This window comes from Antechinus flavipes, chromosome 6 (assembly GCF_016432865.1).
Source record: "Antechinus flavipes isolate AdamAnt ecotype Samford, QLD, Australia chromosome 6, AdamAnt_v2, whole genome shotgun sequence".
NCBI lineage: Eukaryota > Metazoa > Chordata > Mammalia > Dasyuromorphia > Dasyuridae > Antechinus > Antechinus flavipes.
The window spans coordinates 168128939-168273117 of NC_067403.1; the positions used below are offsets into that span (position 1 = coordinate 168128939).

At 34.4% G+C, this 144179-nt stretch overlaps 1 protein-coding gene across 2 annotated transcripts; it reads left to right on the top strand.

The window, feature by feature from the left end:
• Positions 1-48804: 48804 nt before the first annotated feature.
• Positions 48805-111263, top strand: RASSF6 (Ras association domain family member 6). Of its 2 annotated transcripts, XM_051965539.1 has the most exons (11): positions 48810-48990; positions 62177-62261; positions 79177-79255; positions 83348-83490; positions 93328-93425; positions 97311-97495; positions 100262-100363; positions 103269-103320; positions 107760-107878; positions 107978-108075; positions 108162-111263. In XM_051965539.1, exons 2-11 carry the CDS (start codon positions 62200-62202, stop codon positions 108235-108237), a joined length of 1014 nt encoding a protein of 337 aa, XP_051821499.1. In that variant the 5' UTR covers positions 48810-48990; positions 62177-62199; the 3' UTR covers positions 108238-111263. The 2 variants fall into 2 exon arrangements, with proteins under 2 accessions (XP_051821500.1, XP_051821499.1); XM_051965540.1 differs by lacking the exon at positions 100262-100363 and having other exon boundaries at positions 48805-48990.
• Positions 111264-144179: the final 32916 nt, after the last annotated feature.

Here is a 144179-nt window from a genome sequence, read left to right on the forward strand (position 1 = left end):
CCCTTCAGAAACTGACTGGTCTTTTCAGGAATGAGGTCTTGACAAAAACATGAAGAAAAGGAATGGATCACAAACTAATAATTATTAACATAATAGTTTAATATTAATTTATTCAGACTGATTATTGATTGTAAGAATAGTGTATGGGACAAATTGAGTGAAGATCTCTCATGGGAATATGGTTTTGAACTATGTCCTAATTATGACTTGAGAAAAAGTTGAGCTATAGTTAAAAAGCTACTAGTGTTCTGATATTCTTGGATGAACATTTCCCCTCCTGTTTCCCAGCACTTCTTAATTATCAGTTAAGTACTTCTTTAAAAGGTTATGATAACTTTTGAAATTCAGGTAATAAAATATCTACTTGTAAAGCAGTTCTTTAGGAAAATTTAAATTAAGAGTTTATTTACTAATATTCTTCTGTTTCTGGGAAAGATTTCTGTATTTAAAGTGTTCAAGGTTGAGGTGGGGTCTTCTGATTTATTTAATCTTCTGTTTTACAGTTTGTGCTTTGCACTCCTTTACTGATGACACCTTATGTGTTAGGAATTGCCCTTTCTTGCAAGATTATAATAAATCCCTTCTTGCTTTTTCTTATCTTGAGAATCTCTGCTTATTTTTGTGATTGCTTCTGTCCCACACATTAGGAAAAATGAGTGATTTGTTAGGCATAAATTATTATTATGGGGAGCCTGTCAATGAAAGAGAGAAAAGAGTAGCTTGAGGGTATATCAGTGTTATAAAAGAAGGTGTTTGCTTTCATCAGCTTATTGTCATTTTGTTTTATGTTTTCAGGATAAGAGAGATTTGAGAATTTTCATAACCATGGGCCCCATTCCCCAAAGGGAGAGAAATGATGGGGCACTTTTCTTAGAGAAATCTACAAGTAGGAATAAAGGTATAGATGGAAGGATTAACTTTGGCAAGGAGGGCCACTTCATTTTCTGAGAATAAAGAGTAGGGTATACAAAGAAATTTTAATATGAGAAGAAGGGGAATTGGAGTAACTCCCTTAGAGATGCTCATTCTTCTCCATAAAATAGCCTTCAGATTATCTGCTGAAAACTAGGAGATGTTTGGAAGCTTAAGAAAAGAAGAAAAACTCCGATGAAGAAATTGAAACTATTTCTAGCCATATGAAAAATGCTCCAAGTCATTATTAATCAGAGAAATGCAAATTAAGACAACTCTGAAATACTACTACACACCTGTCAGACTGGCTAGAATGACAGGGAAAGATAATGCGGAATGCTGGAGGGGATGTGGGAAAGCTGGTGGAATCGTGAATACATCCAGCCACTCTGGAGAGTGATTTGGAACTCTGCTCAAAAAGCTATCAGACTATGCACACCCTTTGATCCAGCAATGTTACTACTGGGCTTATATCCCAGAGATTTTAAAGAAGGGAAAAGGACCTGTATGTACAAGAATGTTTGTGGCAGCCCTCTTTTTAGTGGCCAGAAACTGGAAAATGACTGGATGCTCATCAATTGGAGAATGGCTGAATAAATTGTGGTATATGAATGTTATGGAATATTATTGTTCTGTAAGAAATGACTAGCAGGATGATCTCAGAAAGGCCTGGAGAGACTTATATGAACTGATGCTGAGTGAAATGAGCAGGACCAGAAGATCATTATATATTTCAACAACAATACTATATGATGATCAATTCTGATGGACGTGGCCATCTTCAGCAATGAGATGAACCAAATCAGTTCCAATAGAGCAGTAATGAACTGAATCAGCTACACCCAGGGAAAAAACTCTGGGAGATGACTATGAACCACTACATAGAATTCCCAATCCCTCTATTTTTGTCCACCTGCATTTTTGATTTCTTTCACAGGCTAATTGCACACTATTTCAAAGTCCGATTCTTTTTGTACAGCAAAATGACTGTTTGGACATGTATACTTATATTGTATTTAACTTACACTTTAGCATATTTAACATGTATTGGTCAACCTGCCATCTGGGGGAAGGGGTGGGGGAAAGGAGGGAAAAAGTTGGAACAAAAGGTTTTTCAATTGTCAATGATGAAAAATTACCTATGCATATATCTTGTAAATAAAAAGCTATAATAAAAAAAAGAAAAGAAAAAATATAGAACAGATATTGTGGAGGGATCTGATAAAGAGACAAGTGATTTAAAAGATTCAGGTCCTTTAAAAGAGAAATAATAGAGGCAGAAAGGAAGGAGAGTGCTACCCATTACATTTTTAATTAAGTTAATAAAGATTATCCTTAAACTATTAGGAAGAAGTTTTCTGACCAAGATTGTTCTTTACAATGGAAAATTTCTTAATCATCACCTAAATGTACATAGAATTATCACTTATCAATAACTAAGCACTTCTTGTGTAAGGCTTTATGCAAAGGAATGAGTCAAAAGGATTTTTTTTTGATTGAGTAAAGTTTCTGTTTGCCTAAGAAGTTTTATTTAATCCTTGGATGGCTAGAAGAACTTTGTGTGTAAATTCACTATGGCAGGGTAGACAAAGAGTTAACCTTGAAAGAAGTAAGATCAGGGTTCATATAGTGGCTATATAATTCTGGGTAAGTCATCTAGCGTTTAAGAGCTCTAGGTATCTCATTAAGACTAAGCTATAAAGAAGGTACTAACTGCATAGAGAGAGTTTTCTCATCTAGGAATTCCCTGTACAAATCTGATTCCTATCTTTAATCTTTATAAGTTTAGTTGCTCAATCTAAATATTAGGAAGACAATGAGAGAGACAGCATGACACCATGGAAAGAGTGCTGATTTTTTAGAGTCAGAAAAATCTGGTTTTATTCTCTGTGTTATTCCATAGATGGAAATAGATTATTCTATTGTATTGTATTCTGTGCCTTAGTATATGGCTTTCATTATTTGCTCTGGCTCAAAAGAAAACCAGAAGTTGTCAAATGGCCAATCTCATAGCAACAAACAATGACAAATATTAATGGCTTATAATATAATGCTTGTTAACTAAATGAATTTTAATTAAGCTTCTCCTTGGATGAAAGACACAGAGACTGATATTGGGCCTATAATTTTTTCATCCAGTCAAACCTGGTCAGATAACTTGGTCACAGGATAGTTTTCAAGAACCCAAAGGTGATCCAAGGCAGACTTCCACTTTGCATAATTCTTATTATTAGGTGGTTTAAGTTCTTCACAACCTACTTCCATCCTTGTTGTTGTTTGCCCTTCATTCTAAACGAGAACATGACATCAGGGAAGTGATGTCATGACTTGCAAGTGAATTGGATTTAAGGGAGGTGGGCTGTGCAAAGTTACCTGCCTCACTTTTCCTTCCAGAGCCATCTGGATCCAGTGGATCCACTTCTTGATTAAAAAGACTGGAGATGGCTCTGGATGAAATGGGAAACCTTGGACTTTTCAAACATACATTTTCAGACTAATTATATATTAATGATCCTTATGTAATCTACAGTCCAGTCCAATAGGCCTTGTTGCCACTTGTTGCCCAGATAATTCCATCTCTTATTTCCATGTATAGTTTTTAAGTATTACATCTATACATGAGATTCTTATTTCTTTTGAACAAAGTTTAAGTTCCTTATATTTATATCATGGATTGTGTTCCAACAAATTGCCACAAAATTTGATCTCTTATGAGATCAAATTTATTTCCTTGAATTAGTATATCTTGATCCTTACCCATGCTTCTTTTATTTTTGTATAAACATATTATGTAATAGTTGTTATTTTGTTCCTGTCTTTTTTTTTCTTCCTTGTGAACTGCTGGATGCCTTGGATATTATTCTATTGTATTATTCTAACTTGTTACTATATTCTACCCTCTCAGTTGAGCATTTTGCCTCAATTTTTGACAACAAAAAAGAATTGAGGCCATTCACTGAGAACTTCCTCTTTCCCCTTTCTGTATCTTATATCGCTCAGATGTCCTTCATCTCTATCTCCTCCATAAACCATTTCTGACGTGAAAAGGTAACCCTTCTTGCCAAACTCTCTCTCTCTCTCTCTCTCTCTCTCTCTTTCTCTCTGTCTCTGTCTCTCTGTCTCTCTCTCTCTCTCTCTCTCTCTCTCTCTCTCTCTCACTCTTTCTCTCTGTCTCTCTGTCTCTCTCTTAATACTAGCACTTTCCTGCTACCTAAAAACATGTCTGTGTCTTCCCCATCCTCACCTCTTCTCCCATTTGGGACTAAATTTCTTGAGAAAACCACTTACAAATGTTGTCTCCATTTTATCTCCTCTTATTCAACAAATTGTCTGGTTCTTGTGATAAAAACAAAAGGAGACTGGCAAGCTTATACTGAATGATGGTTTCTTGGATGGAAGGAAGGAGGAGTTCAGACCGTTGGAGTTCTGTTGGACATAGAGAGTTTGGTGGTGATTATCTCTAGAGACCTCACTTGGGTTAGCTGTGAAAGGTAAGAGATTGAGGGGAATCAATACTTGGTAGAAAAAAGATCACCATTTTCTCTGTGTACCATTGTTTTGTTTTTTTTTAAATAACTTTTTATTGATAGAACTCATGCCAGGGTAATTTTTTACAGCATTATCCCTTGCATTCACTTCTGTTCCAATTTTTCCCCTCCCTCTCTCCACCCCCTCCCCCAGATGGCAAGCAATCCTTTACATGTTGAATAGGTTACAGTATATCCTGGATACAATATATGTGTGCAGAACCGAACAGTCTCTTGGGGCACAGGGAGAATTGAATTCAGAAGGTAGAAATAATCCGGGAAGAAAAACAAAAATGCAAGCAGTTGGGGACTTCCGGTTAAGATGGCGGAGAGGAGGCTCACAGTTGCATAAGCTCCGCGCTTTCTCTCACTATCCACTTCATTACAAGCCTCTGAATCAATGCTTGACTGAAAAAAACCCACAAATAGTTACCAAGAGAAGCCATCCTTGAGATCCGCCAAGAAAGGTCTGTCTTTACTGGAGGGCTGGGGCGGTTTTAGATCGGGCGCAGGCTGAGGGCAGCGGCAGTGAGAGCACGGGAGCAGAGCTGAGAGGGGGTGGGGAGTGATCGTAGCCGTCTCTGCGGGGAGAGCTTCGCTACAGGTTTGGAACCTGCAGCAAGTCAACAGCCCAGCAGAGAAGCTAAAAACACCGGGGCTGAAGAACACAACCGTAAACAGCTGGAGTCTCTCAGGACCTGGCCGCCCCCCCCTTCCCCCCCTCAGTGACTCAGCACGCTTTGGGATCTCAGAGCGCAGGCGCAGCACAGTCCTGCTAGTGCCTCACTGCTGCCCCCTGCAGTCTGTAGAGGAAGCTCGATAACACACCCAGCCCCCCCCCCCAAAGAAAGACTCCAGTTTTTTCTGTTTTTCTTTGGTAGTTTGTCTCTGATTAATAGACAGAATGAGCAAGAAGCTGAAGAGGACTTTAACCCTTGACAGCTTCTACACAGATAGAGAGCAGACTCTAAATCCTGAGGAGACTAAAAACAGGCAGTTCCCAGGTGATTCCCCAAAGGAGGAGATCGTCTGTTCCTCAGCACAGATGAACCTCATAGAAGTGATTAAAAAGGCTCTCACAAGGGAGCTAGAAGAAAAATGGGGAAAGCAGAGTGAGGCTTGGCAAAAGGAGAAGGAAGCTTGGGAAAAGGAGAGGGAGGCTTGGCAAAAGAGCCTGGAGAAGTCAGTTAAAGAGAGAGTGGATAAAGAAGTAAAATCCTTGAAAAATAGGATTAGTGAACTGGAAACAGAAAACAGCTCTCTAAAAAACAAAATTGGCGAAATGGAAAAAAATTCCACAGAACAAAAGAACTCAATTGGACAATTAGAGAAAGATTTTAAAAAAGTGAGTGAAGAGAATACTTCACTGAAAATCAGAATTGAACAAGTGGAATTGAATGACTCGAGGAGACAAGAAGAATCAGTCAAGCAAATCCAAAAAAATCAAACAATGGAGAAAAATGTGAAATACCTTCTAGGGAAGACAACAGACCTGGAAAACAGATCCAGGAGAGACAATCTAAGAATCATTGGACTCCCAGAAAAACATGATGAAAAAAAGAGCCTGGACGCTGTCTTCCAGGAAATTATCAAAGAGAACTGCCCAGAAGTCATAGGAACAGAGGAAAAAATAAACATTGAAAGGATTCATCGATCACCCACTGAAAGGGATCCTAAAATCAAAACACCAAGGAATATAGTGGCCAAATGCCAGAACCCTCAGATGAAAGAAAAAATATTGCAAGCGGCTAGAAAAACCCAATTCAAGTATCAAGGAGCCACAATAAGGATCACCCAGGATCTGGCAGCATCCACATTAAAAGATCGAAGGGCCTGGAATATGATATTCCGAAAGGCTAAGGAACTTGGTATGCAACCAAAAATAACTTACCCAGCGAGAATGAGCATCTTTTTCCAGGGAAGAAGATGGACATTCAACGAAGTAAGCGAATTTCATCTATTTCTGATGAAAAACCCAGAACTTAACAAAAAGTTTGATCTACAAATATAGAACTCAAGAGAAATCTAAAAAGGTAAAGATTAATCTTGGGAACTATATTTTGACTATATAGATGTATAAAGAATACATGTATACCTTGTTCTAGAAATTGATGTGGAAAGGACATTGTACCAGAAAAAGGGTAAAGTGGGGGTAGTACATCTCATGAAGAGGCATAGGAAACCTATTATATCTGAGAGAAAGAATGGAGGGGGATGAATATAGTGGGTATCTTACTGCCTTCAGAATTGGCTTTAAGTGAAAAATCTTAAGACATATTCAATCTATGGTGAAACTTCTCCCATCTCATTGAAAAGTGAGAAGGGAAAAGTGGAAAGGGAAGGAATAAGCTAAGCGGAAGGGAATACGGGAACTGGGAGGGAAAGGGGTAAGATAGGGGGAGGAACTCTAAGACGGGGGGAGGGACACTAAAAAGGGAGGGCTGTGAGAAGCAAGGGGTGCTCACAAGCTTAATACTTGGAAGGGGGGAAAGGGGAAAGAAGGGAGGAAAGCATAAACCGGGGTTAACAAGATGGCAAGTAATACAGAATTGGTCATTCTAACCATAAATGTGAACGGGGTAAACTCCCCCATAAAGAGGAAGCGGTTAGCAGAATGGATTAAAAGCCAGAATCCTACAATATGTTGTTTACAGGAAACACACCTGAAGCGGGGAGATACATGCAGGTTAAAGGTAAAAGGTTGGAGCAAAATCTACTATGCTTCAGGTGAAGTCAAAAAAGCAGGGGTAGCCATCCTGATCTCAGATCAAGCTAAAGCAAAAATTGACCTAATTAAAAGAGATAAGGAAGGACATTATATCTTGCTAAAGGGTAGCATGGATAATGAAGCACTATCTATATTAAACATATATGCACCAAGTGGGATAGCATCTAAATTCTTAAAAGAGAAACTAAGAGAGCTGCAAGAAGAAATAGACAGTAAAACTATAATAGTGGGAGATCTTAACCTTGCACTCTCAGAATTAGATAAATCAAACCAGAAAATAAATAAGAAAGAAGTCAAAGAGGTAAACAGAATACTAGAAAAGCTAGATATGATAGATCTCTGGAGAAAATGTAATGGAGACAGAAAGGAATACACTTTCTTTTCAGCAGTTCATGGAACCTATACAAAAATTGACCATATATTAGGACATAAAAACCTCAAACTCAAATGTAGTAAGGCAGAAATAGTAAATGCATCCTTTTCAGACCACGATGCAATGAAAATTACATTCAACAAAAAACCAGGGGGAAGTAGAGCAAAAAATAATTGGAAACTAAATAATCTCATACTAAAGAATGATTGGGTAAAACAGCAAATCATAGACATAATTAATAACTTCACCCAAGAAAACGATAATAATGAGACATCATACCAAAATGTATGGGATGCAGCCAAAGCGGTAATAAGGGGAAATTTCATATCTCTAGAGGCCTATTTGTATAAAATAGAGAAAGAGAAGGTCAATGAATTGGGTTTGCAATTAAAAATGCTAGAAAAGGAACAAATTAAAAACCCCCAGTCAAACACTAAACTTGAAATTCTAAAAGTAAAAGGTGAGATCAATAAAATTGAAAGTAAAAAAACTATTGAATTGATTAATAAAACTAAGAGTTGGTTCTATGAAAAAACCAACAAAATAGACAAACCCTTAGTAAATCTGATTTAAAAAAAGGAAAGAGGAAAATCAAATTGTTAGTCTTAAAAATGAAAAGGGAGAACTCACCACTAACGAAGAGGAAATTAGAGCAATAATTAGGAGTTACTTTGCCCAACTTTATGCCAATAAATTCGACAACTTAAATGAAATAGAAAAATACCTCCAAAAATACAGCTTGCCCAAACTAACAGAGGAAGAAGTAAATATCCTAAACAGTCCCATCTCAGAAAAAGAAATAGAACAAACTATCAATCAACTCCCTAAGAAAAAATCCCCCGGACCAGATGGATTTACATGTGAATTCTACCAAACATTTAAAGAACAATTAACTCCAATGTTATATAAACTATTTGAAAAAATAGGGATTGAAGGAGTCCTACCAAACTCCTTTTATGACACAGATATGGTACTGATACCTAAACCAGGTAGGCTGAAAACAGAAAAAGAAAATTATAGACCAATCTCCCTAATGAATATTGATGCTAAAATCTTAAATAAAATATTAGCAAAAAGATTACAGAAAATCGTCACCAGGATAATACACTATGACCAAGTAGGATTTATACCAGGAATGCAGGGCTGGTTCAATATTAGGAAAACTATTAGCATAATTGACTATATCAATAACCAAACAAACAAAAACCACATGATCATCTCAATAGATGCAGAAAAAGCATTTGATAAAATCCAACATCCATTCCTAATAAAAACACTTGAGAGCATAGGAATAAATGGACTTTTCCTTAAAATAGTCAGGAGCATATATTTAAAACCATCAGTAAGCATCATATGCAATGGGGAAAAACTGGAACCTTTCCCAGTAAGATCTGGAGTGAAGCAAGGTTGCCCACTATCACCATTATTATTTAATATCGTATTAGAAACACTAGCCTCGGCAATAAGAGTCGAGAAAGATATAAAAAGGAATTAGAGTAGGCAATGAGGAAACCAAACTATCACTCTTTGCAGATGATATGATGGTATACCTAGAGAACCCCAGAGATTCTACCAAAAAGCTATTGGAAATAATTCATAATTTTAGCAAAGTAGCTGGCTACAAAATAAATCCCCATAAATCCTCAGCATTTTTATACATCACCAACAAAACCCAACAGCAAGAGATACAAAGAGAAATTCCATTCAGAATAACTGTTGATACCATAAAATATTTGGGAATCTATCTACCAAAGGAAAGTCAGGAATTATATGAGCAAAATTATAAAAAAGTCTCCACACAAATAAAGTCAGACTTAAATAATTGGAAAAATATTAAGTGCTCTTGGATCGGCCGAGCGAACATAATAAAGATGACAATACTCCCTAAACTAATCTATTTATTTAGTGCTATACCAATCAGACTTCCAAGAAAATATTTTATTGATCTAGAAAAAATAACAACAAAATTCATATGGAACAATAAAAAGTCGAGAATCTCAAGGGAATTAATGAAAAAAAAATCAAATGAAGGTGGCCTAGCTGTACCTGATCTAAAATTATATTATAAAGCAGCAGTCACCAAAACCATTTGGTATTGGCTAAGAAATAGATTAGTGGATCAGTGGAAAAGGCTAGGCTCACAAGACAGAATAGTCAATTATAGCAATCTAGTGTTTGACAAACCCAAAGCCCCTAACTTCTGGGAAAAGAATTCATTATTTGATAAAAACTGCTGGGATAATTGGAAATTAGTATGGCAGAAATTAGGCATGGACCCACACTTAACACCATATACCAAGATAAGATCAAAATGGGTCTATGACCTAGGCATAAAGAACGAGATTATAAATAAATTAGAGGAACATAGAATAGTTTATCTCTCAGACTTGTGGAGGAGAAAGAAATTTGTGACCAAAGATGAACTAGAGACCATTACTGATCACAGAATAGAAAATTTCGATTACATCAAATTAAAAAGCCTTTGTACAAATAAAACTAATGCAAACAAGATTAGAAGGGAAGCAACAAACTGGGAAAACATTTTCACAGTTAAAGGTTCTGATAAAGGCCTCATTTCCAAAATATATAGAGAACTGACTCAAATTTATAAGAAATCAAGCCATTCTCCAATTGATAAATGGTCAAAGGATAGTTTTCAAGAACCCAAAGGTGATCCAAGGCAGACTTCCACTTTGCATAATTCTTATTATTAGGTGGTTTAAGTTCTTCACAACCTACTTCCATCCTTGTTGTTGTTTGCCCTTCATTCTAAACGAGAACATGACATCAGGGAAGTGATGTCATGACTTGCAAGTGAATTGGATTTAAGGGAGGTGGGCTGTGCAAAGTTACCTGCCTCACTTTTCCTTCCAGAGCCATCTGGATCCAGTGGATCCACTTCTTGATTAAAAAGACTGGAGATGGCTCTGGATGAAATGGGAAACCTTGGACTTTTCAAACATACATTTTCAGACTAATTATATATTAATGATCCTTATGTAATCTACAGTCCAGTCCAATAGGCCTTGTTGCCACTTGTTGCCCAGATAATTCCATCTCTTATTTCCATGTATAGTTTTTAAGTATTACATCTATACATGAGATTCTTATTTCTTTTGAACAAAGTTTAAGTTCCTTATATTTATATCATGGATTGTGTTCCAACAAATTGCCACAAAATTTGATCTCTTATGAGATCAAATTTATTTCCTTGAATTAGTATATCTTGATCCTTACCCATGCTTCTTTTATTTTTGTATAAACATATTATGTAATAGTTGTTATTTTTTGTTCCTGTCTTTTTTTTTCTTCCTTGTGAACTGCTGGATGCCTTGGATATTATTCTATTGTATTATTCTAACTTGTTACTATATTCTACCCTCTCAGTTGAGCATTTTGCCTCAATTTTTGACAACAAAAAAGAATTGAGGCCATTCACTGAGAACTTCCTCTTTCCCCTTTCTGTATCTTATATCGCTCAGATGTCCTTCATCTCTATCTCCTCCATAAACCATTTCTGACGTGAAAAGGTAACCCTTCTTGCCAAACTCTCTCTCTCTCTCTCTCTCTCTCTCTCTCTTTCTCTCTGTCTCTGTCTCTCTGTCTCTCTCTCTCTCTCTCTCTCTCTCTCTCTCTCTCTCACTCTTTCTCTCTGTCTCTCTCTTAATACTAGCACTTTCCTGCTACCTAAAAACATGTCTGTGTCTTCCCCATCCTCACCTCTTCTCCCATTTGGGACTAAATTTCTTGAGAAAACCACTTACAAATGTTGTCTCCATTTTATCTCCTCTTATTCAACAAATTGCCTGGTTCTTGTGATAAAAACAAAAGGAGACTGGCAAGCTTATACTGAATGATGGTTTCTTGGATGGAAGGAAGGAGGAGTTCAGACCGTTGGAGTTCTGTTGGACATAGAGAGTTTGGTGGTGATTATCTCTAGAGACCTCACTTGGGTTAGCTGTGAAAGGTAAGAGATTGAGGGGAATCAATACTTGGTAGAAAAAAGATCACCATTTTCTCTGTGTACCATTGTTTTTTTTTTTTTAATAATTTTTTATTGATAGAACTCATGCCAGGGTAATTTTTTACAGCATTATCCCTTGCATTCACTTCTGTTCCAATTTTTCTCTCTCCACCCCCTCCCCCAGATGGCAAGCAATCCTTTACATGTTAAATAGGTTACAGTATATCCTAGATACAATATATGTGTGCAGAACCGAACAGTCTCTTGGTGCACAGGGAGAATTGAATTCAGAAGGTAGAAATAATCCGGGAAGAAAAACAAAAATGCAAGCAGTTTATATTCATCTCCCAGTGTTCTTTCTTTGGATGTAGCTGCTTCTACCCATCTTTGATCAATTGAAACTGAATTAGCTCTTTTTATCGAAGAGATCCACTTCCATCAGAATACATCCTCAAACAGTATCGTTGTCAAAGTGTATAATGATCTCCTGGTTCTGCTCATTTCACTTAGCATCAGTTCATGTAAGTCTCACTAGTCCTCTCTGTAGTCATCCTGCTGGTCATTCCTTACAGAACAATAATATTCCATAACGTTCATATACCATTGTTAGCTTAGGTAAATATCAGGAACATTTTCTCTTGCAAATGAAAGCTATCCTGGATGAGATAGGAGGAATTTTAGACCAAGAGAATGATGGTTGGTCACCAGAATTAATTCATTTGTTAATGGAGACTTTGGTCACAGTGAAACATACTACACAAAGAAAAGTTATAGTCCTTTTTTTTTTTTTTTTATAGGCACTGAAAAGTTAAAGGACTACATGTGTGGAGATAAATTTTACATGTGGATAATTCATTAATATATTCTGAGCAGTGCCAAAAATAATTTTTATTTTTACTTTTGTCTAGAGATGACTTTAACATATACTAACAGTCAGGGGAAAAAAATGTGTATATGGAAATTCTATTTTGAAGACTATATGATACCAAAAATGTGGTATCATTATGGAAGGAGTGACTTAGCCCTAACTCTATATAAATATATATACCTATATAAATATATAAACCTATATAAATAGTATATATATGTACTTTTAAAAGCATACATATACACAAAGTTGTTTATATAGATATATGTGTACACATATAAATCTATTTTTATCTAGATTTATGTCTGTTTATTTATCAATCTATCAATATGTCTTAAAAAAAATAGCCCAAGTACTTTTGAGGAGCCATGACTTTATCAAGCTTCTAAACAAGTAGCCTCTTCCTGACCCAAGACCATAGACAAAATGTCTTTTCCTTTGGTTTCTGTTAAAAGGTCAGTTCTTGATAAAGGTAGAACAAAAATGGCTGAGAAAAGACAGTGACTCACCTGAGCTCTCCCTAAAATCCTTCTGAACACCTTTTAATAATGTTATAAAACAATTTCTGGAATGGCAGAACCCACAAAAAGATGGGGCAAAACAATTTTTCAGTTGGTAACTTAGAAGGTCTGTCATACTTGGGTGAGAATGGACCATAATCTAATACATGCTGTGCCGGTACAAACTGGGCCCAGCAAACCAGGAGCAGACCTTGGGAGCCACTGAATCAGAAGCTGAGATACTAATGCATTGTTGGTGGAGTTGTGATCTTATTCAACCATTCTGTAGAGCAATATGAAACTATGCCCAAAGAGCAAAAAAGAATAGGCATATTTTTTAACCTAGCAATACCACTGCTAAATCTGTATCCCAAAGGAGATTTAAAAAAACACAAAAGAAAAGGATCTATGTGTGCAAAAATATTTATATTGGCTCTTTTCTGTTGACAAATAATTGGAAATTGACAGGATGCCCAACAACTGGGGAATGGCTGAACAAATTGCACTATGTGGTTGTGATGGAATACTAATGTGTATAAGAAATGATGAGCAAGATCCTCTTAGAAAAACCTGGAAAAACATCTATGAACTGCTACAAAATGAAAGATACTGTGAAAAGAAATCAGCAATATTGTAAGATGATCAGCTATGAATGACTTGGCTCTTCTCATCAATACTATGATCCAAGACAACTCAGAAAGACATGATGAAGAAGAACTGATCATGTTTGAATACTGATTGATATATATATATATATATATATATATATATATATATATATATATATATACATATATATATATATATATTTTTACTTTATTTTTGAGAGCTTTTAAAAATCTGTTATCTGTAACACTGTGACTAATATGGAAATGATGTTTTGCATAACTTACATATATCACCTATATCAAACTATTTGCTTTCTCAATGAGGAGAAGGAAGAAAGGAGAGAATTTGGAACTCAAAGTTTTACAAATGAATGTTAAAAATTGTTTTTACATATAATTAAGGGAAAATACAATACTAAATTAAAAAAAAATAAAGGTCAGCTTTTGGCTTTTCAGCCTTTGGACTTCAGTGAAGTCAGTGAGCAAAAATAGGATAGACTTGTCACTAGCAGGATAAAGGGAACTGGCCCATCTGGCTGCCTTTGACTCATAGCTTACGTTAGAAATTTCATGGTAATGCAAAGATATTCAGGTTCTACCAGGATCTAAATCATTTAAAAGAGGGATGTGGGCTCAAGTTCTAGAATTATTCACTTCCATTTTTATAGCATCATTCACAAAGAGTCATCTCTTGCTGTTTTCAGAGAATCTCTTTTATTGGACAGTAAAGTCAATCTCCGTTATAGCTAACAGTCAAATGTCAGAGGTCTGTAGTACAAGGAAGCTATTGCTGTGCAATCATAGAGTATAGGAAAGTGTTATAGGCAAGGGGACTAGAAGGGTTGTAGAAAAATCAAGATGTGTCAGCCTCTGAGATGCCTTGTCAAAGGCTGGTTAATGCAATATATTGACATTTTCTACAGCATTTTCCTCATTTTCCTCTTCTGTTATGTGCCATATAAGGAATCTATTGCTGGAATGGACAGATTTCTTGAGAAACCTTGCCTCTGCAAATCTCTGGACAAAAAGATTTCCCCTTCACATGTTTTTTTTTTTTGTTTGTTTGTTTTGTTTTGTTTTGTTTTTTTAGATTGAATTGACTAGGGTTTTTTTGTTTTTTGTTTTTTTTTACTTTTTTATTTTGTTGCTTTTTTTTTATTCCTATTGACCCAACTTGAATATCAGTGAATTTTAGCTTAGGAATAAATAGTCAGTAAACCCTTCCCCCTCCCCAAAAACAAAGTGTTATCTGTGAGGAGGATAGTCCAAAGAAAGTGAAAGGAATCTCTCACTTATAGGCAATAGACCCAAATACAGGTGGTAACCCCACCTGTACACCCTTTAACCCACTTAACAATCAAGGCATTTTAGTAACATTTATCTAGATATTATTTACTGTGATCAATAAATTACAAGGAATGGTCATGCTGATGGTTTTGTAAACCTATGAGACTGAGGTTTCAGATTGAGAGGAAAGAAAGCTTATGGAAAAACAAATTTCTCTTGTTTCCCAGAGTAGGGACTTGGATTTAATTTATTTGTAATTAATGAAAGAAATTTTGCATTTTGAATACTTTCTGAGGAAGTTACTATTCATATCTTTGAGCTCAGTAAAATAATTAATCATTCTTTTAAAGTAATTACTTAATATTAATTAATAAGCTAGTAGAAGGTTGAAGGTGTCAGGAGGAGAAGGTAGGGCAGAGAGGAGACTGATGAGAATTCCTAAGAAGGAGTGGAGTAGTGATTAGTTATGTCCAACTCTTCATGACTCCCTTGGGAGTTCTTGCGGCAAAGATACTGGAGTGGCTTGTCATTTCCTTCTCCGGTCAATTAAGGAAAACCGAGACTATGTGATTTGTTCAAAATCATATCACTAGTGATTTAGGTCTTCCTGACTACAGGATCAATGGTCATCAAGTCACTTGCTGCCTTATACATCACACCTTGATATATATACATAGATAGATAGATAGATAGATAGATATACAAACACTCATTCCTTCACTCATTGAATTGCTTTAAACAAGTTAGTAAAAACACTGCTACACCCTTATTATTTTGGCAGATCAGCTATTTTCTCTAATTTAAGGCATTCCCTCAAATGGATCAGATCACCACCCCCTTATTCATTTTTATCCTATACAATTCTGATTTTGCACAGAAGTCTGCCTACTGCTGGAGGTCTTTCACTAGATGTTTTAATGTTACACAGACACTGATGGAACACATAGAGCTGTCCATTAGTGATTGCTCACTCTTGTGATATGACTATCTCCTCTCCCTTTCATCTTTCTGATGGCCCTTGCTATTTCAATGGCAACACTCTGCTGTATATTGATGCTTCCACTTTGAGCCCTGCCTTTTGACTTTTTAGTAAATTTTAATTCCTTTGAATTTCAGTGAAGGGCAGACTCAGATTGTAGATGTAGAACTTGTAGGGACCTCAGAGGTCATGTAATCTAAACCCCTCATTTTATAGCTGAGGACAACAAGGTCTAGGAATTTAAACTCATGGCTTCTGATTCAAGAACTAGTCCTCCAGTCCACCAATTAAAGGCAATATGGCTTCAAAATCATGTTTTAAACTGGAAAGAACTCAGGTAATACATACTCTGGTTTCCTCAACTCACTGAGACAACATTGTATACTGACACAGGTCTGAAATGTGAGTCTGGTGGGAATCAGAGACTGAAGAACATCATACATAAAACAATAAGAGTCTTGCACTCTCTTTCACTTATTCTGTGAGCCTTGTGTGCTCCACACAAAGCCAAGAATATCATGGTTGTCAAGGACAACCAAGGATTTAGTTGTCAAGAATAACCCACTCCTGGGAGCAATGGGAGTTCACAAAAGAACCTTGTTCTCCATGGCACATGGATAAATCAGCATGGTTCTGAGTTATACCCTGTGCTGCATAGCCTCATTTACAGAACGATAGCCCACAATCATGTTGGTTTGTCCATATTATAATGAGTTCTCACTGATACCAGGAAAGGAATATCCTTAGGGAATAGTCTTCTGAGAACTATATCACCCAGAATCTTTCCTGAGGCAGAATGATGTGAGCTCTTCCTTTACTTGGGTATGTCAGGAGTAGAATGAGGAAACCCATCAATCAAAGTGGTAAATTAGGACCATCTTTCATCATAAATGACAATAGAAGCTGGAAATTTTTAGTAGCCTTTGATAGGTACGAAATACTCTTGTATTTGTAGCCCATCACAGGTACCATTTAGTATGTGGTCTCTGGAGATGAACAATTTTGAACTTGGATAAATGTGGATGGTCCCTCAAGTTCAGAAGCATCCAAGGAGTTGGCTTGTAGTCCAGGCTGGTTCTTGATCTGATGGAAACTGGAGCAGGTGAGTCAGTTCACATAGACTTCTGGAGTTCAACTCTCTCTGTAACGATCTCTCCAATATGATAAGAGTGGCCAAGCAGGCATTAAGCATTTATTAACCACTTCCTTTGTGACAGAGAGTGTCCTAAGCACTGGGAATACAAAAAAGCAGAAAGAAAGACAAAGCCTTAAGAAGTTTGCACATGGGAAAATATAACATATAAAAAGGAAAATGTGGATAATGGAGGCTTAAATGAGATAATAAGTAAGTGATTTGAAAACCCTACAATACCATATAAATGACAGTTTTTATCATATGAATTTGACCTTTCCATCCAGAATATTTTTTATTGTCAGAGATCACCTCCTTCCAAGAGCAAGTCCAGCTTGAGATACTTTCATCTAAGGGCCTAGGTATAAGGTATAATTATCCTCCACCTCTTAGCAATGGGAATCTGGGCAAATATCTGTATCCCATTATATCCTTATTTCTTTCATCTTTCATTGCATATGACTATAGAAGCTGAAACATTTCTGTAGCCCTTCACAGGTGCTAAAAATGCAGTCACAGGTATTGCTTCTCATATTAATCAGCTGAACTGGGAAGCACGAGAATTCCTGTGACTCAGTCATAGAAACATGTTTATTACTATTCAGTCATTTTTCAGTCATGGTTAATTCTTCAAAGATACTGGAATGGTTTGCCATTTCCTTCTCTGGCTCATTTTACAATTAAGAAAATTGATGCTTGCAGAGTAAAGTAACTAGTCCAAAATCATACAGCTAATATCTAAGGTCACCTAGCTGCTCCCAAAGAAATGTTTGGCTCTGAATTATTAAACTATTCAAAAGATACTAGATTTTCTAGAATTTTGAGGTCTGTGAAATTCAGAGCTAGTGAAGTCTCATTCTTCTCCTGTCTCTTCCCTGAATTTTCATTTCTTAAGTTTGTTTGCTTTCTGCTCATTCTTGTCTTTTATGCATAATAGAGAGCTGACCATTTGGAATCCAGGCCTTCGTATACATAACATTTCCTTCCTGCTGTCAACCTACATGGATGCAAATAAGCCTACTGCTATTAGTACTTTATAAGATGTAATCGAATCCTCTGTTCCAGATTCAGGGCATACTCAGCTTTTGTGATTATTTTGCTGTCTTTTTATTGAGTGGCCAAAAAAAAAAAGCATTTTACCTAGGTAATGACCCAGAACTGAATGTGCACGTAAAAGACAAAAACATGCAAAATCACTCTCTTTCTTTCCTTGTGGTGATTCAAGGAAAGAAATCCTGTAAGCCTCTGGGTGGAGTGAAAGAATGAGGTCTTGGGCCACTTAGACTGCTAAGCAAATATGAATGTATGAACCTGATTTTTTTTGATCTCTAGAGTATTTATACTTTTCTGATATTAGGCAAAGGAATATATGAAGTGAAACAACCAGGTTGTTACCTTATGAGCTTAAAAAGGTTTAAGAGCCATTAGAGGTCCGTCAGCCAAGTTCAGGAATGAACCAGCCTTAAGGAATAACCTGCTTGTCCCGTCCAACAGTGACACCTTATCCTATAAATAAGGGGGTAATATTCCCCCCATTGGAACTTCAGGGGTCCTCAAACTACAGCCCAGGCCAGATGCGGCAGCTGAGGACGTTTATCTCCCTCACCCAGGGCTATGAAGTTTCTTTCTTTAAAGACCCACAAAACAAAGTGTTTGTTTTTACTATAGTCTGGCTCTCCAACAATCTGAGGGACAGTGAACTGGCCCCCTATTTAAAAAGTTTGAGGACCCCTGGGTTACATCATATTTGGAAATAAATCCAATGGTGACGGGAATTTTTTATAGCTATTTTGAGCCCACTTTTTCCAAAAACTAAGGTGGTTAGTACTCCCCCACACATATTCTCAGTAAATATCCCTTTGACAAAACAAATCATTGTTCACCAGTTTTCAATAATATTGAGGAAATACCAATAAGTTAAATAATATTGTACTGAGAAGCACTGATGATGATATTAGGTGAAGCATACTAGATAGGGGCTTAAAATCATTGGAAGGCTTTTTTGCTCCTCGAGCTACCACTAGGAGCAATAGTCTTGCTCTGAGAACACAGCCTGCCAATGCTAATGCAAGTTGCAGAGTAGCTTCATATTCTCAATATAAAGGTGTGACAAATTTGATTATTTACTACAATATTAGCTTATGAGTATCATCTGTTCAGGCTTCAGTTTCACATATCATCCGATCATCCAGTTATCTACCTGAGATATGTCATCATCTGTCTGATGAGATGCAAACTTCACTCTCTCCACCACCCCAGAACAACAAAATGCTATTGTTTGATGACCACTTTCTTTATATGTATTGTCTTCCTTTGTTGTTGTTATTATTTCTTTTATTAGAATTTAAGCTTCTTGTCTATTGACAAGAATATCCTCACAAACCCAAAATATTTATTACAGCACTTTTTTTTTAAGAACAAAGAATTGGAAACAAAGCAGATGCCCATTAGTTAGAAAATGGCTAAACAAATTCTGGGACATGACTATAATAAAATATTGCTATACTATAAGAAATTATAATATGATAAAGACAGGAAGCATAAAAAGATCTACAAGATTCATACAGAGTGAAGTAAACAGTCAAGAAAACATTATACATATTATCATTTCCATTTATATTGTTATAATCATGAGTCAAAATTAAATGTTGCAGAATTATAAAGAATAAACATAGTTCAAAAAAGGAACTAAGAGAAGACATTTCCAACTCATCCATTTGAAGAGACAGGAAGTTCACAAATATTATTTTCTTTTTTTTTTCTTTAAAGATAATACTTGTTGGGAGCAGAATCAAAATGGCAAAGAAAAGGCAAGGACTCACCTGAGATCTCCCAAATTCTCCTCCAAACAACTTTAAATAATACCTCAGAATGAATTCTGGACTGTCATAACTCACAAAAATATGGGATGAAGCAATTTTCTAGTCCAATAAAACTTGACTAGAAAGTTCTGACAGGAAAAAGATGAGAGTAGAATACAGTCTAATGTCTCCATTAGACACACAGTCTAATGGAGACAACAACCTAATAAGCTATGAGCAGGCTTTGGAGGCAACTGAATCAGAAGCAGCATCTTCTGGAGCTCTCATCCCACAGATAATAAGATAGTTGGACAACTGGTCAGAAAGAAGTTATAGGAGTCCCTCTTTTAGTACTGAGGGCAAGATTCTGTTGCATTACCCATATTCAGATCAAGGTCACAATCCTGAATCTTAGTCGCAGGACAAAGAGGAGCACTGACACACCAGAGCTAGTGGCCATGAGGGAGCAAGATTCTGGTCACAGTTTCAGAATGAAAAAAGAGTGATTGTAGTCTCTCACATACTAGAACACAGGTCAAGAGAGGCCACATCTCTTCTTAAATTGGACTATCTTGGAAGAATCAAAAACTTACACTGTCTCTGAAACTGTCTCTGAAAACAATTACATGAAAAAATCTAAAGCTTGGGAAAATGTCCCCTCCACTGCAGAAACAGAGCCCAAAACTTTAACATAAAGTTAAAAGTCAAGAAATAGGCTGGAAAAATAAGCAAACAATAACAAGAAAAAGAATCTGATCATGGAAAGTTACTATGGGGACAGAAAAGAGCAAGACACAAGTTCAGAAGAAGATTACAAAGTCAAAACTCCTATATCTAAAACTTCAAAGAAGAAATGTTAATTGGTAAAAGGTCCACAAAAGAATTCCTGGAAAAACTCAAAGAGTATTTTTAAAAAATCAAATAATAGAGAAAGAAGAAAAATTAGGAAAATAAATGAGAAGCAATGCAAGAAAATCATGGGTTGGAAAGAGTTAACAGCTTGGTAAAAGAGGCACCAAAAATACTGAGAAAACTAATACCCTAAAAAACAAAATAGATCAAATGGTAGAAGATGCAGAAAAATCCACTGAAGAGAAGGACTCCTATAAAATCAGATTTGGCCTAAAGAAAAAGGAGGTACAAAAGGTCACTGAAGAAAATAATTCCTTAAAAATTAAAAATTGGGCAAGTGGAAGCTAATGGTTCATGAGACATCAAGAAACAATTAAACAAAATCAAAAAAATGAAAAAATAGAAGAAAATGTAAATTATTTTGTTGGAAAAATAACTGACCCAGAAAATAAATACAAAAGAGATAATGTAAGAAATATTGAATTACCTGAAAGTCATGATCAAAGATTGAGACAGAGCCTAGACATCATCTTTCAAGTAATTATCAAAGTAAACTGTTCTGAAATACTAGAATCAGAAAGTAAAAAAGAAATTGAAAGAATTCACCAAATACCTCCTCAGACATATTCCCAGATGAAAACTCCTAGGAATATAATAGCCAAATAATATATAAATATATATATATATGTATATATATATATATATTTCCCATTTAGTGAAGGTTAAAATAGTTTATATATACATATTTCCCATTTAGGGAAGATTAAAATAGTTTTGAACTATTTTAACTATTTATTTAACTATTGAACATATATATATATATATATATATATATATATATATATATATATATACACACATATATATATATATTTCCCATTTAGTGAAGGTTAAAATAGTTTATATATACATATTTCCCATTTAGGGAAGATTAAAATAGTTTTGAACTATTTTAACTATTTATTTAACTATTGAACATATATATATATATATATATATATATATATAGAGAGAGAGAGAGAGAGAGAGAGAGAGAGAGAGAAAGAGAGAGAGAGAGATGTAGATAGATAGATGTATAGATATAATTTCTAAGAATTCTATCATTATTGAAGCATCTAGAGGAAGATACATAGAAGGCACACGCATGAGCTGATTATGATCAGATTTAACTAAAAAGGGGGGGATGAGGAAAAGTAATGCACAGGGACAAAATGAAAGAAAAAAATAGAATGAAGTAAATCACCTCAAATAAAAATGCTTGAATGTTATTCTTTTTGAAATTGGCTCAAAGAGGGAATAACATACACATTCCTTTGGGCATAGAAATTTATCTTAACCTGTAGAAAAGTAGGAGGGGAAGAAGTTAAGAGGATCTGATTGAAGGGGCTGATTGAAGGAAGGGCATTTTAGACAAGGTGGTAGTCAGAAAAAAAAAACATTAATGAGACTAAATAGAGCAAAAGGAGAAAAAGGGGGTAGCATTTGTAAGGGGAGAAGGAGGAGGATAGAGGAAAAGACACAGCAATTGTAGCTCTGAAGAGAAAATTTATAGCAATTTTCTCTAATAAAGACCTATTTCTCAAATATATAAAGAACTGAATTAAATTTATAAAAATAAGAGCCATTCCTCAATTGACAAATGGTCAAAGAATTAACAGCAGGCAATTTTCAGAAATGATTGAAGTTATCTATTGTTGTTGGTAAGTCATGCCCAACTCTTCATAATTCCATGGATTATAGCATGCCCCTCTATCTTCCACTATCTTGTGATATCTATACAAGTTCATATTAATTATGGCATCCATTTCATCATTTATCATGACTTTTTCCTTTTGCCTCCAGACTTTTCCAATATCAGTGTCTTTTCCAGGGAGCTCCATTTTCCCTTATGTGGCCAAAGTATTAAAGTTTTAGCTTTAGTATTTGACATTCCAGTGAATAGTCTGAATCAATTTAAGTACTGACTAATTTGATCTCCTTGTGTCCAATGCCTACTGAAAGTCTTCTCCATGAACACATTCAAAAGCATCAATTCTACAGTGCTCTACTTACCTTATAGTGTAACTCATAGCCAGAAATCACTTGATAAGGTGAAAGAAGACAGCATAAAAGTTGGCTTGAAACTTAACATTAAAAAAAAAAAAAAAAACTAATATCTTGGCAAGTGCTCCTATCACTTCCTGGTAAATAGAGGAAGAAGAAATGGAAGCGATGTCAGATTTTATATGCTTGGGCTCAAAGATCTTATTTATTTATTTGGTAAGTCAATTGGGGTTAAGTGACTTGTCCAGATTCACATAGCTAGTAAAGGTTAAGTGTCTGAGACTAGATTTGAACTCAGGTCCTCCTGACTCCAGGGCCAGTGCTATCCACAGAGTTATCTAACCTCCCCACAGTCATGATATTTAAAGATGTTTGCTCCTTGGAAGAAAAGTTATAGCAAATCTGGACAGCATACCAAAAAGCAGAGACATCACCTTGCTAATACAGCTATCTAGTCACATTTTTAAAATGTTCTAAATCACTATTGATTAGAAAAATGCAAATTAAAACAATTCTGAGGTACCATCCCACACCTAGTAGATTAGCTAATATAACAGGAAAGAAAAATGAAAAATATTGGAGGATTTAGGAAAATTAAGATACTAATGCATTAATGCATTGTTGATGGAGTTGTAAACAGATCCAAAGATCTGGCCACAGAGTTATGGCCAAAGAGTTATAAAAAACCATGTATACTCTTTAACCCAGCAATATGATTACTAGATTGCTATATCAAAGAGCAATTTAAAAAAAGGAAAAGGACCTATATATGCAAAAAATATTTATAGTAGCTCTTTTGTGATAGCAAAGGATTGGAACTTGAGGGATGCCCATCAATTAGGGAGTAGATAAATAAGTTGTGGTATATGATTATAGTGGAATGCCATTTTACTAAAAGAAATGATTAAGCACTTTCAGAAAAATGAACTTAAATGAAATGATATAAGTGAAATGAGCAGAACCAGGAGAACACTGTATAAAATAACAGCAATATTATTTGGTGATTGATGTTAATGACTTAGCTATTCTTTGCAATACAATGATCAAAGATAATTCCAAAGAACTTATAATGAAAAGTGTAATCTATCTCCAGACAAAGAACTGATAGAATCTGTATGCAAATCAAAGCATGGGTTTTTTTAACTTTATTGTTCTTGGGGGTTTTTTTGGTCTGTTTTCTTTCACAACATAACTAATATGTTTTGCATGGCTTCACATGTTTAATTGTATCAAATGTCTTGCCTTTTTAATGAGGGCGGAGGAGGAGGAAGAAGAAAGAATTTAGAATCAAAAATTTAAAAAATATTAAAATAACTTTTATATGTAATTAGGGAAAAATAAGACATATTTTTTATGTCTTATACATATGTATAAGACACATATGTATGTGTATTTATGTACATGTATACATTTCCATGTATATATATATATGTGTATATATATATGCATATATACTATTTATTATATGACATGGCTCTCTGGGAAGAGGAAGGATACCATGGTGATATAAAAAACAAAATTTTAAAAATAATATAAGCTTTTTAAAGTTTCTTTTTCTCTTTCTCTTTAGTTTGAATCTCAAGCAACCACCCCAATATCTGACACATAGTATGTATTTAATAAATGAATGTTTTTCTCCATTCATTTACCCAGTGATAGCAAAAACGAAAACTTAGTAGGTAATATGAAGAATTACAGAGAACTTCTCTGAGAAATCTTAGTTATTACTTTTCATACTCAGTACTTTAAGGTCTGCTAAGATTAAAATGCATGGTCTTCATTTGATATACCAAATAATCTTTTGGGATAGATGATGGAGGCATGGTTATCTCCCAGCCTACCCCCCCATTTTAAAGATGAGGAAACTGAGGCTCAGGAAAATTAATCAAACCCAGGTTTTCTTACTCCACTATGTTTAAAGATCAGGCACTGGGGTTCCTGGTTTTCCCTTCCTGAAGACTGCCTTCCTTGTTTCTTTATCTTTAGAAGATAGCGTATCTAGCCATTTCCCTTTTGAAAACTTGGAAATACCTCCTCAAATGCCTGTAATTTTAACAAGAACTTCCTGACACTTAAATCGCTTGGTACCCTGATTTCCCCCTTCTGACTCAAGCACAGTCAGGCCCTCAAGGCAATAGATTGTTTTCCATCCTTCCTGCTCTGCCAAAGCTATGGCCCAGCTCCAGGAAAAGTCAGAACATGAGGGCTCAAAACGGCACATCTCACCTTCACTTAGTAGTATCTGGGGAGTTTGCACCACCTTGTGGTGCTTTCCTTACAGATGGAAATCTGTGGTCATGCAACAGCAGCATGTGGGAGTGAAATGGAAAGACCCAAGAAAACCTTCTTTATGGACACGGATGCTGAGAGATAAGCAAATTCTTTCCCCTAAAGAACTACCATGTTAGGTGCTAGAGGACAGGATGATGGAATCAGAGACCCAGGGCTGGAGAAGAATCAATAGATGATATATTGTCTAGCCCTCTCATTTTCCAGATGAGAAGTTAAGTAACTTGCCCAAGGTCATACAGATGCTAATTTTTTTCTTTATTAAAGCTTTTTATTTTTCAAAACATGCATGGATAATTCATCAACATTAACCCTTGTGGAATCTTGTGTTCCAATTTCCACCCCTTTTTCCCCCTCCCCCAGATGGCAAGTAGTCCAATATATGTTATACATGGTGGAAATATGTGTTAAGTCCAATATATGCATACATATTTATGCAATTATCTTGCTGCACAAGAAAAATCAAATCAAACTAGAAAAAATAAGAAAGAAAATAAAATGCAAGCAAACAACAGAAAGAGTGAGAGTGCTATGTTGTGATCCTCATTCAGTTCCCACAATCCTCTCTCTGTATGGATGGCTCTCTTCATCACAAGATCATTACAATTGTAGATGCTAAGTTTTTGAGAAAGGATTTGAAGGCACTTCCTCTCTCTTCAGAGTCAGTATACCATTCACCTTTTGGCTGGCAGGTTAAAGTTTCCAGAGACTATAACATATTAGGACGAAGATAGATCCTTTGTGACTTTGAAGAAGCTAAAATTTAGGATTAAATATATCAAGATGTTTAAATCTTGATCTGCCCGTGAAGGGAAGAATCTAGATCTGTCTATATCAGTAGTCTTCAGACTGTTTTGATTATGCTCCTGTCAGTAAAAAAAAAAAAAGTGAACATGTACTCACAATATATTCACATCTATTTATAAATTAAGTTCTTGGTTCAGTGTGTATTTTATTTCAATATTTCCAAAAGCAACTACTTTGTTATTGTTAGAAAGTATCACTCATTGTCCAATATCCAAGACCTATGGAGAACAATCACAAATATACAATACCAAAGGTCATTTTCCCAATGGATAAGTCACCAAATGACTTGAATAAACATTTGTCCAAAAAGTTGCAAATTGGGAAGATGGTGGAATAGATTTAAAAACTTTTATCTCTCCATTCCTCCACCAAAAACAAAACAAACAAACAAAAACAACAGAGAACATTACTTCAGAGGAAATGTAGAACAGTAGAAATAAAGAAGTCATCCTCCTAAGACAATATAAAAAGTATGCAAGAAAGACTGAAACTTCCAGAAGTTTGGCCTGAGTGAAACGCATATACCTCCAGGGTGACTTTGCTACCTGGGGCTGAGCAGCAGCCTCAGCTTCAGGAGCTTCAGAGACAATGTGGGAGTCAGAAGACTGAGTAGAAGAAAATCAAAGGAGCCTCTATTATTTAGAGAATCCAAGCACAACTTGCTGACCAGATGTGTCACAGGTTGCAGCCATGGGAAGAAGGAGCTATCACATACTTGATGAGTGCAGTAGAAGAGTGGTGGGAATTTACTGGCTGTGGGCACTTGCAGTAGAGAAGAGTTCCTGGTTTCAGTTCCAGAGCAGAGGGGACAACTAGAGTTTGCAATCACTGAAAGGACCACAAAAGCAAGGACATTTGCAGGACACTGTGATGGCTTAGGAGTGGAGAGAAGAGTCTAAGGTTGGACTCCCAAGACAGACCCCAGAAAATAACAGTAAGAAGGACCTGAGGCTTGGGATATCATTCTCTACATCTTGGGACTAGAACTTGTTACATTAACAGCTAAAAAAGATAAAAATAACAACAGGCAAGCAGAGGAGAAAGAACCCAACCATAGATATCTACTATAGGGATAGGGAAGATCAGGATTCATGTTCAAAGGAAGATAATATATCTTTTTTAAAAAGCTATTCCTTTTTTCAAAAGAAATGTCAAATGGTTCCAAGCACAAAAAGAGTACTTGGGAGAACTTTTAAAATAATTGAAAAATCAAATAAGAGATCAAGAAAAAAATTAAAGGGGGGGAGCAATCCAAGAAAATCAAGAAAACTATTTTAAAAAGTTAATCAACTTGGAATAAAGAATGAAAAACTTAAAGAATATTATTATTCTTTATAATTCCTTGAAATTATAATTTCTTGAAAACTAGACTTTGTCAAGAGGAAGCTAATGACATTCTAACACATTGAGAAATAATAAAACAATTTTTTTTTAATTTAAAAATAGAAAAGAATGTAAAACATCTCATCAGAAATAGAAATGATCCATAGAACAGATTAAGGAGAGATAATATCAGAAAATATCATGAAGCTACAATAAAAATTACACAGACCAAGCAACTACTACTTTGAAGGACCACAGGTCTTGAAATACTGTATTTCACAGAGTAAAAGAACTGGGGTTATAACCAAGAGTATACAGATTACCTGATTGTGATGAAGTGGGGCAACTAGATGGCACAGTGGATCTGTGTTCAAATTTGGCCCCCCATTCTCCTCCTATACTTAATACTTCTTAGTTATGTGACTCCAGGCAAGTCACTTAACTCCAATTGTCTCAGTAAAAACAAAACCAAAAAAGAATCTTGAAACAATTTACAAGAAATTATCAAGGAAAATTGCCTTGAAGTTCTAGGACAAGAAGGCAAAACAGAAACAGAAAAAAATCCAATAATCACCACCTGAAAGATATCTCAGGAGGAAAATTTATGGGAATATCATAGGTTAAGGATAAAATAGTGTAATCAACAAGAAAAAAAGCAATTTAAATATCATGAAGCTACAATAAAAATTACACAGACCAAGCAACTACTACCTTGAAGGACCACAGGTCTTGAAATACTGTATTTTACAGAGTAAAAGAACTGGGGTTATAACCAAGAGTATACAGGAGAAATATAAGGCAAACATTAAAGACCAATTATTAGGGACTCAATAAGATCAAATTGTTTACTTTTTTATATATGAAAATGTTTCCAGTATGATTATGATTATTATCATTATTTGGGTAAATTGAAAGAAATACTGGAGCTAAGCTATGTATGACAGGGTAGTTCTTAAAAAAAAAACTTTAGGGAGAGATAAAAAGGAGTACTTTTACAAATGAAATATAAAAGGAAGAAATGTTACAGAAGAAGCTAGTAAATGGGAGAATGGGTGGTGCTGGAACCTTACTCCTTTCAGGAATGGGTTAAGGAGGGAACAACATATGTATCTAAAATGGTATAAAAGTCTTCTAAATTAAGAAACAAATAAGGAGTCAAGGGGACGGGGCAGTGGGAGAGTATAAGGGAAGGACTCTTGGAGGGGTGGGGAGGTTAAGGAAAAGGAGAACAAGGTAATAGATAGAAGTAAAGTAGAGGAGTGAGAAGGGATAGAGTAAATAAGATAAGAAGGATAGCATATTAAAAAGAGGAAGGGGGAAAATTACAATTATAGTTTTGAATGTAAATGGGATGAATTTACCTATAAAATGGAAATGGGTAGCAGATTAAAATTTTTAATTCAATAATAAGTTGTTTTCATAAAATACAATAAAAATAAGAGATACACTAACATATATAGGACTGCTTGCCATCTAGGGGAGGGGGCGGAGGGAGGGAGGGGAAAAATCGGAACAGAAGCGAGTGCAAGGGATAATGTTATAAAAAAAATTACTCTGGCATGGATTCTGTCAATATAAAATTATTATAAAATAAAATAAAATATTTTTAAAAATTAAAAATAAATAAATAAGAGATACATAAAAAAGATAAAATAAAGGACAAGAGTAGAACTTACTAATTTAAAAAGGCAGTCATGATCTCAATTAAAGTTAAAATAGACTTAAAAAAAAAATAAGGAAACTAAACTATGAATCACCAATATTATTCAATATTGTTTTAAATCATTTAAAATAACTAGACTATAAAAAATACCTAAGAGTATGATTGCCAAAACAGAAACAGGAATTATGTGAACACAAATACACAATACTTTTTTATATAAGTAAGGCCAAATCTAAATAATTGAAATAATATTTATTATTTATGAGTTGGTAAAGCCAATATATTTTTAAATGATAATTTTACCTATTTATCTACCTATATCTAGCCTTCTTTAGGAGGAAGAAAAAATAAAGTAAAAAGTGCACTACAGTGAATAAAAGGAAACCTATAAGGAAGCAAAGAAAAGTTGAATAACTTGGAAAACAAAGCACAGTATTTAATATATGTTTTCTTGACATGGAAATTTATTGTTTTATATTGAATATTCTCTTATATTCTGCTGTATACATGGCAATGTTCTTCATTTCTTTTTTCATTTTTTGTTTGTTTAAAATGAATAAAAAATATACAAAACAATCACAAATTATAAACAACCATGTTGAAGCATATAAGACAAAAGTAAATCAGAACTCTGAAGTTTCAATTCATACACAATAAATTGACCACTATGGCAAAGTTGAGAATGGTCCATGTTGAGAGGAGAAGGGTGATTATAGAAAGCAACATTAATAAATACACTATTGATAGATAATATAGATTGGTCTAACTATTCTTGGAAATATGCTAAGATAATGACTAAAGCCTCCATATTTTATGGTCCAGACATGACCAGTATGACATAAAATATCCTTTATTTTTTCTTTTTTTTGTATTTTCTATTTTATTTAATATTTTCCCCAGTCACATTTAAAACAATTTTTTACATTTGTTTTTAAAATTTTGAGTTCCAAGTTCTCTCCCTTATCCCCCCCCCATAATTAAGAAACCACATGTAAAGTAATATAAAACATTTCCATAAAAGTATGACATAAAATATCAAAGATATCAAAGATGGAATGAAAGGTATAAAATATTTATAGTAGTTTGTTTTTATAGTAGCAAAGAATTCATCAGTTGGGAATGGCTAAAAATATTGTATATGAATGTTGTGGTAGGATCACTAAAGGTAGGCTAGTTATTTTCTACAATAGGACAAGCTATTACCAGAACATGATTGGCCCAGAAGGCAAAAGCTCAAGCATCACCTTTCTTGTTCACTGCTTGCTAGTAGCCTCTAGCCATAATGGAATATGTTTCTCCGCATGAGAGGATATAAAAGTCCTATATATGGGGAGTTAGTGACTTTCAAATGATGTGTGTCCCAAGGTAATACAAGTGCCTACATCCTTCTTTGCTGACCAGGCATTTTTTCATATGTCAGTGAGGACCTCTAAGAGTTGGAACATACTTATTGGAAATCCTTTCTTTACTGGGGATGAATAAATCTCTCTTTGTTAACAAATGTAGAATGTACCCACAAGTACATTCCAAAATCCAGCTTGAACACGATCCTGGCCTAAATCATTCCATTCTTAATAAATGAATAAAATAAAAGAAACAATGAATATGAAAATTGTGGAAATGCATTTTCAGTTTGAGCATTTTTACATCAAAAATTGGCAACAGCTACAAATTAATAAAAACTGAAAATTTAATAATTTGTATATGTAAAGGGGTGGTAGGTTGCTGTTAATGTGTGGCCCACATTCATATATATATATATATATATCCATGAGTCTGTGATATTTTAGGATAAAGGGATATCTATCTAGATATAGATTTGTTTTTTTAAACACACACATACACACACACACACACACACACACACACACACACAATTTTACAATTCTTGGAACATAATTCCAGATTGCTCTCTGAAATGGTTGGATAAGTTCACAGTTCTACCAATGGTGTATTAATTTTTCCTTATCTCCTCCAATATTTATCATGTTTCCCTTCTATCACTTAGCCAATCTTATAGGTATGAGATTGTATCTAAAAGTTCTTTTAATATGTATCTCTCTAATAAATGATTTAGAATAATTTTATATGATTATATATAACTTTGATTTCTTCCTCCAAAATTACCTATCATATCCTTTGACTATCAATTAAGAAATGCTTCATATTTTTATAAACATTACAAAGTAATTTATATATTTGAGATATGAAACCTTTATCTGAGAAACCATCTATAAAAATTTTCCCCAATTTTCTGCCTTACTTCTGATCTTGACTACATTTGTTTTATTTATACAAAATCTTTTTAATCTAATGTAATTGAAATTACCTAGTTTATGCCCTACTCTGTTCTCCATCTTTAGTTTATTCACAAATTATTCACCATCCATAAGTTTGGTAAGTAATATGTTCCATGTTCTTTAAATTTTCTTGTAATCTCTCTTCATATCTAAGTCATGTATCCATTTTGACCATATCTTGGTAAATGGTATGTTAGTCTATGCCTAGTTTCTACCATTGTGCTTCCTAGTTTTCCCAACAATTTTTCACCAAATAATGAATTTTTATCCCCAAAATCTTGTCTTTACACTAGTCAAATACAAGTTTACTGTATGTATTTGCCACTGTAAATTATATGTCTACTATTCTACTGATCTACCTTTCTATTTCTTAGCCAGTACTAGATAGTTTTGATAATTACTAACTTACAATATAGCTTAAGATCTGTTTTTTTTCATAATTTCTTTGATTTTCTTGATGTTGTTCTTCCAAAAGAATTTTTTATCATTTTTTTCTGGCTCAATAAAATAAATTTTAGTTATTCATGTCAGGTGGTAATGAATAATTAGATGAATTTAAATAGAATTGTCATTTTTATTATATTGACCCTGCCTATGAATGATTTAACATTTCTTCAATTATTTAAAGTTCTTAAGAGTTGCAAATACCATTATCTTATATAAGAAACAATTTAACCTGATTAAATTCCTTATAGTTAGTTTTTCATGTTTACCTTCTTATGTTTCTCCTATTTCTTATAGGTCAAGTTTTCTGTTTAGTTCTGGTCTTTTCCACAAGAATATCTCAAGTTCTTTTAATATATGGAATACTTATTTCCTTGCAGGATTTCACTGAGCTTTGCTGGGTAGGTTATTCTTGATTGCAAATCCAGCTTCTTTGCCAGAAGAGAAGCAGAGGGTTGGGACCAGAAGCTAACCATACTGAGAAAGGTTAGCTTATTAGAATTGGCTCTAGTATACCTGAACAATTCCCTCCTGTACTTAAAATAAATCATCTAACCACTCTCGTGTCATTTCTTTGGTGTAGTTGAGGTAGGGGAAAGAGAATGAAAGAGAGGGGAAGGCAATTGAAGGTGGGAGGAGGGGGAGTATGCTGATTCTAAAATTTCATATGTTCATTAAGAAATAGTACAGTAGAATCTGAACTATCAAGAAAAGAAATTGAGAATTTATTTTTTAAAAGTATTTCATTAAATCTTTTTCAATAACATGTAAAATAATTAACAATCCTTTTTTTTAATTTTGTGTTCCAATTTCTCTCCCTTCCTTCTCATCTTTAACCCATTTTTGAGAAGGCAAGTAATTTGATTTTGATTATACATATAAGATCATGCAAACCATTTCCATATTAGCCAGATTGCAAAAGAAAACATAAACAAAATAAAACATATAGGTAGCATTTTTCATCAAACATCTTGGATCATTTCTTGATCAGAGGGTAAGTGTATCACATTTGATTATCTTTACAATATTGCTATTATTGTGTCCAATGGAACCTCTCTCGTTGGCTTCTTACCATATCAACCTAACTACTGAATTAAATATTCACAAAATGACCTTATGCTTAGAAAGATGTCATGAAAATAAAAACATTGTTTCCCTTTTATCAATGGCTGATAGTAACTATATGAATGTAGCATTCAACTCTGTATGATGCCATAAGACAGCTCTACCCATAAGGAAGATTGGATTCATGGCTGTATGTGAACCCATGGGTTGGGGTATATCCAGCTTTACATTTGTTGAATGAAGAAAATTTTGCTGTAGCAAAATGCCAGTGAAGAAAGAGTTGAGGAATTAACTGATATTCCTTGCAGCAGGCACTGAATCTGTTCTGAATCTGTTTCCTAACAGCTTACTTGGTCAAATTCCTTGCTTGCAACAACATGTTAGATGACTAAAACCTTTGCCTACAGGGCAAAAATGGCATGCGTAAGTGAGTGGAATTTTCACATTTCAGGGCATGCCTGCTAAAAACAAGAATAACAACAAAGCTGTTTTCTACAGCGACTCGTTACGAGTCTTGTTGCAGCAATTATTTTCTGGTATATCCTTTTCATGTTTTCATTTTTAAACTTATTTAACAGGTCTGCAGTGGTTTTTAGAGACAACATCAAAGTTCAGAATCATAATTAGGGTTATACAAAAAGTTCTGCCCTTTAGCACCAAGTTATGGATACTGGGTGTTCTTCTACTCAAGAAATACAAGTGTGGGGAAGTAATGTGCCCTTGGTGGGTCTGTTCTTCAACAAGAAACAGGTAGGAATGGGGTCAATTGGAAACTGCACCTTCAGTGTAATCCTTAGCAGAACGGCAATACAATCCCCACACAACTCAGGACAGAGTGGTGGATCAAGGGAAAGTTCCCCCAGATGGCTTTCCAATCACAGAGGACTTCACAATTCCAAAAGGGGCATATTTACTCTGCCTGGAGAAGGGAGAAAATAGGTTTTAGATCATGAAAAAAACAGTTGACTGGGAAGTGAACTCCCAAACTATAATCACATGTCCCCATCTCTCTAATCCCTAAACTTTATTTGTCCCAAGCACTCAAATCCCTTGTTATAATTCTGTTAAATATTTCTTTCAGAAGTGATTATTAAAGAAGTAGGTCTATAAATATGAAAGAAGAAATTAATACAACACAATAGCATCAATATCTCCTCAACTCTGTAGACCTCTCAACTCCATTAAAAGTTCTAGATGACATTTTAGAAAGATAAGGCAACATCAGCTGAAAATCAAGACTCACTGTATACTATGTCAAGGAAATAGAATGGTGCCAGCCACAGTTTTTAGACCTAACCAATGTAAAACTACAAATTCTTTATATAGAGAGAGTTCTAAGTCTGAACTTAATTGGAGCTACTATATGTAATTAAAAAACAATCTTTTAGGCTCTTTTAGGAACTGTTGCTATTCTCCCATTCCTTACCTATATAGTTAGTATTAATTTGAGAACATATTCAGTGTCTACTTGACAACTGAATATTTGCTTTAGGGGATAAATGGGATGAATCATTAGCTCTCAATGAGAAAAGCTGGAAATAAAGTCTTTAAATTCTCCTTTTAAATTTTATTCAATTTTCTCATTAAATTGTCATTTAAAAATTTCATTCTCTGCTTTTGTGATTCCTTCAGCTTTTAATCTGTCACTTAATTTTTTTCTTATTTTGCCTTAAAACTGCAAATAACTTGCTCTCTGACCTTTTGTTTCTTCTATAACTCCTTCTTGGTCTCCAACTGAAGGTTATACACATAAAAGGAGTCTATAAGCACCTGTGGAATATCCTCTCTACATTGAAAAACATTAAGGGTTGGACTCAAGGTATGAACACAAGATTGATAAAAGTTCCTTGCATTCCATGGCTGACAGCAGTACACTTCCCCCATCTCCAACACACTCCACTACAATCCTAAGGGAAAGGAGGAAGAGGATTTTAGGGGAAATGTGTCCAATTATTCTGGTCTACAGTGCCATCTTGTGGCTAATGAGAGGAACCATACCTTCCAGACTACCTGTTTCTTCATGTACCCTAACATCAGTAAATTCCATTTCAAGCAAAATCCTTCAGATGTAATAATAGCTATGTAAAATGTAAAAATAATAGCATTTGTATGACTCTTAAACTTTTCAAATCACTTTATAAATATGTTTTTATCCTTACAACCCTTATTATTTCCATTTTATAGAGGAGGAAATTAAGGCAGAAAAAGTGTTGTGATTTGCCCAGAGTCTCACAGAAGTGCTTGAAATTAGATTTGAACTTAGTTCTCTTGCTCTTTGTCCAGAAATCTATATATTACACCATCTGTGTATGCATAAAAGTCTTTAACATTTCCTTTTTTCCCTTTCTTCTACCATGAAACACTTACCTTATGAAATATCTCCTTCATTTATTTTACCTGGGAGACAAACCTCGTTTAAAGCACAAGAATATTACACTTCCATGAAAGAAGAGGAAAACTTTAGTTATTAAAGGAAATTAGACATAATAAAGAATTAAAGTTAATGACTTCTAAAAAATGCTTGTGAAGATTAGGATTTTCTTTTAGAATCTCCACAAAAGTCTCTCAACCTCCTCTTATAAAGCTTCTCCCACCCTACCTCACCAACATAATAGAGGAAGGATGGAGGTATCTAATACATCCTTTTGCCACAAAAACAAAACCAAAAGCCTCACCATCTTAATTCAATGAGGTTGGTACAATAAATCATCTGTTCAATAATTTTCCTTTTTACAGTTTGCTCCCTTGACTTTGTGCTTTTGACCTGGCTTTTGACCAATGTAAAAAACTTTTTCTTCCCATTTCCCAACTAGCCCATGGATTTGATTATCTGTGAACTTTGGATTGATTTAAATTATTACTTTCTTTATTCCTTGGAAAAATTATTCAGATCACGTGCCTTCTTTCCTTAAGAAGTTTCTTTCCTTCAGGCCCATTAATTGGCCCTTAATCTCCTGAAAAGATAAGAATATCTTAGGGGAGCAGAGACCAGCATTCAAGATAAATTAAGAGCTACTTTAATTTAATTTTCTTTTTTTTTCCCTTTGAATTTATGTAATTATTAGGATTGTACCAGTACTGCATTATCCAACTTTCAGTGTACATGTGCAATATTTTAGCTACTTTATAGGTAATGACTTGCTATAGGCTAGTTTGTGAACCTAATTTGTAATATTTATAATACTGTTTCTATGGAAAATACATTATGGTTTCAAAGAATTAATTTATAAAAGATCTTTTGAAATACAATTTCACAGCTTTCCCTATGAGTCAACTAAGGCCATTTGAACAGATATAATCATAAAATATAAGGGTAGAAGTGACTTCAAGGAATATTTCTAGTCTACCCCATATCAAAATTTCTTCTATAGCACATCAATTAAGTGGTAAGAGTGGTAGAGAAAAAAGAGATGGGAGAAGAGATCTTATTACCTCTCCTGGAAATTCATTCCTCTTTTGGATATTTCTTTGGGTTAGAATATTTTTCCTACTAAGTTTTCTTCTTTAAAACTCCCATTCATTGGCCCTAATTTTGCCCTTTGGAGTCAAGAAGAAACAACTTTGATCTAATGGAGGTTGATGTCCAATGAGAAAGACAGTTAAAAAAAAAAAAAAACTAGCTGGAATCCTGAGCTTCACTGATCTAAGTTGATTGAATGTTAGAACTAAGTTTGGCATTAATATGTGATTCAGGAATATTCCTGAAATGCTCTCTCTCTCTTTTTTACCTCTACCTCCCTGTTTTTCCTCAAAAATTGGCTCCATTTCTAACTTCTATATCAAAGCTTTTTAAACATCACACCTCCACATGGGATCACACAACTGAAAGTGGGGATCAAGAAATTTTAATTTTTACCAATAAGTATTTGATTTGTATATTTATTTTGTATACTTATATACCTGGGGTCACATAAAAAATTTTCAGATAAAAAGGGGCTATGAGTGGAAAAGGTTTAAGAAGTTCTTTTTAGTTGATATTATCCTCTCTCCTGTTTTATATATATGTATATCTGTTTTCTCGGTATTAATCTATCATCTCTCATTTTTACTTAAGCCATGTTCTTCTTTATCAATCCTCTGTAATAATCAAGGTTGAAAGGGTAGCTAAATGGTACTGTGAATAGAGCACTAGTCCTGAAGTCAGGAGGATCTGAGTTCAAATGTGACCTCAGACACTTATTATTTCCTAGCTGTATGACCCCGGGCAAGTCACTTAACCCCAATTGCTCATCATCATCATCATCATCATGGCTGATCATTTAGCTGATCAGAGTTTTTATGTTTTTCAAAATAGTTTATTTTTACAAAATTGATGTTTTAGTATAAATTGTTCTAGTTCTACTCATTTCACTCTGCATCAGTTCATGCAAATTTTTCCATGACTCTTTGAAATCATCTTTTCCTCATTTCTTGTAACTTTATTGTTTTCAATTATGTGGTTATATCTAAATCCAAACAATTTTTTCAGCTATTCCCCAATTACTTTCTAGCAATTCTTCAAGTGCTCTCTTACTTTCTAGTAGTATAAATATTAAATCAAAATCAATATGAGGAATTAATGAAGACATAAAAAATTTTATTATAATAAGGACCAAGAAGACAAGTATCAAACACACAGTCTTTGGAATACTTTTAAATATAATCTGATTCAGATTGAAATTTAATTGGAAAATATTTAATAAAATAAATAAAAATTCAATAAAACATGAATGATTTTACATTTTAATGTTTGTCATGGTTTAGTGGCCCCCATTTCTATTTGATTTGATTCTACTAAAATAAGAATCTTTGGCTTATCTTAAAATTAAAAGAAAGAGACAGAGAGAGAGATAAAGAAAGAAAGAAAAATGAAAGAGAAGAAGAAAGAAGAAAGGAATCATAAAGAAAAACTATCCGTATCTATTAGAATTTCTAATTCTAGAAGGAAAAATAGAAAGAACCTACCAGTCACCCCCCTGAAAGTAACCCTAACATGACAAAAACCAGAAACATTGTAACCACAATGTCATATGTAGTCCAAAATTTTCAAGAAAAGAAAAAATACTGCACACAATCAGAAACCAACAATGGAGGTACCAATGGTATCCAATGGTATTGGACTTACCTTGAATCACCTCATTGCTGAAAAGAACCAAGTCCATCAAAGTTGATCATCACATAATCTTCTTGTTGTTGTGTCCAATGTTCACCTGACAATAACTTTAATGTAAAAGAAAGCTTGCAATACACGAATTCAAAAGAAAAATGGCAGAGAGTTGCAAGCAATAATAACTTTATCTGCAAACATGGACCTCTACTAACATAGAGGTCTCGTAAGCATTCCTAATGCACAAATCACAATTGTAGTAGAAATACTGAAATGTAAATATTTCAAGAGAAAATTAGAAAGGTAAAACATCTGAGCATTTGGAAGAGGCTATTCAATAATGAAGGTCTTAATTCCAGTGGGGAAGAAGAAATAACTGACTCTGCCTTCTGAATCCTAGGAAGGCAGAGATGGTTTGATAATAGAAAGCCTATTAACATAAAATATAATTTAAATAGCAAAAAGAATAAAAGTCATCAATAGATGCTTAAAAAAAAGCTTTGACAAAATATAATATCCATTGAGTTGTGAAACCATGTTGAAAATAAAAAGACAATAACATATAAAATCATGGGAATAAATGGACTTTTCCTTATTATGGCAAAAAGTGCTGACAATTGTCCCAAAGAATCAGAAGGCTCTTGGAGATCTGAGATTGATCACAGAAAGAAAGCTAAGAAAGGTGAGTAAGACTAACACAGCTTCATATGTAGAACAACTCTTCCAACTATTTGTAATATTAAGCATTACATTAAGTATGTAACATTAACCCTTACTGACTTTTATTTATTAACTTCTTATTAGGCTTTCAGTAGGAGATGAGATTCTTTTTTTTTTCTCTTTACTTTCATAATTCTGGCTAAATTAGAGATTATAGAGATAAATACAGATAAGAAAAGAACTTTCTTTTTCCTGGTTTATTGAAATTTATGGCATTATAAACCAATTAGAGACTAAAACTGTAACTAAAGTGTGACATTTTTTACTGTAAATTTCCAAATTATGGGTTTAAATTTCTTTAATTGCAAAAACATTTTAGTGTGTTTGGGGAGTTTCATAGCTAAGATTAAGATTAAATACAAATAGCAAAAAACCTTTCTTCCCTTCCTGGAGAGTGATAGATGTATTTATTGTTCTAGCAGAAAGTTATTTCATCTACTAGAAAATAAACAGAACTGAAGCCTGTTTGAAATAATTCAATTGAATTTAAATTGTTTAGGTAAATTAGTAGCAAAGTCACCTAAATGGAAATAGACTTTGCAAATGCTAAGGTAAAAATTTAGCAATTAATTGGTATTATGTAAGGAAAAATAACTGAGAAATGAAAAAAAGAAAATGAATTGAATATTTTTATTTTGTTTTTGTTTTTTAAGTGTAGATCTTTTGCACTGTCCTTCTGAATGTGAAGGAAGGATTTGGAATTTTGGGAAGTGATTTGAGTAGATTTTTTTTTTATCCCATTGAGTTAAAAAAGAAGCTTTTTTTTTGAAAGTGCCTATTAACACTTTTCTATAAATACTATTCTATCAAGTTATTTATAAAGTGGAATTATTGAAATAAATTTTCAGCATAGAGTTATTTGAGTATAGTATGCCAAAATTCTATCCTTGAAGGACCATAAGAGAGGCTTATTCCAATCCTTAGTTCCATGAGCTCCAAAAAGAGGAGGAAAAGAATGAGACTGTCACCATTAATCTTTGAAAGAGGGCTCTAAAATATGAAGTGTTCATAGCTAATGGCCCTTGGGAAATTGAATATTTCAGTGTTTACCATTTGCGATTGTAAATCCAAATTTTATTTTATTGAAGTTTGTTTAAAACTAAATTATATACTACAGTGGTGTGTCATCCCTGCATTAGGCATGTGATCTCTGCTCACCAGTGGGCATATTAGCCCTCCTAGTCATTATTTACCTGATATGTAAGGTCCAGAGCTTTTCTTTGTTACCAACATTGGGTCTTTACTTCTTTAGAGCCATCTTTTGCCTACCTTGACTCAGTTAGCTGAGGCACAGTGAGGTCTAAATCTTTCTCTGACCAGGGCAGTCCTTTATTTTATTGATTGTTTCCTTCATTCTCAAAGAGGACCAAAATGATATCACTATGTTAGATTCAAGTTACAATGTGTCCAATCTGTGGCTGATCAAACCAATACAAGCTTGAAATGTTCTGCCATAGGTCAGACACAAATAGTCCCTATGAACATTTAGGGGCTTCTCTAACATTACATATCTCACATTTCTTCTGAACTAATTCAATTCTGCTTTGCTTATAGAGCACAGAACCTTCTTTGATGAGGGCACCCATGCTAGGCAGTCCTGTGCCAGTGTCTCCCATATTATACAATCAATTTAAAAATTCTTTAGAGATATCTTGAGAATTTCCTTGTCAAAAAATTGCTTTTTTCTGACCATCTTGTGAGCACTCCCCCTGTCTTGAATTCTCCATAAAATAATCTTTTTGGCAAGCATACATTTGTCATTCAAACAGTGTGGTCACTACAGTGTTATGCTGTAGAGTTGGAATTCTTGGCAATTTAGTTTGAGAAAGGACCTCAGTGTCTGGTACCTTTTCCTGCCAGATGATCTTCAGAATCTTCCTAAGACAATTCAAATGGAAGCAATCCTTGCAAGGTGTTGGTATATTTCCAGCTTTCATATATCCAAGACAAGTAACCATTATACCAGGAGTAATAGCAACACAACAGAAAGGTCTAAGAACCTTCAAGATAATTTCCTATTTATTGTTGTATCATTGCTATTGTTACTGTTAAGTAATTTAAATCTTTTCTGACTGTTTTTGTCTCATTTGGGGTTTTCTTGGCAAACATGCTCAGATGTTTGTCATGTTCTTCCCCAGATCTATTCTTTTGGCTATTTATTGTTTGAATTAGATTCTAGACAGCTATTTGATGTTGGGTTATACATATTATGTAACTGTCAACTTCAGTGTAGATCTTATGCCCTCCAAATCTCATTTTGGGGACTTGTCAAGGAAAGCCCACAAGAGCTTTATAAATACTTCATCTCAGAATTCAGCTTTGCTCCAGTAATCTCCCCCTGGACTGGTTAATTAATGAGGTGAACATGGACAGAGTAAAGAAGGCAAAATTATTTTCTGCCATGTTCCTGGTCTATATTTTTGCCTTTCTTCTTCTATCTGTCAGCAGTGTAGATAAATCTGTGCTGTGTTCTGTCTAAGACAAAACTCTTTCTCTTTTCTTTCACCTGTTCTTAATGAAACCATGTGGCTGCTAAATGAATGGGCTTATCTTTCTAAAAGTTGGCAAACCAATCCTTTAATAATGTCCTTGAGAACTTTATCATAAATAGAAGTCGTTATCACTAATTTATATTTTGCAGACTCATCTTTCTCTCTTCATTTTTAAAATGTCACTCAACATCTGTATACCTCTATCTCTAGTCTTATATCATCTTTCCCAATCCTTGTGGTCTTTCAAAGATGACTGAAAACAACTCAATATCGTCACCTATTTCAGTGAACTAGAATGTAGCTCACCTGGGAACAGTGGTTTGAACTAAAGAACAGTTGATTATTCTCTTGCCATCTCCTCACTTATCTTGGGTTTCAATATAATATCTCATCTTTATTCCATTTTTTCTAGGCCAAGAATTATTCTCTTTGTCTAAGAAAAAGAAACAAAATAAAACTGAGAAGTTAGGACTTCTCTCCCAACATGCAGTATTATCATACCATTATCTCCAGTCAGCAGTCTTATCTGCTTCTCTCCTACACCATCAAAAACAAAACAATGATACAAGACATTTTCCTTGTCCTTAGCTATTCTTTCCATTCTCAGCTCATTTTGAACCTTACTAATCATATTATCATTCCTTAAGGCACCTTATTGGGTCCATCCCTAGTTACCTGCCTTTGTATCTATTTTCTCTATGTGTTCCCTTAATATTTAAGTTAGGTGATCATGATTCTCCTATGCCTCCATATTTAGATGCCTTCGTATTTCTCCCTCTTAGAATATGTTTTTATTTGCATCTTTCTGTGAGAGCATCCCAGCCCCTGGGGTTTACTTCTGCAGAATTTTAGACCATAGATCCTGGCTTTGTAACAGTCTTTCTCTGAATCTTTTAAAATCCATCCCTAAACTTACGGTTGATATCAGATGCATCACAAAGCATAAGTGAAAACAGTCACTTCTCGTTGCATTTCTCTGCATTTCTACTTTTACAAACAAGCCATCATTGAAAAGGGCCAGATAATACAGTTCCGAACCTGGAATCAGAATAACATGAATTCAAATCTAGTCTCAGACATTAGCTGTGAAATCCCGGTCAAGTCACCTAATCTCTGTTTGCTTCCTCTTCTAAAAAATGGAGGTAACAATATCACTTATTTCTCATGGTTATGGTGGGAAATAAATGAGATATTTATAAAGTACTTTATAATCTTCAAACATTATATAAATACTACTAGTAGTCATGGTGGTGGTAGTAATGACCAGAATCACACAGAATAGTTTTCATAGATTCTGACTTTTAGAAAATTAAATTATCTTTATGGCAAGTCAAGAAAGTGTTAGATATTTTGTTGCTGCAAAGTTTTTAGTTGTATGTAATAAAAAGCATTCATTAAAAAAGAAACTAAATTCACTTGAAGAGGAAAACTATAACTAAAGACTATCAAGGGAAATAATGGAAAATATATGAAAGAAGGAAGTGTAGCAATACCAGATCTTAAATTATGTTATAAAGCAATAAGTGCCAAAATTGTTTGGTATTAGTTAAAAAATGGAGATCATTCAAAGAACCTTATCAAGCATACAATATACTGAAGTAAATGAACTTAGTAGCCTTGAATTTGATAAATGCTAAGATCCCAGTTACTAGGAAAGGACTCATTATTTGAGAAAGACTTCTGGGAAAATTAGAAAGCAGTTTGGCAGAAATTAGGTTTAGATCGATATCTCATACACCATATACAAAGGTAAGCCACAAATGGATATATGAATTAACTATGAAAGGTCACATAGTAGAAAATTAGAGGAGCAGGAAAAAATTATTTTGCAAGTATGAAAATGGAAAGAGTTCTTGATCAACAAGGAATAGAATACCATTGAAAATAAAATGTTCAACTTTGATTACACAAACAAAATCAGTGCAACTGAATCAGAAAAAAAAGTTTCATTGTAAAACCTATGAATTGTTATCCACCTTATTGAAAATAATTTAAAACTGTCCCCAAGACAGTAAACTATGCATATCCTAACTCACTAACATGTTCCAAAGAAATTCAAGAAAGAAAGAAAAAAGAGCCCATCCATACAAATATGTTTAGAACAGTTCTTTATTAAAAAATTGGAAATGAAGTAGGTATCCATGTGACTAAATTGATTATGATCTATGAGGATAATGAAATATTATTGTACCATAAGAAATGACCAAAGGACATAGCTACTAAGAAACCTGGCAAGATATGAAAGAATTATTAAAGGATAACATGAACAAAATCAGGAAAATTGTTTTTACATTAACAACAATGTAAAGACCAATAACTTTGAAACACTTAAAAAATTTAGAATAACAAAATATGCTATTTATCTCCTGACAGAGATCATGGCCTCAAGGTGAAGAATGAGATATACTTTTCTATAGAAGACTAATTCGGAAATCATTTTGACTAGACACTTTTGTTTCAAAATCCTCCCTTCCCCCAAGTGGGAAGAGGAAAGGGAAAATGGAACTAGTTGCCAGAAAAGGAAAACAAATGAAAGAAAACAGGAATATTGAAAATTGTTTTAGTACACAGAAAAGAGCAGAAGGAAATCCAAAAGAAACAACAGGACAGTGTTGAAAGCTACACATTGAATTAGTTAAATTTTTAAAAGGAAAAGCAAACTCTACAAAAAAGACTCACAATTTCATGTTTAATCATTTTCTGTACTGTTTTGAACATTAAATTGTTTGTTTTATTTGATACTTGTTAAGCTCAGAAAAAAATGTAAAGAAAAGAAGGAGAGATATAGGATAGTAGTTTGACAGATAGTAGGTTCTAATGAAAAATATTTTTAAAATGAAGGGGTGTGGGGAAGTCCAAATACAGAAGAAAAGGAAACAATAGAAAGGAAGAAGTTGAAAATTAGGGAGAGAAGGGAGATGATTAAAGAAGCAATTTTCTGGGATGCGATGAAGGGTACATGTAAACGGGCCTGTCTTGGCAAGAAGAAGGGTTACCTCATTATCAGAGATCAAAGAAAGAGGAAAGAAGAAGAAAATGAGTAATGTCAAGCAAGGCATTTTATGATGAAGAGAAAGGAAGAAGACAGAAGTCATGGAGAACAATCTGAATTATAAGTTACTATTTTGTATTTAAATCTTTATCAGTAAATATTATGAGTCTTTTTCATGACAAATGTCTTTTATGAGAGGAAATAACTATTCTATAGCAAGACTAAAATTTTAAAATACAAAACCAAAACCTGGTTTCCAGCATCATTATTCAACTGAAGCTATTTTTTTCCAAGTTTACCAAGTCTTTTTGTTTTTGTTTTTTAACCAATGGTTTTTTAATTGTATTATCTTATAATTTTTTTCTTAGTTCTTAACTTACCTGACTTTCTCTTCTTGCTCCAAGAAATTTTCTGCTCCCTTGGTGTCTATGACACTTCTTTTCTAGTTCTCCTACTTATCTATCATTCTTTTTCAGTTTCCTTTACTAAATTATTGCCCTTGGGCTCCAATGTGTCCAGCTACCATCTCTCTATATATGACTCCCAGATCTACATTTCCAACTCTAAGCTCTTTCCCAAACTCAAGTCTCACATTGTAATTTACTACGTAAATATTTTATACTTTACTAAATTCAAAATAGAACTTGTTCTTTCCTCCTAAATTTATTCTCTTCTCAACCAGGACACCACCTTCCTACCCTGGAATGTACTCAGGTTCTTGCTCCTGGCTTCTAAAATGTCTAGTTTCCTTCAAAATTTAGCATAAATATAAGACTATGAAGCAAGGATTCCTAACCTGGGTTCATGAATTTCATACACACACACACACACACAAGTATATACATATATACAGACACAGAAATTCATATGTGTCTATGTGTAGTAGTTCAGTCATTTTCAATCATGACTGACTCTTCATGACTCTGTTTGGGATTTTCTTGGCAAAGATATTGAAGTGGTTTGAGACTAAGCAAACAGTGTTAAATGATTTGCTTAGTAAATGTCCTAAGGGTTGGAAGGAACTCCTCTGGAGAATCTGTAGAAGATCATTGAAGAGAGGAGGACAAGTATAAATATTGGGATTCAGGTCCCCTACATGGAAATATCCATAGTGTATGTCATAGAACTGTTGTAAAGGCAAAATGACATATTTTCTGTCAAATCATGAAATATTTATTAAGTATCTTCTATGTTCTAGTGCTGTGCTAAGTCCTATAGATACAAAGAAAGGGGGGAAAAAAGCTATCTCTGCTCTCACTGACTAATCAAAAGACATATTCAGAGAGCTATGGACAAACAAGCTATATCCAAGATAAATTAGAAATAATCAATAGAGAAAACACACTATCAGGAAGAGTGATTGGGAAAAGCTTCCTATAAAATGTGGAATTTTAGCTAGGGTTTGAAGAAAACCAGAATGTAGAGATGAGGAGGAAAAAATAGAAGACAACTATTGAAAATATCGAGAGTTAGGAGATACAGTACAAATAGTAACAAGGAATAGGAAGAAAGGGAGAAAGAGAGAGAGGAAGAAAGGAAGACAGGAAGGCAGGAAGGAAAGAAGGAAGCAAGGAAGGAAGGAAAGAAAGAAGGAATGAATGAACAAATGATCGAATACATGAATTTATTAAGCATACACTATGTACCAGGTATTATGTAAAACATTTTACAAATAATATGTCATTAGATCCTCATAAGTGAGGGAGATAGGTGCTATTATTATCCTCATTTTATAGTTGAGAAAACTGAGGGAGAGTTAAGTGACTTGCCCATGGTCTTATAGCTAATAAATGTCTGAGGACAGAGTTTGTATTTCATCCTGTAGATATTAAGGAGCCACTAGAGTTTATTGAATGAAGGGAGAGATGACTTCCATCATTATCAACACCAGCTGATATTGATTCTATCAATAGTTTCTTGAGACTATTTTAGATAAAAAAAAAAAACTTTCTAATTGTCTTCTCACTTATTTTTAGGGGGGAAGGGGGAATCTTTAAACCTCTTTCTTCTGGGGGAAATAACTATTACATTTAAAAAACTGTTTCTTTATCTCAAGAGTCTACCAGAACTCACTTTTCTAGTTTAAAATAGATTTGGATTTTCCTCAAAGGAACCAGTATTAAGAAAGAGCAAAGTATTTTGAAGTCAAAAAAATTCTCGCTTTATGACCATTCACATATATGCCTTATATGTCCCTCACAATGCCTTTCCCACAAATGTCTGGCTTCCTATGAGGCAATTTGCAGATAGATTAATTCTTGTTTCCACTATGCTGTTTAAGGTTTTTCATTCCCCTTTTCAGTTTCCCCAGCATATATGCCTAAAATAATCTTACTTAGGAGGTGAAATCAATTGACAATAGTGGCTGAATCACAAATGGGGCTGCTTGAGTGGATGTTTGACAACTTCCTGTTTTTCTTTTTTTTTTTTTCTTTTTTTTTAATCCCTTTTGTTGGAGGAACCATTAGCTGCCAATTTTTCAGTTTTGCTACCTGCATTAATCTGATGAGAGATTACCTTCATCTCCCTTCCCCTTACTGTTCCCTCTTTTTGGTCATTTCTTGCAAATAGCCAAGACCAATTAGAAATAAACCATATAAGGAAGCCATTAGTATTAAGAGACATTGAGAAATACTGTCCAGACCAATATATTCTAGGAGGTTCCATCTCTTTCCCTAGTCAGAAAATCTGTGATTATATGGAAATAAGGCATACTTGTTAGTTACCTTTCCAAATGAAAGAAACTCTCTCATGTTAGAACCCCATCATGGATCTAAGATCCAGATTCATCCTTTTTCTTTTGTTTGCTCATAAATCTAATGTCAGGGAGCAATCTTGCTATCACTGTCACTGACTCCAAGTCAGTTATCCCTATTGGGAGGAAATGCCAGGTCATAGAATTTGAATAAGGAGCCACAAATAGACAAAAATATATTCTGTGCAGTAAGCTAACAAAAGCCACCTGGAAAGTAAATGATTAGAAGACGTGTTCCAAGGATATCTGAAGAAGTATATTTCAAAGCAGTATTGCTTAACTCCTGATAATGGAGAAATGATAACAATAGGCTATAGAAGATGAAGGGTCTGTTTTGAACAAAGACATCCTGTTGACTTAGAGTCTGTAAACATTGCATTCAAAAGTCAGATATGCAGGCCAAAGGAGACTGAGTAATGTATCAAACCTTTTATACTCACATGTCTATGAATTATACCACTGTTTGAACATAGACATACATAGAAGTCTTGGAGGCTTAAGTTCAATAGGAATCCATTAAAATATTTCAGCTTTAAATCATTTCTACTGAAGCTAGTATGTACAGACCCACAATCAGATAAGTAGCTAGATAAAGCTACTTGTGGTCAGAAAACTGAACCTGGAGTTAAAAAGACCTGAGTTCAAATCCAGCCTTAGATAGCTTAGATAGTTCACTAGCTTATGAACTGGGCAAATCGCTTAACCTTTCTGGCTCAGCATCCATATTTGTAAAAGGCGGACATAGCACTCACCTCACAAAGCTGTTAGGATAAAAGAAGGTATATACAAAGTGCTTTGTAGACTTTAAAATGCTATGCAAATACTACCTTAAATAAAAAATGGACAGAAGTTGGTTGAAAGTTCCATTCACTAGTAATCATGCTGTGATCACAGTGAAAAGAATATTGAATTTAAAGTTAATAGACATGAGTTCAAATTCTCATTCTGAAACTTACTAGCTATATAAACTGTTGCTGTTTGACAACAATGGTCTCAAATTACTTCATTTTTAAAATACATGTAACAATATTTGTTTCATTCACCTCTGAAGGTTGTTGGGGGATTTGTTGATGTTAAAATGTATATAAACGTAGATAAACTATAATAATTATTATTATATAGTCACAAAGCAAAAGTCTCAATCATTCTCGTCCTATGACATGTAAAGCATTCCCTCCTTTTGGTCATTTCTTGCAAATATCCAGGACCAATTAGATATAAATCACAGAAGAAAGCCATTAGTATTTAGAGGGATTGGGAAATACTGGCCAGACCAATACATTCTGGGAGGTACCCTTTCTTTCCCTATTCAGGAAATCTGGGATCATATGGAAACAAGGCACACTCCAAGCATCACAATTTTGGTTGATTGATAATGAGAAGAAATCAGACTGCAAGAGAAACAGGACTGCTTTTGTAAAGTAGCCCGTTGTAGAAAATATCTTATCTACAGTGTTTTATGGAGGAAGTTGCTAAACTGATAAAATTCACATTTATTTCAAAGAAAGATTGGGGGAAAGGATGGAGTTTTTGACACCAGGAATTCTCCATCTCTTCACTCAATTTATCACACAGTCTATTATGTGCCAATCACTGAAATAAGCCTGAAAAATGAAATCAAAGATCCGGGGTGGTGGGTGGGGAAATTAATACTACATTGAGTATCATTTCCCATTTCTGGATCTCCTTTTCTGATGTTCCTTTTGTGGTTGATGGAACTGTAGCAGTTAAATGACTCCTGTTTCTCTCAATCCAGTACTCAAATCAATTGAATCACATGCTGTGGCCTATTTCCCTATCTGCTGGGGAGCAAAAAGGGATTCAAATTAAGCTCATTCAAATGTGGGAGGAAATGAAAGGCATCGTGAAGAACAATTTTCAGCTCCAATCATTGTCTCTTATTAGTAGATATTAGAGTGAAAAGGGCACCGCGCTTGGACTCAGAAACCCTGCTTTGGAATTCCATGCCCTACAGGCAGTATGACTATAAGGAAATCACTTCACGTCAGCTTCTGTTTCAACCAATGGAAAGTAGAGCCAAAAATACTTGCATTTCCTATGCCATAGGATTATGAGAAGAAATCTTAAAATGTCTCCTAAGGTGGTCTCTTGTCGCTCATAGGGCGCATGGTATAGAGCCCAGAAAATACCAGTCTAGATCCGAGAATCGGCTGGCAGGTAGTGGCTAAAGCGTTAACCGGAGTGTCAATTTACCTCTCCTACAGGTGTGTAGTTGGGAGTGTTCCTATCAGCTGCTCCTCTCAAGGAAAATAAACACTCCCAACATGCACTGAGCCATGGGGAGTGTCTCAGGTTTCCAACACGCCTCAGCTAGTTAAGAGTAAGAGTAATAATTAACAGCTTCTAGGACTTTATTAGGCTGTGGAGGGACATCTGTCAGGAAGAGAGCACCCTGCCATGCTCATAGGAAAACAAGGCAAATCCTCTCCCTTCCTCCGTAGTTCTGACCTCCCTCCCAGGTAAGTCAACTTTATGCATTCCGTGGGCATCCATTGCCGGTGTCTGCTATAATTCACTTATGCTCAGAATGATTGTTCTGCCGACTGTAAAAAGGGGGAAAGCCAATGTTAGAATGCATGGAACCAGGGGATAGGAAGGAAGGTTCCTGACCATTTTGAATTCAACTCCTTCCGGTCTAGTTACCAGCGATCAAAATTGGGGGCATGGGCTCTGACATCATCGCCACTGCACCTGTCCTAGAAATAAAGAAATCCAAAAGCCCACGTGGATCAGACCAACCTCGGATTGAACATCTTCTTCCCTTCACACTTTTCATTCTTTTTTTCCAGGGTCGAAGCAATAGTTCTTTGGAAGTCTCCTTGAATTTTAGGAGATCCCCTACTTATTAAGTTCTTAAAGTATTTTTGATCTGAATATTTAAATATCACCTTTGCCCAAAATAACATTAATAATTATCATTTATATAGCTAGCCTCTAGGATTTTAAAACTATTATCTCATTTGATCTTCATAATAACCATTTGAGGGGAGTCCTATCATTCCCATTTCAGAGCTGAAAAAGTGTCACAGATCTAATAGTGTCTAAGGAAAAATTTGAACTTAGAGCTTCCAGACTCCAGGTCCATGGATAATCCAGGCTGGACCTTCTTAAATGTTTTCACTCAGAAACCCTTTTCATCTCAGAAATTTTTAGGAGAGTCTGATACGAAGATATATAAAATAAGTATACAAATCAAACATTTATGATAATAAATCATAAAGAAATTTATTTTAAAACAATTCTTTGGTATACATATAATTTTACCATTTATAAAAAACAAAAGCAAATTTGCATACTAATGAGATGGATGTTCCTATTTATTTTTTATATAAAGAATTAAATCTTGGTGAAATATTTGATACCTTTTACTGCTGTCAAATTTTTCAGGACCCCCACATTCAATTACATGACCCCCCTTTAAATGGCTTTGTTCTATGTTATCTAGTTGGCTAGAATCATGCTTCCGATGTCTCTTTCTCTGAAAATTGGAAAGGTTAAATTATACATAATATTTGAGAAATAATTAAAGAATAATGGGGTGGGCCCCTGGACTTGGACTGAGTTCCAATCCTAATTCTGACATAGTAGCTATATGTGACTTCTGATAAATGACTGAATACAATGCTTTGGTTTTATCACCTACAAAATAGAGTGATAACAATTTCACTGCATATCTCCTCAGAGCTGATATAAGGAAAGACTTGGTGAAAAATGCTTTACATAAGAGAATTCTTACTGCATTTTAGAATGGCTTTTAAAAAAAATTTGCTTTAAATCATCCTTTCTTAAAAAGTGAGACAAGAAGGAAAAACCTTAAAGATAGATAGATTACTTCAAGGAAGATTGAGAAACTGCAATAATTATCAGCCCTAGGTTTAAATTTTAGTTCTCCTACAATTTATGCTTCATATTTACAGATAATCCAAAGTAGCAGATTCATTTTATATTGGTTTGTTTTAAGCATAATTCAAATGCTTGCTATGAACATTCAAGAAAAGCATTCAGTAATAGAATACTAAGACAATCACCTGGAGAGAAAAGTAATTAGTTTAAGTAAATACAAGATAATTTGAGAAGAGAGAAAGAAATAACATATAGGGGAACAGGAAAATCCTAGATCTGACCTGAGATTTGAAAAAATCTAAGGGTTTAAGAGATGAAGAGAAATAGTATTTAAGATTTGGGAGGGAACAGGGAGCCTTTTGAGTCAAGACACTGAAATGGGGGATGGAAAACAGTGCAGAAGAGAGGAACAGATTAGTTTGGCTGGGATAGAGCTTATATGAAGAAGAAGAATAGAAACAAGTCCAGAAACTTGTTAAAATGTATATAAACGTAGATGAACTATAATAATTATTATTATATAGTCACAAAGCAAAAGTCTCAATCATTCTCGTCCTTTGACATGTAAAGCATTCCCTCCTTTTGGTCTGTGATGAACCTTAGATATCAAATTGAAGAGTTTTATTTTATTCCTAGAGGTAATAGAGAGCCAATGGATGTTTTTGAGCAAGAGAATGACATGATCAAAACAAATGCTTTAGGAACATTTTGGAGGAGTTAAGTAGAGGATAAACTGGAGATGGGGGAAACTAGAAGCTGATGAGAATCTGGACTAGGGGAGAAAAAAGGATGGATACAGGAAATGTGAAAGAAAACAAAAAATGCCGGAGAAATGAGTTGTGAGAGAGAATAAAGAATCAAAAGTCCTAAAGTCATGAATCATTTGACTAGAAGGTTAATGGTACCCTTGTTATAAATGATATAGTTTGAATAAGAGATGGTTTTGGAGAGAGTGTAATGAGATTCATTTGGGATAATAACAATTTTAATTAACACTAATAACAGTGATATTATGATTTATCCAGATCTGACATAATCAGTATTGAAATTCTAAACATAAAGCTATCCTTTGAGAAAACCAACAAAGGAGTTTTACTTTATCCTGTAAGTAAAGCAAAGTCATTGAAGAAGATTGCTATAATTGGCAATGGTAATTATAAATTTGAATATGAATAAGATGAACTCATCTATAAAACAGAAATAGATAGCAGAGTTATCAGGAGCCTTAAAGGCCATAGGATCATAGACGTGGGAATTGAAAGGGAACCAGAGATCATCTAGTTTAACTTCCCCATTTTACAGATGAGGAAATTAAGGATTTGGGAGATTAACTGGATGGACATCACATGGCTGGTAAGAAGGCAAAGTCATGATATAAACTCAATTCCTCTGACTCCAAATCCAATTTTATTCTTTTTACTATACCAAATTGTTTCCTACTTTAAAACTATTGGGCATAAATACCTCTACTAGTTCCAGTTCATTTATAGCTGTCAGAAGTTTAGAAGTGAAATAAATTTAACAAATCATCTAACTATTCTTTTATTGTGTAGAGAAGAAAATTGAGGCCCAGAGAATAGAGTCATAGAGTTGATTAACTATCTGAGCTGAAACCATGTTTATCTAGAATTGCCAATCTAACTTCATTTCTTTTTGGGAGATGATTACAAGACTAGTAAATTGGGAAAATATCATATGATAAATCTTGATTTCTGTAAAGCATTTGATAATTTTCTTATGACTCTGGATGATATGGGGGAAAAAAAGTGAGCTAGATGACAGTACAATTAACTGACTCCATAGCTAGTTGAAAACCATGTAAGAAACAGTGATTAATGGATTCAGTCAACTTCAGAGTAAGATTTCTAGTAGAATACTTCTGGACTATGCCTTTGGCCCTGTTAGGCTCAGCATTTTTCAGCAAATAATTGAATGAATTAAGAAATTCAATCCAACAATCATTAAGTACCTACTATGTACTGGGCACTGTGGTATGCACTGGAAATGCAAATACAAAAATGGAACAATCTCTTTCCTTACAGAGCTTATATTCTACTAAAAGGGAAATAATAAGGACTCAAGAAGGTACAACATGTGTACAAAATTAAAAAAAAGAAATTTTTGCTAGGATTCCTAATGACAAAAACCTCTAAAAAGAACCAACATCCCAAACCTGGAGACAGCACAAGAAACAAATTTAGCAACATTGAACAAAGGAGATTAATGTGGAATAAATACAGAAGGATAGGTTTGGAGCCAGACTGTAAAAAAGCTTAAAAAAAAAACCAACAGAGTATTTTGCTTTATCCTATAGGCAAAGAGAAATCATTGGAGAAGGAGATTGATATGGTCAGTAATAGTAATTATGTCTTTGAGTGTGAATGAAATGAACTCACCCATAAAACAGAAATGGATAGCAGAATGGATTGAAAATTAGAATCCAACAATATATTGTTTACAAGAAATACATTTAAGAATACACAGACCTGTATTTTAGGTATATCACTATGTCAGCTGTTTAGGGGATGGATTGTAGAGAGGCTAGAGATCAGGGGTCCATTTAGGAAACTATTTTAGTAGGGGGTAAAGTGGATAGAGTACTGGGCCTGAATGCTAAAAAGACATCTTTGTGAGTTAAAATCTGACCTCAGGCACTTTCTAGCTATGTGACCCTGGACAAGTAATTTAACCCTGTTTGCCTCAATTCCTCCTCTGTAAAATGAATCAGAGAGCGAAATGGTAAACTATACTAGTATCTTTGCCAAAAAAATCCCAATGAGATTACAAAGAGTTGGACATGCCTGAAAAAAAATGTAATAGTCCAGATCAGAGATGGTGAGAACCTATATTACAATAGTGAAGAAAGAGGAAGAATGATAGGAATATCTTGGAAGTAGAACTGGAAAGACTTGTTAACCATTATCACATGTGAGATCAAAGAGATAGAAAATGCAAAAATGAGTCTAAAGTTAAAAATCTGATTGCCTGAATGGTGGTCATTCAGTAGAAATAAGTATAATTAGAGGAGGAATGGATTTGATGGGGAGTGAGGGGAAGAATAGAATAAGTTCTGATACTTTCAAGGAGAGAAGAACTACTAGGTAGATGTGGGTCTAGAATTCAGGAGAAAGATCAGGATTCCATATGTAGAGCTGAGTCATTTGCTTAAAAATAATGACTGAACCCACTGGAGCTAAGACCTAGAGATAAGGTAAAAGAAAGGAGATAAAAGGGGCCAAGTCAGAGCCCTGGGCTATGCTCAAGCACAAGGGAAAGAATTTAGATATAGAATCAAATAAGGAGACTAGATAGTGAACAGAGATATAAAAAGAGAACTACAATTGAGCAATATCTTAAAACTCAGGGAAGAGAGAATATCCCAAAGAGAGGGGTAACCCACAGTGTCAAAAGCTGCAGTGAAGATGAGGAATGAATAAAGAACATAACATCTAACAAATAAGGGAGCTTCCTTACATCCTACATACAAAAGAGTCAGGACATCAAAAGTCATCATGTATCTTTCCTCACAAGAAACTGAGGCAAGGAAGTTGGCTCACTTGAATGAATCCTGCATCCTTACTGTATATCTTTCCCCCTCCTATGGTGAAGAAAAAGTGTTTTTGTTATATTTGTTATTACTGATCATCAGATGAAATGAAATACTTGTCTCATTTCATTGTAATATTTAATCTAAGTTCTAAGCATTCTACAATACCTGCTATACCTGTCTTCATGACGGTTGGAACAAATTCTTCTCATCAGCCTATTCTACCAAGGGAAGTCTTCATAGGCTTGGGTTAAGCACCACCCCCCCCCAACTCACGATAGAGTTTGAGACAAGGGTCTTGTCTACTCTCAACCTGATCAAGGCCATTTGCTGAAATAGTTTACTCCATCTGCTCAAACAGCTTATCAAGGTGTGGCCATTGTGTGTAATAAAGCTTTTTGGAGCCATAGGTGAGAATTAGATGAATCAGGTGGACACCAAAGGTGGAAAACAGCTTTGCAAAGAGCTTAGCAGCCCTCATCCCAGAGGTACTGGTCTTGCCTGAACACATGAGCTCTTCTCCAGAGAGTACAACTCTGTTGGGCTGGTCACGTTATTCAAATGCCAAATGTTGCTTCCCAGAACTCACACAGGGCAAACATTCACAAGGTGTCAGAAAAAGTAATACAAGGACACTCTCAAGATCTCTCTTTAGAATTTTAGAATTGATTGTATGACATGGGAGACATTGGCACAGGACTGATGGGGTGCCCTCATCAGAGAAGGTGCTGTGCTCTATGAGCAAAGCAGAATTGAAATTGCTCAGAAGAAATGCAGGATGACCAAAATCAGAGAAACCCCGAAATGTTGATAGTGACTAATTGTGTCCAACTTGTAGCAGAGTGTTCTGAGCTCACATTGGTAGAATCAGCCACAGTCAGACACACTGTATACTTAAGCCTAAATTACTAAACCAACAGATAGACATCAATCCTGCTCTATTATTCCACAGAAACCCAAGAAATTAAGAACGAAACAAAACCAACTTTAGTCTTGTGTGGCCTTTTTTTAATGCTGCAATGATAGTGCAAAGTAAAGGGGGGAGAAGGGAGGCCATAGGTAATTAGAATTATACAATGTTTTATTGTTATTGTTCAGTCATTTCAATTGTATACGACTCTGTGATCCCATGTAGCATCCCATTTTCTTTGTGATCTTGTTTTCTTGGCACAGTGCAATGGTTTATTTCCCTGTTCAGCTCATTTTTATAGATGAGGAAGTAAGGCAAATGGGATTAAGTGACTTGCCCTGGGTCACACAGCTAGTAAATGTCTAAGGCCAGTTTTGAACTAAGGAAGGTGAGTTTTCCTGACACTAGCCAGGCACTCTGGCACTCTATCCTCTGAAACTTAGCAATGTTTAGACCTTCTCTAAACATTAATTTAGCTTTTGTTACTTCACTGGCACAATCAAATGGCCAATTAGTAGAGGAACTCGGTTCTATCAGTCAACCATTCTCCCCAGGCTGGGGTTGGTGGTTTACACCTATAATTTCAGATTTCTGAGCTACATGAAATAAGCAGGTTTCTGCACTAAGTACAGGACCAATCTTTTGAGCCCCCAAGAATGGGAAGCCACCAGGCTGACTAGAGAAGGTTGAGTTAGCTCAGGTCAGAAATGGAATATGTCAAAGTTCCCTTAGCAATCAGTAGTGAGATTATGCCATGAGAGGCTAGTATAATTCTAGCCCAAGTGAGTTAGAGAGACCACATCTGAAACAATCAATAAATGTAACATGACTCATAAATTTTCCTTGGAAATTTAAACAAAGAAGTTGGCAGGTTTCATTTTATCATACACATAAAGCAACTGAAATTGTCATTTGTTATCTGGTTAAGATGGTGACATTAGAAGTTACAAAAAAAAGTGTAGCTCTCTCACATAAATCCTAGAAAAGATCTAAAAGGTTCTGAGATGGAACAATGACTAAAAACAAAGAGAAAGACTAGTAATTTAACTCCATTCAACTCAAGACTCCACAAGATGATGAATAGAAGCCAACAAGCAGTGGGAGAAGACTCATATCAGGGAAGATTGAAGACAAAGTGAGCTCCACTTAATGGTCTAAAGCCTATGGATTAATATAGAGCACTAGTGGGACCTGAAATCAGACTGATCCCACAGGGCCTAAAATATATAGGGGCTCTTAGTAGGAATAGACCAAGTGAAGAAAAAACCATCATAAGATCTAGTAATCAGATTCGACTCAATCATAAAGGAAAATAATCTATATCAAAACACAAAGGTAAAGTGAAAATAGAACCTCATTGCTCTTTTTTTGAAAAGAAAGCTCAAATTAAAAGCATACAGAAATATTATAGCTGAAATCTAAAGTTTTAGGTCTAAGAAAAATACTGAAACAGCTAGAATGAATTCAGGTACCACAGAGCTTCAATCAGGGTCACACAAGACTAAATTACAACTATGATCAAGGAAAGGAAATCTTAAAAACAATATTTCACAAGGCAAAATACAAAGACTTACAATCAAAAATAACTTACCTAGAAAAATTGAATATAATCCTTTCAAGGAAGAAAAAAAAAACAGAACTTAATAAAAGGGAAGATTTTGAATCATTCCTGAGGATGAAAAATGGTTGTTTAGAATCTTTGGAATGCAAACACTTGAGATAAGAGAAACCTAGAAAGGTAAATTCTTTAGAACAATTGAAAGGGAATAGATAATGTGTTAATTTTCTAAAATAAGAGAAAAGAGACTGTTTCCCCTCAGAATACCATTGACCAACGTCTTCTCTTGAATAATTTCTTTTTTGGATTTTCTTAAGACTACTCTCACTTATCTTTCCTCCACTGTTCTGACTATTCTTTCTCCATATAACAATAATAATCATTATGGGTAGCATTTATATAGCATCTACTATGTGTCAGATACTACACTAAACACTTTGTATTTTGCCTTGTGAAATATTGTTTTTAAGATTTCCTTTCCTTGATCATAGTTGTAATTTAGTCTTGTGTAACCCTGATTGAAGCTCTGTGGTACCTGAATTCATTCTAGCTGTTTCAGTATTTTTCTTAGACCTAGAAACTTTAGATTTTTGCATTAATCTTCAGAGGTAGGTGCCATCATTTCCATTTTACAGTTGAAGAAAATGAGGTAGAGGATAAGTGATTTCCTGCTGGGTCTGGAGTCAGGAAAACTCATTTTCCTGAGTTCAAATTCAAACACTTGCTAGCTGTGTAATCCTGGGCAAGTTACTTAACCTTGTTTGCCTCAGTTTCCTCCTCTGAAAAAATGAGCTAGAGAAGGAAATGGTATATGACGCCAGTATCTTTGCCAAGAAAACCACAAATTGGGTCAGTCACAAAGAGTTGGATATGACTAGAAAATGACTTATCAGAACTATGGATATATCCCAGGATTTTTCTGAGTGCTCTCTTCTCATCTCATCTCATCTCTATCTCTCTGTGTGTATATATCTATCATCTATCAGAAATATTTATGTATATACACACATCCAGACCCAGTCTCTCTTCTGAGTTTCTCTTCTTCATTTCTCACTGCCTATTGAATATTTTGTGCTGGATATCTCAAATGCCTCTCAAACAGAACATGTCAAAAATTCAGTTCATTATTTTTCCTCCTGAATTCACTCTTCCAAACTTCCCTGTTTCTTTGGAAGGGAATTCTATGGCCATTTTTCTTGCCACCTAGTTTCACAAACTTGAAATCATCTTCAATCTCCACTCTTCCTCATTCCAGTATCCACTCAATTACCAAATGTGGCCAGCATCATCTCTCACATTCTCTCTTCTTGGAAGTCCACATCCCTATTTCATCACTTCATCACCTTTAGTCTAGACAAATATAATAGTCTGTTAATTGATCTACCCTTTCCAAGCTAACCTCCAAATAGCTGCAAAACCTATTATCCTAAAGCACTAATCTGACTACCTCACTCAGTGATGTCTAGTGACCCCTTCTAAGAATACTTCTAAGATTAAATATAAACTCCTCCACTTGGCATTTAAGTCTTTACTTCAGCATACCTTTCCATTTTTATTATATATCATTACCCTATAAACACTCTGGAGTCTAGCCAGTTGCCTGGTTGCTATTTTTCACTCACATCTCTGACACGCACTATCCCTACACCCAAAATACTTAGCCTCCTCCCTTGTGGCTCTCTGATTACCCATTACTCAAATCCAATTCAACTGCTATCTTCAATATGAAGATTTCCCTGGTGCCCCTAGATGCATATGTTTCTCCTCACCAATTGCCTTATATTATTTTATATGTATCATGTAAATAATTATATTTGTATTTTTTTTTCCCTCTCTACTTCCTCCCAAAAGAAAGTAAGCTCTTTAAGGGTAGTTTAGTTTAGCCAAAAGCCTTGTTGAATTTGAATTAAAGGTTGGGACTTTTATTTTTGTTGTTGGTATCTCCAGTCCTTAAAAGAATACTTGGCACACAAAAGACACTTAATAAATGCTTAACATTAATTGATTAAATTATCAATTTCATATGACTGAATTTATCAGAACTGAAATTTATGCCTGTATATACTGATATTATTTAAATCTATTGCTATTGATTTGTTCTGAAATAAATCAATAAACAAATATTTGTTAAATATATCAAAATAGATAATACATATACTATTTGCCTTTACTGTTTGATGTCCCTGCTTTCTTCCCTTCCAATGTTTAGGAGAATGTATTAAGGCCAATCTTTAGATCTCCATAGATCAAAACATGCTTTTAAGAGCCACTCTCATCAAATTCCTAATAAAAAGGGAAAAGAGCAAAGACTGTTTTCTCTTACATTTCATTATCGATGACTCATTTGCCAGAAGCATGTTCTGACTTTTCAGGTATTTCTAAAATATTTTATTCTTAAATCTCAGGTTCATCTGTGGCCTACCCAATTTTCATTTAACAGTAGGGGGAGGAGAGAGAGGAGAATTTATTTTGGTTTTCCATTCTTCTCTTTGATTTGATTCAATAGGCTTCCTTTCTAAAGCTATGGAATGATTTAAAGGTGTCGCACATATTTTCTTTCAATCACCTGAAATCTTCTTAGGCCATCTGATGGCCTATGACCAACCACAAAATGGTTTTATTCCATCTAATTTAAGTTATCAGTATTTGTGAGTCACAGTATAAATATAGCATAAATATCTAGTTTTCCTAAAGAACATTAGTGACTTTTGTTGATTAATACAAATAAGCAACAGGAAAGAGAATGTGTGATACGTCAGTGATATCAGGATTCAAGTCTAGCCTTTGACACATTCTGACTGTGTGACTGGCCAAATCACTTAATCTCCCAGTGCCTCTGATTTTATTTAAAATTAAAAACTGTAGAGCACTCACCATTCTTCACTGATGAAAAGGAGTTTCTTCATTGGTAATTCTCAACACCAAGAAAATTACAGACCCAGGTCGAAACAATGAGAACAGCTTTGGGAACCAATGAGAAAACAATTAAGTTCGCTTCATTCAACCCTATATTAGTGTGGAGCTTGGAGGAGCAGAAGGAACTCTTGACTGGAGATTAGGTTTGAGCCTTAACTTGAACCATTTACTAGCTATGCAACCTTATGAAAGTCACTTCACTTTGCTGAACCTTTTTGTTCATATTTTACAGCTGACCAAGGTTCAGACTCTATTTGACTTTAGGCAAGCCACATCATCTCTTCTGACCTTGGTTTCCTCATTGACAAAATGCAGAGATTAGATTAAATTATTGCTAAAGGCATTTCTAAATCCTGCTTCACATGGATTTAGTGAGGGAAATGTCCTGCTAATTTTTGAATGCTATATAAATGTAAACTAGCATCAGCATGACTTGTAGCTTTAATGTGTCATCTCCCCCATTAGAATTTGAGCTCCTAGAGAGCAGGAACTGACTTTTCTATTTGTATGGAAAATACAAATTCATAATGCTAAGCACTGGCTTTGTAAATAGTGAACTCTTAATAATAAATACTTTTTTCATTCATCCATTCATGATTATGATTTTGATTCTAAGAATGTGAAGTAGTCTTTTGAGTGACCGAGAGCATCCCACATATGTTAGTCTTCCTGGCTATGTTCTGTAATAATTGAGGACTAAAGACACAAGTCTATTTGTAACCATGAGCCCTGAAGGTCAGAATACGTACAAAGGTTTTCTGTGTCCATATGTCCTGCATTAATCTTAATTCAGAGAGTGTTGGGTTTTTTCTAAAAGTCATGTACTCTACAAGGAATAATAAACATTAAAGGGGAAATAATATTGTTGGAAAATTCTCCTATGGTACAGATGTTAGACCTGTACAACAACCATAGGTCAACAGGATTATAATCAGATGAGAAGATTAGAGAATACTTACTTCTCTGGGGTCAGCAATCCCAAGAGAATTCTATATCATCATATGTTTGAACTGTAATATGTAATTTTGAAATTAATTAAGAGGTGCTAGGAAAAGGAGTGGATGAAAGAGTTAATTAATGTTCATCTGAGATTTCCTAGAGGAGGAAGACTATGAGGAGTACATAGGTTTATTACAAAAGAAATATAAAGCAGACTGGAAATGAAAAGAGACAAGTAAAAAGCACTATTTCAGGCTTATTATTATACTTTTTAATTTATTTTTAATCTTATTTTTATTAGTAATTAAAAAAATAAAACCTTCATTTTTAAAAAATATATATTCCTTCACCTTGCCCTACATAAAGATTCATCCCTAGTAACAAAGATTTAACAAGAAAAAAGGAAGGGGGGGAAAGTACATTTTTAAAATGTTCAACATATCAATCATATTTGACAGCATATACAATATTCTGCACCCATAATTCCCCACCTCTGCAAAGAGGGGAGAGTCATATTTTCTCAATTCTTCTCTGGAGCCAAATTTGATCAGTATAATTACATAGGAAAGCACTATATTGTTTAAATAGGTAGAATGTATCTCCCAAACTTTATTACTCTAACTCCAGCATCTTGCTCTCTTCTCTTCAAATCTAATTCTGTTTGTGGGTTTAGAGGTCCAGGCAATAAGGCATTCCATTACTGAAAAAGATGGAGTGAAAGGGACATTTTCCATTTAAGTCCTCTAATTAAACTCTGGTACCACTGAACTTAAAAGCATTAAGAAGGTCACTAGTCAAAACTCACTCTCCAAAACTTATTGTTGGCAAAAGGAAATTAGGCAAAATTTAGCAGGCTAGTCAAGTCAGAGCATGATTTCAGCCTGCCTGAGTACTTGCATTTCTATTTGCTTTATGGGAACAGGGTTTGTCCATTTGGGTTGAATTGCTTTTTTTGTATATAAAAAAAGGAATACACTCCCATATGTAGACTATACATGAGAACACTGCTCAAAGATAAAATACAAGAACAATTTAATTAAACTGACCAGTTAGCTCCATAACATAGTTGAAAATGCCATAAATTCTCTAATTATCTCGGCACCAGTCCCTAATTTCCCAAAGCATTCCTTTCTTTTTTTTTTAATTTAAATTTTATTTTATTTAATAATAAGTTTGTAGTGACAGAATCCATGCCAGGGTAATTTAGCATTCCTTTCTTAAGAAGCTATCTCTTGGGGCAATTAGATGAAGCACTGAATAGAGTACGAGCCCTGGAGTCAGGAGGACCTGACTTCAAATCCAACCTCAGACACTTAATAATTCCTAGCTATGTGAAAGAAGAAAGGGAGGGAGGAAGAAAGGAAATGCCCTCATCTCAAATCAAATGAGTGAGGAGGGGGAAAGAGAGGGGCTCTATGGAAACTTTCTCCAATTTGTTGGAATGTTTATCTAAGTTTCTTATTATTCATTCATCTTCAACTCTTTGTGACCCTGTGGACCATAGTACATCAATACTGTCCATAGAGTTTTCTCACAAAGATACTAGAATATGTTGCCATTTTCATCTCCAGTAGATTACAGCAAACTGATAAATAGATGCTAAGGAACTTGCTGAGGGTCACATAGCCAGTAAGTATCAAGACCAGATTTGGGATTGTCCATAAGTATACCTAAAAGTATACCTATATATACACCTATATCTCCTATTACTATACAAAATTTCTCTCACAATAGCAACAAAATATTTGGAACAAAAGTTTGATGAAACACTTTTCATTGAATTGGAAAAACAGTCTCTATTTGAATATAATAATGCCCTTCACTGAACATAACCCAATAATATCTTTCCTGATTTTTGCCATTCAATCAACATAATTAAGAATCATCTGAAATAAACATTCATGTTGATTTCTTTTTTATATGTCATTTCAGCCAGTTTGAATGAGTGGAGAAAAATGACCACCAATCCTCACCAATCTTCTCTGATTTTCATCAATGAGAAGAAATCCATTACCAGGTAATTGCAATTTCGTACAATACTCTACTTAAGTGTGATTTGTATGATCTGATATTTGCAGGTAGTATAATAGAGGATTCGTTTGGAGGCAGTGGTGATGGTAAAGTGCTGCTTTTATCTGTTGTATTGATGAACAAGATTGTCACTCCCTTTTATAGATGCACTGTACCCCTCCTTATGTTAATTGGATATTAGTTTTTATATAGATATTATTAATATATTAGTATACTCTTTAGTCATTTCTCCAACTCTTCCTCTCTAGGAAAGGATTTTCCTTTCAAGCCAGACTAAGAAAAAATGCGAAAGAAATTTGTAAAGCCCCTGCCTCAGGTCAACTGGTCACAATCTCCCCACCTCACTCCCACCTCTAGGCTGACTAGTCTTCTGATTCATTGTCTAGAATGGATCTTAGTAAATGTTTTTCTCTTTCTGCCCTAGAAAGTTATAAAAATGAATCAATAATTCTCTTTTATGAGCTCTGAGCTTCAAGACAGAAAACAGTGCTCTGGAAAGATACTGTGATTTAAAATCTGTCTTTCTTCTCCAGAATTGCCTTCTTGCTGACCTCTGCTACATCTGGTAGTTATACACATAAATTAAATGAGTCAATTTAAAAAGATGAAGTGAACAGGAAATTAACAAATTTTTAAAAGTAGAAAAAAATCTTTTAAGGAATTAGCATATTCCAAGGAAAGTAACAGATTCTTTTCTTCTCCAAAGTGGAAGTCAGTCACTCAACAAGCATTTATTAAGCTCCTACTAAGTGCCAGGTACAGTTAGATAGTGCAGTGAATAGAGACTAAGCCTGGAGTCAGGAAGACCTGAATTCAAAACCAGCCTTAACCACTTACTAGCTGGGTGACCCTAGGTGAGTCAATTTACTGTTTGTCTATATTTCCTCATCTGTTAAATGAGTTGGAGAAGGAAATGACAAACTATTCCAGTATTTATGTTAAGAAAACCCCCAAATGGAGAGTTGGTCATGACTGAAGTGATTGAAAAATAAACAAAAAATGCCAGGCACCATGCTGAGGGCTAATGAAACAAAAAAGGACAAAAATAAAGTCCCTGCTCTCAAGAAGTTCACAATCTAAGGGGAGAAAGATTTGGGGCAATAGGAAGATGAGAGGAGGAAGGGTCAACAGATCCATCTTAGGAGCACTGACCATTTACAGTAAAAGTGCCTGCCCTATATTATTCCTACATAATTCTATCACACAGCCTTTGTCTCAGTTTTAGTGCCCATTAATTGCTTTCATCAGCTACTTCTTAGACCCAGTTTTGGCTATTTTTCTCTGGTTTTTCCTCACTCTTAGTGCTTCCTTTGCTCTTCTACTATAACTACTATAAGGGATTCTCATGCAATCCCTTAGGATGAGAGAGACTAGCTCATCTTTCAAAGTTCAGCACCTATCAGTGACAAAATTGGAGAAGATCCCTCAGAGATTGAATAAGGGGACCCTGAGATCATTTCTGCCAGAACCAGTGGCCCAAGATGTGAGTCAACCTCAGTTCCAGACATAACTGGAATTAGCTGTTACTAATTCAGTGCTACTCTTAGATTTAAATCTAACATTGATAGCTAACCCTAATTTCTAACTTGACCTTTGTGAGTCTAAGATTTCTCATCTATAAAGAAGAGGCTCCTTTTCTCTTCAAAGAGCAAATTAGTCACTCAACAAACATCTAAGTTCCTACTCTGTGCCAGGCACTGGGGTAAGTTCTAAGAATACATATAAGAGGGATGAAAAATCCCTGTTTTTAAAGAGTTCACAATCTAATGAGAGAGAGATTTATAAGATTCTATGATTCTGTGATTTCTAGTATTTTTAAGTTTTAAAAGCAGCATTAATAAAATGTAAAGGAAATGAAGACTTTCAGACCACTATAAACACATTCCTCCCCTCCCCTAAGGCTGTTTTCCAGATGTTGAACACAGACTTCCATTTCCTGCTCCTGTCTTGAGACTTGCTATCAAATGTGACTACACATTCACATAATATAATCCACGGATGTTTTCTTGAAAATTGAAGTATTACATGTATAATCTATATCATATAGTTTACTGTTATAGCGAGGGGAATGGGGGGAAGACAAACAAGTTTCTAACTCAAAATTTTTTTAAATGAATGTTAAAAAATGTCTTTACATGTAATTAAAAAAAAAACTAAGAAAAAATAAAATTGTAACATCCCTTCTAAGATTAGCACAAGAGCAGCTGAAATAATAACTCAGAAGGTATTTTCAATACTTGTCTGTCATCAGACATCCCTGACCTTCAGTCCTATTCAATAAATATTTATTTATTTCATAATTTCAAAAATTATGGTAGGTGTGGGATATACAAAGACAAAAAAAGTCTCTTCACTCAAAGAATTTACTTTCCACAGATAAATAAAACAGTTAAATAGCTAAGTAAATACAAGTTAATTTGAAAAGGGAGATCTTGGGTATTAGGCTAATTCTTCTAGGGAGTAGAGATATCAGGAAAGGCTTTATTGGAGGTGACATCTTTGAAAATTACTAAAGAATCTGAAAGATCTTTTTATTTTCCCCCTGAGGCAATTGAGATTAGGTGACTTGTCCAGGGTCTTACAGCCAGGAAATATAAAGCATCTAAGGTCAGATTTGAACTCAGGTCCTCCTGACTTCAGGACTGATGCTCTATTTGCCTAGACCTGAAAGATCTTAAAAGGTAGCGATGAGAAGGGATTATAATCCTAGCATAAGACATCGATCCTATATCAGAGTAAAGGCTCAGGAGGTTGAACATTGAGTTTGGAGAAGAGCAGCTATGGTTCAGGGGTGAGATAAGCATAATGGTGTACTCAGGAAAACTGAGAAGATGCAGTCAGGTAGGAGAAAAATCAGTAAACAAAGTGTCCAGAAAGTAGGAGGAAATTTTCATAAAAGACAAAAAAAAAAAAAAAAAGAAATGTACAAGATAACCATATATTTGAAGGGAAAAGCAAGTTTTATATGGTAGATTTGCAGTTTCATGTATAACCATCTTTTTTATTTTACTGTGTTATAGAAATGCTTGTTTTGTTCTGTGATTTAAAAATAAAATAATTTTTGCTATTTAATATTTTGTTTTTCCCCAAAACAATGTTTAAATTTGTTTTTAAAACTTTGAGTTCCAGATTATCTTCCTTCATACATGCCCCTCCCTCCACCCAGTTGTCCATTGTATTGCTAAGAATAGCAAAGTCATTCATAGCTGATCATCTTATAATATTGTTGTTCCTTTGTATATAATACATTTTACTTTGCATGAGCTCATAGAGGTTTTCCAGATCTTCTGAGAGCATTCTTGTCATTATCTCTTTTTGCATAATATTATTCCATCATAATAATCAGCCATTCTACAATTGATGGATATCCCCTCAATTTTCCAGTTCTTTGCTTTGAGAAAAGAGCTGTTATAAACATTTTTGTACATAGAAAATAAAATAGTTTTTATTAAAGTTTTTTATTTTCAAAACATATGCATGGATAATTTTTCAACATTAACCCTTTCAAAATCTTGTGTTCCAATTTTCCCTCTCTCTCCCCTATCTCCTACTCTACATGGCAAGTAATCCAATATATGTTAAACATGGTGAAAATATATGTTAAATCCAATACATATTTATATCATTATCTTGCTGCACAAGAAAAATCAAATCAAAAATCAAAGAAAAATAAAATGTAAGCAAACAACAGCAAAAATAGTGAAAATGCTATGTTGTTATCCACACTCAGTTCCCACAGTCCTCTCTCTGGGTGTTCATCACAAGATCATTAGAACTGGCCTGAATCTTCTCCTTATTGAAAACAGTCACATCCATCAGAACTGATCATTATATAATCCTGTTGTTGCCATGTACAATGATCTCCTGGTTCTGCTCATTTCACTTAGCATCAGTTCATGTAAGTCTCTCCAGGCCTCTCTGTATTCATCCTGCTGGTCATTTCTTACAGAACAATAATATTCCATAACATTCATATACCACAATTTGTTCAGCCATTCTCCAACTGATGGGCTCAGTTTCCAGTTTCTTGCCACTACAAAAAGGGCTGCTACAATCATTTTTGCACATGTGAGTCCCTTTCCCTCCTTTAAGATCTTTTTGGGATATAAGCCGGTAAAAACACTGCTGGATCAAAGGGTATGCACAGTTTGATAACTTTTTGAGCATAATTCCAAATTGCCCTCCAGCATAGTTGAATCAATTCACAATTCCATTAACAATGTATCAGTTTTCCCACATCCCCTCCAACACTGGGGATTACTTTTCTTGTAATCTAGCCAATCTAAGAGGTATATAGTGATACCTCAGAGTTGTCTTAATTTGTATTACTTTGATCAATAGTGACTTAGAGCATCTAAAAAATTTTTTTAAATAAGTTCTATGACTTACATGAAATGATGCTAAGTGAAATGAGCAGAACCAGGAGATCATTATATATTTCAACAATGATACTGTTTGAGGATGTATTCTGATGGAAGTGGATCTCTTCGAGAAAGAGAGCTAATTCAGTTTCAATTGATCAAAGATGGGCAGAAGCAGCTACACCCAAAGAAAAAACATTGGGAGATGAATATAAACTGCTTGCATTTTTGTTTTTCTTCCCGGATTATTTATACCTTCTGAATTCAATTCTCCCTGTGCAACAAGAAAACTTTTCGGTTCTGCACACGTATATTGTATCCAGGATATACTGTAATCTATTCAACATGTAAAGGATTGCTTGCCATCTGGAGCGAGGGAGGGGAGAGTGGAGGGAGGGAGGGGAAAAATCGGAACAGAAGTGAATGCAAGGGATAATGTTGTAAAAAATTACCCTGGCATGAGTTCTATCAATAAAAAGTTATTTAAATAAATAAATAAATAAATAAATAAGCTCTATGTATGGAATTCCCTTGATCAACCAGTTTACTGACTGTCCAAAAGGGAAACAGTTATTTTGGCCACAAAAACAAAAAAGTTTTCAGGAGAAGGGTAGGATTATTTGGTCAATAATATAAAATTGCAGAGAGATCAAAAAGGATTAAGAATGAGAAAACACTGAGATGTAGCAGTTCAGACTTGGCGCTAGCCTTGTTTGGACAATGCACTTTCAATGGAATCATCCAAATTAAGATTAGATGGCTAAAAATTAAAAAGTAAATGGGAAATGAAGAATTAGATAACAAATTTAGGCAGTATTCTTTCTAAGAGTTTGACTCTGAATGGAAATAAAGAGGCAGAAATCTACTAGGAGTAATCTTTCAGCAAAGAGGTTCCCATTGAGACTAAACAACAAAAACTAGCATATCGAAGGAGACATCATGTTTACTTACTTTGGAGTATAGTTACTGATTGCTTTCCAGAATGATAGAAACAATTCTACTTCATTACTCAAATACAGCAAAGAAAATGGACTCTATTTGATCCTCTTGTACCTTTTTAGTCATAATTCTTAACTTGCCAAGTACTATAAGGTCAAGCAAATCTGGTCTTTTTACTGTTCCTCCAATGTGATTCTCCCTCCATCTTCTAATTGTTTTTGCAAACCAGACTAGAAATGGTCTTCCTTCTCAATTTTTCCTGGATTTTCTGACTTCTTTCAAGACTGCTTAAATCCTATCTGTTATAAGAAGCTTTTTCCTGTCCACCCACCCCCAGGGCCTTTAAAGAATATCCAGTTTACTCTGACTAAATTGTGTGTTACATAGTTATCTATCTCTTTAGAATGGACCAGAGTTGTTTTTCCTCTCCCCCAGCCACTAGAGTAGCTGGGGTTGCTAGACTGAAGGGCTTGAAGAAGACTCATCTTCCTGATTTCAAATCTGTCCAGAGACAATTACTAGCTGTAACTGATGCAGAGTAAGTCACTTAACTCTGTTTGCCTCAGTTACCTCATCCGTAAAAATGAACTGGAGAAGAAAATGGCAAACCACTGCAGTATCTCCACCAAGAAAACCTCAATTAGGGCCATGAGAACATGGATATGACTGAAAAATAACTGAACAATTACTACCATCCCCCCATTCAGCACAACTCTTGGTAGACAAGAAGTATTCAGTAAATGCTTGTTGATGATGAGAAAGGCAATGGGGAAAAAGTCTAGGAGTAGAAGAGAATATGAATAAGGTCAAGAAGTGATAAATGTTTATCAAATTGATGGATTAAGTAATAGTACTATGATATATATTTGTATTTGCTCATTATCGGTATGTAGACCAATGGTTCTTAAAAGGTATGTGAAAAAAAAAGTGTTTCAACAGTTTCTCTAAGTATGTTATGAATTGTAGAGAATTTATACTGACAATTAATTGCATGGGTATAGACAAATCTTCTAAGGTACATTGGGCTTTCTCGCAGCAAAGAATGATACTGTGCTGTGAGGTAATTTTTGAAGTTTTGAAAACCATTGACTTAGATATTTCTCTTTTGTAATATGCAAAGGAGGTTTAGAAAGTAGCACATAACATAGAGCTTGGTACATAACAGGCACTTAATAAATATTTATTGATTTTAATTGAAGATACCCTGAAGCTAACAGAACTGGAACCAAAGTGGAATGACCCCATAAAATATGAACTAGCTAAATGAAATGTGGTAAATGAATGCAATAGAATGCTATTCTGCCCTAGAAAATGATCCATGTGAAAAATTTGGAGGCGTACAAGGAGGTTTATGTGAACTGAGGCAAAGTAACATAAGCAGAATATGGAAAACAGTCCACACGCAATAAAATAATAAAAAATTAATGTTGTATAAAATATAATGATCAAGCAAAAATAAAATTTAAAATGATCTCTCTTATTTACAGAGATGGGGGACTATGGGTATAAAAGAAGTCAAATAAGCATTTGTTCGACACCTACTATGTGCCAGCTAGTGCCTTCGGGGGCTCACAAATTATTTGTGATAGAAAATGAAATAAGTATGTACCTATAAAATGTCAAAGGGCTAAATTGGAAATAATCTCAAAGGGAAGGAACCAAAATTAAGGGATATCAATAAAGGGTTCTTGCAGAAGGTAGAATTTTAGCTGGAACTTGAAAAAGGCCAAAATAGCCAGAAGACAGGGATGAAAGGGAGAGAATTCCAAGAATGATGGATAGCCAGTAAAAATATACCAATTTCAGGAAGCATAAAAAGACTAAAAGAGTAGGAAGGGATCAGATTAAGAAGGATTTCAAAGGCCAAATGGAAGACTTAATATTTAATCCTATAAGCGATAGGGAGCCATTGAAATTTATTGAATGGGAGTTAGGGATGGCATGGTCACAACTGCCCTGTAAGAAGGTTATTTTGTCAGCTGAATGGATGCAGGATGGATGGAAGTTGGGAGAGACTTCAGGGACACAGACCAACTAGTAGGATATCATATCAGTCCAAGTGTAAGATGATAAAGACTTGCACCAGGTCGGTGATTATGTCAAAAGAGAGAAGGGGCTCATAGGAGAGATATTGTAATTGGTGCAACAATTTAGATGGGGCAGCATAGCATGCATTAATCAGTTCCAAAGAGGCAACTGCTAAATTTCCAATATGAGCATTTCTACCTCAGAAATCATCTACCTTTATAAATCAGGGCTTGACTTATTATTATGATTGGTTAGACAAGAAAGTTATGAAGAAAATGTTAATAATGAAAATAAATGTGTGGAGTTGTATTTTTTAAATATTATATATATTTATATAGTATATATATACAAATGACATATTGTATATATGTGTTGACATATTGTATATGTAACTGGATCTACTTGCATAAATACATAGATCCAATTTGTTATACAATATATTATAAATGTATATAGATCCAATTGTATCTATGTTATATGTAGATACAATTGTATCTATGATATATTGTGTATATATGTAGATACATATATTTGTATGTATATTTGTCTATTCTGAGGACTTGTTATTAAATATATACCAGCATAGCCCTGAATATGTGGGGAGAGAGGAGGTAGGAAGAAAGAGTGAAGACTTGAGGATGTGACCTGCATTGTATATAAGACAGGATAACTGGGAGGAGGATAATATACCCTCAACAGTCATAGGGAAATTATTGTCATTCTTCATTCATAAAATCATAGAAGGCCTAGAAGGAGCCTAATCACATCATTTTATAGCCAAGTAAGTTGAGAGACTTAGTGACTTAGCCAGGGTCAGCCAGCTTGTGTCTGAGATTGATGAGTTTAATTTGATAGGGTTTGTGGGGTTTTTTCTCTTTTCTCTTTTTCATTGTTATCAAAAGGTTTTCTCTATGTTCAAAGAGCAGGAAGGAATATATTCAGAAATGGAGGGTGATGTAAAAACAAGAGATATCAATAAAGGCTGAAAAAAATTTAATTATCCCAAGGCAAAGGTATCATCCATTCAATTGCTTCTATTTTCCACTTGCCAATTGCATAGCTACTGTTGTTTATAGTCCTGCCTTCTGTCCCAGGGGTTACTCCTCCCAGGGCCAGAAACTGGGGCAGAGAGATGTCTTTCCTTCACCTGAAAGTTGAGCAAAGTAAAACACTTTGACTATGGCACACAGCTAATCTCTTCTCAGGCTCCCAAAAATAAAGAGAATGTAACCAGGTCAGTTTTCCCTCTGAGAGTCTGTTGTGTCTTTTTTTATACCTTGGAACCCAATGCCAACCCCACCAAAGCTATTGAATAAAGAGAGTAGTCCCTTTCTGCCACCCTTGGGCATTTCTGCCTTCACTGCCTAAATTTAATTAAAGGGATATAATGAAATCCAGGTAAAAGGTCATGATTTTCAGAGGTTTCAGCTCTTTTTTACTGAAACCAGGCAACCAGGCCACCTGTTGCAGGGAGCCCCAATTTCACACAAAGATCCACTGTTCCAGAGAATGCTTCCATGTTGGCTTTGGCCTAGTGAGAAATTGTGTTTCCCCTAGAGATTTAGTAGCTCCTGTGATGTTACTTGGCCAAAGGTTAGGGGTGTGAATACTGCCCCCCACACTGAGTTCAGTTAATTAAAGATAACAGGACCTCGTTATAAAAGTCTGGGGTAGGGACTTGTGAGTTAAATTAAACCAAGGTCAAAAAGCTCAAAAAAAAGTTTACTTCTTTTACAGAACAGAAAAATGTGATTTTGTTGTTGCTTATCTTAAGCAAAACTTGAAATAAATACTGCTTAGAATTAAGTTCTGGTGATAAGGAAAAACATTTTTAACTGTGATGTATAGAAAATACAAAACAGACCTTTATGGAACTCCAAAAAGAACTAAGATATGGGGCAGGACCATATGGAACAGAACTGACCATCAAAATCTCTTAAATTCTTAAGAGCTTCAGACTTTACCTGAGGACAAACTATCCAGAATATTTTTATTTGATTCTGACCTTGATGTGGATGAATGGTAACAGATAGCAAGCTAATACTCTCAAAGTATAATCATTCTGTTAAATCAGAGCCTCCCCAGAGACAGGAAGCAAGCACTAAGGAGGGAGGGACAAAAATCTCAGAACCAGCCAAAGATCATCAGAGACGAAGGATAAGTACCTTGGTAAGCCTGCATTGCCTTAGCTTCCCCTTTTATGCTTTGGAAATAGTAACTGGGAATAGGAGACAGAGAATTTTTCTCATCTTCTATTAGCCCAGCTAAGTGGATAGAGCATCAGGCCTGAAATCAAGAAGACATGAGTTCAAATCCAGGCTCAGACAGTTACTAGTTATGTCACTGTGATAAGTTATTTAATCCAATTTGCCTCAGTTTCCTCATCAGTAAAATGAGCTGAAGAAAAAAATGACAAACACTCCAGCATCTTTGGCAAGAAAATCCTAATTGGGGTCAGGAAGAGTTGAAAAATCTAAACAAAAGCAAATAGAAAACTATATGGAATTCTCTTTTTTTTCTCTTCAGTCTGGAGCAGCCCACAAATTAAATATGTGAGCCTAGCAGCCTAAGGCTTTCTATAAATAGGATTTACTAATAATACTTAAAATATTAACTAACCACTATGGAGATATTCAGATTTCAGATTGGAATAAAGTGTGACATTTGTGGGTCATAAAGTAAGTGTTCGCTCCACCATAAAGAGGATCAATCAGGATCAATTAATTCAGGTTGACTAGGTTCTCCTTTTCCTCTACATTCACCATGTAGGCAATTCCTGATCAGAAAGTTTTACTATTCACCTAGTGATAATTATACCAATAATGAGGCATATGAAGTAATGCTTCATTATTTATTGTTTAGATAATTATTCATGAGATGCATTTTATTCCTCAGGCAACTAGGAAAGCACAAGTGATTCCACCCTAGACCAATCTAAGTACAAGGACAGTTTCCTTGTACCTTTACAGAGAAATCAGCCAACCCAATTTATGTAAAACAGATACCATAAAAACTGCAAAATATGTTAGTCTTTTTAACCTTTAAGGTTTGTGTTCATGATAAACAGTCATGCTGGTAAATGTTTAACTCCCCCTGGGAGGTGGTGGGGGAAGAGAGAGAGACATTATACACAAAACACCCTTTTAAGTTTGATTAGAATTATTAACATTTTCCTTCACTTTCTTAAGTCTGGATCATCAACAAAACAATAAATCAAGCCCTGGTTTGTAGCTGTTATTAATTTTCAAGGTGTAAATGCTCACACTGAAAGTGAACACTCTATAATACATCAATGAATTGATAAATTATGTAAAGGAAAATGCAGTTGTCACTTAAACCTAAAGAAAATTTCATAGAGTGCTAGAAGTCCTCCAACAAAAGTTGTATGCCTATTTGTTGGGGATATCGGAGAGGAAATTCCTATATGAATTGAACTCTAATGATATCCTTTCTATCTTAGGGATCACAATTATCTTTTCCACAGCACAAGGGTTAAGGGTTAAAATCCTTGTAAAAAATTTTGGCCCCTTCTTTGTATTAGAGAAGTCTGAATTATTATAGTATTAAAAGATAAAATATATTGATGTTATAAAATAATGTACATATATTTCATGCATTTATGAGTTTCTAAACTGTTTATGTGTCATCTGCTGGTCCTAATATGGTGTTTGCAGCTTCTACAATCCCCACACATACACACACACACACAGACACAAATTCCTATTTAATTTCTTATGTTGATCTTATCAAAACTGGCAAAGGAGGAATAACTGAATGTGGGGGTTGTGAAATTATGATTTATTTTCAGTAAATGTTTGATTTGCATGCCTATTGTATAAACCTTATATCACATAAAAAATTCTCAGGTGAAAAGAGGTACTCAGTGGGAAAAGTTTAAGAAGCCCTGAATTCTAGCTGCCAGGTAGGGAGGTGCATTAAAGATGCTCTAATCCCTACTATTGAGGTACTACTGATACTATTCCTACCATAATCCCAGCTATTGAAAAAATTGGAAGGTCATTTGAACTACAACAGAGTATTCAGTTGGGTATTGGCACTAATTCCTCACTAATGTGGTAAGCTTCTGGAATCAGGTGGACCATCAGGTTACCTAAAAAGGATCTCACTGGTCTTGATTATAAACAGAACAGGTCAAAACTCCCATACATAACCAGCTTGAACAAGATAAATAAATCCAATCTTCAAAAAATAACTAAAATACAATGCTCCTCATATTAGAGTTAACCTGATGTAGAAAAAGTTTGTGTCCAAGTTATAATGACCATTAGATAATTTCTTATACAAACACTAGTAATGTACAACAATAGCTTCTTCTCTCTTAGGAACAAACTGATTTGTAATTGTTCCAGAAAGAGAGGTCTATTATGGTTCACTTATTTTTCCCCCACAATGATCTATTACCAAGGACTTTGCCCTAGGCTCTAACTAACCACTAGTTCTTTAGTGAAACTTTGGGAAAGTTTTCCTGGGGAACCCTAGTACTTTGTATTACCAGGTTTGAGATATTCTTTATTTCAACTCTACATGATTGTGAGGTTATATAACATCTAGGTTTGGGCCCTTCCCCCTTTTTGTAGGAGGAAAGATACAGGATCTCTTTGTTTCTCACAATAGCTTTGGGAGGGAAGTTGTCAAATTCTTCTGATTTAAGTCTTATAGCAGTATTTCCCCTAGTATAAGTCTGTGATTATAATATTTTCTATGTATCATGACAACGTTCTGCTTTGTTTTGTTTTATTTTTTATCTCTATCTTTTTATTTTCTATTAAATTAAAAAAAAGAACCTTTGAATATGGGGAAAATGTTTTCTGTATATTATATGTTCCTTAGATATTGCTATTCTGTAAAAATGTTCTTACTCCTCTAGAACCAGCTAATTTCTTTGAAAACTCAGTACATTACCACATACTTTATATGCTCCTTCTCTCATAGGTGCTATTAAATTAAAATGAATATCAAAGGAATATTCTAGACCAGTCCTCCAAAAGAGCTGGTTGAACCATTAGGATTTTGTATAGAAGAGGGCACTTCCTCCTGCCCTTTTGCTTTTGTTGTTGTTCCTCCCTCCTTTTCAAAAAGAACTAATGACATCATGGGTGATGCCTTGACTTACACAGGAACTGGACTGAAGTGAGGAAGACTTGCACAGAATCATCAGCCTCACCCTCTTTTCTTGAGTCATCAAAGTCAAAAGCAGGACAAAAGTCAGGATGATCTAAGATGCAGTGGATGACTTGACATCTTCATTGTCTGACCAAGTCTAAGGTCTATCCTGCACCTGATTCAGCCACCTACATGGCCATTGACACAAATTGTTCAAATCCACCTATTCTAGTATAGGGAGGGTCTTCACATGCTTGGGGAAGACATCCCCCTAACTCACTGACAGGTCTGAAGCCTGTCTATAATCTCCAGTTTGGTTTAGCCTGTCTACAGAGATGATGTGGCCAAGGAAGCACCATGGATATTATGTGCTTGGAAACCAATCAGTTAATAAACACTTATGAAGTGCCCACTATATTCCAGCATTCTGAGGATACAAAAAAAAAAAAAAAAAAGACAGAAGAGATACCCTGCCTTCAAGGAGCTTACACAATAGAGGGAGAAAACATGCAAATAATTGTGTAAAAACAAGCTGTTGTTTGTTCTTCCTGTGACCATGACATTAGGGAGGCGATATCATAACATGCTAGTGAATTGGATTTAAGTGAGGGAGGGCTGTGCAAGCTCATTTTCCCCTCCAGAACCATCTGGGTACCGTGACAAGATATAAATCAAGACGACTGGAGACTGCCCTGAATGAAATGGGAAACCTTATCCTTTTTAATCTAAGGTCTTCAACAGATCTCAGTTTGACTGATGTAACATGCAATCAATGATTAAGTAATTAAGTGATTAGGTAGCAATTGAGGCAAAGAATCTCCTCTTTCACTTAGTCCAAAAAAATCTAAATGAATGAATGAATGAATGCATTTGAGAAGGGAAGACCCTCAAGGTTACTGACTGCTACATTGAGAATAAATTGAAAATAATGACCTGAAGAACAAACTAGCATTAAAGGGGATCAGGAACAACTTTCTGAGGAAGATAGGACTTTAGGTGGGACTTGAAGAAAACCAGGTAATAGAGAGGAGAAGAGGAGCAGCCCAGGTATATGGGGGACAGACAGAGAAAATGCCTTCAGTTGGGAGATGGAGCATTTTATTCCAAAAACATCAGAGGCTATTGTTAGTGTATCAAACAATATGTGGGGGAGGGAAGAAAAGGGGTAAGATGTAAAAAGCTGGCAGAACCACTTTCAAACACAATAGCTGCCTTCCTAAGTTATTGGCCACCCAGCAACATCATGAGTAGGTATAGACTTGGGTAACTTTGTCCATCGTCTAGTTACTCTGCCACTGATAATATAGGTTGTTGGAGTTTGCCTGGAATGTGAAAGGGGAACCCTGCTTCCTTCTCTCCCTAACACCACCTGTGGATTCACTGATAGAGCTTTGATGGATGGATAAAGATAATCTTGCCTTGTCCCCAGCTGAGAAACAGGTGCAGAATTGAAATTGCCAGTTGGATTGATAGTCTTAAGATTCAAAGATAATATTAAGCATTCAGAGCTTTAAAACTGAAGCCAAAAGATAGCATTTGATCCATTTGATCATGTTGGGAGGCAGCCCAGGATAGTAAAGAGAGAGCTGCCTTTTAGTCAAAAGATCCAGGTACAAGTCCCATCTCTGACAAATATTAGCTGGGTAATAGTGAGCAAGTTTTCACACATTTCTAATTTTAAATCTTACTTGACCAATGTTCCACCTATTCAAGTTTCAGGAAGCTGTAAAAATATAACTTGCATTGGTAGAGGGAGTTTTCATTGTGATTTTAGACAACACTGACTTGGTCTCCCTTTTAAACCTCTCCCTCCCTCAAAAAAGAAAAAAAAAAGCAAATTTGAAGAGGCAAAGTTTTAGAATAAATAGAAGGCAAACCCTAAAATTAGGAAGATTTGGGTTCAAGGCATACTTCAGATAAAAATTAGCTGTATGACAATTTTCTTTTTTTAATGGTATATTATTTTTCTCATTACACACAAAGATTGTTTTCAACATTCATTTTTGTAAGATTTTGAGTTCCTTTTTTTCTCCTTCTCTTTCTTATTTCCTCCCTCTCCAAGACAGCAAACAATTTATATAATATTCTTAGCAAAATAAATATCAAAGTCAACTCACATAACATCTCTTTAAAAACCATTAGCAATTAAAAAGAAAAAAGCAATTAACCCTTTTTTTTCTCCCTATCCCTCTTTCTATAGACATCTAGAGACCTTTGTAATTTTTAAAGTTTTTCTATACTGAAAGAGTCACAGACTGAAATGGCTAAATGATTGAGGTTTTAAAGAATCATCAGCTCTGAATGTCACTCGGCATCTTTGTACTATAGGTAGCACACCCCTAAAGTGATGAAGCTAGGGGAATTGTAGGATTTCCACCTCACCTTGTTATCCATGGACCTATTTTCATATAGATAAGATAGTTTAAATTATTCAAGGAAGCTATACAGAGACAACATGTAGCCAAAATACAATGATCATAGCATCTACTTTGTCTCAATGAATGCATAGGTGTTTAAAGACTGTTGTTTTTCAGTCATTTTCAGTCACTACCCCATTTAGGTAGTGGCAAAGGTATTGGAATAGTTTGTCCTTTCCTTTGCCACCTTAAACAGGTTTACCATTATCTTCTTAAGCTCATTTTGTTGTTGTCCAGCCATTTCACTTGTGTTAAATTTTTCATGACCCCTTTTGGGATTTTCTTGGCAAACCACTAGAGTGGTTTGTCCTTTCCTTCTCCAGCTTATTTTACAGATGAGGAGAATGAGGTAAACAGGGATAAGTGACCTGTCTAACGTCACACAGCTAGTAAGTGTCTGAGGTCAGACTTTGAACTCAGATCTTCTGACTTCATACCTGGCACTGTATTCACTGTGCCACCTAGGACTAACCATGTGTAAATAAGTCTCAGGTAAGTATACAAAGAAATGAAGACATTTTTAAAAATAGAATTCATCATCTTTCCCCCTTATCCTACCTCTTGTCTAAATTTGTTTTCTTTTAAGGAAAATTATTTTTTCTTCTAATTTCTCATTTTCTATTCTATTTTTCCATTAACTGGAATCCTTCCATTTACCCAAGTTTCACAACCAGGAGATTATCTTTGTCTTTCTACTCCCCTATCACTCTTGTAGAATCAATTGTTGCATATTGTCAATTCTACAGCTGTGACATCTTTTATATTTATCTTATTATTATTATTCATAAAGCCTTACTACTTTAATTTTGTTCTTATCTCTCTCACATGAACTCTTACTATAATCTTCTAATTTATCTCTCTTCTTCCCTTTTGTCCCCTCTCCAGTATATGCTCCTTCCCAACAAATAACAAAATAATCTTCCCAAGACATGGATATGGCTGTGCCAATCTTCTACTCAAAAATATTTAGTGGGTTCCTATGGTTTTTAGGTTAAAATGAAAAATATATAGCTTGACATTTAAAGTCTCATAAAAGGTACTTTTCTGGTATTTATCAAATTTAAATTTAAATATAAAAGAATGCTGAACTAGATTATTTAAATATAAAGAATGCTAGACCAGATTAGTTTCATTGCAACTGAAGTCAAAGAATCTGCCTTTCCTCCCAAACAATAACTTTCCTTTTATGTCATCCCATACAAGATTGTTATATTCTGATTCTTCAAGAGCCAGAAAGGTCAACCACCCCTACTTCTCCCACAAACCCCAACACCTACAAATTTTTCTCTAGATTTGTAATTATGATAAAATAGTCAAGCTACCTCTGTCAGTCAACTATCAAGAAGCATTTATTACTATGTGCCTTTGTGCCACTCACTGTTCCAAGCACTGGAAATACATTGAAAAGTAAAAATAACCCTTATTCTCAAAGGACTCAAGTTCTACTGGAGGATACAATATTCAAACAACTATGTGCAAATATACTGGATAAAGTGGAGATAATCATAGAAGGAAAATACTAACATTAAGGGGTAGCAAGATAAGCTTCTTGAATGAGGTAGGATTTTAGCTCAGGTTTGAAGGAAATCATGACTCAGAGAGGTAAAAATTGAAGACAAACTGAAATAGATAAAAATGCCTGCAGGTTGGAGTATATCCAGACAACAAATAAGGGCAGACCCTTGCCAAGCTTCATCTACTACAAAGAGGTAATTGAGGGAAATAATTTTTGAGTTCTTAGGTTAGCTGTCTCATAATCATTTTTTAGTCCATTCCTTGGAAGTAGATTTTAATAACCCTTCCCATCCAAAATTTGCCATGGGTATAGAAATTTTAAGAAACATCCCTATTTTTAAAACTAAGCTTCAGTTGTCAACCCTCTACTTTGGTCCTAGAGAGGTATTTGGGGGAAAGAAATCATTAAATTATTCTTTTCTAGTCCATCTGCTTTGGGAAATGAGAATTCAATGACTTTCTCTTATTATTAATATTATTAAGAATGATGGTATTTTGTTATTGTAATTTCTTATAGAGATCAGCTTAATTTTTTACTGAAGACCTACAACATTTTTTATGGAGACCAGAAGAACCGACATATTGTATATGGTGAGGTAAGAACATCATTGTTCTTAAAAAATAAGGAATGGCTGAACAAGTTGTGATATATGATAGTGATAAAATACTAGTATTCTATAAGAAATAATGGGTTCATTGATTTGAGAAAACCATGAAAAGATATGCATGAAATATTGAAGACCAAAATCAGCAGAACTAAGAGAACATTGTATATAGTAACATCAATATTGCTTCAAGAACATCTTTGAGCAAATAAATTATTTTGACTATTATAAACATCTAAATTAAATAAAGGACATGGAGAAAGATGCTATCTAAATTCAGAGAAAGAATTAGTAAACAGAAGTATGTATTGAATAATTTTACATATATAGATATAGATAGATGTATAATATCTATTTGTGTGTAATAGCAACCATCTTGGGGGAGGGGGATAGGGAAGAAAAGAAGGGAAAAAAGAAACTTATATGATAATTTTGTTGTATATTTGAGAGGAATAGCAAGTTGTGCTTGATAGATTTGAAGTTCCTTATGCAATCATTTTTTGTATTGTGTTGTTTTATTCTATAAATGAAAAATAAAATAAAAACAAAGAGATAATAGATGTATGGATAGATATATATTTAAATATAGATATAATCAATTCAGAATAACACGGAAGTAGGAAGTATGATCATTAAAAAAACTTTTAAGAAAAAGAGAATCCTTGAATTTGCAATTTCATCCATTTGATGATTCCATTGAAATCGCTTCATAAGTTTCCCTTTTGATTTAACATAAACAATTCAAAGAGTTTGACTCTCACTAAGAAAAGATGTCATGCCGAAGTCATCATCTAATTTACTAAGAAGCAGCATGTATATCAGGGTATATTATACAAAGAGCTCTGAGTTCCACTTCTGAATCATCCTCCAAGACAACAAATCTGAAAGGCAATTTCTAGAGCCAAATGATAATAACAGCCAGTCTGTTTCAGAAATGATTGAAATAAATGAGTCAGTCTAAGTATTTAAAATAAGATTTGACCCAAGTAGATAAGGACTGATTGTTCTGGATTAGAGTATTCGGTTACATGACTTTCTTGTTTTTATGGGGGGGAGGGGGTGGAGCAGAGGGGGGATTTGGTCTTCCACCTACATCCTCAGTTGCTTATGTCATCAAAGAAAGTAGAGGTAAGGAAGGGACAAAGGACAGAGTTAGCCAGAAATTAGTATATTAAATTGCAAGGATTTGTCTCTGGTCCAGTCATCTGATGAAAGAATTTATGTGATTATATTGGAAAGACAACTTACCTTTATCTGGGTAAGGAATGGCCATGCTCTAGAAGATCTTTAAACAATTTTTAAACAGCTAAGACTGTCCTGGAGGACTAGAGACAATGGAATAGTTTAAGGAATTCAAGGGAACAGTAGTGTGTGACCCCTGAGCCTCTTCCAGAAAGAGGAAGAAAGAATGATTTTTCTCTCCAACTCTCCATCTTATTTGCCATAGAATATAGTACAGTAGAGTCACATACCTCGTAAAAAAAAAAAAAAAAAACAAAAACCACCTATTTCAGAAAATTACACAGTTTGAATCAGGGAACAGTTACATTCCCCAAAGAGACAATGAGGTGATATTTAAGACAAAATAATTTCAAGGAGTGTGTGTGTGTGTGTGTGTGTGTGTATACACATATATAACTACATACATATCATATGTGTATATTATCCAGCAATCCCATTAATGTTTTTAATCTTCTCTTTTAAAAAGTCCTTTATTAATTTTATTTTTCAAGTAATTAAAATATTAATTTTATTTTGTTCTAACATAAGTCCCCTCATTTAAAAAAAATTGTAACTTTACCAATCTCTGTATTTTTAAAAGTATTTTAATGAACACAATTAACAAATTAATTTTAGTTATCATAAATCTATTTTTTCTCCCTCCCACTAACTCTATTGATAAAAAAGAGAAAATAAAAACAAATTCCTCTTGACAAATATGTACAGTCAAGCAAAACAAAATCCTTCACTAGCTTTGTATAACAATATTCTGAATCCTAAATCCATTACCTTTCTGTCAGGAGGCAGATAACATTTTTCAACATGAATCCTCTGAAATAACTGATGGTCACTGAATTCTTTTTAAAAATTATTTATTTATTTAAAGTTTTTCCCAGTTACATTCAAAACAATTTGTTTTACATTTGTTTTTAAGATTTTTGAGTCCTAGTTTCTCACCCTTATCCCCACCCACAATTAAGAAACCACATGTGAAGTTATGCAAAACATTTCCATAGAAGTCAAGTTGTGAAAGAGAAATATAGATCTCCCACCATAATGAAAATAAAAACCCTCAAGAAAAATTAAATTAAAAAGAAAGATGAAGAGAAAATGCTTCAATCTTTATTCAGACACAATGTCTTCTCTGGTTATAGGTAGGATTTTTCATCCTAATTCCTTCAGTCTATTCATGGATGATTATATTACTAAGAATAGGAAATCATTTACAGCTGGTCATCCCAGAACATTGCTATTACTTTGTATATACCTACAGTATGCAATATATATTTCACTTTGTTCATGGAAGACTTCCTGGGTTTTTTTTTTTTACCTGAGAACATCCTGACGATTATTTCCCACAGAATAATAGTATTCCATCACAAATACCTACTACAGTTTATTGAGCCATTACCCAATTGATTGACATGCCCTCAATTTGCAAAATATAAAGTTATTTTGATCTTTCCCTGAATCTGTCAGCTCTACTCAAAGAGTAAGATAAAGATTATAATAACAAAACATTCCTTTAGTTTCTCTAGTGTGCTGTGATTCACAGCTATGGGGGCTTTGGAGAACTGACCCACCCCTTGAAGGTACAGCTCCCTTTAACCTTTTGCAGTCTTTCTGGGTTCCACACTTAAGTATGGTACTCAACACATCCTGTCCCTCATCAAAAATGTTTTGCTACTGACCCCCTTTCCCCACTGTGGCCTCTCTTTTATCACTCTTTCCCCTTCCCAAATCCCATTCCCCTCCTATTTTTCTGCAGGATGAGATAGATTTCTATACCTTTATTGAATATGTATGTTATTTACTATTTGAACCAATTCTGATAAGAGTCACTGAATATTTCTTACAGCTTTTAAAATTGTTTCTTTCCAAGATTGTTATTATAGTAATAACAAAAACAACAACAAAAATAAAGCTTCTAAAAATTTAAAAGATGCTTTAAAACATCATTTGATCATCACAACAATCCTGGGAAATAGGTCCTATAATTATTCCCATTTTACAGTTGAGAAAACTGAAGCAGATCTAGGTGAAGTGATTTGTACAGGGTAGCACAGTTAGTAAGCTTCTGAGTAAGCATTAAATTCAGATATGCTTAGCTTCAAGACCAGCTCTCTATCCAAAACTTTACCTATTGGCCTTATAGGAATTGTTCTGATTCTGCTTATTTCATTCATCAGTTTGAAAGTCTTCAAAATTCTTCATTTTTATAATTTTTATGTTTTAATGAAAATTATTCTTTCATGATCTGCTCACTTCACTCTGCATCAGTCATACAAGCTTTTTTCATGCCTCTTCAAAATAATATCTCTTTATTTCTTACAATATAATAGTATTCTAACATATTTGTATACCATAATTTTTGTTATTTCTCATCTATACTATCAAAAAAACTGCAATAAATATTTTTTTTTACATATAGGGCTTCTTCCTGTTTCTTTTATCTCTATTGGGTATAATTTGTACTTTGAGTTTAGAGTTTTCTAGTTCTTATATGTATCTTGATAAGTTATAAGATGGTTCTTTGGAAGTGGAGAGAGGAGGGATACTAGAAGAAAATTTAAAAATAAAGGATACCACTACAAATTTATTTTAAAAATCAATGAATGAATTACTATATCTTTTATCAAAAATGAAAGGATGCCCTAAACAGTGAAATTGTTTATAAATAGAGAAACCAAACAAATGTAGGTTTTTTTGTGAATTTCTCCTGCTATTATTTCTGACAGACTTTTGTATTTTTAATATTGAATTGTTATATTTCCCAGAGAAAAATACCATATTTTTTTAAGTATGGTACTATTATACTATGATATATTACAAAGAGTATTGATGGGATAATTTTTTTCCTAGATTGAAGATGACAACCTAGTTATTGAGGGAATTTTGGATATATTCTGGGGAGTACAAAGGCCTATCCGGCTGAAAATACAAGATGAAAAGCAGGTTCCTTCTTTTGCCACCATCAAGTCATCACCTTTATTCTCCCAGAAGGGGTGAGCTATAACTCAGATATTTCAAATACAGTGTTATGCAAATGAGCTGTTTTTAAGCCTGAATAAAAATATCATCTATAGTTTAAATATTGATATGTAACATTAACATATGTAACAATATTAAATTTAACATTAATATTTGATTTAATAAATATTAAATATCTGTGTATATATATATATAATCTTTAGAAATAAAGATCTTTACTAGAGGTTAAGTTTTCTGTTACAAACAAAGCCTTTTATTTGCATGCTAAGTTAATATAATCTCCTGACTCTCTGCAAACCAAGCCTTAGAAATGTTCAGCCTTTGTAATAGTGCAGTAGGTAGAGTACTGCTCTGGAATCAGGAAGACTCAAGTTCAGATCCTGCCTTAGAAAATTACTAGCTGTGTGACCATGAGCAAATCCCTTCACCTCTGCTTGTCTAAGTTTCCTGGAGTGTAAAATGGGAATCATTACAACACCTATCTTCCAGGATTGTTGTGAGAATCAAATGACATAATATTTGTAACAAAAAAATTGCTTAGCACAGTATCTGTCATATAATAGGTGCTATTTAAATGCTTATCACCTTCCTCTTTTGATCTTTTAAAGTACTATGTTAGATCCATTCAAACTTACTGTAGGAAGAAAAAAAATTGAATCAATTCCCAGTAGATAACCTACATTTCATCATCAGTGAATTAGAATTAATTCATTATATAAAATTCATTGTGTAATTCAAAATAAGAATTAATTCATTAATATTATCCCTCTTTTCTTCATTTCCAGTAGAATTTATAGCCATTCAGAAAACAAAATATAATTTGCGAAGCAATAGAAGGGGAATTGGAGAGACCTGTTCTTGTTGATTTTTCTTCCCTAATCTTTCTTTTATCAAGTTTCTAAGGGCACAACAGAGAACAAGAGCCTATCCTAATGTTCTCTTTTCTACATAGAATTCTATAGATAGGGATGGAATGAGGCCGTGGTGATGGGCAAGGGAACAGAGCAAAAAAGGGTTACACAGAACAATCAGATTTGGACAAGGAGACTTTAAAAAGATACTTATATGGTTGCATATTAAATCATCAGCCAGATCTTGTATGGCCTTCCCAAGTCTTTTTCTTTTGGTGCTCCTTAAAGTTTCAGGTCTCTAAGATCAGTTCATGAAAACTGATTGACAAATGACTGTGTCCCATTTCTGTTTAATTCAACAGGTAATTATTAAGTAACTATAGTGTTTCATGCATTCTGCTAGGTATTGGGGTCAAAAAGACAAAAATATAAACAATTCCTGCCTTCAAGGAATTTACACCATTTGTTTGGGAAAATAATAAATACACAGAAATGTGGAAAATTTATACAAGTCAAAAAGGTGGGATGAATAGGGAGTTGGCTTAGGAGACAGAACTATATTGGCTGTGTGACTCTATGCAAATCATTTACCTTTTATTACTCTAGGTAACTCTAAGACCACAAGTTGAATAGAAGGTGTCAACTTGCATTAATGAAGGGATTTTTCTTATCTGGGAGTTATACAATGAAATTACATGTCCAGTACTATGCCGAAACACAATGTAATTGGGGAGAATAAGAAAGGTCTAATGTAAGTACTCAAATTGAGCTTCAACAGGAAAAGTTTAAAGGTTTAAAAGCTTGAAATAAAATGAATGATTTTCCTCTATGTAATGACTCATTATGTGTTTACTTTCAAAATAATGTTTTTATAGTAGGGAGTAAGTGAAATTCTTTTCATTTTTGAACTGAAGAAAGATGGGACATCTAGTTGGTATAGTGAATAAAGCAATAAGCCTAGAGTTAGAAAGACCAAGGTTCAACTTTTTAGCCTCATACATTTACTAGCTTTGTGATCCTGGGCAAGTTATTTATTCTTGTTTGCCTTAGTTTCCTCATCTGTCCAATGACCTAGAGAAGAAAATGGTTAGCCACTCTATTATCTTTGCCAAAAAAATCCCAAATGAGGTAACAAAGAGTCAGACATAATTGAAACAATTCAACTGCAACCACAAAAATAGGGATAATAATAATATCACTAGGTTATTGTGAGTATTAAATGATAAATTATTTGCAAAAGCATTAAGCACAGTGTTATATAAGGGCTGTATAAAATTCATTGTATCCTTCTGCTTCAAAGTATTATTGACTGTTTCATGGATTATTTCTTTCACTGAGGTCAAAAATGATGCACAGATATGTTTGGATATTTAATAAATTACTAAAATGGCAAATCTCTCAATAATCAGCTAATTATTACTAAGATGTCTCAAGGTCATCTTTCACCTTCATGCACAAATTTCTAGCTTTATTTATAAATCACCATCACTTACCATGTAATTAATTAATTGTAATCAGTAACAAAATAAAAAGGCATCTATTGCCACAGTCACTTCTATGATTTGGGAAAGCATGAGGGAAAAGCTGTAGACTAGAATTTCTCTCATGCATTGCCCACTGCCATTTTAAAAGATTGAAACTTTAGTCCTAAATGTCAATTCTTATTTAAATGTAAGAATTCAATTCCTCTTCAAGTAACTTTTTCTTCACAAATCAAGACTGAATTCAGTTCAGCTTTCACTAACAATGCAAATCTATTCATCTCATTCAGCTCCCCTGAAGAATTCACCCCAAAATGTCTTTACAGATTATCTTTTCCACTGCCAGTTAACTGAATAAGTCCTTCACAAACTCACCAAAGACAGTTAACTGTCAGTCTCATAAGAAATCAGATTCCATTAATACTTTCTCAGTCTCACATAAGACTCCATCAGTCACAACAATCAACACTCCACGTTTCTATTCTATTTTCCTCTTAAAGGAAAAATAACAATATACAAAGTTTATGTAGGAGAGGCTATATCATCAAGGGTTAACAAAGGTCAATCAAACAATAACCTCTATCTCTAAGTCAATTAGGAAACCCTTTTATTGGAGGGCAGGACTGATTTTGGTAGAACAGGTTCTAAAATTAGAATGAATGCTTCTTTTCATATCTTAGGAAGTTGAAGTCAAATCTTGTAGCATTAATATATAATACTGATTTTATTCACCAACAAAACATACAATCCATACTTTTAAAAGAAGATGCCCTCTATTGTACATGATGGGGGAGACATATAGTATGATACATAATACATTTAATATTGAATTATAGTATTTCAACCCAATCACAGATCCAGTGTACTATAAAAATTCTACTGGTTTAAAAGATTTCTACATTGAGGTAGAGTGAGCATCATCTATCAGGCGATTACCCCATATTTTAGAAAGCATTAATCACCATGAAGTGACTCCAAGTAATTAAATACTCAGATACTGGCAAATTGTCTAATTTTTGCAACTTAGATCTTATGAAATTATTAATGAGAAGTTAAAGAGTTTAAGCAGAATTGTTTTAAGACACCTAAAACTCTAAATTTGTTTAATTAAATTTTATGTGGAAATTTTTCTAAAACACAATGCCTTCTTAAATAACAGACATTGAATATACTTGATTTTTTTTTCAATATTGCCTGGCACATAGCTAGTACCTAATAAATACTTGTTGATCATTTTCATGATTCAGAATCAACTTTAGGAACCCTAATTATTGAATTGTTATGTAGTAATTAGTATTGCTCTCAAGGCTCATTGATGTATATAGGGCTGCTGTTTCCCTAAGATTATTATGATTTTTTTTTTGTTCTTGTGTCTGAAGTTTGTTGTTTTTGTCAGGCTTTCAGTATTCTTCCTCACTGTTGTAATTGTACCTCAATTTAACACCCTAATTCTACTTTCTAACTTGTGACTTTTAATTTCACAGTAACCCTGTGAAATATTTTTTTTTATTTGTAGAGTTCAAAATTGTCCAATCTACAATAAAAGAAAGTGAGGCAGAGCTCTGAGTCAATTTCATTTTATTAAAGAGTCCATGGATTCCTCTAATGAAATTTCCCCCCTGAGCTGAGATCCCCCTTCCTCTGGGGCCTTAGTTTTATAACACTTGATGCCCAGGTGATAGAGAAGAAGCATTGTAAAATACAGAGTCTTGTTGGCTGCTAGCTCTTTACCTTCATCCTCCAGGAGGATCTATGCAAAATATAGAATCCATAGGTTAGCAAATGAGTCTATGAATAGATCTTGACAGACCTACCTTGACCTTTCAGGAAGTCTTAAAAAGCCAGTGAGCAGACCCATGAGCCAGGGTAATAAAAAGATATTTAAATATCTATTTGGGCCAATGAGCCAGTACAGAGGCAGTTCACAGGCTTTTAAACAGGGTCACTTATTGGCCAAATGCTCGTAGTCATCTTCCTATATTGGGCAATAAAGAGATGACAAGGGGCAAAAGGGCAATAAAAATATATTAATTAACTCTCCATGTTAATTGAGTCATGTCCATCACATTGGGCATGATCACAAGGCAAAAACAAGGGTGGAGATCCTCTAGTTTCCTGTGATTGAGTAAGCAAACCTAACAATCTTCAGTTCCCAATTCTGGGCCCTAATATTCAGAAATTAAAATCACTATCCCCTATTAAATCATATCAAAATGATTAATATTGATTGAAATAAAATAGGGGCCTAACTAATTATCTATGACATTATATCCATTATAGATGAGACAATTAAGACTGAAAAAAAGTCATAAACTCTGAAGCTATATTAAAAAAACCAAGTCAGAATTCTCTTTACTCCATCATGCTATCCCTTTATGTGGATAAAAGTCTCTAAATTTTTATTTCCGATACACTCACTGGAAGAAACTCCCTGGACCCTATTTCCAAGAATACTGTGTATTTGGTTATAAAGCATTGATACTACCAGGAGAGGACTTCAGTTGGTAAAAAGTCTTTTAGGAAAGGACGTCTAAAAAGCAGAAGTGTTTAAAGCATTCCTAAGTGGGGGAGGAAAGATGAGTCACAGATCTCTAAAAGATCTCTATTCTGAAAGAAGAGCCTGGGAAGTGGACCTGCCCTCTGGGTTCTGGGAGAATGTCAGCGGTCCCAGTCTAGAGGAAGGAGTCTTTAACAGCTGACTTACTTCCCCAAAACTTCTACAAATTCCCTTGAAGCAGACAGCACCAAAATGAACTTTTCACCACTGGACCAGGAGTCTAGAGGCACCTATATTCCACTCCCAATTTGTTGTGAGAATATATAAAAAACGATTTTTGTTGTTTGTTTTTTGTTTTTGTAGTACCTTTATTCAGGAATGTGCTAGTAAATATTTAACCTGCTTTTCTATATACCCCTCTAGATAGATAGATAGATAGATAGACAGACAGACAGACAGATACATACATATGGAAGTGTGTATACATATTTTGTTGTTGAGTAGTTTCAGTTGTGTCTAACTCTGACCCCATTTAGGGTTTTCTTGGCAGAAACACTGCCAATTGTTTACCATTTCCTTCTCCAGCTCATTTTACAGATAAGGAAACTGAGGCAAACCAGATGAGGTGACTTGTCATTTATGACTTATGATTGGTCACTTACTAGCTGTAAGTGTCTGTGGTTAAATTTGAATCAGATATACTTGACTCCTGGGCCAGTGTTGTATCCACTGAATCACTTAGCTGCGTGTGTGTGTGTGTGTGTGTGTGTGTGTGTGTGTGTGTATACACATATGTATGGCATACTTTTAAGCTTAATCTTCATTATATTCTCTATCCACTTTCTTAAATCTAGCGTTATATATATACATATATATGTATATGGTTATATATATATATATATACACACACACATTTGTGTGTATGAAATCAAGACTTCATTTCCAGCATTTGCTGATTCCTAAGACATAAATGCTCGCACTAAAAATTGAACTTTAAACCTGCCTACTGTCAGAATTAGTTGCCTCCAATATGAACCTGACTTAATTTAGAAATATTTAACTTCCCCCAATTCTTTCCCAGAAAGTGATCCCTTATAACAAAGATTTAAAAAGAGAGAAGAGAGAAAGCAGCTCTTGTGTTGAAAAAATTAGTGGGAATTTAAAAGGTATTCGATTATAATTCTTTTTTTTGTATTCTTTTTTTTTCTTTTTTAAAATTTTTTATTATAGCTTTTTATTTACAAGTTATATGCCTGGGTAATTTTTCAGCATTGACGATTGCAAAACCTTTTGTTCCAATTTTTCCCCTCCTTGCACTCACCCCCTTCCCCAGATGGCAGGTTGACCAATACATGTTAAATATGTTAAAGTATAAGTTAAATACAATATCTGTATACATAACCATACAGTTATTTTACTGTACAAAAAGAATCGGACTTTGAAATAGTGTACAATTAGCCTGTGAAGGAAATCAAAAATGTAGGTGGATAAAAATAGAGGGATGAAGAATTCTATGTAGTGATTCATAGTCATCTCCCAGAGTTCTTTTGCTGGGTGTAGCTGGTTCAATTTATTACTGTTCTATTGGAGCTGATTTGTTTCATCTTATTGTTGAAGAGAGCCACGTCCATCAGAATTGATCATCATATAGTACTGTTGTTGAACTATATAATGATCTCCTGGTCTTGCTCATTTCACTCAGCATCAGTTCATGTAAGTCTCTCCAGGCCTTTCTGAAATCATCCTGATGGTCATTTCTTACCCAACAATAATATTCCATAACACTCATATACAATTTATTCAGCCATTCTCCAATTGATGGGCATCCATTCAGTTTCCAATTTCTGACCACTACAAAGAGACCTGCCACAAACATTTTGGCACATACAGGTCCCTTACCTTTCTTTAAGATTTCTTTGGGATATAAGCCCAATAATAACACTGCTGGATCAAAGGGTATGCACAGTTTGATAACTTTTTGAGCATAGTTCCAAATTGCTCTCTAGAATGGCTGTATGTATTCACAATTCCATCAACAATGTATCAGTGTCCCTGTTTTCCCACATCCTCTCTAATATTCCACATTTATCTTTCCCTGTCATTGTAGCCAATCTGATAGGTGTGTAATGGTATCTCAGCGTTGTCTTAATTTGCATTTCTCTGATTAATAATGACTTGGAGCATCTTTTCATAAGTCTATAAATAGTTTCAATTCCTTCATCTGAGAATTGTCTGTTCATATCCTTTGACTATTTATCAATTGGAGAATGATTTGATTTCTTATAAATTAGAGTCAATTCTCTATATATTTTGGAAATGAAGCCTTTATCAGAACCTTTGACTGTAAAAATGTTTTTTCCAGTTTATTGTTTCCCTTCTAATCTTGTCTGCATTAGTTTTGTTTGTACAAAACCTTTTCAATTTGATATAATCAAAATTTTCTATTTTGTGATCAATAATGATCTCTAATTCTCCTTTGGTCATAAATTCCTTCCTCTTCCACAGGTCTGAGAGGTAAACTATCCTATGTTCTTCTGATTTACTTATAATCTCATTCTTTATGCCTATGTCATGAACCCATTTTGACCTTATCTTGGTGTACGGTGTTAAGTGTGTGTCAATACCCAGTTTCTGCCATACTAATTTCCAATTTTCCCAGCAGTTTTTGTCAAACAACGAGTTCTTATCCCAAAAGCTGGGGTCTTTGGGTTTGTCAAACACTAGATTATTAAAGTTATTGACTATTTTGTCCTTTGAACCAATAATTAGTTGTTAATGCTCTAGACAACTAAGATTATAGAAGGAAGAAAAGATCTTCTCAATTTGCATTGACAGAGAAAGTTTCCTCAGTCAGGGATTTCTTTGCCAATGAAATAATAGTTGCTTCCTGTGAGCTCCACTGAAGTAGGAATTGTCTTTTATCATTCTTTGTATCTCTAGAGTTTAGCATAATGTCTAATATACAGAAGGTATGTGATAAATGCTAATTGATTAATCATCCCTTTTTCTAGCCTAGCTAATAAAATTTCTAGTATATATAAGTAATTATATCCATTTGAATATAGAATGGCTAAGGATGCTAAGAGAATTTTCTTTCCTTGTTCATTATATGGCTAATATAAGCTAAATTAACTAACTGTTTTGCTATTTCATTTATTATTTTCATGGTCTACAAGTAATTCGAGAATATTTCTCTGACTAGGGCTCATCTTGCAATTTGAATAATTTCTTTTCCCAAGCACCTAACCATGATCCTGAGTAAATGAGCAAAGTTTTCCAGAAACAAGGGTTATCAGGAGTCTTTAGGCAACACTATTTCATTTTTTTCTTGGAGCTGGTCTAGCCAGATCCTACTCCAACCCCCTCATCAGGAAGAGTAGGTGACTATGGGTTTTCAAAAGCTTTTAAAGAAGTTCTTAAGTTTTTGATGAAATTTATGTCTATTGTTCAAGGACAAGTATAAGTTGGTTCAGGAAGATTCATCATTACATTGGCTACCAGATAATGAACTTTTTCATCCACCATAGCTAATGAAAATCATCTTTTAAGTTGTAGAAATATTTTGATCTGTATTTTGGAAGGAAAGTTCCCACCAACAAAAGTACAATCTTGGAATGATTAAAGACACTGCTGAAACCCTTTTGCTAAGCAAAATCTCCTTTTGGAATTCTACAACTTGAAAAATTGTTATTTTGGTCATAAGAGAACCTTATCATCAATTTGCAACTTCAACCCAGAACTTACCTATGCCACAGGCTCAGAAGAGGAAACCACCATAATCTCACATCAATTCTTCCATGCTTACTATGGCAAGTAGGATAACAGTATTACTTAAGAGAGAAGGCACCTCTGTTGTGTGAGCTTGCCAAACTCCCTGGATACTTAGAAGAATGAGGGTAAAGCAGATAAAGTAATGAAGGATCTGAATGACAACAGAGACAGTTGACTTCTACAAGCATGTAATACTCATGGTGATCTGCAAAAACTTCTGGGAGAATAGCTGAGCAGTCTGCTCAATCCTGACCAGCATCATCCACCCAGCATCACTCTCCACATAACCCTTTTTCTTCTATCCTCAGATTCTCCAAATTCCTGTCCCAGGACTGGCCAGAATATTAAATATCCATTGATCTAATGGATATCTAGGGTCCTCTTCTGTTTTAATAAAGAAATCTTTTTTTCTAGGGGATCATTTTATGTCATCAATTAATCTAAAAGCATTTACTAAATACCTACACAATGCTAGGTGCTGGGCATAAAACAGGTAAAAATGACATAATTGCTGCTGTCAAGGAACTTATATTCCATCAGAGGAAACATCACATACCCATGAAAGCATAATTCTTGAACTTCTGCTGCATGTATATAGCTTGTACTATCAGATTCAAAATCACAAACAGTATCTGATTCATTTAGTCACCTGTTCCTTTTACTATAGAGTATTTTAGACATTCAGTGCTCAAGCTATCAAGAACTTCTTTATAGATTGTATTTTACTATATGTGGTAAGAGCATCATGGGATAATGGATAGAGACCAGCTTCAGTTAGGAAGATCTGAACTCAAGTCCCACAACTAACACCTACTGGTTGTAGGCTTCCAGGCAAATTATTTAACTTCTTGGTGTCCCTTGGCAACGGGCAAAGAATGGTAAGAACAAGCATGTATTAAGCACTTACTGTGTGTATGTGGGTCACCACCAGGTACCAGACAATATTGTTAGAGGGAATTTGCTCATCTGGATTCACAATGTATGGCAGGATATTGTATGCCAGTGAAATCTCAAGACCAGTCCAAAATATACAAAAAATAAATACACATTCAGTTTATTAATAGCTATTGGTCATTAGTCATAATAAGTAGTCTTTACAATAGTTGTCTAGATCTCATTTCATCTGAATCTAACCTTAACATTTTTTCACTCATCCAGTTGTCATGATTTCCTTCCCTACAGGGATTCTATGAATATTAAGATTTTCTAGGTATATACACACTCATTGACATAATGGTTGCCTTATTTTAGGGGTATGACTCGCTGGGGAGAATTTGATGATCTCTATCATATCAGTGAACTGGAGAAGAAAGAGAGTTCTGTGTATGAAGCCAAAAATCCCCAGGAAGGTCAGTGTCATCATATAATACGCGTGGGTATTATTTGGAACCTCTGAAATCAGCCCTTTTTTATATTACCAGCCAAAAAGTTTACTTGGAAGCCACCTTCATAATTTGATCTCATAATGCATACCTATGTGTAAAATAACTTTAAAATGTTAATATAAATTGGTATTTATAATTTTTGTTATAATGGTGGTTGTTTGGTGTTTTGCAGATCATCACTGTCATTATTACCAATTTTTTCACCTATTGCCTGACTGTTTTCTATATTTCAGCAGGATTGGTGCATATATCTGTTATTGTCCAATGATATTTTTTTCAAAATGTGTGAAGTTTATGCATAAAATTATATAGTAACTTTTACCAATAGCACATTTGATGTCCATTTCTCATTGTCTACTGCTGATAACTTATTTACATAGTCTAGGTTGGAGTTTTTCTAATTGTTTATCCAATTTTTTTCATTCTTTTTCTTCTTGTTTTTTCCTAAACTTTTTATTTTTGTCTTGACAAGTTGGTGGTCAAAGTATACCCACATAGCTGATTTCAAGACTAACTCCCATTTCAGCAACAAAAAACAACTCTTTTTTTTAAGTATTCATAATATAAAGTCATGAGATTTCCATGTAATCTATGTCAGTGGTTTTCTTATTAGTTCATGAACTTCCCCAAGTATGAGCCTTCTCTACTAATAAGAGCTCTTATTATTTTTAAGGATCTTCCTCCTCAAAGAGTGATTTGCTGATTAATTTCTACATATTGTATTTTACTATAGGGCAATTAGGTGGTGCAGTGGATAGAGCGCCAGGATTAGAGTCAGGAAGATTCCTTATTTCAGGGAAATTTGCCTTAGTTTGCTTATCTGTAAAATTACCTGGAGAAGGAAATGGCAAACCACTTTAGTGTCTTTGCCAAGAAAAACCCAACTGGGATCATGACGAGTTGGATATAATTGAAAAAATTATAGAACAAAAACAACCCTATTATCTCCTACAAACCATATTTCCAGATTTTTTCAATTATTAAATAGATCTAGAAATTCACAGAGGTTTACTTAGAAGATCTGCTCTAATTTGACCTTATAAATTACTTTGCATTCATCCAAGTTTTAGCCTAATTTAACATTCTGCACCCACTCCTAATTTCAAAAGATCCTCAAGGAGTTCCTTGCCCATAGCACAACAATGTGTTTCAATCAATTCTGCCCAATTTTTTCAAGATTATAATCAACAAATTAGGTCTAACTACCATAAGCCCTAAGTATATAACACTATGCAGAAATGACACAATACGACAGTGTTATATCAACTAATATGTGGCAAATGAATCAAACGAATCATATGCCAATTGGTAGCAATGAAACAGAAATGATAAGCCCATGACCATGAGAAATGATTTAAATAAATGTATTTACATACTAACAACCAGTATTTAACTGAGCAAACAACATCTGTTAAGTCAGTCCAACATTTATAAGCATCAGCTACAACAATAAAATACATTTACAATTGTTGTATTACTGCAATATCCTGTCTGCTTGCCTACCTTCTTCCTTTTCTCTCTTCTTAGTTCCTTCTCTCTCTCCCTCCATTTGCAGAGGGAATCGTATCTTTATCAGTTGGTGCTCTGCCCAAAGAAATATAAATTTTAGTCACTGACACCTTACAAGATAACTTGGGGGCTTATAAGCTAAACTTATTTTTTCATCTCTATTTATTAAAAAATATCTGGGCAATTAACTTTTGCTTCATGTAGTTTCATTTATGATTTCTTGAAATTCAAAACTGGAAAGCCAGGTTCTGATTCTTACTGATTGCCAATAATTGGTCCCATCCCAAGTCTCACTCTGTGTATGTGTACATGAAAAGAAAGAAGGGAAGGAAAAAAGGAAAAAAAAATTACATTTTTTAAACTTTGTTATATATTTAAAAGGAAGAGCAATATGTACATAACAGATTTGCAGTTTTGTGCACATTCACCTTTTAAAATTATACAATGTTATAGAAATGTTTATTTTTATTCCATAAATTAAAAATAAAATAAATATGAAAAAAGAAGAAAATTCAGAAAATTATTTCAAAAGAAAACCACAATGAACTGAGTTACCTCTCAGCTCAAAGTAAAGAGAAAAAGATAGGAAAACAAATAAATATTGTGATGGGGTAGGGGATCTCCAAGGTAGTTTTTGTAGGATCTAAAAATATGAAAGGCAAGTGAGAAAGAAAATAACATTCAAAAAATAATCTGGAACAAAATAATTAAAACTGAACTTTACAAAATTATAAAGAACAAGTCTGGTCCCAAAGAAGAACTATTGGAAGCATCTTTGCCTCATCATTTGCAGAGGTGGAAAGTCCACTTGGGTGGAACATCACATATATTTTTAGATATGTTCATTGCTTTACTCAATTTTGCTGATTTTCTTTTCTTTTTTCATCTTTTCTATTTTTTAAGATATTATTTGTAGTATGGGATGAATGTAAAGAAGAAAGAGAAGAAAAAGAGAAAGATATAGGGGTAAAATGGAACAATGAAATTTTAAAATAATGAGGAGGACAAGCTCCCATATGTAAAGAATATCAGACATTCCAAAGAACTGTTGTACATGTAATGATTCTCATGGATAATAGAGTTCATGTGTATAACAAAGTCCAGAGGTAGTAAGGGACCTTTATGTAATATATCTTTTTTTCAGAGAATGATGAGTTTTGTATTTGGTGCTAATACCAAGTTAATAGCCTAGCTGCAGCATTGCCAGGGCCAACCAGGCTGAGATCCTTAAGTGCTTCAGTGCTCAGTTCAGTTTCCCACATGAATTTTTATATCTATTGATAAGGAATAACTGCCCAAGAAAAAACAAAACCTGGATGTATATGTTCTGTCTTTCTGGCTCCAGAGCCTTCCCTCCATCCTTCTCAAGAGGAAAACAAATCTTCTATAAAAATCACCAGGCCCCATTGTTTGGGGCCTGAAATTCATTCACTCTTTCTATTTCTCTATCTCTGTCAATCTGTCTGTCTGTCTCTACTTCTGTCTCTGTCTCTGTCTCTCTCTGTATCTCTCTGTCTTTCTGTCTCTGTCTCTCTCTCTATATATATATATATATTCACACATACATATATATATAAACATATATGTAATAACATATTTATATATTACACATACACACACACATACAGACATATTCATATCAAGTGGGAATGAGTTTTAAACAAGGAAATCATAGAAATTAATAGGGGAACCATTCAACTAAATACTGTCACTATAGGAAATAGAATAAGCTCCTCTCCCCTCTCTTAGGAATAATGAAATAAGATGTAAAAAGACCACTAGTCTACTAGTGATGGAGAAGAGCAAATGGAGACATTAGGTACATGGTATGGTGTCTCACCAGCCCATTCCACAATCTGCTGCTTGAAATGGCAAATGATTATTTGACCAAAACTGCTAGAGCTCCACACCAGCATCCCTTTGGCTCCATTATCTCCTCTCAGGATCATTCACCAAGTGTTCACCTCCAGTCTTTAACCACTTTCCTACTAAAACTGTCTGAGTTACAATCCCAGCGTTCATTTCTTGAGAGTGGCAACAACAAACAGCTCATCAGCTTCATGACCTCATACTTTCCTTCCCCTTTTTGAAATCCACTTAAACTCAAGGATATAGAAATTAAGGATACTGACTTAGGATACAAATGTCTGCTTGGCTCCTATTGTCATTTCCTGCAAGAAGCAAAGAGGCAAAAAGGGTTATTCTGGCTTTCATCATTTATATAATTTAATCATTCCCAGGAACATTTCCATTTTTTTAAACAATTTCTGAAAGGGATTTCAGGAACAACCCAAGAAGCAGGGAAACTGATACAGCCTAACCATCTTTCATTCTCTTTAGATGATGTGTCTTATAACAGCAGCACCCTGAAGCCTCAGATGGAGGAGGAACTAGATTCTCCCTTGCTATACAGAACAATGAGTGAAGCAGCCTTGGTGAGAAAGAAGATAAATTTTGGCAAGATAGAGAGAAGAAATCAACAGAATCACAGAGTATCAATTAATGGCCACTTCTATAACCATGAGGTGAGTTAAAAATAAATGGGCAGGGAAGGGGTTGTGAAATTTGGGTTATTGAGTAGAATGTTTTTGGTTGACTTTTATATTTTTGTTTTTTTTCCTATGAACAAAAATATATTTTTCTCTCCTACCTATGTTCCTTCTCTCAATTGGAAAAAAAAAAAAAAGAAAGGAGGAAGAAAAGGGAAAGTAAGGGAAGGGAGACAGAAAAATCTAAAAAATTCATATTCATATTAAAGGAAAGCAAATTTCAATTTTGGCCATTTCCAAATCATATATCTCATTTTGTACCTTGTGTCCCTCACTTCTCATCAGGAGGTTTGTAATATGTTCTCACATTGCTTTTCTAGAATCATGATTGATAATTGTGTTGATCAGAGTCCTTAAGTCTTTTAAAAATTATTTTATTTTTATAATGTTGTTACTATTATATAAACGTTATCCTAGAAGATTTTTTTTAAAACAAATACTGTGGCAAAACCTCATGTTAATGAAGACATGGAAAATAAAATCTCACTTTCAAGGACATAGATATTTGTTAGCATTTTCCAACAGCTATTCTGACCTGATTCTTTCTCATTCTATCCTGGGAATCTTTCTAGCAGTATTTCCTGTGAAGTCTGGAGTCATGGAAATTTCCTTTCCATATTCCCTTGATTTTTTGCTCAACTTAGACTTACTCCCAGCTCAGGAATATTTCTTTCAATTTTTCCCCATTTGACCTTTCAAGGATTTACAATGGCCACATGTTATAGCCCCAAGCTTTTTTTTCTTTGTATAATATTTGGTATTTTGGATCAAATAGCACCTACTATATGCTGGGCACTGTTCTAAACAGTAGGGAGACAAAAAAGAAAAGAAGAAGAAGAAGAAGGAGGAGGAGGAGGAGGAGGAGGAGGAGGAGGAGGAGGAGAGGAGGAGGAGGAGGAGGAGGAGGAGGAGAAGAAGAAAAAGAAACTAATCCCTGCTCTAATGACCTTTCATTGCAAAATACTTTTATCCCAGTCCTAGAAGAGACTTAAGAAGTTATGGTAAAAAATGGTGGATATACCATACAGAGAAAACAGTAAAACTATCTCTTAAAGTCACAACCCATTTATAGGCTATAGGATATAGATCATTGTCTATAGATCATAGATTTAGAGTTAAAAGGACCTTAAAAGTCATTAAGTCCAATCTGCTCATTTTCTAGTTGAGGAAACTAAGATCTATACTTAGAGTCACACAGCTAATAAGTATGGCTTAAACTTAAGTCTTCCTGATTCTAAGTCCAATATTCCATCCACTCCAATGAGCAAACTGTGAGGTAAAAACAACGGAGACAAAATATTCTGTTCCGGCCAACAGAACTCAATGGACCAACAAACATTTATTAAGCAACTACTATATGTTAAAATTAGGGGATACAAAGAAAAGTAAAAGTCAGTTTTTGTTCTCAGAGAGCCACAATCTAATAACATATAAACAATGCACAGAAAAAAAAGGAAAAATGCACATTATTTCCTAGGTGTAATATAGTATAGCATAAACCATGAAAATGTCATACTAAGCACTCAGGGTACCTATAATTGATTGAATATATGATTCTTTACAGAGTGATCTACAGAAATCCTAAACAAAGATTTTACTCACTGCTCTGGTGACCATCCTCTAGTCTATCTGTTTCTGACTCTGTCTCCATCTATCTGTTTCTCTGTCTTCTCTTTTCTTTCCCTTTCTCCTTTCCCTATCTCTCTTCATCTTTCCCATTTTCATCTTCTTTTTCCCTCCCTCCCTCTCTGCTGTTCTCCTCTCCTCCCATTTGTCAACACACACACACACACACACACACACACACAAGTACACACAAAATCAATGGTACTGAAGATGCAAATTCAGCAAATGAAGCAATTCCAATTTGCAAAGAACTTTATCTGTTTGTCTATCAGTGTCTATCTATTGCTGCCTGTCTACCCTTTCATATATTTTCATCTCTAAATATCATTTCTCTGTGTACTGCTCAAGCTGTATATCATTTATGTATTCTTAATAAATCATCAGCTCACTTCCCTCTCTGCCCATACATGTCTTTGACAGTGAATTTTATGTCACTTAGGACACATAAATCATTACTGGTAATGCACTCTAATCTGAAATTGTAATTAACTTCAACAAAGACCAATCCTAGATATTTAACCTACAACACCATTTTCTCCCCCTCTCATTTGAAACCAAAGTAAAAAAAAAAAAATTAAACCTAGGAACTCTGGGCATATAAGACAATGTGGAAAGCTTCTGAGATGAAATTAACCATGAATGGTATGCCCTGTTTTCCAATAGAGACACATAGATGTTCTGGCTAAGGCACAAAAACCAACCTAGATTAGAAAGAATAAATAGGAAATGCTAAAATCCTGCCTTCTTTGTAGAATTCAGTCCCATGAATGTAAAGCATTTGCATATCCTATCACACTCAACTGATGGACTGCCTAGTTTGGACTAATTGCTTTCCCCTCCTTTTTTTGTTTTATTCTCTATTACAAATTATGGATCTGCAGGGGGGAAAGTAGATGTATATTCAAGAACTGATTATTAAAAATCAATAATCACTTACCATAGCAAGATCTTTAAAAAATCAGAATCAAACATTCATGAATTCAGATCTGATCTATTCTATTACCTTATACCAAGAACTTTCTGTTACTGATGCTCTGGAGCCCAGAATATAGATTTTATGCAAACAGACGAATAAGGTCTTAGGATGTGACTATAATGTTTATTTTCCCCTTCCAGACATCAATTTTTACTCCAGCCTTTGGATCTGAAACCAAAGTGAGAATAAATAGTAACATGAGAACAGAAGAAGTAATAAAACAGCTTCTACAAAAATTCAAGGTAAACTTTCCTTTTAAACTCAAGTGAAAATCACTAGTGTGTCTTTTTGTGACTTCTCAAATGCAAAATCCAGGGCAATCTCTGCCACTGGTATTTCTACACTAACAAGCTCAGACCTTGGTCTGTTGGCATTTCTTGCCTTGCTTCTCTAGCTCTGAGTTTCCAATCATCTCAGTTCTTACGGGGCAGGTGAGGATGTAGGTTTTTCCCCTTCCATCCATCCTTGCCCTGTGCTTCTTGAAAAATGGTCTAACCAATCTCCCTTTATAGTTTTCAAAAAGTTATACCATCATTCACTGTAAGAAAACTTATAAAATGATCTCTACAGAGAAATCAGGGGGAAGTGATAAAGGATTCTGCTAGTATCTGGGTCAGCTCTCTCTGATCTTTGAAGCTCCCACAGTAGTTACTCCAGGTTAAAGGAACTACAACCTTTAGTAGTAGGTCTACTACTTTTCAATATTCTGGGAACCATCTTATATCCCTTCCTCTCTATCATCTCCATAACATGGGTCTACTCTCAGTATCTTGTTAATGTAATTATTTTTTCTCTCATCAATCAGAGGACATAATTGGCTCAAAGCAAAGTCAGATAATGAAATAGCAAAGCAAGAAAAGTCATGATAGACTATTAACAAGGGCATATTATCTTAAAACATACTATCAATGGGAAGGAAAGCATTTATGTAGAGATGGCAAGTTATGCCATCCTCCCAGAACTCAGATATCTTTTTTAAAAATAATTATGCCTTTTTATTGACAGAACCCTTGCCTGGGTAATTTTTTACAACATTATCCCTTGCACTCACTTCTGTTCCGACTTTTCCCCTCTTTCTCCTCCCTCTCCTCCAGATGGCAAACAGTCCTATACATGTTAAATATGTCACAGTATATCCTAGATACAATATATGTGTGCAGAACTGAAAGTTCTTTGTTGCACAGGAAGAATTGGATTCAGAAGGTAAAAGTAACCCGGGAAGAAAAAACAAAAATGCAAGTAGTCCACATTCACTTCCCAGTGTTCTTTCTTTGGGTGTAGCTGCTTCTGTCCATCATTGATCAATTGAAACTGAGTTAGATTTTCTCTTTGTTGAAGAAATTCGCTTCCATCAGATGTCTTTTTAATAATCTCAATGGCCCTGCTCCTCCTTGGGCATGGTCGACAAACACCAGTCCTCTCAACTTTTGTCTTGCCGCTGGACTGATGACTCTGGAGAAGAAAATGCGGTTAATAATTTTGCACAGCTCTACCCCTTAAATCCACTTCATAGCAACTCAGCCATCACCCTCATGACGGTCGTTGATCCTCAAAATAAACGACAACAAACAACAATTTCCACTATTCCCCATTGGTGAGTGCTCAACATAGAGGCTCAACTCTACCTTTATCTCACCATCTTATGTGACTTATATTTCCTGGATACAAAGTCTCTATGGGGCAATGATATTTTGTAACAGCTTTTGAACTTTTCTTTTATCTCTAGTCGGCTAAGATATGTAGTTAAGACCTCTCCCTGATAAGATGCTGATTGCTATTTAGTCGTTGCTACCAGTCATTTAGTAAACATTTTATGAATGTCTGCTTTGTGCCAGCATTGTGTTAAGAGTATAAAAGACGCCACTGGGAAGTGAATTGAGCTTTAATGTTGGAGTCAGGAAGACTTGAGTTCAAATGTGGTCTCAGACACTTAACTAATTGTGTGACTCTGGACAAGTTACTTACCTTCTGCCTGCCTCAGTTTCCTCAGCTTATCAAATGGATACCTCTCGTGGAGTTGTGACGAAGATCAAATGAGTTGATATTTATATTCTTAGCACAGTTTCTGGTACATAGTAGATGTTATTATAAATATGTATTCCCTTCCCTTCTTTTCCCCCAAAAGATAGTCCTTGTTCTCAAGGACCTCATAGTCTAAACAGAGTCAACATGCAAGCAATTTTATGCAAACAAGATTTATCCAAGATAAATTGGAAATAATTAATCAGTGGAAGGAAAGCCAGGAGAGCTAAGAGGTAGGTATAATAAGAGTCATCATATCTAGGTAACTAAGAAAGGCTCTTCCAGACTAAGAGGAAGCTTTTTAGACTTCTGTTTCCAGGTGGACCAAAGACCATGGTTCCTGGGGACTATCTGGCTTTTGGCTTTATATATTCCTAAAATTCTCCAGGCTTAGCACCCAAATGATTTGGAGTCAAAGCAAAAGATAAGCTCAGAAACCCTAGTTTTTCTCTGTCTAGTCTTTCTTTTTCCTTCTAAGGCCCTTGTCTTTACTATTCATATCTGTTGAAAACAAAACCCCATTTGGTTCCTTATTTTGACTAATGAAGGGAAAAATATAAAACCTTTCTCCTGAAAATGCTAAAAGTTGATAGTAGTTTATCCGGGCTCAGTGAGTAGAGTAGTAGACCTCGAGTGAAAAAAATCTGAGTTCAAGTCTGGTCTCAAGCACTGCCCATGTGTGACCCTAGACTTGACCTTACAATCCTGACTCAGTTTGCTTATCTGTATAATGGGGATAATAATAGCGCCAACCCTAAAGAATTGTTGTGAGAATCAAATGATACAATATTTGTAAAGGCCTTCACAAAAACTTTTATGAAGATATTCAGGAAATTAGGCTTTGTTTTTTCTTAGGATTTTGGATCTTTTTGGATGTTCTCTTTATCGGTCTCAATGAATCTCTACTGGGCATTTCCAACAGTAGCAGATGAGCTCCTTGTGCACATCAGACCTTTCTCTGCAAGAGCTAACCTTATGAACTCCCCTGTACCCATAGTCTTGGAATTACCCCCAAATTTAGGACAAAGAGTTCCACACTGACACATGAAAGTTAACTAAAATATTTTTACACAACAGAAAATCATGTTTTTTTTTTTAACTGATTGTTTTGTTTTTGTTTAACAGATTGAAAATAACCCCCAGGATTTTGCTCTTTATATCATCTATGCAACTGGAGGTAAGAAAAAGAAATAATTCAAATTATCTGGTTCTTTCATAAGTCCTTCTTAAAGAGGATATTGGGTTTTGTTGTTTTGTTGTAACTAATAAGAAAGGCAGATGGCAGAGTTGTTTTTTTTCCTATTAAAAATGGGAGGTGTTGGCATTTTGTGCCATGGTCTTATATTTAGGGCAATCTAGGATTCCATAGACTCCTAGATATTTGAAAACATACAAGAGACAAGACAATATTTGGAGCTTATCAACTAGACACATTTTTTTGGAAGGATAAAACTCAGTATTTTTCAAATGGAGATCAGAGTCCTTAGGAAATCTCCAGTGCCAGGCTTCAGGTCTTATTAAGACTTGAGTTAAGTAATGACCTCTTATTATGTCAGCTCTTAACTCTATATGCCCCACTTCTCATACACTCCTGAGGATAGCAGCAAAATAGTAAAGTAGATGGAACCCCGGACTTGGAGTCAGAAAAAATTGAATTCAAATCCTGCCTCAGACACTTAATAATAATGTTAACCTGGGCAATTCTCTTTTATCTCTGATGCTTAATAGTTGTGTAACCTTGGGTGAACCATTTCACTTCCACTCATGTCAGACAAGTATTGAGGATGTGTCTTAAATTTATAAACAAGTCATTATTTGGGCTGAACTCACAATGGGAGTTCCCGACCAGAATGAAATTATAGAATCTTCAAGTATTTCTTATGTGAGCAATACTTCAAAATTTATAAGAAATGCATATTTAAGGGGTCAGAATTTCCACAAAGTGTAGAACTAAGAGAAATAATAACTCGTATTATTTGTTCAGAAGGGATAGAAGAGACAAGTAAATACCCTCTTGCCCTAATTAAACCAATAGGTTGCAAGGAAGACTGAAATAGAGCTGAATGCTTGGTACTTACTAAGTTCATGATGTGTAAAGAGAATGATATAACCAGATACCCCAAATCAGAGGTAATATGGAAAGTACTGAAATAAAAAAATGGTTGGGGAGGGGGAAGAGGGAGAAAAAAAGTGGTTATTGGAATATAAGAAAAATTGTGATTTATAAAATGCAAGAGAGACCCAAACACAGATAAATCAATCACTATTCTTGGGACTCAGTGAAATGACAAATGATAAACTCCAGAGATAAGTCTTACTGTGTAGAATCTGTTACAATCCAGCTATGTTTCTTGATCAATAGAGAAGTCATACCTTTAGAGTCCTGCTTTAGTTTATCTTGGTCTCCAAGAATAGTGGAAGAATTCCAGGTCAGCTTCCTTATATGTAAGATGAGAGATTTGGACTAGAAGACTTCAAAATTCCCCTTTACTTCTAAAAACTTGATCTTATGATCCCAATGCCAGAATCCACAGCTGAGCCTTTCTCAATTTGTGGATAAATCCACTATGAAACACAATAGTTTGTTCTTTCAGCTGAATGGACTTCTACTGTTTGTCACAAGTCTGAATTATGTTTTCATAGAGATGAGTGTGACACTCAAATTTTAAGAGTAAAGAAACTCATATGCAAAAATAAATTAAAGATTACTAAAAATAAGCCAAAGTATATCATTTTTTACTTTTGAAAGTTGGGGAGAAAGAAAAAAGAAAAATATGATAAAATAGGTCCCATAAATTCTCACTTCCATTTTTTCCCCACTACCTCCCATAGTACCTCCTACCAAGTAGGCACAATAAGCTTTTATTGAATTTAATTCAATTGATTTGAAAAGTATTATGCATTGTTTGATCGCAAAATGTCTGTATACCATATGGCAACTAGGTGGCATAGTGGATGGAGTGCCAGCCTTAGAATTCAGAGGACCTGAGTTCAAATATGACCTGTGGCATTTATTTATTGACTGCGTGACCCTGAATAAGTCACTTGTCCTTATTTTCCTCAGCTTCCTTACTGTAAAATGAGTTAGAGAAGGAAATGGCAACTTATTTCAGTATCTTTGCCAAAAAAAAAAAAAAAACCCTCCAAATAGTGTCACAGAGAATTGGATTCATCTGAAAACATTTAAACCATCACATGTCAGAAATGTTTGGGGAAAAGAAGAATGTACTGTGTGATGAAATGCCAAAGTGCAGCCCAAAATTTGTGTTTAGATTAAATGTAAGGTTATTCACTCTGATATCAAATCAAGCTAATGAAACTAGAAATGAATGAAATGAAGCATTTATTAAGCATTTACTATATAAAAGTTCTTTACTAAGCAGTGTGGATACACATTAAAAAAATTAAGACAATCCTGTTCCTGAGTAACTCACATTCTAATGGGGGATATAACACATCGGAAAAGTTTCACCTGTAACCAAGTGGAAAAGTCTCGTGGTTCTTAGGGCAAAACAGCAAAGCAGATGTGCCTCTGCCACAGGAGTTGTTTCCCCAAATTATGGCTGTAGAGGATGGATTGGAAGCAAGACTAGTGAGTGATCTGGGAGGTCTAGAGGAACAAACACTTCTCTTTCTTAAATGGAAAGATATTTAATTTCACTACTTTGATGAGGAAACATCTAAAATATTCTCTATTTTCTTTTTTGTTAAGCTTTTTATTTTCCCTCTTTTAAAAATAGTAGCTTTTTATTTTTCAAAGTACATGCAAAGATAGTTTTTAACATTTACCTTTGTAAAACCTTGTGTCTCTGTTTTTACTATCATTTTATTCTGAAGATGTTTTAATATAAAAGCCTTCTCTGTTTTGAATCTAAAAAGTAAAAAGAAAAAAATATTTAACTCTACTTTGGTATGATAGCAAAACCAAATGAAATTAAAATAAAGATTTCTACTTTGTGGTTATTTTTTAAATTTCTCATGCATTGCTTGATCGCAAAATGTCTGTATACCATATGGCAACTAGGTGGCATAGTGGATAGAGTGCCAGCCTTAGAATTCAGAGGACCTGGGTTGAAATATGACCTGTGGCATTTATTTACTGACTGTAAACAAAACATATAGGTAGTCTTTTGTGGTTGAAGTGAGGGAGAAAGGAATGAAGTTTTTTTGTTGTTGTTTTGTTTTTGTTTTTGTTCTACTATGCTGTGATACACATTCAGTCTTCATAGTCTTCTCTCTGGATGCAGATGACTCGATCACAAGTCTGTTGGAATTGCCTTGAATCATCTCATTGTTGAAAAGAGCCAAGTCCATCACAGTTGATCATCACATAATCTTGTTGCTGTGTACAATGTTCTTTTGGTTCTAGGTACCTCACTCAGCGTCAGTTCATGTAAATCTTTCCAGGATTTTCTGAAATCAGCCTGCTCATCATTTTGTGTAGAACAATAATATTCACAACACTCATATACCACAATTTATTTAGCCATTCCTCAATTGATGAGCATCCACTTAATTTCCAATACCTTGCCATTACAAAAAGGGTTGCTATAAATAGTTTTGCACATGTGGGTTCTTTTCCCCTTTTTATGATTTCTTTGGGAATATTTTCTATTTTCTTAACCCCGAGTTCTCTTTGATGAGTTGAAGAACAAAAACAAAAACAAAACAAAACAAAACAAAAAAAAAACAAACTTCATTCCTTTCTCCCTCATTTCAACCACAAAAGGCTACCTATATGTTTTGTTTTAATTTTAATGCTTGCCCTGCCCCATATCACCCTCATATCTCTTCCTCCCTTTCCTACTCAACAAATCTTCACTTGTAACAAAGATTTTTTATAAACAGAAGAAAAGCGGATTAGTGAAATCTTCTCACATCAGCTAAGGCTAGCACCATGTAAAATAGTTCCCAACCATAATCCCCAACCTCTAAAAGTAAGGAAGAAAGATGTATTTCTAAGTTCTTCTTCAAAGGCAAACTTTTTGGCCATTATAATTACCTAATGTTTAATTTGGATTGTTTCATTTCTAATGTTGTATCAATCAATCAGTGAACATTTTTATTAAGTACCTGATATATGCCAGACAATGTATTAAGCACTAAGGATACAAAAAAAGAGGTAAAATACAGTCTCTGCCCTCAAAAAATTTAAAATCTTAGTTTATATTTTAACATGTCTAACATATATTGGATTACCTGCCATCTAGGAGAGGGGGTAGGGGAAAGAGGGGAAAATTTGGAACATAAGATTTTGCAAGGGTCAATGTTGAAAAATTATCCATGCATATATTTTGGAAATAAAAAGCTTTAATTAAAAAAAGCTTTAAAATCTAATGGAAGAGACAACATTCAAACAAATGCAAAACAATCTAGAGCGATTGGGAAAAGATTCCAATAAAAAAATCTAATTTTAATTGAGACTTAAGCCAATATGGTGTATTATTTTCCTAGTTCTATTTATTTTTCTCTATTCATATAAGTTCTTTCAGTTTATATAGGTCTTCCTATACTTCTCTGAATTCTTCACATTCATCATTTTAAAAGCAGGGTTAATAACATTCTTGTCCCACATTTTGCTTAACTTACTTGTCTATTCCTCAACCTTGTTTTCAGAAAAGAGACGGCTAAAGAAGACAGACATTCCCTTATTAGAGAGGCTTTTGCAGGGTCCCTCACAAAAGAATGCCAGGATTTTCCTCATGGATCAAGATGCAGAAGAAATCAGCAGTGATGTATGAGATAGCATTATCAAGAATTTTTTTTTTGCTTGCTTGCTTTGGGACTCAATGCTTCTCACAAATGTGATTTTATTTTGTCTTTCCCTTTCTTAGGTGGCTGAATACATTCACTGTCACCTTTCTTTTTTGGAATCAATCCTTCAAAGATTAAATGAAGAAGAAGCACGAGAAATCAAAAAAATAACTACAAAGTAAGTAGAAATCTTTATTTTAATTTCATTTGGTTTTGCTACCATACCAAAGTACAATTAAATATTTTTTTCTTTTTACTTTTCAGATTCAAAACAGAGAAGGCTTTTATATTAAAACATCTTCAGAATAAAATGATAGTAAAAACAGAGACAACTGTATAGTGTAATAAACACCCATAAATCAAAAACTTCAACCAAGTAAAAAGTATTTGCATACCTAATGAGTACATGTATATTGTAGGTACATGCATTACTATAGAAACTTCAAGCTTGTAGAAAATCAACTGACCAGGAAATTTTATTTCCATATGAAGAGATGAAGTTGCCTTTATGTTATACTTGATGCCTTTATATTATATTTGGTCCACTATTTATTCTGAAAATTAGATTTCCAGAATAGTACTCTTTTTTTTTTTCAGCTAGAGAGGCATTTTTATATAGTGTGAATTTAAAATGTCTCCCTTAGCCTGAATTTCATCAACTTTTGCAAGAAAGGACAAATGAAGTGGAAATTAAAGACTGAAAACACTTTAAAAAAAAGAGAGAGAGAGATGCATTCCTTATGTTGTGAAAAAATTTACTTTCAACATGAATGGAATTTATAGATCACTGATGACTCTTGGACTTTCACAAAAATGAGGATGATCTTGCAAACTGGCAAGTAAACTTCTATGATGTGTGTGTAATCCTGCTAAAACTCCAGAGGACCAAAAACCACAAGCACTTAGTAAACTGCAATATCTACAAGTGTTCCTTTCCCAGGGTTACTGGGTTACTTTGGCCTGAAGGAATTTCTATATAAGCAGCATTCCATCTGGTAAAAGACCTTATCAGAAATTCACAAAGTTGTCTCTATTATTGTTTTTCAGAGCTGATTTTTGAAACACATGTTTATGTTCTGAAAACATAACAGGAGTTTGGGATGTGTTGTTGTTGTTATTCATAGTTGTTAGTGTCATCCACAACAATTTTTTAAAGCAATTCTTTGTAAGGGTCAATAGGTCTTTTTCTTAATCTACCTCTACTTTTATTTCTCATGGATATTGTCTAAAAAATTTCTAAAACATTTTATTTGTGATATAGACTAGAACTCTGTATGATAAATACACAGCTGGAAAATTACTTTTTTAAATATTAAAATATATGGCACAGTTGTTTCAAAAACATATAATTCCAAATTATCACCAAAATACAGACTAAACAAGAGTGTGTTTGTATACATTAAATTATATTAAAGACCTCCTTATATAGTGTAATATGTGTGACTGGGCTTTCATTATTCTATTTACTTTGTCAAGAAAAAGATATCCACTTGTTAAATGTGAGGCTAAAAATATAAACTATAACTCATAGTAGTCTAATTTATATATTCATAGATAATATGCACTATATGCAATTCTTACCCTCAAGGAGCTCACATTTTCATGGAAAATACAACATGCAAATGACAATTTCTGTATAAAATATATGCAGCATAAATATAGGAACATCTCAAAAAGAAAACATTAGCGGGGGGAAGTAGGACAAGACAAGGCCTCTCATAAAGCTCTGAGATTTGAGCTGAATCTCAAAGGAGGACTAGCTCAAGGAGGTAGAGGTGAAAAGTATTCCAGCAGGAGGATGACCAATACAAAAGCCTAGACTTGAAAAATAGTGTTTCACATGTGAGGAACAGCTACTTATGTAGCTGGACAATAGAGAATGTAAAGAAGAGAAAATGTAAGAAAAAAAGAAAGAAGGGGAGCTAAACTATTGATCCTGAAAGTGACCAAAAACTACTAAAGTTTATTAAGTTTAAGTTAGAGACATGACATGCTCCAACCTGAACTTTCAGAAAATCTCTTTGGCACCTGAGTCAAGGATGAATTAATATGGGAAGAGATTTTTTTAATTAAAGCTTTTTATTTTTCAAAACATATGCATGGATAATTCTTCAACCTTAACCCTTGCAAATTCTTGTGTTCCAATTTTTCCCTGCCTTTCTCCAACCCCTCCCCTAGATGGCAAGTAATCTATGTTAAACATGGTAGAAATGTATGTTGAATCCAATATGTACATATATATTTATACAATTATCTTGTTGTCCAAGAAAATAAAATCAAACTGGAAAAAAAAGTGAAAAAGAAAATAAAATGCAAGCAAACAACAACAAAAAAATGAAAATGCTATGTTGTGAACCACACTGGGTTATCAGAATTGATCTGAGTCAGGGAGACTGAGTTATTGCAAAAGTCCAGGCTGCAGATGATAAGGATCTGTATTAGGGTGATGTCTGTATGAATGGTGAGAAGGGAATATATACAAGAGATATTGTGAAGAAATAAATGAGTAAAATTTGGCAATGGATTAGATGGATCTATAGCATGACTGAAAGGGAGAATTCATAGATGACACTGAAATTGTAAGCCTGGATAACCAGACTTACGCAGACTCACAGTAGTATCTGAGGCCAGATTTGAACTCTGAAAGATGAGTCTTCCTGACTCCTGGCCCAACATTCTATCCATTGCATCATCTAGCTGTTCTGGAAAAGCCATACTTTGGAACAGTTTTCAGTTGAATGAGTGTTTGATACTCAGATAGCAAATGATTGGGAAGGAAGCGAAGATACTCACTGCAAAAAACTTTCTCAAGGTGTGTGGGAAAAGAAACAGAGATGTAGAGTGATATCTACCAAGACTAACAAGTGAGGTTTTGGGGCTTTTCAGTTTGTTTTGGGGCTTTATGCTCAAAAATTACCTCTAACAGGAAGACAAGCCTAAGCCATGTTTGGGCTTTCTGGGAGATGAGGATTTTGGAGAAGTTGCTTGGACAGTTCAGAACAGAAGTGAAAGAGAAATAGCTTCCTACCTATCCCAGAAAATGTTTCTTATTTTGATGTTTTTAATATCAATCCTGTAATGGGAATTACAACTCTTTAATTTTTTTTCTGTAATCTAAATATATTATTTTTTACTAAAGCTTTTTTATTTACAAAGCATATGCATGGCTAATTTCCCCAACATTTACCCTTGCAAAACTTTTTGTTCTAAATTTTCTCCTCCTTCCACCTATCCTCTTCTCTGGTTGGCAAGTAGTCCAATACATGTATAATTTGTTTAATAGTTGTTTGTCAATGTGTAGCAATGAGTCTTATGTGTATTAAGTATTTATTTTGTAGAGAAATAAATAAATTATCATACTCCTAATCTCCTTTGTATATAGAGTTTCTTTGTAGAGACAACCCTGACAGATCTTCTTCGGGGAAACCCTACACATGAACCATCTGAACTTTGTTTAAGTTATTATCCCTGGAATTCTACTCTGTTGGAGTGTTGGAGGCAGAGTGAGTATATCTCAACTCAGAAAGTAAAGGAAAACCTGATTCCCTCTCTTCTGGGCTAAATTACTCCCATGACTAACTCCCAGTCAATGTGAGCCAAAAACTGGGACTTCTTAATGGGAGAACATCTCTCAGCTTCCAAATCTGTTCATTCCTCTACACATCTCCTTTTTTTATGGAGATGTTGGGCTTTTAGCAACTTCAGTACCTTCAGAATTTAGCCCTCAAAACAAAAGTAGGAAGAAAAGAAGAGTTTAACCCAGAACTTCTTAAACATTTCCACTCATGACCCCTTTTCGCCCAATTTTGTGACTCCTACATTCAGTTACACAACACCATAGAGGAGTATGATCCACGATTTAAGCAGCTTTGCTTTTAGCCTATCACTGAGAATCTTATTGACTTGTTTAATGATTGGAAGAAGAAAAAAAGAAGCAGCTGCCAAACTATATGCTTATATTCTCAACTTGATTTTTAAAATAATCCTTTTATATCCAGAGAGAGGATAACTTTAATGAAAACATGAGAATAGAATAGACAAGTTTTTATAAACAAATATTTTCCTACATCTTCACAGTTTGCTAGTTGAATAAACTATAGCATAAAGAAAATCTCTGTGTCTCTTTTTGGTTAATTTCATAAAATCAGCTGACTAGATAGAGCAAAAAGTAGTTTTAAATGTTTTTCTTAAATGAGATATTTCAAATATGTTAAACTCAGATTTTAGGATGTGACAACAAATGACTGTTCAAGCATCCTCTGAATATTATTAAGCAAATCATAAAACGGAATTCTATCTTCACTAAAATCACTTTTCAGAGTCATCAAAGCTCAAGTGGCACAGTGAATAGAGTAAGAAACTTGAAGTCAGAAAGATTAGTTCAAATCATGCCTCAGACACTAACTGTGGGATCATAGACAAATCACTTAACCCCTTTCACCCTCATTTTCCTCATCTGTAAAAGGTTTTGTGAACTATATTAAGATTTAGCTATACAAATGCTATCCATTATGCTCTGCACAGAGTCCCTTTGAAAGGGGAATCCCCATGGATATCAAATTTCTCTAAAAATTCCTTTTGTAGATAATATTGTTGTGATCACATCAAGCTCCAGAACTCCATAGGACCCTTACATCAAATCCAAGATCTTTGGAACAGTGATATAGTGGAATGGCAACTGAGAGGAATTGGATTCAAATCACATTTCTGATGCTTACTCCCTATGTGAAACATTTAATATTCTCTCAGTAGTGAAATGTGATTGACAAATCACATATATGTGTGTGTGTGTGTGTGTGTGTATATATATATATATATATATATATATATATAATATATATATATATATATAATATATATATATATATATATATTCCTATACAAAGAGGTGAGCAGATCATGCAAGGAGAACAGAGAATACCTCATAACTACCCACAGTGATGTTCAGAAAATAGAATAGAAAACAAAAGAAAATTTCCCCCTACATTAGGGACATCTTTTCTGGAGGATTTATGGAAGGACAGACAAGAATTAGATAGGATAAGAAAGCTTAGTGAAGGATTTTGACCTGTACCCAATAAAGTCCTGGGTCTATTAAAGAAACACAATTCTTACTAAACTTGTTTATCTAGTTTCCCAGCCCACAGCGGATTACAAGTAGAACAGAGAGCAAAAAGGTCTGTTAAAGGGTGAACAAGGATCCTGAGAGATTACTAAGAAACTAAGAGTCAAAAAAAAAAAAAAAAAAAAAAAAAAAAAAGACAGGCTAGAGAGAAAAGAAAGAAAAAGAAAAAAAAAGGAAAGAAGGAAAAGAAAGGAAAGAAAACTACTCAGTTTCCTCAACTGTAAAATAAGTTGGAGAAGGAAATGACAAACCATTTCAGTACCTTTGCCAAGGAAATCCCAAATGGGGTCATGAGTCATACAGGACTAAACAAAAGCAAGAGCTGAATTACTATTCTGTAGCCTAAATCTTGTAAGTTCTGATAAATAATTACATTTCATGAGAGGGATAACACAATAAGAAGATTTTCGAAGAAGGAAAAGGGAAAGTCATATACAGAGGAGAGCTAAAAATATGCGACCACCTTGATCCTTAGGTAAATAAAGAGAAATCATATTTTATATAATCTCTTTATAAGAGCACAGACTATGAAAGAATCGGGCAGAAAAATGGAAAGGAGCATAAAAGGGTCTCACCCTGGAAAAAATTGGAAAGGATGAAACTCTAAGATATCTCATGAGAGAGAAAGTGTATATTTGCAGGAAAACAGAGACTTTCCCCACTCCGTTCCCCTAGGGGGAAGGGTGAAAGGACAATGATTTTCACATTAGGCTACGATGTTGTCTGAAAAAACTCTATAGATAGCAGAACTACATTTCATCCAGGAGAAGGAATATGAGTAGCTGAGGGACATAGAACCAGAGATAGGTAAATTGATTAGGATTTCTGAGTAATCACAATTAATGACAAGATGAAAGAAGAGAAAGAGCATTTCAATAATACCTACTATCTCCCAAGCACTGTGCTAAGCACTTTACAAATATTATTTCATTTAAGAGGAACTTAACTCAAGATTTCTGAAACATAAATTCTCACCATGCAACCTGTTTCTATTTGGAACTGCTTACAACAGAAAGGATAGGGTGGCAGAGGAGTATAAAATAAAGTGTACAAATGAAGTAATCATATAAAACATATAAAGGAGGAAGTAAAATTTGACATACAAACATTACTCTCATAAGTGATCCAGAGTATTGTTGTTTTAATAAGGGTATTGTCTAGAAGTTAAAGAATAGAATTCAGAGAGATCATTAAGAAAGAGAAATAACAAAGCAAAAATTTCTTGAAATGACACTGTAAAAATGTTACTCGAATTAAAAGGTTGAGGGAGAGGAAAGAAAGGGAAAATCTTGAACCACATCCTTAGCTTCATGAGAAAAGAAAAGAATCAAAAGGGTATCTAAAAGGAAAGATCAAAGGGATCTGATCATTCCACTATTTGGGATAAGGCAAATAAATGGAAGTTGGAATGGAGGGAGACTTTCACAATAAACTAACAATAAAATGGTTTAAAGAAAACTAAAAGATTAGAGTGCTGACTTGAAAGGGGGATAAAAATTAATACAATAGAAATAAATGATAGAAAACACAAACCTAACTACTATCATAACTTTAAATGCAAATGGATTAAATAATCCAGTAAAAGAAAAGAGAGTGATAGAATAAATAAAAAAGAATTTAATAAGCTTTTACTACTTGCAAAACACTGCATTAAGAACAAGATCTACAAGTAGAAAAGTGAGTACAAGTCCCAGCTCTCAAGGAGCTCTCTATGTCCTGAGAGAACAAGTGCAAAACAGATGGTAATGCATCTTTAATTCTATTACCACTGATATTAGCATAACCATCTCTTATGTTGAGTAATTTGATAATTTACCAAGAACTTTAACATCAAGAACTTTATTTTCTGGGTTTTCAGAAATTGTGAATACTGAGAAGGCAAGGGTTATGTGTAGCTCCTTACTATTGCTAGCCATTGGTTTGCAGTTGGTGTTGGATTATGGGTGGTTTCTTTTTCCATAGGGTTCACTGCTTTTGATATGGCTACAGAAGCAGTGTTGGGAGTTGTCAATTATCTGGGAAACGTTGCTAGTTGCAGGACTCTTGGGCTCACAGTCCTGGATATATTTATAGGGGTGTGAAGAGGTAAATTAGCAAAGAAAATGAGATCATTAATAGTTTCAGTAAAATAGTAGGATACAAAAATTTCCACATTCCTAAATAATGTTAATCAAATGAAGAGGAAATGTAAAGAGAAATCCCATTCAAAATAAATATAAAATACAGAAAATATACAAATATTACAAAACATTTCAAAAAGTCATAATTGCTCAATGATTGGGTCAAACCAATATAAAATAAATTATAAATGTTTATTAACTGACTGACTGGAGTATAATACTATCTAAATTCATTTACAGTTATAATGTTACACCAATCAGACTCTCCAATGGACACATTAAAGGTCTAGATATAACAATAACCCTAATAGAACAATATGGAAGATTGCTCCAAATCATTTCCGCTAATCAGTCACTTTGCTTCCAGGTCATGTGATAGAGAACATTTTATCTAAACTTCCAACTTCCCAAAACTTCCCTAAATAAAAAATTATGCATAAGTGTAAAGAAATTGCAAATGTCTTCAAAGCTTAAGACTCTATGAAGACTCATGAGATATTAGTACCAAAGTTGAATAGTCCCTAATCCCTAACAGTCTCATTCCTTCCTCGTCTTATACCACCTCTACACTAGATCAGGGAGGCACAACCTGCCTTCAAATTTGTCATCTAAAGTCCTCTCAAGCAATTTTCTTACTGTTGCATCTCATCCTGGACTTCACTTCACCATTTTGTAGTAAAAGCAACAGAACTCATCTGGGCTCCTTCCTCCCTAAATCACAATAAAACTGGAAAACAATCATATTGAAATATAGTTATCAAAAAATTTTAAAGAAATAAACACAGAATAAAAATGAAGACCTTGGGGGAAGTGAGATGTACTAGATAAATCAAAAAAAAATACAGGAATTGCAATTATGCTATCAGACAAAGCAAAAACAAGAACTTACAACATAGAGATAAACAATTATACTGAAAGGTGAAGTAGATAATTTACCGACATCAAAACTGAACTTATGTGCCCCAAATGCATTACCATTCAAATTCATGAATTGCAAGTTGACATAGACAGTAACACAATAATAGTAGGAGACTTTAATGTCTCTCCATTTTGAACAAATCTGAAAGATAAACAAAAGGGAGAAAGCCAAATGAAAAAATTGCTACAGAAACTAGAGCTAAAAGATTTTTGGCCTCTTCTAAACAAGATTTCTAAGGAATAAATATAAACATAGATATATGAATATATGGATATAGTTATAAATATTTTGACATGGAACTCATAAAAAGAGACGACATATCAAGTTATATAGATATTGCAAAAAATGTAAATAAGTAGAAATAGTAAACACATCCTTTATAGACTATCACAAACATAGGAATCAATTCAGGGAGCACAAATAAATGACATAGGATCAAATGAAAATTTAACAATGAAATATTAAATAGTGAATTGGCCTTCTCCAAACTTTCCAGCTTTTCAAAACTCCCCCAAATAAAAAATTATAAGACGATGTAAAATAATTGCAAATGTCTGAAAAGCTTAAGACCTATGAAAGTTAATGAGGTAACAACTTGGTGAATTAACACCAAAGTTTAATAGGCATTAATCCTTAACAATCTCATTCTATCCCTATCCTATACCACCTCCACACCATGAAACAGAATAAACAATAGAAGCAATGAACAATTATATGAAAGAAAATTATAATGATGAAATGATTTTTTTTTAATTCTGGAATATAATTAATGTAATAATCAGGAGGAAAATATATTACTTAAAAATATGTACTGTACTAAGAAAATATGGGCATCTAGGTAGCACAGTGGATAGAGCACAAGACTCAGACTCAGGAAGACCTGAGTTCAAAAATGGCCTCAGATACTAATTATCTGTGTGACCCTGGACAAATCATTTAATCCTGTTTGCCTCAGTTTCCTCATCTTTAAAATGAGCTAGAGAAGAAAATGGAAAACTCCAAATGGGATCACTAAGAGTTAGATCCTATTGAACAGCAACTAACAAAATAAAGGAGAGAGAAATAAGGGGGAAACATAGAAAAATAGAAAATAGACAAACCCAAAAGAAATTTTTAAAAATCTTTTAAAAATTAGAGGAGAAAAGACCTCAGCTTTTGGGATAAGAATTCACTATTTGACAAAAACTGCTGGGAAAATTAAAAACTAGCATGGCAGAAACCAGACATTGACCCATACCTAACACAATATACCAAGATAAGGTTGAAATGGGTTCATGATTTAGACATAGTCATATTATAAGCAATTTAGAAGAGCATAGGATAATTTACCTCCCAGATCTATGAAGAAGGAAGGAATTTGTGACCAAAGAAGAAATGGAACTCATAATTGAACACCAAATAGATAATTTTGATTATATTAAGTTAAAAAGTTTTGTACTAACAAAACTAATGCAGACAAGATTAGAAGGGAAGTAATAAATTGGGAAAAACATTTTTACATTTACATTTTAATGATAAAGGCCTCATTTCTAAAATATACAGAAAATTGATACAAATTTATAAAAATTCAAGCCATTCCCCAATTGATAAATGATCAAAGGATATGAACAGACAATTTTTAGATGAAGAAAGTAAAACCATTTCTAGTCATATGAAAAGGTGCTCCAAATCACTAGTGATCAGAGAAATGCAAACTAGGCAACTCTGAGATACCACTACACACCTCTCAGTTTGGCTAAAATAACAGGAAAAGATAATGACGAATGTTGGAGGGGATGTGGGAAAACTGGGACCCTGATACATTGTTGGTGGAGTTGTGAATGGATCCACCCATTCTAGAGAGCAATTTGAATATATGCTCAAACACTTATCAATTTGTGCATACCCTTTGACCCAGCAGTATTTCCACTGGACTTATATCCTGAAGAGATCTTAAAGGAGGGAACATGTATAAAAATGATTGTAGCAGCCCTTTTTGTAGTGGCTAGAAGCTGGAAATTGAATGGATGCCCATCAGTTGGAGAATGGCTGAATAAATTATGGTATATGAATGTTATGGAATAGTATTGTTCTGTAAGAAATGGCCAGCAGGATGGTTTCAGAGAGGCCTGGAGAGACTTACATGAATTGATGCTAAATAAAATGAGCAGAACCAGGAGATCATTGTACACAGCAACAGCAAGATTATATAATGATCAATTCTGATGGTCATATCTCTTTCCAACAATGAGATGACTGAGGCCAGTTTCAATGATGTAGTGTTGAAGAGAGCCATATACACTCAGAGAAAGGACTATGGGAACTGAATGTGGATCACAACATTATATTCTTGCTCTTTTTATTGTTTTTCACTTGCATTTTGTTTTCTTATTCATTTTATTTCTTTTTTGATCTGATTTTTCTGGTGCAGCAAGATAATTATATAAATATGTTTACATATATTGAATTTAACATAAATTTTAATATGTATAACATATATTAGATTGTCATCTAGGGGAAGGGGTGGGAGGAAGGAGGGGAAAATTTAGAACACAAGGCTATGCAAGGATCAATGTTGAAAAATTATTCATACATATGTTTTGAAAATAAAAAGCTTTTAAAATTTTAAAGAACTAGATAAACTAGAAACTGAAAAAAGTATAAAAATAATAAACAAAACAACTTATAGGGTTCTTTTGTTAAAGAACAAAATTGATAAACTTTTAGGCAACCTGATTACAAAAAAAAGGGGGGGCAGGAATATTAAATAAAATTGAAATTGAAAAATGTGGAATCACCACAAAGTCAGAAGGGGAAAAAACATCAGAGCCTAATATGCATAAGTTGTTTTCCATCCTTCATTTTTGAAGAGGGCTAATGTATATCACAGGTAATGACTTAAAAATATACTGCATTTGAGTGAGGCAGAGTTGTATAAAGTCATTAGCTTGATTCTCTTTCCCTGAGTCATTGAAGTCTAGTAGCAGAACAAGTCAAGATGATTGTTAATGACCCAGAATTTAGCAAATGCTTTTAGCATCTTTGATATCTGACCAAGATCTAAGAACTCCACAGAGCCTGCTTCAACCCAGTGGACTTCATGGCAATTGAAACAAATTGTTCTCATCTGCACAGTCCACCAGGGGGAAGTCTTCACATGGTTGGAATAGACACATTTGGTAGATTTGAGACCTCAATCTGGGTTATTCCATCTGCCAAGTAGTCTCTGTGCATGCTAGAACTTCTTGGAATCATGGGTACAAGTTGCATGAAAATGGATAAGCAGCTCTAAAAAGGGCTCAACAAGTCCTCACACCAGAGGAGTTACCATATACCTCACTTTGTACATATTGCTCTAGTAATTATTTTTTACCTTGGTATTTAAATAAGCAATCCATAATATCCTGGCCATTCCAGAATCTTTTTAGCTCCATATTATTTATATTCTTTGAAAAAATTTCTCAAATTAATTACCTAATTTTGTTTACTAAATTTTTAAATTATGTCAGCAGCATAATTTTAGATTTCCAAATAGTTTCCCTTTTTTATTTAATTCTCTCTAAATATTTGGATGTAATAATTAGAGCTCTAACATTTTATTTCACTTTGCATTTAACCAAATCATTTACTCAGATTGGCTTATATGGGCAAACAAGATTCTCTTTGCTAACATGAAGTGCTGATCTTGAGAGTTATATACAGTAAAGGCAGGAGCTGAAAAAAAAAAAAAAAAAAAGGAGGAACCTAGCTCTTTATCTCTTGAGATGAGAAGGCAGATTCTCTCTTTCTTCCCAGATTGGCCATAGTACATGCCAGTGATCCAAAAGAAAACACCCTATCCAGCAGAATCTTTTTTTTCTATTGAAACCCCTCTCTTTAAAAACTGTCATTGAGAGAGAGAGAGAGAGAGAGACAGAGACAGAGACAGATAGACAGACGACAGAAGTAGAGACAGAAAAAAAGGAACAAAGAATTTAAGCTCACAGTTAAATGTAAGGCTATGTATACAGAGGATCCTCTTTGTCTATATTTATAGCAAACTTACATATAATGGAATCCAGTTTATCTTTCTCTAGAGAGAAAACTCATTATGAAAATTACAGAAAGCAAATAAACAGAGATAGAGATAGACATAAAAACAGGGACAGAGAAACAAAGAGAATGTAGGACTTACGTCTACAATTAAATCTAGGACTTAGGTTTTAAAGGTAAATGATGACAGCTTTGCAGACAGCACTGAAGAAGGGAGAAAGGAAGAATTGTAAAGGGAGATAAATTCAGCGTCTCACTGTGACAACAAATTCTGTTCAGATAAGCAGATCAGTGAACCAAGTCTTTGTCCAACTATTCAATTATATTCAGGTCTGGGTAGTATCCCACTTCAAACCTCAAGTCCCACTTGAGGGATCCAAATTCCCCAATTTCCCCATTCCACTAAGCCTCTGACTTTTCCCATCCCTTAGCTCCTCATCTCAGGTAGGAAAAATTATACTCCTCATTAGTCTCCTTGCTGATAAGAGGCTACACTATGACATAAATAAAAACACAAAGAAAGATATGAAAAAGGGAAAAAAGATCAAATTCACAAGGTGTCCTCTGTGGCCCTTGAAAGGAGTTCTATCTGCCCTTGGATAAACACAACAGAGATGAACACTTAGCTTTCCTATCAGTGCTTTAAAAAAAAAAAAAAGTTCCAGAGTTATTAGTTGAATCTGATTTTATATTGTCCAAGGTCACGCTGGATCAGACCTTTCCCTGGTCCAGGCTTCAGAATGCCAAATTGTATCTCAAGTATAGGATGGAAGCCTTATAAGATTACTAGCCCATACAAATGTATCATTAACCTCATGTTTCGGACCTTTCCTGCCAATGATATATTTGCCCATAGTCATCAGTTTTTTTAATTTTTCAGGTGAAAAGACTGCTCTTCCCAGTAGTCTGAGTTCGTGGAAACTTATTTGGAAACCTATTCAATCCTATTCAAAACAAGGCGGGAATGGCAACTGCTAGTCTGAAAATAAATTGATTTCCCTAAATCTTTTTTAATTTGACAGGATGAAAAGCAGCAAACTCATGATAGCATTAGTAACTGTCAGAATTTTACAATTTAACCTAATCAACACTAACTAGTTTTTATCTCATACATAATATAAGGACATTCTTACTATGAAATTTATATAGGAAATAGTAATTCTTTATATGCATGTGACTCTTACCAAAGCCCTTTATGAATTCTTCTTCCTGAAAGGAAAGGGCAATGTCCGTAATTCAAGGAAATAAGCATTTATTAAATCCCGCCTGTTATGTTTTAAACTAAGTTCACAGTTTTTCATTACAAAAATATAATTGGGGCATGATTGTGAAACCATGTGAATCAACAGATATATCAGATACAAAGTTTATTTATTTTGTAACTGCTGAGTTAAAAGAAAAAAAGGCTACAAGCAACACATGGTCAGGAATCAGAATGGATGAGCAAATACAAATGTGTTGCGATCCTTAGAGGGAAAACTTTATCCAATTCCCAATAATACCATTGGTTCTCTTCAAAAATGAAAGACAAACAACAAAATTTTTGTTTCTAACATCAGTGAGATCATGGATCTCAAAAGCTGCAGAACTCTTTTTTAATCAAATAAAAATAGGCATTCTCTTTGAAAAAACAAATAAAACTGTTAAATATGAAATATACATATTTTATTGGTGACAATGTGGTGGGTGACATACCTCCATTGGTTGATTATCTCCAATTTATCCTGCATATAGTTTTGCTGTTACATAGTTATTTGTATGTTGTCTCATTAAAATGTAAGCCCCCTGAAAGCAGGAACTTTTTTGCCTTTCTTTGCCTTAGCACAGAGCTTGCCACATAGAAAGCACTTAATAAAGTATGCTTACTTTAATAAAGTAATTATTTAATTACTTTATTTACTTAATCATTTAATTACTTAATAAAATAAAAAATAAAGAAGGAAAGAAACAAAGAAACTGTTTCTGCCTTATATACATGAGGCTATTGTTTTTTGTGTTTTTTTAAAAGTGAGGAGAATATTTAAAATCCATAATTAATTCAACTGGAAGAAATTAAACTACCTTTGTCTTCTGCTAACTTCCCTCAGATTAGAAACAAAAGCATACAGAAAGAAACTTCAATTCCATTGAAAAAGTATTTTTTTTCTTTTTCTTTTTGTGTGACAAAAATCTTACAGCTTAATAGAAAAGTGAGCCAAGAGTAGAATCCAAGCCTTTCACTTCCTATATCAGTATCGTTTCTATCACACTACCAAAACAACAACAACAACAACAACAACAAACCTAGCATGAATGACTTAGATTTGTCTGAACCCTTCCAATTCTGCATAGGTAGATTTTCATGATATGGTCCCTATAACAACAATAACAATGCTAATACTTCACTCTGCAATTTAGAAATCTTTTTCCCTATAAAATTACAAATGAGAAAACATTATGGAAAATGAAATTCTTTGTTCATGTTATATAGGACTTAAATCTAGATCTTCCAGCTACAAAATCATCATGACTTTAACTAAAAATCACTAGAAGTAAGCACTAGATTTTTGCTTAAGTAAAATCCATGTTATATCTTATAATAGAGATCTTTATTGGAGATTAGCCAAAATGACTTCACTCACCAGCAGCTCTTTAAGAATTGTCACACAAGAAGATCTGGTTCACTCACATTTTCCTGAGTGTGGAAATCCCCTTGGTCATCTCCCAAATGCCATGCATTTCTGTTAGAATTTTTCTCTGAATAACAAAAGTGTAAATATTTTGGTCTCATAATGAGACGTCAGGATTCACTGAAAAAGACCCTGATCTTGGGTAGGATTAAAGGCAAAAGGAGAAGGGGATGGCAGAGAATGAGATGCCATTGAAGTAATGAACATGAATTTGAAGAGATTTTCGGAGAGAATGGAGGATACAAAGACCTGATGTCCATGAAAACATGAAGAGTTGCACATGACTGCAGAACTCTGGGAGATGACTATGAATCACTACATAGAATTCCCAATCCCTCTATTTTTGTCCACCTGCATTTTTGATTTCCTTCACAGGTTAATTGTACACTATTTCAAAGTCCGATTCTTTTTGTACAACAAAATAACTGTATGGACATGTATATATATATATATATATATATATATGTTGTATTTAACTTATACTTTAACATATTTAACATGTATTGGTGGGGGTGGGGGAAGGAGGGGAAAAATTGGAACAAAAGGTTTTGCAATTGTCAATGCTGTAAAATTATCCATGCATATATCTTGGAAATAAAAAGCTATCTATCTTTCATCTATAGCTTTTATCTATAGCTGACTCCAGGAAAGTATATGTGATACCTACCCCATGATTGTGTCTATTTTTTAAATAACTTCTGATACATATTATTCATACTTCAGATGCCTAGACTATTTTCTTGAATATTTGTTTAAAAAAATTCTTGATATGTCAAATAAACTAGTAAATTAATATTTTCTCAACAAAAGTTAGTGCTGATCAATAGTAACTTCCAGAAGAAATTAGTAGTTAAATGATTTTATCTACATTATTGTATCATTTAATCTTCACAATTCACTAAAGTGAATGGGGGACATGTCATTTTCCCATTGTAAAAAAAAAAATAGAAAAAAAAATGTAGCAAAGTTAAATGGTGATCCCATGGTCATATTCATAGAGATTTATGGCAGAATAATAAGTAGGGCCCAAGCTATTGAGGACTAGGACTTCATTGCTACCTTTTAGATCTCACCAAAATATGAATCAAGAGCTTGAGTGGCAAGAGGTTTTTTTAATTTTATTTTTAATAATAGTATTTTTATTTTCAAAATACACGCAAAGATAGTTTTCAACAATTACGCTTGCAAAATCTTATGCTCCAAATTTTTCTCCCTCCCTTCTGCCCACCCCCTCCCCTAGACAGCGAGTAATCTAATATAGGTTAAACATATGCAATTCTTCTAAACATATAGGAAGAAGTTTTTCTCAACAACTAACCACTAGGGTTTCTTACTAGCCATGATGGAGCTATTATCGATTTCTAAAGGAATAAGAACTAGCTCTGGTTTTAATTCCCTTATCCTGAGTAGACCCTGATCCTGGTGTGGAAAGGAAATCTACTCATTAGGTTACATTCAGAAGAAAGTGGAATTTGGAGGAAAGTTCACTGCTTGTCAAATGTAATTTCAGAAGTTTGAAAAGAGCTAAATTTGCTTTTAATCAGTTTTCTGCTTCTGGTAATTGTCAATTTGCTTTTGAAAGGATGGGACAAATCCTCTGAAAAATAAATTCCAGCAGCTTTCCCAATTCTTGTCTTTCCTTAGAAGTTTTGGGGAACTATAGATATAATGAAGTCCTATTATCAATGCAGAATGACATCTGTATTGTGATTTAGAATTTTAGAGAATAGTGTAGAATACTGGAAAGTTAAATGACTGACCCAGAGTTACACATCGGAGGAAGCTAGGAATTCAGGTCTTTCTGACTCTGCAACTCTACTCTGCTGCCTTTTTCTGATGCTGATTTTGAACTCAGATCTTCAGTGTTCTATTCACTTTGTCACCTACCTGCTTCGGCTATTGCTATATTTTCTGTAGCTAATTTCTAATCAGCATCAGAAAATATAACAATATTAAATTAACCTAGGGATTAACCTGGGATCATGGACAAGTTTCAAGGGCTCTATGAATGTAGAGGAGAAAACAATAATATCTTCTCCAACTTCCAGATGAAATTTAACATTTCCTTTAATCATTAAATTTATTTTATTAAATTAATCATTTCCCTTAATTAATTAAATGATTTTAAAAAATTATATTTAGAAAAGATCCACAGTTTTTCCAGAGTACCAAAAGGGGTGGAAGTGTACACACAAAAAAGGTTAAGAACTTTGCTCTAGATAAAAATCTATAAAATCCGAGCTTTCTCTCCGTCTTCCTGCGAGTATGTTTTTAATCGAAGTCAGAGAATGTGACAAATAAAGCTGGTGACTGTTTAACTTTACAAGGTGTAACTCTCTAGAAATCATTCTTTATAGATTAGAAGTTAGGTACTTCTTAATGCATAACTGGTATGTATGTTATGTATTTTATTAATAATTTGAATGAATCTGTAAATTCCCCTTACAAGAACAAAAAAATTTCTTGTGAATCTGGGTCTTTAGGTCTGGGCATAAGAAAGTCATTTTTTTGTTTGTTTGTTTCTGACTATGCTGAATTTGGGATGCAGATGCCTGGGACTAGGTTAGACACCTCCCTCTAGCCTCCAGAAAGAGACAAAGTGAGGAGAGAATAGAGGCTGGTATGGAAAGGGAAAGTCTGGCCGTGAGCCAGCTCCATTAGGTGAAAAAAGGCAGTTTGGGATCATTCTGATCCTGTACTTTCTAGGAATGAGCAGGAACAGGAAGTGAGCTGCCAGATAGCTAACTTCTTCCCACAGTGACAATGGCTCATTATAAATGTCTAAGACAAATTCATGTCTATAGCTGAAAGACACATAAAAAATTGTATGGAGACCTGGATTCTGGTGCAAGATCTACCACTAATTGTCTGTGTGATCTCAGGCATAAGAGAATTTATTATTTTCTCTTTTATTAATAATTCATTATTAATTAGAATACAGGCTTTTTATTTCCTCATTCAGGGACCAGCCCTTTCTGTCAGTAAGTAACTCTCTGAAGGAAAAGACTGATGGGAAAAGATTGCCCTCCTTTACAATCTAGATGAGACCCCGCCTGATTGGAGACTTTACTTCTTTTTTTATTATTAAAACTTGTTTAATTTTCAAAAGATATTCATGGATAATTTTTTCCACATTAATCCTTGCAAAACCTTGTGTTCCAATTTCCTCCCCTCCTCCCCACCCCCCATAGCAAGTAATACAATATGTGTTAAACATGGTAAATATATATATATACATTAAATCCAATATATGCATATATATTTATACAATTATCTTGCTGCACAAGAAAAATCAAATCAAAAAGAAAAAATGAAAAAGAAAATAAAATGCAAGCAAACAACAACAAAAAAAGTGAGAATGTTATGTTGTGATCCACACTCAGTTACCACAGTCCTCTCTCTCTCTCTCTCTCTCTCTCTCTCTTTCTTTCTCTCTCTCTCTCTATCTCTGTCTCTCTCTCTCTCTTTCTCTCTCTCCATCGCAAAATATTGGGACTGGTCTGAATCAAGACTTTACTTCTGTTTAGAGAGTAAATAGAATTTAATCTAGGTGAATTCCAGCCCTAAAACCTTGAGTCTGTGCCCTTGCAACCCTTCCAATAGAATTTAAGGTAATCCAACTTATAAAAGAGAAAACTAACTAGAAAAGTCAGAGTAAAAATGGATTTTTTTTTCCAGATTGCTGGAAGTGGCTGATCAAGCCATGTAGAAATCAAAATTTTTAGTTCACTTCTTCATTTAAATGCTCATTAATTGTTCACCAATCATGTTTTATTTCTTCTGTCAGGGACATTGCCTTTCAAAAACAAAATTATTTAAGGCATTCCTTATCTCCATTAGATGTCTTTGGTTACTGAGAAAAACCACTCACCATCAATTTGTTGATTACTAACTAGCCTAATTAATTAATTAACTATTATTAGCCAGAAATTCTGTCTCTTGGGGGTTTTGTTTATCTTAGGCCAGTCTTTCCCTCTCTCTGAGTAATTGTTTTCTTATCTGTAATGTAGATTAGATGACATTGAAGTTCACTTCCAGCTCTAACATCCGAATATTCTTATGAAATTTTAATTGTGACATTTTATCCCTTCAATGATCTTATGTCGTTTCATGAGTGAGTATGGAGAGATAGGGTAAAGAGAGGAGAGGAATTGTTTAGGTAAACATGATGGAAGCTTCTATCTAAAAAATCTAGGAACTTCAAAAGTGAAGTACCTCATTATTTGACATCAAAAATAAATAAGCTTTTCCTTTAAAATAGTCAACTAATTCACTTGTAAATTCTACTCCCACATCAACAATTTTACTGGACATTTCAAATTATATCTCTCAGAGACTATCTAATTCACCATCACCAAAACAGAACTTATCAGTTTGTAGCATTCACCCACCTATCCACCCCTATTCCAAAGTTTATTAATAAAAATCATGTCTATGAGAATCCCTCACACACAGCTCTGGAGTAACAGGGATCAAGAAACCCTCAGATTTTATTGAATATATTTCTGAGCCAGTTAAATTATATATCTTTCCAGATAGCCATTGCAATTTGCCCTTCCCTGGAATAGAATAAAGATGTGAATGTGTAGAACAAAGTAGTCATGCAATCATGCTAAAGCTTGGATTTTGAGTCAATGGAAAGCATTTTCAAAGACATGAATTAAGACAAAAGTTATAGAACAAGAGGAAAAAACGACCCATCAATAAAATACCTGTCATTTTCAGGCAAAGACAGGAGAAGGGATATTTGCAGTATTTCACTGATCCCAGCATTAACTCAGGGGAAATATTTCAGTCACATATTAGCCAGTGATTAAACAGATTTAGCAGTGAGAATTGTCTGCCCATTTAAGTCACCTTGACATCATAGTCTTAATTCTTACCTCTTTATTCTCTATCCATCTGGATAGTTTGCTTTCTTCATCTGAATTCACCTCTGTTCACATCTGTCTGTCAAAACTAGACTATTTGTGCTCTCTCTCCCGGACAGATTAATTCAAATGCTTTTGTCTCAATGAAATTTTAAACATCTTCCTTACAAGGTTCAAAATTGTAATAATTCAATTTCTCTCAAGGCTGAGAAGGAATACTGTACCTCTGAAACTCCAAATCCCGGGAAACCCAGTGAGAATTCTATAAAATGATTTCTTTTATTCATGGGAAAATAAGTCCAAAAATCTGTCCAAATACATAATTACACTTACAAATGTATATGTTGACTTTTCTGATGACTGCAAGTTCTTTGAAAACAACTTTTTTTTCATTTTTATCTTTGATTCTTCAATGTCTAGCATAATAGTATTTAACAAATTCTTATTAAGTCGTTGGCAAAGAACGACACAGTTGCTACTCTTCAAATCTTTGGAGTGAAAAAAACAGAAGTCCAAATTTGTCTTCTTTTTTTCTGAGTTGATCATATATTCATCTAATTCCAGGTTGGATTTTCGTAATAGTGCTTGTGGAAGTATTTATTTGTATTATTGTGCTTAGTACAGTGTCTGGCACATATTGAGTGCTTAATAAATGTTTTTTTTTTCTTTCCCTTCCTACTAAAGAGAGGGGTTAAGGACTTTAAGCTACCTTTTTCCACACATGTCATATTTACAAATTACCCACTTCTTAAGAGAGTGATTTGTTGAAAAAGGATAAAACCTTTTCCTGCTAATTATACACTCTATTGTGTTTTTTCACAATATATCCTATGAACATTTTTAGTATCTTTAATGAATTTACAATTTAAAAAACTAACCCTTGGAAATATTTTTAGTCATTTGACTAAAATATATCTCTTAAAAAAGTAAAATCTTGAATAATATTTTGAACTCAGATTAACAGTAATAAAAACTAATTTTATATAGTGCCTAGTATGTGCTCAGTGGTTTACAAATCCTATCTCATTTGATCTACACTCCATTTTACAATTGAGGAAATTAAGGAGAATAGTTTGTGTCTGAGGTTGGATTTAAATATGTTTATCCAGACTCTATCCACTGAACCACCAAGTTGCCTATAATCCATCGTGAATGCAAAAGGTCAACAACTTTGGCAAGCATGTGTTGAAAAAAAGGGATTCATACATATATCACATTATATTCAAAGAAAACTTCTAGGGATTCATTAAAAAAAAAAAAAAAAAAAAAAAAAAAAAAAAAAAACTTTGCCCAGAGATGACAGTCAATTGATGAATTGAATTGATTTAAACTGAACTGACTAAATTTTGACATGAACCATATTTCAGCTTGTTTGCATATTGGATCATGATAAATTTCACTCTTCTGATTGTTTCTGTGGATAATTATAGGAGATAGTGTTACTGACAGTGAAAGGAATTATAAAAATATAAGGATCAAGTCCTGGCTTCACATTGTATTGTACCTAAAAGTTGCTTTAGTGCACTGACCTAAATGGATTTCCTAGACAACTTTCCTTACCAAAAAGAGGGAAGAATAATAGGCTTGGCTTGATTCTTTGGAGGTTATGGTATTCCATGATTTAAAACCCTGATGCAATGCTAATTACATGAATCCTGGCAACATTGCAAAAATTATAAAAGTGAATTCACAATCGTTTTTTTAAAAATTGACTTAACAACATACTCAGAAAACCAATAACAACAAAATAAAGAATATACATTGTTCACACTTATCAATCTGTTAAATGGACAGCCTATTAAGGTGACCCACTAGCACATCATACTTTTTTTTACAGACATAGATAATTCAATGACCCGAGAAGTGAATAAACCTGAAAGAGACTTTCATTTAACTCCCACTTCTTTATTATATAGATGAGGGAACCAAAACCCAGGAAAGTTAAATGACTTGACCTCTTTGTCAGCCTTTGGACAAATTCTAAAGAATTAAACTTGTATGTCACTGAGATTCCCATCCGATACTTTCTTTTCAACTTGTATGAGCGAGGGGCAGTTTCCAAAGAAGGGAATAAAAGTTGAAATGCTAGGTAGAAATTCCCCAATGTCCGTGCTTTGGGAAATCAGGAAAAATGAAAGGATCTGATGATTAGATATTAATGATCACAATCTGCCTACTTTCGGATTCAATCTATTCCCGCTCCTATTTTCTCTCCTCTCATTCTATGGTCATCACACTAATAAACTCACATCTCACTCTTGATCCTCTGCCTTCTTTATTCCGTGCTCTCAATCTTATGCAAAAATAAGAGAGATAGAATCACACAGAGATAGACAGACAGAGATAGAGAGAAAGAGAAAAACAGAGACAGAGACAGAGACAAAAACAGAAAAAGAGTGAATGAGCATTCTCCTGAACACTTAGGAGCAATCTTGTCCAATGTTTCTCTTTCAACATAGTCTTACAGTCTCTTGTGGAATGCACAACCCATGAAAATGCAAGAAATCAGACCAGCTGTGCTGGTTCTCACAGAGATCATGACAAGTGAGAGAAAGACAAAAAGACACCGGTGTTCTTCCAAAGTGAAGTGAAGTAGCAAAGAAAAGATCTTTATTATTATTACCTCTACCCTTAAGTGCTTTCCATCCACAATGTTGCTAAGGAAACACAAATGAAAACAAAAAGTAGATAAATCAGTGTATGAAGGGACTATGTGAAAGTTGGGTTCAAGGAGAAAGTTTAACATTCTCAGGCAAACTGTCTCTCCTCCTTTCTGGGCAGGTGGCTTATCACTCCTGCAGATCCGTTCCCATATGGCTGAACATCTCTGCTCCCAAAGCTTCCTAGCTTCCACCAGCCAATGAGCAGACTGAAGTGTGCCAGGTGAGAATGACATGAACTGTTGCAAATTGAATGCAGATTGAGTAGGCCAGAATGTCTAGGAAAGTACAGCTTGGAAATATAGCAAGGTGTGCACAGGCTAGGCAGGTATGACTGCATCACCAAACAGGTGTGATTACTTGGGAGGTCATAGTCTCTGATTTCAGGAAAGTCTTGAACTTTTCTAGATTTCAACAAATAGGGGCTATAATAAGGAAAGAAAAGTTTAATGGCAAAATTCAGATATCTCTCATGAATTTTCTTCAGATAATGTTGAGCAATATGGTGTATAAGAGCTGAAAAATTAAATGTTTCATGTTATTGGAATACCGAAATATTTTCCAGCACAATTTTAAAAAATTTTTAATTCTTAAATTTTCATTTTGTTTTTTTTGGAGTTTTTATTAATATATTTTGTTTCTACAGAACTTCAGTTCTAAATATATTTTTTCCTCTTTGTGTCATCCCTTGAAATAAGGGATCAAAAAAGACAAAAGCAAGTCTGTACAACTGTGTACAACACAACCGCTGAGTCTGACAATATAGTATGCATAATATAGCACACTTCTAGTCTCCAACTCTACAAACACATGAGATGCATGTTTTTACCTCTTTTTTAGGGTCAAATTTATCAGTCATTATAATTACATAGAGTTTTTTTTTTTTACTTGTATCCTTTCCATTTACATTGTTATAGTCTTTCCCCATCTTCTTGGTATTCATATCTAACAGACTCAAAGAGCAAGCATATTTCTGGCATAAATGTGGACTTCTTTGGTTTAAAAAAAAAAAAGATTGGACTGCTGGGAATTGCAGCCTTCACCCTTACATATATACATATAAATCAGAAGAAGATGGAGAAAATATGGAATTAGAGAGTACAAGATTTGGTCATGTCAAAAGGTCAAACAAAAGAGGGATTCAGGCTAAGAGAAAGTGGATAAGAGGGAAGAAAGGGCCACAACCAAGGAGATGAGGAAGCAATTTATCAACTACTCAATGACACCCAACATTATCCTTCACAGTAAGCAACTGACACTGCAACAACCCAATGGAAGGACTTGAGCAGTAATGGATTTCCTCTATCATAGTTGTGACCAGTGACCAGAGGATCCTGCCTTTGCCTCCCCACTTTCCTTCCTCTGTTCATTTGGGTAGAATAAAAGCAAACAAACAAACAAAAAACCCACAATCTTTCCTATTCTCCTGTTCCACATTGCTGATGGCAGTTTGCATATCTGATTCTTTTTTTCTTCCCAAGAATAAGTGTATTGCCTCTGTTTCCAGTATTGTTGTTATTTGAAATCAAAGTGTGTTGAGTGAAGTGGGTGGGCAGGGACAATTCTGAGAAACATTATATTTCACAGAACATCTTCACTAGGATCCTATAGTACTGGTATGGAAAATTAAAAAATCACTTTGGAAGCTATGAGGTCCCTGCTTAGTTTATATTTAAGCTAATAACTCTCCCAAGTGGATTATTAAAACTTGAATTGTGGGTTTACTTAGATTTCTACTCCAAGAATGGGTCATTTAAAGCCATAATGTTATTAAGAGGTAAGAATTCAGAGGCTAAACTTTAAAGAGAAGGGGGAGGTAGGAGAAATTAGAGCAGAATGTCCTGTCTCAGAATTTGCCCCAGGAGTTATAATCTTTGAAGATTTTAGAGATTAGAAAGTGAGGAAAAGGGAAAATAAAGATGCCCTGTGCTCCAAAGAGCCACCTAGTTCTATTAGCATAATTCCAAATTCCTTTCTAGAATGATTGCATCGATTCCTAGCTCCATCAAGAGTGTATTAATGCTCCTATTTTCCCACAACCTCGACAACATTAATTATTTTCCATCTACTGTTATTTTTGCCACTCTGCTGGATGTGAAGGTGAAATCGTAGATTATTTTGTTTCCTGCATTTAATCTCATCTAACCTTCTAGAATAAAACAATAGACATAAATTTAAATGTATCCTAAAAGTATATACACAGTGTTATTTAAGTGATTATTTTCTATGTATCAATTAATCCTAGTGATGGGTCTTCATTGTAGCTAATGTCCATACAAACTAAGAAGATTTAGCCTGTGTTGAAATTTCTATACTTGGTCTAATTGTTGATTTAACTGTCCTTGTTTGCATACATTAACTCATCAAAGAAGAGTTAAGAACACTTTTTAATTATTTGGGGGAAATGAGTTAGCAAATCCACTAGCAAAAGGAATAAGATATAGTATCTTATATTTCCTCCCCTCTGTTATTTAGTGCAGTACCAAGAACACAGGGAACAATTCAATCACTTCTTATTTCAAATAAAACATAATAGAACATACTCTAACCTCTTATTTTAACTCTCTCTCTCTCTATCCATTTCAAGTGTGTTTTTTATAAATAACATATTATTAGATTCTTGTTTCAAAAATATTCCATTCTCTATAATTTTATGGTTGAATTCATTCTATTAACATTCACAGTTATGAGTTAACTCTATATTTTCCTCTATTTTATTCTCTTATTTTTATCCTCTTCTTTCTTTTGTTCTGATCTCTCTTTAATAGTTTGTTTTGCTTCTGACCACTGCCTCTTTTATTCTATCTTTTGTCTTATTTCTTCCTACTCTTTCTCTTATCCATTTTTTCTCGTAGTTCCTTGTTGAGTAAGTTGTTTCTGCATCTAATTATATGTGTTTATTCTTGCGTTCTTGCGCTAGTTCAGATAAAAGAGAGGGTCAGGCATTTCCTGCTCCTCCATTACACTACAGCATTCCTCCATTGTATAAACTTTTCTTTGTGTGCTTCATTTATTTAAGTCCTTTTCTTGGCTTTTCCATTCAAAATTTATTCTGGTGCATTTTCTAGATTTCTGTGGGAAAGATGTGCTGGAGCGCTAAGACAAAAATGCTTCCTAACACTCAGCTATCTTGACTAAGTCAATGTCTACTGGATAAAAAAAAAAAAAAATTGTCTTTAACAGTTCAACTTCCTAGCAATCCCTATTAAGGTCTTGAGAAAACAAATAAACTATTGCCTTTGAAGCAAAAAGTGTTGACATAAGCCTATTTATTGATTAATACTACCCAGTTAATGAAGATTCCTCTGTGGAGAAGACTTGGTAATTCTGTAGCTCAGTGTTTTATGTGAAAAATACATAATAAATATATAACCCGTGAATTCCACAATATCCAAAATTGACTTTTTGAACTCAGACTAAGTAAAATTTCTCAAGTCAAATTGTCACATTGCATGCTATAGATAATGATAGATCAGTCCTCAGTATAAGGAATGACCAGCAGAATGAATACAGAGAGGACTGGTGAGACTTACATGAACTGATGCTAAGAGAAATAAGCAGAACCAGGAGATCATTATATACCTCAACAATGATACTGTTTGAGGATGTAGTCTGATGGAAGTGGATCTCTTCAATAAAGAAAGCTAATTCAGTTTCAATTGATCAAGGATGGACAGAAATGAATATAAACTGCTTGCATTTTTGTTTTTCTTCCCAGGTTATTTATACCTTCTGAATCCAATTCTCCCTGTGCAACAAGAGAACTGTTCGGTTCTGCACACATATATTGTATCTAGGATATACTGTAACCTATTCAACATGTAAAAGACTGCTTGCCATCTGGAGGAGGGGTGGAAGGAGGGAAGGGAAAAATTGGAACAGAAGTGAGTGCAAGGGATAATGCTGTAAAAAATTACCCTGGCATGGGTTCTGTCAATAAAAAGTTATTTTAAAAAAAAAAAAAAAGATCAGTCCTCAGTAGACTGATACTGCCTTTGTCCTATTCACTTTCTAAAATTCAGGAAAATAGGAAGATTTTTATGAGTTGATGCAGAGCAAAATAAAAGTAAAATGTGTGAATGAGTAAATGAATAAGTAACTGAAAAATCATTTAAGTACTTACTCTATGCCAATATGCTAAGTATTGGGGATATACATGCAAAAAAAAAAGCAATATTGTCTGTTTGCTTAAATTCTAATAGGAAAAGACCATACATACAAGGGAGTGGTATTCATTGAGGGGTGTCTTAGTCTGCAAAGTCACAGGGATTTTGAATAGAGTCATGGGTCAACTGATTTACATGCTTTTTCTAGGAATAGTTATGTTGATTTTAATGCTTTTCCAAGAAGAGAAGTGCAAAGGGGCTAGGAGATAAGTAAGCAATAAGTAAGCAACAGAGAAAGATAAATGGAATGTACCATGATGGGTTTAGGGCCAAACTTACCAGTTGAGTACCCAGTCCCACAGCTGGAAGTGGAAGACCTGATTTGGAGGCAGAGGGAGAAAGACAGACCAGAACCAGAACAACATGCACAATATCTAAAAGACATTGTGTGTTCCTAGCACCTAGGACAGTACAGACACATACTAATGCTTAATAAATACTTGTTCATTGATTAACTACAAAGATGAAAAAAAAAACAATAAAAGGCAGCTCAACTCAGATTGATCATAAAGGTCTATTTTGATATTATGTCTTGCAGAAAGCCAGGGGACCACAGGTGCTGAATACAGCATATAGGATTATGTGTAATAGTTTTATCAGAGGTTTTTGCTTAACTATGTTTCCTTATTATGAGGAAGGGTTCCATAGTGGTGTGCAGTAGGCAGTGCACCTATATCAGGAAATGATGGCATAAATAGTAAAAGTCATGAATTGATTAATTAATTTGTAAAGAAGTAGTCCTCTGGGTTATTGATAGCTACTGATGTCCCAATTTTGCTAGTGATAGAACTCTGGGAAAATAATAATTTCTCTATACACTTAGGTGATGAATACTCTCTGTTTCATGGGAGATCAGATTATGGATTGGAAATAGGAGAGGTTTCTTACCAGAATCTTGAGAATTACTGTGAAGATTTAAAGATTTGGTGAAATTTAAATAAATAAGAAAAGAAATTTATCTAAGATATTTCATCTTCTTGAAGTAATTGTACTAAACCGTTAAATTTTTCTGGTGTATATTTTATGTTTGGCATGAAATTTTAAAGGAAAATTTTAAGGAAATTCACAGCAAACCTTACCTAAAGGAATGATATTGCTGTGTTCTGTTGATTAATGAATGGGATATTTCAAAGACAACCTTGCCAGGTAAATTGCCCTTTCATCATTTCACAACACAGACCTTGATAAATCATCTCAACTCCTGATCAACAAACACTTCTGGTAAATGTTGGTTTCAGATATTTCTTTTAAAGCCTGTTCAAAAGTTCATGACTACAGAGGGGGAAAGGGGAAAGTGCTGGAGTGGAGTTGACTACAGATTAAGAAGCATAACCAGAGGCAAATCAAAGTTGTGTCACAAGCAGAAGAGAGGCAGGGATCATGGTGGCAGTGAACTCAAGAAGATTTCAAAGAATGATACACTGGTAGTCAGTCAATACTCAATCAATTGATCGATAACCATTTATTAAGAATCTGCTATATGCTGAGCACTAAATACTGGGGATACAAAGAAAGGTGAAAGATAGTCTCTGCTCTCAAGGAACTCAAAATCTAATAGTGGAGACAACATGCACTTACCTCCCACCTATCCCTGCCCTTTCACCTCTTGCTCTGGAAATAGTAATCAAATCAACTATTCCTAGAAAAAGTATGTCAAACAATTGATTTATGATAATTTTTTAAAAACTTGTGGAGAAGAAAGGAAACAGAAAAAAGAATGGCTATCAATGTCAAAGATTGTAAGGAATTCAAGAAGTAGGAGAATTGAGAAAAGTTTTTTTGATTTGGAAATTCAGAGATTTTGCATTGATATCTTTGAAGAGAGCAATTTCTGTCAAATGATGGCCTTAGGGCAGCTAGGTGGTACAGCGAATAAAGTGTACAGAGTCAAGAAGACATCTTCCAGTGTTCAAATCAGGTCTCAAAAATTTACCTGCTGTGTGACCCTGAGCAAATCACTTAACCCTACTTGCCTCAATTTCCTCATCTGTAAAATGACAGTATCTCTTGCCAAGAAAACCCCAAATGGGATCACAAAGAATTGGACACAACTCAGAACAAACCAACAACTTGTGCTAAGTCATCTTCATCCAGAGACAGGTCAAATATGGGGAGGAATTCTCCCTGCCCCCTCCCCACCTTCATTTTGGCTGTCCTGCAAGTCAAAATTCTTGGATGAGACCTGAAGGAATTATTTCAGAATTCACTACACTCTCTTCCTCTCCCCTTACTAAGGTGTGCTAGGAAAAGAGAGGTGGGAAAATATTAAGTATTTCTATTTTCTGCTAAGTGAAATGAGCAAACCAGGAGATCATTATATACCTCAACAACAAAACTGTTTGAGGATGTATTCTGATGGAAGTGGATCTCTTCGATAAAGAGAGCTAATTCAGTTTCAATTGATCAAGGATGGACAGAAGCAGCTACACCCAAAGAAAGAACACTGGGAAATGAATGTAAACTGCTTGCATTTTTGTTTTTCTTCCCGGGTTATTTATACCTTCTGAATCCAATTCTCCCTGTGCAACAAGAGAACTGTTCGGTTCTGCACACATATATTGTATCTAGGATATACTGTAACTTATTTAACATGTAAAGGACTGCTTGCCATCTGGGGGAGGGGGTGAAGGGAGGGAAGGGAAAAATTGGAACAGAAGTGAGTGCAAGGGATAATGCTGTAAAAAATTACCCTGGCATAGGTTCTATCAATAAAAAGTTATTTTAAAAAAAGTATTTCTATTTTCCCAGAGAAATCCATTAAAAATGGAAAATCATAGAATCTTACAATTGGAAAAGGCCTTAGAAATCCCAGAGACCACTCCTCTCATTTTATAGATAAATAAATTGAAGTTCAAAAGGGTCTTGGCCAAGAATTATATTCACTTAGTGACAAAGCCAAACCTAGAACTTAATTTTTCTTATTTCCTGTACGGTGTTTGACTTATACCACATTGTCTCCCTAAGTGTTTCTGATTTAATCTCCTCTCTAGGAGGAAAATGGACTGATGCTCCTCTGGGGAAAGCATCAACATAAACATGTGCTATCCTTTGAGCTGTATTTTTCTGAAATAATAAAGAAATATCCTCGCTACTGCACTTAGATCCCCTTGTGACCAATAAGATTTGTAATAGGGGCATTAGCCAATAGAGGTCAAGTTGATGTTCAGACCATGAACTGAGACTATGAGCAGATTCTGCCTACTGCCAACATATATAAAATACTTGATGAACCTACTTCAAGAAGTGATTTCATATAATGGAAGAGCCCTGCTTCCAATTCACAGAATGCATAATTATGCTGTCAATCTAAAGGGGAAAAAAACAATAGCCATCCAAAAAGAATCTGAAAGGGCCTGGACCCCATCCTTAATGGAGGTCCTGGTAGTAACTCTTCATCCTCTATAAGAGCCCAGGTACTGATGTAGAATGAGTGAGTTCCAAAGCTGATGCGATGATACAGGATGAAGAAATTACTGAGGAATGATGGGCAAGTCCAGAAGAGAGCGGCAGTTAGGAAAAGAAGAAGAAATAAGCAGTGACCTCAGAAAGTGTTCGGGGCTGGGAAAGAGAGGCTGCCCCATATTCAATCCTCAGGGCTTCTACCACTCATGCCAGCAGGATGGGAAGAGTCATCTCCTTTGCCAAAAACAAACCTGGTGAAATTCAAGCTTTTCCTCTCCCAGGATGAGATACCCCTAGTCTTTATTCTTCAAGAGATTATTTATTTTCTGGTTATTTTTCTTTTTGCCACTGACTCTTTAAAGAAACTGAATTCTTCAAAATTAATGTATTTGTTTATTGTATTGCTTGCTGACTTATCTGAGTGTCCTTTGAGGTTGAATTTAGTTAAAGAAGAACTTAACCAAATTGATAATTGTGATTAAAACCTAGTGATATTCACTGGAAAACTATGGTGGATCATAACTAGACTGAAAGAGATATTATTGATTCATATTTTCTGCTTCCCCAAGACAGAGAGGAATGTTGATGAAATAATCAAGGAACACTTGTTTACCTCCCTAGGTGTGGGAGCTTTTTGGGACTACTTTCTTTTTTCAATTTTTGTCAAAATGTTTTGATTTTTTTTCTTTGTGATCTTGAATACAGATTTATTTTTTCCTGAATTTTCCAAAAGCAGAATTTTCCAAATTTGTTGCTATAAGCATTATAAACATCTGTATTACATATATATATATACATATATATGTTATTAATTTTTTTATACTCAAGCAGCTACCAGACTTGGAGCCGAGAAGACCTGTGTTTAAATCTTGCCTTTGATACTCACTGACTGTGTGACCTGTCAAATCATATAAAATACCATTTAACTGGTAAAGGAAAGAATGATACCCCTTTAAGGTACAAAGGTGACATGAAAGATGTCTCAAAGTTTCCAAAAGACAAAAAACATTCCTTTAAACAACCAAGATAAAACCAATGTCATATTTACATTGCTGATAACGTCCCTAAATATTACCTTTTATCTATTAGCTTCCCAGGCCAAAGTCTCATTTTTCAATTTCTGTCATGCTGGGAGAAGAGGAAACATTCTCAAAGTTTAATCTTTCCCTCATGTTTGAAATGTAAACTGAGGAAATTTTCTCAGTAAACTTGGAGGAGGTAGAAATCATCATATTAGAAGGCCCAAGAACAGTCCAGATTTGGGACATGGAAATTGCAATTCAGCTCCAAAGGTTTACTGGTATTGTCCTCAGAGTAGTTCTAAAAGACAGAGCCTTGGTTTCTCCCTGATTTATGGCTTAAATTTTCTCATTGATTGCCCAGGACTATTAAAGAAAGCTTCACAGAAAGCTGCTACCATTTTCTGAGGCTGTACCAGAAGAAACACCTGAAGGCAGGAGGCAACCTAGTGGTTCACTTTCCTTTGCATCAATAAATCAATTTTATTATATATCTTCTCTGTGTCAAGCAGTGTGCTAAGTATAGGAGTTACAAAAAGAAGCAAAATATTGTCCTTATCTTCAAAGAACTTACAATTGAGTGGAGAAGACAACAAGCAAATATGCATAAAACAAGCTATATGAGGAAAAATATAAAATAATTAAGAAAAAGATGGCACTGGAATTAACAGAGTTTGGGAAAGCCTTCCTGTAGAATAAAAGATCATCCATCCTCACTCCCTACTTCAAAGGAGTTATCTTATTCCAGTCTCCCTGAGTATCATCAAATTTCATAGTCTGGATCTGACTCATAGGTCTCCTGGTAGTTTAGGGTCAATCTTAAACACTAGACCTTTGATTTCACTATGATCCCAGATAAAGAAACTCAACCAATGTGGGAAAGCAGTTTCTTGGTAGTTTGTTTTAGTCTTAGACTATTGCTTGAGACCTAGAGGATAAATAATAGCTCCAGATCCCACAGCCACTTTATCTGAAGTGAAATGAAAGGAGACAATTAACATTCACTTTCTTTAGCTGAATCTTTATCCTGGATGTTCCACAGGATTCTTTTCTGGACCTTGTAAATTTTTGACCATGGTTATAGGTGAATGGACCACTTAAACATCTCAAGTCCTTTTCAAGAACAATTGCACATTCAAAGGTTTATAAATTGAGATAGAAAGACTTTTGAAAATGATACTTAATAAGTATTATTTTTTTTAATTTTAAATTTTATTTTATTTAATAATAACTTTGTATTGACAGAATCCATGCCAGGATAATTTTTTTTACAACATTATCCCTTGCACTTGCTTATGTTTCGTTTTTTTCCCCTCCCTCCCTCCATCCCCCCCCAAGATGGCAAGCAGTCCTATATATGTTAAATATGTTGCAGTATATCCTAGATACAATACATATTTGCAGAACCAAACAGTTCTCCCACTGCACAGGGAGAATTGGATTCAGAAGGTAAAAATAACTCGGGAAGAAAATCAAAAATGCAAATAGTTCACATTCATTTCCCAGTGTTCCTTCTTTGGGTGTAGCTGTTTCTGTCCATCATTTATCCATTGAAACTCAGTTAGGTCTCTTTGTCATAGAAATCCACTTCCATCAGAATACATCCTCATACAATATCGTTGTCGAAGTGTATAATGATCTCCTGGTTCTGCTCATCTCACTTAGCATCAGTCCATGTAGGTCTCTCCAAGCCTCTCTGTATTCATCCTGCTGGTCATTCCTTACAGAGCAATAATATTCCATAACATTCATATACCACAATTTACCCAGCCATTCTCCAATTGATGGGCATCCATTCAATTTCCAGTTTCTAGTCACTACAAACAGGGCTGTTACAAGCATTTTGGCACATACAGGTCCCTTTCCCTTTTTTAGTATCTCTTTGGGGTATAAGCCCAATAGAAACACTGCTGGATCAAAGGGTATGCACAGTTTGATAACTTTTTGGGCATAATTCCAGATTGCTCTCCAGAATGGCTGGATTCGTTCACAACTCCACCAACAATGCATCAGTGTCCCCATTTTCCCGCATCCCCTCCAACATTCATCATTATTTTTTCCTGTCATCTTAGCCAATCTGACAGGTGTGTAGTGATATCTCAGAGTTGTCTTAATTTGCATTTCTCTGATCAACAGTGATTTGGAACACTCTTTCATGTGAGTGGTAATAGTTTCAATTTCTTCATCTGAAAATTGTCTGTTCATATCCTTTGACCATTTATCAATTGGAGAATGGCTTGATTTTTTATAAATTTGAGTCAGTTCTCTATATTTTGGAAATGAGGCCTTTATCAGAACCTTTAATTGTAAAGATGTTTTCCCAGTTTGTTGCTTCCCTACTAATCTTGTTTGTATTTGTTCTGTTTGTACAAAGGCTTTTTAATTTGATATAATCAAAATTTTCTATTTTGTGATCGGTAATGGTCTCTAGTTCATCTTTGGTCACAAATTTCTTTCTCCTCCACAAGTCTGAGAGATAAACTATCCTATGTTCCTCTAATTTATTTATAATCTCGTTCTTTATGCCTAGGTCATGGACCCATTTTTATCTTATCTTGGTATATGGTGTTAAGTGTGGGTCCTTGCCTAATTTCTGCCATACTAATTTCCAGTTATCCCAGCAGTTTTTATCAAATAATGAAATCTTATCCCAAAAGTTAGAATCTTTGGGTTTGTCAAACACTAGATTGCTATAGTTGACTATTCTGTCTTGTGAACCTAACCTTTTCCACTGATCCACTAATCTATTTCTTAGCCAATACCAAATGGTTTTGGTGACTGCTGCTTTATAATATAATTTTAGATCAGGTACAGCTAGGCCACCTTCATTTGATTTTTTTTTTCATTAATTCCCTTGAGATTCTCGACTTTTTATTGTTCCATATGAATTTTGTTGTTATTTTTTCTAAATCATTAAAATATTTTCTTGGAAGTCTGATTGGTATAGCACTAAATAAATAGATTAGTTTAGGGAGTATTGTCATCTTTATTATATTCGCTCGGCCTATCCAAGAGCACTTAATATTTTTCCAATTATTTAATTCTGACTTTATTTGTGTGGAAACTTTTTTTGTAATTTTGCTCAAATAATTCCTGACTTTCCTTTGGTAGGTAGATTCCCAAATATTTTATGCTATCAACAGTTATTTTGAATGGAATTTCTCTTTGTATCTCTTGCTCTTGGATTTTGTTGGTGGTGTATAAGAATGCTGAGGATTTATGGGGATTTATTTTGTATCCTGCTACTTTGCTAAAATTATGAATTATTTCTAATAGCTTTTTAGTAGAATCTCTGGGGTTCTCTAGGTATACCATCATATCATCTGCAAAGAGTAATAGTTTGGTTTCCTCATTGCCTACTCTAATTCCTTTAATCTCTTTCTCGACTCTTATTGCAGAGGCTAGTATTTCTAATACAATATTGAATAATAATGGTGATAATGGACAACCTTGCTTCACTCCAGATCTTACTGGGAAAGGTTCCAGTTTTTCCCCATTGCATATGATGCTTACTGAAGGTTTTAAATATATGCTCCTAACTATTTTAAGGAAAAGTCCTTTTATTCCTATGCTCTCAAGTGTTTTTATTAGGAATGGCTGTTGGATTTTATCAAATGCTTTTTCTGCATCTATTGAGATGATCATATGGTTTTTGTTTAGTTGGTTGTTGATATAGTCAATTATGTTAATAGTTTTCCTAATATTGAACCAGCCCTGCATTCCTGGTATAAATCCTACTTGGTCATAGTGTATTATCCTGGGGATGATTTTCTGTAATCTTTTTGCTAATATTTTATTTAAGATTTTAGCATCAATATTCATTAGGGAGATTGGTCTATAATTTTCTTTCTCTGTTTTCAGCCTACCTGGTTTAGGTATCAGTACCATATCTGTGTCATAAAAGGAGTTTGGTAGGACTCCTTCAATCCCTACTTTTTCAAATAGTTTATTTAGCATTTGGAGTTAATTGATCTTTAAATGTTTGATAGAATTCAGATGTAAATCCATCTGGTCCTGGGGATTTTTTCTTAGGGAGTTGATTGATAGTTTGTTCTATTTCTTTTTCTGAGATAGGAGTGTTTAGGATATTTACTTCTTCCTCTGTTAGTTTAGGCAAGCTATATTTTTGGAGGTATTCTTCTATTTCATTTAAGTTGTCGAATTTATTGGCGTAAAGTTGGGCAAAGTAACTCCTAATTATTGCTCTAATTTCCTCTTAGTTAGTGGTGAGTTCTCCCTTTTCATTTTTAAGACTAACAATTTGATTTTCCTCTTTCCTTTTTTTAATCAGATTTACTAAGGGTTTGTCTATTTTGTTGGTTTTTTCATAGAACCAACTCTTAGTTTTATTAATTAATTCAATAGTTTTTTTACTTTCAATTTTATTGATCTCTCCTTTTATTTTTTGAATTTCAAGTTTAGTGTTTGACTGGGGGTTTTTAATTTGTTCCTTTTCTAGCATTTTTAGTTGCAAGCCCAATTCATTGACCTTCTCTTTCTCTATTTTATATAAATAGGCCTCTAGAGATATGAGATTTCCCCTTATTACCGCTTTGGCTGCATCCCATACATTTTGGTATGATGTCTCATTATTATCATTTTCTTGGATGAAGTTATTAATTATGTCTATAATTTGCTGTTTCACCCAATCATTCTTTAGTATGAGATTATTTAGTTTCCAATTATTTTTTGGTCTACTTTCCCGTGGCTTTTTATTGAATGTAATTTTCAATGCACCGTGGTCTGAAAAGGATGCATTCACTATTTCTGCCTTACTGCATTTGAGTTTGAGGTTTTTATGTCCTAATATATGGTCAATTTTTGTATAAGTTCCATGAACTGCTGAAAAGAAGGTGTACTCCTTTCTGTCCCCATTACATTTTCTCCAGAGATCTATCATATCTAATTTTTTCTAGTATTCTATTTATCTCTTTGACTTCTTTCTTATTTATTTTGTGGTTTGATTTATCTAATTCTGAGAGTGCAAGGTTGAGATCTCCCACTATTATAGTTTTACTGTCTATTTCTTCTTGCAGCTCTCTTAATTTCTCTTTTAAGAATTTAGATGCTACACTACTTGGTGCATATATGTTTAATATAGATACTGCTTCATTATTCATTCTACCCTTTAGCAAGATATAGTGCCCTTCCTTATCTCTTTTGATTAAATCAATTTTTGCTTTAGCTTGATCTGAGATCAGGATGGCTACCCCCGCTTTTTTGACTTCACCTGAAGCATAGTAGATTTTGCTCCAACCTTTTACCTTTAACCTGCATGTATCACCCCGCTTCAGGTGTGTTTCCTGTAAACAACATATTG

Bases quoted from the DNA above. Each gene is read 5' to 3' on its own strand.
- RASSF6 (XM_051965539.1), top strand. From the start codon at position 62,200: ATGACCACCAATCCTCACCAATCTTCTCTGATTTTCATCAATGAGAAG. The intron at 93,426-97,310 runs GTCAGTGTCATC...CATTCTCTTTAG, and splicing joins AGCCAAAAATCCCCAGGAAG to ATGATGTGTCTTATAACAGC. The intron at 108,076-108,161 runs GTAAGTAGAAAT...TTTACTTTTCAG, and splicing joins ATCAAAAAAATAACTACAAA to ATTCAAAACAGAGAAGGCTT.